This window comes from Hippoglossus hippoglossus, chromosome 7 (genome assembly GCF_009819705.1).
Source record: "Hippoglossus hippoglossus isolate fHipHip1 chromosome 7, fHipHip1.pri, whole genome shotgun sequence".
Taxonomy (NCBI): Eukaryota; Metazoa; Chordata; class Actinopteri; order Pleuronectiformes; family Pleuronectidae; genus Hippoglossus; species Hippoglossus hippoglossus.
In genome coordinates, this window is record NC_047157.1 from 2,385,594 (window position 1) to 2,495,387 (window position 109,794).

The 109,794-nt window shown below is 42.4% G+C and overlaps 1 protein-coding gene across 1 annotated transcript; it reads right to left on the reverse strand.

Annotated features, from left to right (window-relative positions):
- Positions 1–28,563: 28,563 nt before the first annotated feature.
- On the reverse strand, positions 28,564–101,640 carry skia (v-ski avian sarcoma viral oncogene homolog a). Its single transcript, XM_034591409.1, has 7 exons — positions 100,262–101,640; positions 38,604–38,720; positions 36,686–36,801; positions 35,832–36,130; positions 35,288–35,628; positions 33,225–33,455; positions 28,564–32,233 (listed from the first exon to the last, which is right to left on the reverse strand). Exons 1-7 carry the CDS (start codon positions 101,165–101,167, stop codon positions 32,045–32,047), a joined length of 2,199 nt encoding a protein of 732 aa, XP_034447300.1. The 5' UTR covers positions 101,168–101,640; the 3' UTR covers positions 28,564–32,044.
- Positions 101,641–109,794: the final 8,154 nt, after the last annotated feature.

Sequence of the window (109,794 nt, forward strand, 5' to 3'; positions counted from 1 at the left end):
ACAAAATGAGCCTTTTCTGTGTTTTAAGTGTGACTAACAGTACAGCAAACACTTCATGCTGCTTCATAACATAACAGACTAACAGGCTGTTCTGTATAATCGCACTTGAATAACATTCAGCAGATAAACCTTCACAAATTCAGTTTCATTCATTTATGAACTAAAGTTACAATAGTAACTTCATAGGTAACCCACATTTCCAGACTCAGTTGTACAACACTTAGTACCACACTTAGTTTATCATGATCATTGCAAAGCCTTTTAAGCTCTGTGTTCATTTCCTCTTCCAAAGAGGGGGTTTTACTGCAGACAACCATTACGAGCCCCACATCATGAAATGGGTGTTAATTAATTTGTTGTGTTCTTTATAAAGACAGGTGTTAAATATAAGCTCTAAAAGTATTGAGTCGCTTACTACTTCCATTTCTGTAGACCCCCCCCATGAATGGATGGATGCCCCACCCCCAGCCATCCATCCAGACACACATGTTAAGTGTTAAAATATGGGACCTTTAATCATTTGCATGTTTATTGAAAGGAATTAGACAAAATCAAACTCTGGCTCTACTTTTGTTTTCCTAATGAGTGTGGCATTGTGGGAGTGTTATGTGAAGCTGCCTGAACAGTTAGTTTTAGTGTGTTTGTGTAACCAGGGCGGACAATGTGCCACAACATTGTTTGCAGACCGTTATAAAATTGGTGAGTAGAAGAAAACAAAGGGAGAGAATTAGTAATAAAATGGCAACCTGGCAAAGACAGCAAGAAACACTTCTGTGTCTCACAGAGGGAGTAGGTGAGACACAGTTTTATTGTCTCTACTTGAATGAGGATTTACTTTTTCAGTTTAGATTTTTACAACAGATACTATGCAACTAAAACTTGTGGGTTGTACAATGTAAATAATGACAGAGATAAAGTCTGATGGTGTCATTTTTTCATAAAATTCCTGAAAAATAAATGAATCTATGTTATTGGATAAATCAATGGGTTTCATGAAATATTTGGGAATGTAAGTCTCTATTTTTACTAGAAATGTCTGGTGATGGAAATTTCCACTTCCCCTGAAAGTTTCAGTAAATGCTAACAAATTGTTGAAATTGTCAGGATCTATTCCAGAAGAACAAGCTGAAAATACTAAAGTGAGATATCAAATTATTAAAACCAGTTACCTTTTCACACATCCACCATACACAGTGCAACTCTGTCACTCATTTGAGCTTCTGGTTGAGTCCACCTGACAAACCCCAATATTTCCTCTCTTTTTAGCTCTGATTTCAGATTTTAAGAGGAAGAGTTTTTTTAAGTTTAGATTTGCACAGCCAATATTTTGCAACTCTTGGTTGTGCAACTGACAGACATTGTTCATTGTCAGTTTGGTTTTTCCACACGAACGAATAGAAAAATATTATTGTAAAATTCCTGAAAGATAAATGAATTCATGTTATTGGATATATCAGTGGGTAAGATTTCATGATATACTTTGGAATGTATGTCTCTAATTTAATCTAGAAATGTCTGGTTATGGGAATCACCATCAAGTTGTTAAACCAGTTATCTATTCACACATCCACCATACACAGCGCGTGACTATCACTCATTGCAGCTTCTGGTTGATTCCGCCTGAGGAAATCCAATATTTATTCTCTTTTTAGCTCTGGTTTGGTCTCCACACACATAACTGAGAGCTTTAGCTACGAACTCAGTGAGTTCAGGGTTAGGGTTAGAGGGTGAGTTCATCAGAGCTGGTTTCACTGGAAACAGCTGCCTCTTACTGCTGGAAACAGGACTTGTTGTTTTGCATCATTTCATCCTCTTTTAGCTCTTTTAGTTTAGACTTGGTGATGATTTACTGTTGGTTTGTCACTACCTGGTTGACTGCTTTCACATAACTGTCATTTGATTCACTGATCATATCAAAATATTGACAAGAGCAGTTTTAATGGAGGCCTGTTGTTTTAGAGAGTCCTAACTGGCAGCATGCATGAAATTGCTTGCTTTAGTCTCGTGTTTTAGGTTTTGGCAGTAGGAGTGCATGTATAGTGTGTCTTCATGTCCCTGACTGTGTGGAGAACATTTGATTCCAGCGCCCTTGAGTTAGCCTCAGTGTCTGTGCGTGGGTGTAGTGAGACTGTCCAGTTCACAACTTTCCTCATTAACTCATCAAGTGTGCGTTGAAAGGCATCAGAGGAGCAGTGAGTGGGTGAGCCAACACGTGTCCACCACTGTTGGAGCCAGTTAACTTACCACTCTCCGAGCCTACTTAACTGCTCTCTCTCTCCAACACTGATACTGCACTACATCGCCTACACACAGACACACATACAGAATCTAGCCTGCTCCCTTAACAAACAGTAAATACTGTTGTATTGTGTTGTATTGTGTGTATACATTCTATACACACACACAACCCGGCAGAGTTTACTTCCACACAGGCATCAACTATAAAGGAGCTGGGAAACCAGGAGAGCAGGACAACACACAGCACACATTAATAATGAGTTAACTCTGAGACCACACAACTCTGCACATTAATAATTCTCCACACAACAAAGGCAGAGGGGCCCCTATAACAGACCCCAAGGTCAGAGTCCAGTGTGTGTGTTTGCGTGCGTGCGTGCATGCATGCATGCAGGTGGGCAGGCAGGCAGGCAGGCAGGCAGGCATGTGTTTGCTGTATGCTACACTGATTATGTCCTCTATCCGGACATCAGTGGGATGTGTATGCACAACCGACACATGCACTTTGTCCAAGACACGTGAGCCACTTATCAATGACACAACAGGTTTGTCAGTTTCCCTGTCCTTCTAAACCACATTATGGGTCATAAAGTGAACAAAACAAGTCATATGCATGGTGTAGTATTGCAGGCAGTCATGTGTTTCACTGTGTGATACGGTCACCGCGCAGTGAAGAACAAATGGCTGATTATGTAGCCTACATATGTACTATCTCCATGTAGTGGAGAGAGGAACATTACAGTCATCACAATTGAGTTTATTTTAATTATCAGTGAAGGAAATCTTCCGTATCAAAACGGGATCTGTTTGCATTATCAACTGTTTGATTTGTAAAAGGTTTTTGAGGTTGATTGGTCATGTGACTAATCAGTACATTTATGGAAAAACTGACTATGCGCAATGAGGACAGGATGTGAATGACCCTGACACTGTAATTCCAATCAGCTCTGCAGAATGTTCCTGGATGTCAGTGAGTGAGCGAGTGAAAGAGTTGAGTTTGGGATCAATAATATGAATGCTTCATGACTGACTGAAGTTACACCATTGGCTGACCGAGAGCTGGGAGTTTCCCCATTTGGCAGTTGCTCCTTCAAAATATATTAGCGCAGTTTCCATCATCAAATACCCCCTTTAAGTACTTCTTTTGGGTCCTAACAGCACCTCTGTTGTGCTCTCAAATGAAGAGGAAAGGTAAGAGAGAAGGATGAAGGAGGACAACCACATGCAGCTCTCGCCTTCACTCTTCACATAAACAACGCAATTAAAACACACCGTATATATTTCCCTCAGTATGAACACATTCATTTATTCTTCATCACATACCACTTGTCACACATACAGTGACAAATGACTTATTGACAAACTTTCACAACTTTCCACAGAAGAGAGTCATCAAGCAAGTGGGAGGCTGACTTCATTCTGTGTCCACTCTGTTCAGTGAGCGGCAGAAAGGCGTAACAGCCGTTTGGTACCCAGACGAAGGCTGTGCACTGTGTGAACGGCAAACAAGTGCTTTAAGATATATTCTGCAACCCTGAGCAAATCTCAATGTTTAAACGCAAATGTCAGAATCAGTTGAACCAGACTTCACTCTATCAGCTCCTGTGTACAAAGTTTGTGTAATTTCCGACTGAATCCAACAGATAGACAGGCCGGAAACCGTCTGACACCCGGCTGAATGCAAATACGATGCAATGGCATCGTGAATATGTTCATTGGATTGTTTTACTGTTCCACAACAGTTTACAACTGTGTCCTCAATCTCACACAACAGTCATACATGGTTCAGCTATATACTTGGCTTCGACCTACTCTTATTCTTTTACCGCCTGCAGCTTTAAGAGTAAAATTTGATGACATGAAGCTTTCCTTCAAAAATCGTAAAGTACAATTCTTCATACCTTTTATATGAGTAAACACATCCAAACAATGTTGCCTGTTGTGTGAATTCCCCAAGAATAATCACAGTATTTACAGCTGCTGCAAAACAGGAAGGAACTTGCACAGATTGGAGTAAAAAGCTAAAATACACTGAAAGAAAGCACATGGCCACTTCTACTGCATGCAGTTCCTAAGCAAGCAACACTGTAGGTAGACAACAGAAAACAATGGCTGTCAGCTAATTCACAACAGTGAATATATTGTATGTGGGACTGTTAGTTACAGAGGAAACATTGTCACTGCACACCTTCCGCTTTCCAGGAGGACGCTTTACAAACAGAAAACTAATCAATGCAATCTTCAAATTAGCTTTGTGCTGTCTGCTCTAAAAGCAGTCATGGATATAATGAGAATCCTCCAGGAAGAGCTAATGTGAGTAGACTGAGAGCACACATGTACGAATTGAATTTAATCCCACTTGTGAATCATCAGTGTAAACATACAGAAAGTAGAATGAGAAAATATGAGCCATTTATTCATCCATCTCATATTAAGGTCATCTGAGCTTAATGGACTGGGCCCTGTGTGCCTGCCTCATATTTGCATGAATTCCCATCATGAGAAAACATGGCCTGATTGCATGTGTATTTCTCAATTATCAAATCAATTAGTCAGCGAAGCGTATGACCTGTTACTGATCCAAAGACGACTTACATAATGGCTTGTAACACACTGGGGGGAAGCAGGTAATTCTTTATGAAACAAGACGATGCCATCACTCTACATGCTGGACAGGTACTTGACTCACAGGAGTGTCGGATGTACAAACTTTTTGCTTCTGGCTTTTTGGCTGTCCAGTTCCAGTATTTGACACAGCTCGACTTAGTAATAGCAATCAAAATATTTTACTGAAATGAAATAAAACGTACACAACTCTACCCCATTAGGAATGTTCTGTTCTCTTGTCCTGTGTTAATAATCTGGAGCTCCTTCAGAATTATTCCTTGTAATTAGTGAGTCCTCCTCAAACCGTTCTACAATATACTGTCTTTGAGGTGTAAATGTTAATGTACTTTTTATTGTTTGTTGAAATGTTGTGTGCAGAGTTTTTTGTAAAAAGTGACAACTTTGTATTCATCCGAAAAACAAGTTTATCTGCAGTGAAGATTTTATAGTCAATGTTTTTCATAAAATTAAACTGAATTTGCTTTATTACTTTTCATGTGTGTGATTATATATAAGTTTGAATTAATTACTTAACAGGTGAGATTTTTTTCCTACAGTCAGTGGCGGACCTGGGGGATGGCTGGGGGTGACCGTGGCCACCTCACGCTGAGTCTTGGCCTCGCTATTGGCCGTCAGTGGTTTCCCCCATGTGGAACCTTCCTGCACTGGCACAGGCAAACTGCCGGACACTTAAGCTGAGCGCACATCCTGTGAGTGATCACCATAGGCTGAGCTGAACATCTGCTCCTAGAACAGTAGTATTAGTCAGTAGTTTGGGACACTTGTATTATAGAATAGAACAGAATGCCTTTATTATCATCACACAGCTGAAATTTAGTGCTACTTCTCAGATTACATATTCTACTTGGTCTGCTGGTGCTTGGAAAGACTTAACTTAAACCCTCAGTATTACACTATGAAGTTTCTTATAAATACATTGTAAGTTTAAAAAAAAGTTGTCTGGTGATATTCTGTGTGTTTCTCATTGTTAACAAATCCCATGAACAGACCCAAACTAACAATGAATGTCTCCTATGTGTACGTATCCATGTGTGAGGCCATAAGTGATACATCTTAATCCTCTGGAGCTCCACTGTCCATTTTAAAGGTCACTGTAACAATAATATATTGTGTGTAGCAAAAATACAATTGAACAAATAAATATTACAGTCCAGCAAATCCACGCTGTTGTGTTTTGATTTGTTTATAGTAAATTATATCATGCTTCGAAAATATGACTGAACTAACTTTGTCAGGGAAAGAGTGGTTAACAAATGAATGCTGCATTGACATAGTTCGTCTGATGGTTGCTGTTCTTTAGTGTGTTCACATGGTTTAAAAGTGGAAACAATATGAACAGCATGACTTCCTTTCAGGGTTACCACCAATAAATAACTCATCAGTTGTATGTGGACAGCAATTAATGGTTACAACCTGATATCATATTCTTAATGAAATGCATGAATTTGCACCTTTAATCAAATGTTTCTAAAATATGCTTCTGTCCTCCATGTTTCTCCATACTTAAGTTCAACAACTCTGCAAGTCAATGTGAGGGGGTGTTCTTATGAACTTAGCCTGTAAGTAAACTCATGTTTACGATCAATTCAGTATTAGTTCTGGCCTTATTTCCTTTTTTGTCCCTGCTGGTGTTTGCTTTTGTTAATTTATTGAAGAATTACATTCTCCTCCCTAATTTGCTAAAGAAACGGTGTCTTTTTCATTTATTCAAGTCAGCTTTAGGGCTGGTTAATTGAACAATATCAATACATATCACAATATAATTTTCATCAACAGCAATATAATAATTATATATATATCAATATATTTAAATTTATTGTCATGGGATAAACCCCTTGAGATGTATCATCCCAAACACTTACAAGCAGAGCTGCTTATGGATTGTACAAGAACAGTGTGGAGGTGAAACACATTATTGATAAATCTCGTATTTGTTTCACGTTTTGCTGTTTGTCAAGCAATAATAAATATGTGACATTTTCCATGAGAATTATCTTTATTGACTGATATGAACATTTTCATATCAGCCGTATCGTCCAGCCCTATTGTCAGCGATTACATAAAATGTTACCCCACTGATGCATTTTTATATCTTTCATTCATTGACCCAGAACATACATACATATCCCATCTGGCCTGGGAATGCCTCGTGATCCCCCAGGAGGATATGGAAAGTGTTGCTGGGGAAAAGGACATCTGCCACAGTGAACCGATCTTGGATAAGCTGTAGTAAATGAATGGATATAATAAAACATGTATCTACACTCTGTACAACAAATCATGTTACAATCTTTTTCATAATACTAAGAGTATATCTTAATATATAATGTATAGCTCCTGTAGCCTGCAGCAGATATGAGGGGCAGGCATAAGACATCAGGTGGCATCACTTCTTTCTAATACAATCCAAAATGACTGGTTCAGAAATATACCTAAGTTACCTTCTTTCTGAAATTGTGTCACAAAATTAGCCATTATCAGCTTCATTATAATATAGTCGCTGAGGGAATATGATGCTACAGATTAGGGTGGCCACAACTAATGACCCCGGCTGCCAGAGACTCCTGGATTTCTCCTGCACTGCCCCAAAGGCTGCTGGTCCCTGTCCTTCAGATGCGCCGTGGTAGGCAGGGGCCACTCTGCAGCCCGGAGTGGCCGGCTGTCAAAGCCAATGCTTAGACCACGTGATGAATTCTCGTGTCACTTTAATTATGCAGCAGTTCACTCAGTGACTCACTCAGTCTCACTCAGTGTGTCCAGGTTTCACAGTTGGAGGACTGCACTGAACATAATAATGGAGCTTTTCTTTGTCCCAGATTTGTGTCCACTTTGTCAAATGGAAAGAATTGAGATGCTGAGACTTTTACAAACAATTGCAAAAGTCTCAGCACTTACGTAATTAACCGTTTAACACTTACAGGATGCAACCACTATCTGCATTGCAATTTGCCAAAACAGCTACTACTAACAAAATGTGTGTGACCATGTCATATTTTTGGTCTTTTAGGTCAATGTGATCATTTTCAAATAGCCCACCGCCACATAACTCAGGTAGGAGGGAGTTTTTTTTCTCTCCACAGTCGCCAAAGTGCTGATCATTGTTGGAACTGTTGGGTGTCTCTATAATTGTCAAGGTCTTGACCTTCTATGTAAAGTGTCTTGAGATAATATATATTATGATTTGGCGCTATACAAATAAAATGGAATTGAATTGATGCACTGCAGCATAGAGGTGTTTAGCTTCTTTTTAGGGGTGCACAAGGTAAAATTGTTTGTAGCACCCCTAAAGATATAATAATGTTGCCAGATATTTATATATATATATATATATATATACCTGAATGACCTGAATTTCAGATGTTTGGGGTTCCTGTCAGTCCATCTTTGGGTTTTAAATGTATTGAATGAATAAATTGCTCTAGTTGGGATGCTTTAATTTCACTTAACGATTTGTATAATGTATAAATGCTCTGTTTGTTTGCTTCATTAATTATTACATTATATGTTGTTTTGTATTTGCGTACATTATATTTGTATGTTGTTGTCAGTGCAAAGAGAGCATGAGGAGGATGGAGAGGGAGAGGAGAGAGAGAGAGTGAGCAGGGAGAACCAGGTGAGAAAGTGGACAGATAGTGAAGTCAAACTTGTTATTGTGGCAGAACATACATTATGTCAGTGGACTTCATTCTAAACATCACATCTTTATTTAAACACGGCTCAAGATGACTTTTGATTTAGGGGAAACAGTTGAAGCTGTTCCCACACGATCAGTTTGGTACCAAAAGAAAATAGTTTGTGCTGTTTGTTAGCCATGGCTTTTTACTGCTTATCTCGCTCATGACATGTTTTGTATTGTATAAAAATAATATAGGAAGTTGTTAAGGTTAAAAACTCGATTTTCACTCGAGGTGGACTTGAACTGGCATGCACATAACATAACATCATCTGAAGGTTATCACCCTCTTTTTTTCCCTGGCCTGTTTTGTGGACCATCCTTTATTTGTCCGTGCCACCCCTGCACTGCAGACATGTCACATTGTCATGAGCACTCCTAAAAGTCTGATCCTAGACCCTGCACTGCAGAGTACATTGAAGAAGAGAAATTAAAAGGTACTGCTCTAACCTGTGTTCATAGGAAACATAAGGTGAAAATCAGTTAACACTAGCCCTAGTCCAATAACATCACTGAATACAAAACTGACTTATATATCCCACAGTATAACTGAATTCACTTTTGGAGCCTGGGTCCATTTTTCATTGATTCAACAAATATTGCTGCATGATTTTTCGCAACTTTGACAACAACGTGTATTTTCAAAATTTGCTACAGCTCTGATTTGTGCTGGTGACTCACCACAGACAGACAATCGGACATTTTCTGGTGGCCTGAGGGTAGGTTTAGAGACACTCATGGATGCATGACAGCAACCTGACTGATCTGCTGCAGCTCGCAGGCATGTGTGTGTGTGTGTCTGTCTGCACTGTTGCTGCTGCAGCGCTGCTGCTGTCAGCCCTATATTTCTACATTCAGTTTGCCTTTGTCTATGGCCATCAAAAATGATAATGATCCATCGTTGTTGAGTGAAGAATTGTATGCAGAAAGCAATTGCACCTGCACGTGTTGTTAACCTATACTAGGTTTGTCCCACCATAGTTTTATAATGATACATACATTTTTAGACAACATAAAAGATTTCTGACTTAGTGTTTTGTGCTGTTGCTTCAGTGTGAAGGTGTGTGTAGCGCCCTTTGCCCCCTTCTCCCTTCGTTTCTCTCTCTCTGTCACACACACACACAAACACCTAGACTGTCTGCCGTCACAGTCAGATTGACCATCACCAGCACCGGGAGGAATTCTGTTTGCGTCTGTGGCCTGTGGAAACATCCATAAAGATTTTACCATCCATGAAAGGCAGGCAGGATTCAGCATACATCCAATAGATACCCTTTTCACTGTGCATGTTCACATGACAAGTCACACAGCTCTCAGCAGACAGACAGACTTCAGTGAGGCTTCTATGCTTTCCTTGGGTAGGAAATGTTTTTTTTAAATCACAAACACACACATGCTTGGCTTTGAATGCAGAAAGACAGCCACAGTGATCTGGACAAAAATAACGTGCATGGAGCATTGGCGGAAAGTGAGGAAATATGTGTTTTTGTAGCTGGATGTTGTGTCGATTTTTATTCCAATGTAGCTGAACAGGCATGCGGACATACATGTATTGCTAAATGATTCTTCATTCTGATGCCAACACATTGTCTCTGGAGAAACTGACTCATAAAGAAAACACCAAGAAGTTCACTAGATGTATCTGTAGTAACACAGTGTGCACGCAGACTGACACATCCTGTGGAGTAGACAAAGGTGAGGAAATATTTACAAACAACTATTGACTTTGCCCGCAGTAGCACAAACACATAACCAGATTCAAACACTTCATTTACAGTAACATCACAGTCCTTTAACAATGTGGATTAGTGATCCTCCGCTTCAGAGTGGGATGACAGCACACTGTGAGAGACAGTGACAAACCAGCTCCTGTTACAACACACTGATACTTCCAGCTAAAATGCATTGTTGTCTGTGTGGAGATCTTACCTGTGATTCAAAACATTGCAGCACAGCCTGGCACACCCTGTGCAGCACCGCACTGACACTGCTACGTCTTGCATGACTACACGATATGAAAACGATTTGTCTTGGGAAAACACCTTTTTTCCCAAGACAAATATGCTAATTTGCTTGCTTTCAGAAAGGGAAAAGTAAAGATTTATGTCGATCTCATTTCTGTGTAAAACTAGTGGCATTGTAAGACTTTCAACAGGCACACAATGTTAACACACTAATGCTTATCAAATTTAATTTGATGCTAGTTAAGCATCTTGTGTTAGCATTTAGCATGTTCATGATGACTTTAAAATTAAAATTACATCTGTGGCTGTGTTTTGCAGGCATATTAAGTTAACATATGTCAAAACATATTACCATGCAGTGCATACAGACACAGAAAAAATGTACATACATGTATACAACATCATCAAATGCTGTTTCGGTATATACGTATGCAAGCAACATGAAGCAACATGGCAAAGCCAGCAACACTGACCACATCCATCTGTTTATACATGCAGGAATGCGAAACATCAACACATAGATAAAGATTGAAATTATCTATAGACAAAAATCATTAGGTCAATCTAGATAAAATGTTACAAGGTGCAGTTGGCCGTAAGTAAAAGCCACTATAATTACATGATGATTATGATGATATTATTATTATCTTTATTATTACTGATGTTGTTGATATTATTATTATTCACGATCGAAATTCAATACAAAATTGAAAATATACATTGGTGAATAATATATATTAAGGCAGTTACCATTGGCTACTGAAATAGCCCTGCTTCAATCAACCACCACTGGGCGCTAGGGAACTGTCTCAAACTAAATCTATTGTTGCCAAGGGTTTGCTCATTTTAAGTCTCATCCTTATTATGTAAAGTGCCTTGAGCAACTGTATGTTGTGATTTGGTGCTATACAAATAAATCTGAATTGAATAAAAAAGCCATGTAGCACAGGGTTTAAGGACATGACTATTGAAAAACATGTCAAGATAAAAGATGGAATATAGCATAAAATAGCCAAACTCAGCTCTTAAAGGGATAGTTCACCCAGAAATGAAAATCCACTCATTATCTACTCCCCACTATGCCGATGGAGTGGTGGGTAAAGTGTTTGAATCCAAAAAACACTTTTGGAGTTTCTCAAACACTTTACCCACCACTCCATCATCATATTGGTGAGTAGATAATGAGTGCATCTTCATTTCTGGGTGAACTATCCCTTTAAGACTTAAACAGGAACACACAGAGATCTTATGATGTAAGTATTCTGATGAACACAGAGAAGATAAGCCTTCTGGTGTGAACTTTAAATACCATTAGTAAGAAACTGTTCATCAGTAGAAGTAGCTCTTCAAAATCCAGTATCAGTTGAAACTTTCACCCTAAAACTCATTGTTTCCACTACGAGAGCTGACAGGATCTGACACATGCGTCTGGTGATTCCACAAAGTGAAAGAAAATTACTCGTGGTTGGTTAGGACGCTTATTTTCCATCTGAAGGTAAGAGATGAAACTCACAGCTCAAGAACGTCATTATGTGAACACACTCACCATTCAGGGATCATATTCCTGCGGACACTTGCTGGACTATTACAGAGTATTCAGAGTGTTTTCCTTGTACGTTGTTTGGCTGCTGTTCACCGGGGCTCAAGTCAAATGGATGAACGTTATTTTTCAGTTTAGAAGAATGCACATTCCAAAGCTACAGGCCCATATTTCACTTGGCTTATTATTATGTATGATTCCACCTGGCAAGACAAAACAAAGAGCAGTGATAGCTGTCTCTAACTGCTAATGCTCGTGTGTGTGTGTGTGTGTGTGTGTGTGTGTGTGTGTGTGTGTGTGTGTGTGTGTGTGTGTGTGTGTGTGTGTGTGTGTGTGTGTGTGTGTGTGTGTGTGTGTGGGCAGAAGCCATGCACTGCGGGCTATAGTAGTGCTGAAACTGGATGTTGGCAGCACTCCAGGTGGATGGAGGCTGAGCGACGCCTCGGCGCTGAAATATTGATTCAGAAAGCTGAAGCAGCCGCAGGCCACAGGCTGCATTTGGACAATACATGCAGAAGAGTGTAAAAGTTCAATCCCTGCATCTGTGCATAGTGTTACACGACTGTAACATCAGACTGAAGAAAGCTTTGGTTGTGGGGCCACCATCAGACTCCATTTACACCGCCCACATGCTTGACAATACATTTGCATTTACACTTGTGCTTAATGAGGTCACAATGTGTCTCTGACCATGTGGTTTGACCAATCAGATCGTGATCTGTCCTCAGTACAGCTTGGGTGCATTAACAACTGCACTTACTGACATGTTGTCAAGCGCTATACATTTCAATGCTAGGTGTAACTGTTGCTTGTACATAGACACCCTCCCCTTACATTTGCCACTCTGTCAGTGGAGATTAAGCTGTATTGTTCCACTGACATCTTTATAAACACATTCTCACAGTGCCCTTGCTTGTTGCTTTTACTAGATTAACACATTATACCTGAGCCAGATTTTGAAGCTCTGTTAAAAAATACTCACCACAACAGCCAGAGACAAACCAGTTGCTTTTCAGTAACCTTTTATTGAAGAATGGGCACCCACATAAGAGTTGATTGGCCAACTAGTCTCAACTTTGCCAATCACCTCTCCCTGGTCCACCTGGATGTGCTCTCTGAGCCCCCTCCAAGAGTAAATAAAGTGTTAAGTGTATATTTGAAGTTTGGACGGAGCTGCCTCACTGTTTCTCCCTGTTCACAGACTTCATGCTGAGCTAGGATAACAACTACCCCTATGTTACACAGATGTCACATTCAATTCAATTCCATAACATTTTTTTGTATAGCACCAAATCACAACATACATTATCTCAAGACACTTTATATAAGCCATTTTCAGACATGACCTCCGGAGGATGTGTGCAGAATTGGGTGCGGACAGAGGTTTCCTCCACATGAAGAACGCAGCAGGAGATTCTCTGCTCAGACGCATTCACAACAGCAACAAATCCTGCAGAGGATTCATGCTAGGGATGGTGCAGCAGGCCGGGTAAGACTTATCTTATTAATTCCACTGCTACACCGTTTACAGTACATCGTCATCGACACTGACTCTTGTTACCAAGTCTCTTAACATCTTGGTTGGTGTCTTCTCTGTGTGGGGCTCTGCTTTTTTATGCTGAGATTTATTTATTTTTTGTATCAGTTGTGTATTGGAAACATCATCGCTCGCTCGCTGTAAATCCAACTGTTCTCACATCGGATCCTCGAGACTCTCTGCAGATTTCATACTAGGGGGCCAGACAGAAAAAAGTCTCAAACTCAGGAGGCTCTCACTCGGACATTTGTAGTCCCTGGGAAAGTCTGGGGGATCTCCAGAGAAACCCAACAGTCCACACAACGAGCAGAGGTCTGTGGAGGGAAAAAGGAGTAATAAAGATAATAATTGTAGTTGTTGGTGTCAGATCTGGATCCTGCATCTTTGGAGTCAGAAATACCAGATACCAGTTGTTGGTCCTGATGAGTCATGGATCAATGATTTGTAATAGTCACAAACAGGATTATTGCAGAAGTTCTTTTCACATCAGCAACTGTTTCATGCAGTTGAGTCACCTTTCCATTATGTTAAAAACTGTTTTTAATCAATGTTGTAAATATTGTAATTTTGTTGATGTGTTCAGCTACACACGGCATCTTCTGCACTTCTGCCCGTCCTGGGAGAGGGATCCTTCACATGTGACTCTCTAGGTTTCTAAGTTCTTTTCCCCCTTTTAATAGGTTTTTTTTGGTAGTTTTTCCTAACTCTTGTTGAAGGTTAAGGACACAGGATATTGCACCTTGTTAAGCCCAATGAGACAACTTGTGATTTGTGAATATGGGCTATACAAATACAAATTAATTAGTTGACTGATTGATTGATTTATTGATTGATTGATTTATTGGGGTTAAATATTCAACTGAAAAATGTAATTTAGTCAGAAAAATATGATGGAAATCATGGTCTCAGAGTCAAATGTGACATCTTCAAATAAAACTAATTTTTTTGCATTTCTTACTCACAACTTCTTCCAATTACTTAAATTACTTGTTTCTGTCTAAATCTTGAAAGTCAAAGTGGACTTCAGTGCAGTAAATGTCCCATTTCCTGGACTGGGTAAATATAGCCAGTAAACCTAATCCAGAAGTGTGTACATGTGAGACTTTTATTTATTTGTGTTTTGGCTGCTCCCACCTTTAAAATTGATTTAGTGTGTATTTCTTTTGGAGAGTTTTTGCTTTCCAGTGTCTAAATGCAGTTCAGCAGGAAGATAATTATGAGGAAACAGTTTAGATGGGATTCAGATCAGAGGGAGCGGAGTTTGTCAGAGACAGTGAATGGAAGGTTAATTAGACAGTGTGTGCTCATATACGTTTGTGTACTTGTGTGTCTCCTCGTTGCTGTTTAAAGCCATATGCATGTTCAGAGCCCTTGAGTTGAAAATGTATGTTTATGTATGGATGGATGTGGGGGCTGTGACTGACTCTCACTTCAGAAATGTTTCTCTGCCTCATAGGGGAGGTGTGAGTAGAACTCTCTGTGTCTTTCACTAGGAAAGCCTCTGTGCCTTTGATTCATTTTTTAATAGTCCCCTGCAGCACGAGCTCCACGCTGCCTCATACTCTGCCTGGGGTTTTTTTGTTTGTTTTTTTGCTTTTCCTCTCTCTCGTCTCTGCCTCTCCTCATTGAAGTTTTCTTTTTTTTTAATTCAACAGATTTACCACTTCTTTCCTCCTCCCCTTCCTTGTTACTGCCTCTAACACGATGCGTGGTAGCCTCGATAGCACTTTCGCCCCCTGTGTGACGTGTTCATTTCAAACTGAATAGCTAGATCCTCCAAGTCTCGCTCCTGTGTGTTGGAGCTTACAGTATATGCCCCACAGGAGACATGGTATGTAAAGGACAAGAGATCAGTAAAGTATTGGCAGGCGATGCCGTGTTGCCACAATGGCTTCATTTGCGGGCAATGCAAAGATGCCGGCCCATGCTCATGTTCCTCCATGTCCTCCGAGATGGCAAAGACAGAGTAGGAGGAGGAGGGAGGCAGCCAGCCCATCATGTCCCTCTCGTCCTACTTCTTCTTTCGTCGCCCTTCCCCCTTCCTCTCATCCCTCAGTTTTTTTCTCCCACTGTCTTACGCCTACGCCAGTTGTGTTATGTCTCTTCCTGCACAAGCTCCATGCTGTCTTCCCTGCATGTAAACAAACGCACACATGCACAGCACATTATAAGAGCCGTACTGTATGTACACGTGACAGCAGCCCGCTGTGCAGCGCTGCGCTAACGGTCACGTCACGCCAGCTCAGCCTCATCAGTGTGACACTGACGTCCCAGCTTCCTCCCTCAACAACTGACGATTACAACCCCCACCCTGCACCCACTGGAGGCGATGTAGCACCCAGCATGGCCAGTCACCCCACCCCCCCTTCTCTGGGTGCTGTCTAGTCATATTGCCTTGACAGAGCCTCAGCCAGCATCTTCCCTGGGGGAGACTGTGATGCTCTAACCTTTGTTTAGGAATTAAGCGTTGAAAGTGAGCTGAAGCTGTCTTTTTTCTTTCCCTTTTCTCTTCTCTAAAAGCCTTTTTTTCTTTTCCTTCCCTGCTCTGGATTCTCCAGCAGTACCCCCAGGTATTTCCAAGGGATTTTTTCTTTGTTTTGTTTGTTTTTTTCTTTTTGAAGTCTCCTGTTTACAGGGTTTACTTGGATCACTGCGACAGCCGTGTCTCAAGGGAAGTCCTTCATACGCTAACCGTGCTTGAAAGAGCGCAGGGCGTGGAGGGCTGCTGGCTGCTCCTACCTTGTAAATTGACTAACCACAGTGGGAATCTGTGGCCTATATACTTCTCAACCCTACAGTTACACTTTTTTTTGTCACCCTTCCCCAGATGAGCAGTAAGGCCTGTATGAGTCACCCACAGGTGCCCACAGTCTCTCTGAAATCGTGCCCACACAGGCCTGGATGAAAGCTTCTGGCGAAGCATCCTGTTCACTCCGTCATGTTGTGTGAGGTTACACCCGTTCCACCATCCACAAGGCCTCTGCTGTGGACCTGTACAAACACTTGTGTTCCCATCTTTGACTGATTTTGGCTGTAGTGGTAATGATTCATGAGCCAGAAACCCAGGGCACCCTTACAGCAGGAATGTTTTCTGTTTTAGTTCACTAAGAACCATAACAGCTGTTGAGCCACAGGACAGCCACACTGATCAACCTGAAGATGTTACTCTTGAACGTAGCTTATGTTGGATTGTCCACAGAATGATACAGGTGATGAAGCAATAACATATTTAAACAGTGTGTATGTGACTGTTGACTATGGCCCTGTACACACCTGGTATTAACATCCGATCACGAGTGGCCAGCGTTAAGTACGTGTGTCCCCACTCTACATGCAATTTAATGCGTATGTCAATATGTTAGTTAAGACCAAATGATGTTATTTTGACCCATTCTGAGTTTACAGATGTGTCTGAATACACTGTTGATGTGTGTCTGTGTGTTTGCATGAGAGAGAGAGCGCATGGGCACAGATAAGAGTAAAAATAGGTTCAGTTCTTAGTGAAACTGCAGCAGGTCAGAGGACGTCAGCTGAGTAGGAGGTCCTTCACATTGTGCTCACACTGCTAAAAGAATGCGGACATATGTCTCCCAGACCACCTCCCAATGTGGTCTGTTGCGATTAGATCTATATCCGTGATCTAAATCGCAAAAACCACATGTTAAAACCATTGGTCGGTCGGCGTGTCTTAGCCCCACATCCCAGAACTGCATTCTAAAAGCATTTTTTGATTTTACGGGGAGAGACACTTCAGCCTAAACTTAGCAGTGACGTAACACTGGAGCTAGGGTGTTGTTAGCTTAGCTTAGCATAAAGACTGGAAGCAGGGGAAAACAGCATAAACCTAAACATTTCTCTCTTAGTGATCCTGTGTCTTGTGTCTCTAGCAGCGACATTCTGTCAGGGACTGTAAGGTAAGCAGTGTTAAAACAACTACTTTCAAAAACCAATATGTGAGCAATCTCTCTCATTATATCTGATGTCAGAATAGCAGACATCCTCACTGGCAAATGACTTATTGCAGGAAGTTGCTCACAGCCCAGCTGTTGTCCACCAATACATAGCTCCAGCATCCATCTCTGCAAAACCACAATCTTTTGCTTTTACATAAATGGGACATGACTAACATTTGGTCCACTCTCACAAAAAGAATGAAGGCTAATTGAAGTAACACTTCGACTGAGGGCTTTTCTTTCTTACCTCTATTCTCGTGGGGGTCCACGCTGAATCACCAAATCACTGAGGCATTTTCAAAAGACCTTGTAAGCACACTGTGCCGATGCCACCCCAGAGTCAATTTGTGAGTCATTTTCAAGTAGCGTGCTTTCGGTGGCCACTCAGCAGTTGGTCTCTCTGTGTTAAACTGACAGCTAGGTGTCAGGCAGCTCGGTGCAGTTCACCTGGAGGAGTCTGCCCGCAGGCCTGCATGAAAGGGCACTGTACCACAGTGTCTGACAGTATGATAATGTCCTAAAGTTTAAAATCAGATAGGTTCAGTCATTGTTTTGGATGGATATCTCAAAGTTTTAGACATTTGATTGTGTTACACTGGTGTGAATCACTGTCATATCCAAATGGACATGTGTGTAAGGAGCTGCCATGTGTTTCATTGTTAGCGGTTTAAGCACCACAGCTCTTTGATCCAACTGTCTCCATCAGGATTCTTCTTCCCCAATAAAACCACCCACACGTCCCAGGCCGCAGTCATGACCTCCTGAACTCTGAGGAGATGATCGATTTTTACCAAGATCATTTTGAGATGAATCTTGTGCATCAATTTTATGCTAAACACAAACTCTAGGCAGTTTTTGAGAATGTAGTGTGAGAAGGTACAAGTGTGCAAGTTTAGTCTATGAGGTACAAATCCTACACACAATCCTTTACAACACATGTAAAAATAGAAGACAGGACATTGTGTCGCAACAATTTGGAAAATTGTACTGACCACCAGCAGCTAGCTTAGACTCCTGTATGTGGGCGTACCAATGGCTAATGTTAGCAAACCAGCTAAAATACACAAGATGTGAATAAGACAACTGTAAAATTACTTCACATTTCTTCTTTTGTGGCAGAGATCAAGAGCTTCCTTACGGCTCCAGCCTCCAGCTCCAAGATAACACATTCTGGACCAGTGTTTCCAGTGAGTACAAGCCGTAACCGTCTTTTAGGAGGATTAAAGTCAACATACCAGTAATTAGCAAATAATAATAAGGTCTCTACAAAGGGTCATAGAGTCACAAAAGAAACATGGCTTCTTTCTCTTGGGATTGTGAGTGTGCTCAGCAAAAAGCCTGCCAATCTGGGCATCAGCTTTTGAGAAATCCCGGTCACAGACAAACAAAGAAATAGACTGAAGCTGTGACCTAACCTCAGAGCAGAGGCTGTGAACACCAGGAATCAGGGGGGAAATGGCTTTCAACCTAAAAACATTATAGATGGCATTTATACTGCTACTAAGTGGTTTTGCCAAGTGTGTACAAGGGAGGTGGTGGAGCTGGAGGGATACTCTAAAAACTGCAGGATTTTGAAACCAGAAGACCAAGGTTCACATCCTGTGTCCTGTGTGTGGTTGAAGCAGGTTTTATTCTCCTTCCAAACAACACGTCCAATGTTGGATCGTGGTGGAAACACGTTCCAGCATCGGATTAGCAGGGTCTGAGTTCCTTTATGAATCTGATGATCCGACATTCACACTCCCTTTTCACACCATGATTGCACAGCTTTCCGGAGGTGAAAGAGGAGCCAGGCACTGTACTTCTCTCTCTCTGTGCTACTTTGATGTGACTGTCAAGTAGACCGTTCTAAGAACAGGCACTGAAGATGCAGTCGGGATGCGTTGAGATCTGATCCCACAGAGTGTATATACCGCATATATCATTGATTGTATTTAAAGACGCGAAAATGTCAAATCTAAATATCCTGGATACGGGTGCTGCCATCTTGCATTTTTGACAAAATTTAGAGCCAGAGTTTGCATAATATTGATCATGCAGTGGAGCCGCAGTATCAAGGTTACACTGATGCACATGCTGAACCAATCGTGAGTCAGTTTCAGCCAATCATGACGTTTCACACCATTTGACCATTTGAACCAATTTGACGTATAATTTGTCACAGCCCCCACATACATATATCCATCCATCCATCCATCCATCCATACATACATACATACATACATACATCCATACATACATACATACATAAACATACATTTTCAACTCAAGGGCTCTGAACATGCATATGGCTTTAAACAGCATTTGACTAATTTGGCAGCCAGCGATGAGTTGGTTTTACTTTTGGGGAGCTGGCATGTCGTCCGTCTTTATATACAGTTCTCTGCATTTAGCCACATTCTTTTAGCAATAAATGGGAATGTGTCCTGACCACTGAAGGATCAACTACTCAACTGAGAAAGTACTTGTTTCCTACTGATCAAACATTTGTTAAATTGCAATAGCTAGTTTTAACCACATCTGAAAGTTTGGAAAACCCCATAAAGATTAATTTTGAGGTTGTTAAACATGTTGGTCTATTGATTTGACTGGAAAACACCAAGGAACAGACCCAGTCAGTGATTTCTTCTTCTTTCTTTACTAGACTAGGCACAGACAGTGCACTGCTGCCTCCCACTTCTTACAAACTTTCCAAATGGAAAAGATGTTCGTGTTTATTTGCTTTGAGAAGTGAGGCCAGGTCCACAGCCCATCACAGGGCCAACATATAGAGACAAACAACGAATAACTCTCACATTCACACCCACGGTCCATCCTCTGATCATCCTAAACCCCAGTCTGCATGTTTGAAGAGGAAACAGGAGTACGCAGAGTATGCAAACTCCACACAGATAGACCTCGGCCGAACTGGGATTTGACACAATGACCTTCGTGCGAGGCAACCACTGTGCACCACCGTGCCGACTACACTTTTATCAAATTATCTAAAATCAAAGTCCAATTACTTGCTTGTTCAGGAGCTTTTGACTTCATTACAGTCTTCATCAGCAGATGGAGTTATCTCAGTCATGAAACTGTGGATGTTCACACTGAGCACATTCAGAACTTTTTTTATTTGCTCAAAAGCTGAACTTCTGATGTAAAAACTAAAAGTCATGGACAGGTTGTCCAAAGTGTTACCATTATCTTCATCAATCAATCATTCAAATTGTATTTGTATAGCCAATATTCACAAATCACAATTTGTCCCATAGGGCTTTAGAGTTTTTTGTGATAAGAACCGATTCCGGTTTTGATGTGCTGAATGTTTCTCCTGTGACCACTTATGATCGGATCTCACTTCCCCGGTCCATATGCTAATAAACACATACGTAATTTCTGTTAGCAAAGACCAAATTATGTTGTTTTTACCCAGTCAATGTGTGTGTGTGTGTGTGTGTGTGTGTGTGTGTGTGTGTGTGTGTGTGTGTGTGTGTGTGTGTGTGTGTGCACTTTGAGGAAGTGCATCCACTCATGTACTCAGAGCTGACCACTTGGGATAAGATCAGTCAGGACAGAGTAGACACTGTGTCTAACTTGCTCACAAGTTTACCATATCGACTTGATATGGTTAAATTGTGTCACTACTCGTTTCTACTGCCCCTGTTTGACAATAAACATTTGATTACAGCAAGTTTTTACTTATGATGAAAGTAGTTATTTTATTTTATGGTGGCTGGTGAGACTGGAGGCTTTATGAAACCCAATAAAGAAAGAAAGAAAGAAACACACAACAACAATGATCCCATAATCCTGTATTAGGATTGAAAGCATTTACATGTCCATCCATCCATCCCCTATATGCAGACGTCAGGCTGTTTCAGCTCTGCGCCCACAGTGGTTTATCCTTGAGGTGGGGAGAACCCATCTTATTGGCTCTGTCCCAGTGACATCCTGCAGGGTTTACAGCGATGGCAGCTGATGTGGTATGTGGATCTGCTGGATTGACAGGCAGAGTGCCTGAGACGCTGATCACTTTTGTCAAGCAGAGATGCTAAAATGCTGCAGCAACCCATAAATATTGAACCTGCCTAGGGGCCAATGACCTGCACCGGCTGACTGTGGCCTTTCTGGCAAACCAAGTGGTTGTGTGTGGATGTTAGAGAGAGATGAGTCCATTAGGCTGCAGGGGAGTGTCCATTTAGAAGGAGAAATGTGGGGGGAGTCAAGACCATTGTATTTGGTGAGTTTTTCTAGGTGGAATAATATGTTAATAAACAGCATCAACACATGTATCACTTTCTCATTTGCCTTATGTTACACTGGGCATTTTACAAAAAAAGTACTGTCCACTGATAGCATACGATCACTTTTCTCATCCATCAGTGTCCATCATGCTGTCAACAATCAACAAAAGTCAACAAAATCATTAACACATAGCACTTTATTAGGAACAGTAATACTGGGTAGTTCTACCCTCAAAACCAGATGCCGGAAACTTTCCTTTGACATTCTGCTCCATGTTGACATGACGGCATTATCATCTCTGCCGATTTGTCAGCACACATCCATGCTGTCATTCTCCTGTTCTACCACATCTCAAAGGTTCTTCTGGGTTCAAAGGAGAAGAGGTCACTGAAGTTCCCTTCACTCAATAGTCAAGTTCACAAAACCTGTTTGACACGACTTTTGCTTTGCTTCCTGCTGAAATTAGAACCTTATACCCATCCCATTTTTATGAAAGCCTTCTAAGTTTAAACAAAATCATTAAAGACATATATATCATATTAACCTCTCTAATGGGATGGCTGGAACTTCTCTTTGGTGAAATGATGTTCCTCTGAAGACCATGAACATCTGTAAAAACTCAGTCCATCTAAAAGGTTCAATTAAACGTCTTCGGCCAACAGTGGCCGCGGATTAACCGCAGGATATGTCAGAGGACAATATCAAATAATTATACCATGAACATAGAAAATGACAATGCTTCAATTCAAGTGAAATTATATTTTTATAGCAGTATGAACAACATGTCCAACATTGAGGTAAAGAGTCTACTACTCAATTCAGTTTTAGCGCAAAAGTGCTTTGAGTGGTCATCAAGACTAGAAAAGCGCTATACAAATACAAACCATATACCATTATAACATACATTATCTCAAGGCACTCTACATGGTGAGGTTGAGACCTTATAAAATTACAGAGAAATCCAATAGTTCCTACAACAAGCAGCACTGACGACTGTGGAGAGAAAAAACTCCCTCATTAACTGGAGGAAACCTCTGGAACCAGACTCCGTGTGGGCGAACATCTACCTCGATTGGTTGGGGTGAGTGGCGAAAAATGGGGGAGAGAGGAGAGGTGGCTGGAAAAGAGAAAAAATATCCAAAACGTCAAGACTGCATTTGCTAAGTAGGGTTTGGTTATATCAAAACCCATCAAAATCATTATTATTAATGTTGAAATAGTAAATCCTTATTGTGTTATTGCTTTGTAGGGTGACATTATGCTCTAGGGGTGTTCTTGTTTTTATGTCCACCCTTTCATACATAATAATAATCATGCATCTTTGCTGCTTGGTGCCAAAAAGAAGTGCAAGCATGTCTGAAAAAGCCTGCCCCGCCGTTCATAAAAAAGAAAAATCCTGGAACTGTACTAAATGAATTAAACATGACTTAGTAATTGACTGTACATTATAAAACAGCAGGAGACACGGATGCAGCGTATAAGACTGAGAGCTGCAGAGAGACTCCAGAGACTAATGAGCTAACTGCGGGGCGTTCTTCCTCATGTGACTGCTGTAATTGGGTCAGTCAATAGCCCTGTGTGGTGCTGCTGCTGGGTTAGAGGAGCTGAGCGCTGTCTGACAGGCCGGCCCACACCGCTCTGACGATTTGGGCCACAGCAGCAGCAGCAGCCAGAGAGCGGCCTGCGCTTACGGTATGGGTGGAGCCATGATCGGACACTGGGGGAGGAGCGAGGCAGCATATCCTGAGTTATGTGAAGAAAATCATCTCCATAATCCTACTGCAGTTGTGTTTTGCTCTTAGCACTCTTTAGATGTACTTTTATATGGGTTAATCATTTCATCCCAACTCTTACCCAGGGCATTTTTTTTTTTAATTAATAATTTTAACAAATATACATCAGTTTTAGTCAAACTAATTTTACTTATTTTATAAACCAACTACTTATTTTTTTTCAACCATGAATTTGTAATTTTTTGTTAATTTTTTGGTCTAGTTTAGCCCAGCCAGAAATCATGTTGCGGGGTGGTCATAGAGTAAGAAGTACTTTAACTTGGACCATTTGGTAAATCCCTGGTACAGGCACCGGCACAAAATCATAACACTTGGAAGGCATGTTAACAGCCTGGCACTCGCCGATAACCATGAGCCCCTGCACCATCACATGTGGCTGGAAGACACCAGCACAGCAGGGTCAACATTAAATTAAATGTTCAGACAACAGAGCACATATGGGGAAAAAACAATGAGCCAGTTGGACACAACAGTAAAACAGCCAGGGTCAGTGGCCCAATAAACACACAGAGACACAGATTTAGGCAATTGTGTTTCAGGGAAAGTGTGAGGAAAGTTCAGTCTGTGTGTCGCCCCTGATGTTCTGATACCTGCTTTTATTTTATGAAAGACATTAACTATAAAATATGAATTGCCGATAAACCAGGTAGGATGAACACAAAGTTGTCTAACTTCACTCTGCACCATAGACTGTTTCTAAAAAGCTCTGCACCCAAACAATAAAAAGTGACAGTGTATTGTAGAACTGTTTGAGGAGGACTCGCTAATGACAAGGAATAAATCTGAAGTAGCTACAGAGCATATCAAAGAAACACTCAAATTATAATGTACATGTATAATTCACAATATGGAAAGAGGAGATAAAACAGAGATCGTTAAGAGCCTTTCATCTTTCTGAGACAAACTGTGATTTGTGAATATGGGCTCTACAGATAAAATTTGATTTATTGATGAATTGATAATAATTCCAAAAATCTCTGTCTGTCACAGATCTGTGGTCTGACTGCAGCCCTGTTTTGCAATAAAATAGAAGCTGTTATTTTTCAGTTTCTAGCATTGTCTTTTTTGTTTGGAATTTATGGTCTACACACTCAGAATGCAAAGCCTGTGCCAGCTTCTTTTTGTCTTTCATTTGTCTTTTGGAGAGCTGCAGGTTTGCTATCAACCAGAAACCTCTGAAACCTTTCTTCTACATTAGCTTCATCTCCCTGCCCTGGATCCTGAGGAGGCTACAGCTAACCTATGCTGCGCACACACGGCCATATAAAGTGTGTGTGTGTGTGTGTGTGTGTGTGTGTGTGTGTGTGTGTGTGTGTGTGTGTGTGTGTGTGTGTGTGTGTGTGTGTGTGTGTGTGTGTGTGTGTGCGTGTGTGTGTGCGTGTGTGTGTGCGTGTGTGTGTGCGTGTGTGTGTGTGTATACACACTAATGAATGTTTACATCAAATGCTGCTAGGCTGAGTGGGCGTTAACTTGGGACCTACAGTACATTCCTTTCTAGTTAAGTGTTTGCAGCTCATCTTTTCCGTTTTACTGTTTTCACAGTAATTATGGAGGTTTCTCCAGCAGCTGCTCTAAATCATATCTGTGTACATAAACCGGATGAGAGGGTGAAACACGCACAGTGTTTAGTGTTGTTTTGTTACGCTGAGAGCTGGCCTCTGCACTGCACTCACAACTCATTCTTTGTTTCACCTGAGAGGAGTCTCTAACATGAATGACTGTGACTGAGTGACTGACAGGAATACCATTGTTCAGCTACAGGCCGCGTGACTGTTCGATGAATGACAAATCGGGAGTTTCCCCACTGACTGCTCCTCGTCACGAAAATGGTTCTAATCGTATTACATTAGCCAGCGACATTTTGAGCAGGATGCCACTATTTTCCATTGAAAGTAGTTTTCAGTTTTCAACTGCGTCCACGTTTCACCACGAACAGTCCAGCCACACTGTCATCCCTAATATTCTTACAGTCCATCTTTAATCAAATTAAATTTTGTCTGTCTTTGTCTGTCTCAGTGTCTTTATTTTCTTTTATGTAACGCTCTTAATGCTCTAATTAAGAATTAAGCCTGAAAAGCTGAAATTAACTTCCATCCTTTTTTTCATCGTCTTCTCAACCCATGCAGTCATAAGCTGCTTTCAGACATGAACTGAACTCTGGAGATCCTCCAGACTTTTTCCGCAGGGGCTGTTTGTGTGAACACAAATGTGAGAGTGAGAGCATCTGGAGTTTCTGTGGACTTTTACACAACAGGAGTTCCTCTGAGTGGGTGTGTAGATGACGTTTCTTAGAAAAAATCAAAAAAACAAAAAGGAAAACAAATATCTCAGCATGAAAAAGCGCTGTCATACACATAAAAGACCGAAATGTCAAGAGACCTTTTTGTGAAAAGCCGACATCATTGTTGACGTGCTTTAAACAAAATCATGTGATCTCCGCAGTTGACTTTATACGTTACAGGAAGCCTCTGCCTGCTGCACCACCTGAATCCTCCTGAGATTTCTGTATTGTTGTGAAGTCGTCTGAGCAGAGAACCTCCTCTCATGTGTGAGAGGCAAACTCTGGAGAAAGTCCGGACCCAATTCTCCAGACATTCTCCCCACAGGTCATGTCTGAAAACGACTAGTTGTATGTTCAAACTCTCTCCCAATCATAGATTTACCATCATAATACATGCTGTGCTGTCAGGACTCAACTCAAGATGAATCAACTGCCCATACAGAACTTTTTACCATAATCTTCATGTATTCATTATGGGTTTGTAAGTTGTTTCTGAAACATCTTTTTTGTTAAAAATCCTCTTTACGTCCGCGATCGGAGCGATTAACAGAAAAGTCCGCTTCAAGCAGTTGTCAGTGCGCGTTCATGTGTTTTTGGGGAGTAGCTTTGATGAGAGGACCAATGGGAGGGGGTGGGATGTGTCAGTTGCATTTTTCCAGACTGTAGAATTACCAACCCTAGCTTTAAGTCTAAGGAAATTAAAGTGTCAAAGTGTCACCTGTATGATACACATATTGGATTGAGACGAATATGTCACCACTTCTTCAGTGATTGATGAATGATTTATTGATTTGTGTTGCTTACAAATTAAATCTTACAACATCTGTCCATCACTCACCAGCTCCGCCACTGAAACCCTGATCCGTGCATTCATCACATTCAGAATGGACCATTCCAATAGCATCCTCTATGTTACATCTTCTAAACGTCAGTCCATCCAGAAGTCTGTTCCTTTCCGCTCACCCACACCTGCTCCTGTGACCACATCGCCCCTATCCTCCAGAACCTCCACTCAGCACATCCAATTCAAAATCCTCCTCCTCACTTCGCCAACCAGGCACCTTCCTACCTCACACACGTGCTCCACTACTACATCCCCTCACGCAGCCCCCAACACAGGACTAGGCATCAGACCTGGGCTGCCAGAGCACGGACCCACCCACTCTCAAATCTCTTCTCAAAGCTCCCCTCTGCAGAACTGCTTTCAATATATGACAATGTTGTATGTATGTATTATGTTTATATGTATATAAATTCTATGTTGGGTTCAGGCATCAATGTAGTGACAACCAACGTTTTTTGAGTTCCTATACTAATAAAATGTATTATTATTATTGTTACCATTTTCAAACTAGTTGAATTAAAAAGCTTTGTCACGTCTGAGAAGATCAACCAGGTTTATCTCATAATGTACTTAAAGATTATACGTGGGCATTTACCAGGAAGGGAGGATGTAAGGACATCATCTTGTTGCATTATGGGTATTGTATTATCCAGTGTTTTGGAGGTTGGCCCATGTGGGTGACTTAAAGCTTCTGCAGCTTTGTGGTCGTATTTTAATGCACCTCTCGCAACTCTTCAAATTTTTCAAAGTAAGATTTAGGTGAAAAGAATATTGGCAGAAATTGAAAATAAAATAATCCTAGTGATGTTTTCACTAGTGTGTGATCATCTCAATTGTTGTTTTCTTTACCCAAGAATGGGCCTTTTATATTTAAATACTTTATATTTACATCGGGAGCGGGTCCTCTCTACGGAGGCCGCCATGTTTTTTACAGAAGCCCAGACTGGACAAATTAAACACCTTTTGAGTTTTTATGACAACTGAAGGTTACCACAGGTTCTCTTTCATCTTTGGAAGGGGAGGATGAGGTGAGGGGTATTCAGCTGCAACATGCAACTTCACCACTAGATGTCACTAAATTCTACACACTGAACCTTTAAAACAGAATTCATATTTCTGTAGCCCATAAACAGCGTAACTTAAGGCACAGCATATCCAGTACATTTTCTCTTGCAGAGCTCTGTACTTCAGTTTGAAGTACTTGTACTTTACCCGAGTGCTTAATTTTATGGTTCTTTATATATATCAGTGGGAACTATTTTGGCTTGAGATCCTTTGAAATGAAGTATGTATGGTCATAGATTGTGAGATTATCAGTTTGTTAGACTCTTTGATGACATATACATAAGCAGGCAGAGTGTTTTTTTATATACAATATCAAAATAGTAGTCAACAATTATATCCTCTCCTAATAAAAAACATATTTTATATGATTAGTATTAATACTGATATTACTGATTATACTAGTATTACTATTATTTACACTAGGTTCTGCTGAGAACTACATTATATCCATGATTTCCTAAAGATGGAACTTGAGGACATGTTTTAAGTATGACACTACACTGAACATGTTGAATAAGCTACATTTTATTATATCGGGATGAAACAAAATTAATCAAGATATATATTTTAAGTTTAGTGTACATATTTTTTAAATGGATTGTGCTTTATTGTTGTTTCTCTATTTTATATTTTATGTTGTTTAAAAATTATTTAAAAAATATGTAGGGTTTAAAAACACATCAAAATCAGATTTAAACATGTAACATTTAAAAGGGCTCAGAATCCATTGTCTCAGTCTATTTAACAGGAGCAGAACAGATGAATTAATGAGTGAGGTGAATTAAAAGAGGCAGCAATAACAAGAAACTGTGACAGTGGATCTGGACAAACAACTTTATTTCTGGTAATGCATCTATACACTGTACATTCAGTCACTGTAGTATATAAGCATAGCTATTTTCAAACATAATCTCATAAAGTCCTTTACTTTACAATATAGTCCGTGTCGTGAGAGAAGGGGAAGGGTGATGATGGAGAGATGAGGACAAAGGTGTGAAAAGATGAGGGAAACAAGGGATATAGATAAACAAGCCAAGCTTTTTTCCATACTGTATATGTGGTATTAATAAATGGGAAAGCTTACATTTACCTCTTAGATAAAAATATTTCTAGAATTGTAAGGTTTATATAGTATTAGCAGCAGCACAGGGCTAAAAAGATACATGAGGGTTAGGGAGAAACAATCAGAAAGTGGCGTAGTCATGTGTGTGTGTGTGTATGTGTGTGTGTGTGACCCATAGCACAGGTCGGCTATCTGATACTAAACATACTGTTAAAAATATATATGAACTGGTGAAAAAAAGTCATTCAATATAAAGACTCTACAGTAAAAAATGAAAAGAAATGGGTTAACATGTTTATGTAGGGAATATTCTCTTACGCACTGCATTTACTGTTTTTGAAACATCTCAGTTAAAACACAAATTCCAAAAAAAAACAAAAAAAAAACAAGACAGTTATTGTAAGAAAAGATTTCTTTTTGAAAAAGGAAACACCATGTACATATATTATACAATATTGTAAAGAAAAAAATATTTACATTTGAAAATCCTTATTCAAATCTTCACACTGGCTAGTAGTTGTCTATTAATATGGACTGTTATTGCTGCTTTGCTGTCCATTATTTAGCAAAATGATTCTCCTTTAGAAAACAAGACGTTGTTAAACTGCTTTTTTCTTTTTGTGTGGGAGAGTGAAGAGCCAATGTCATTATTGTCTCCCTTATTTTGTAGAAAACCATGAGTAAAGTAAACTACACATTGGCTATCAATTCTTTTGAGTGTAAAAACAACTACAAAATGTACCAATTTGAGGTCTGCCAAAGTGACAGACGCAGTGTCGTCCTCTGAGCAACATCGGTAATGTTGAATAAGAAATGGGCCTTCGACATAATGCCCTCTTTATTATACTTGACAGGTCCGCCCCTGGACAAGTCAGCAAACTGGGAACAAACAGTTAAGTCTTTATGTACAACCCAAAGTAACAATTCACCGAAGCAAGTGGCTTTTAAAGATGTTCTATAAAAATTGTTTGAACATGCATATCATTGATTTCAAATTAATTTTAAAAAAGCACTCATTCAGGGAAAAAACCCTCAAGCATCTAGCCTTTGTTCAATTGTTCTCTGCATTGAAAAAGAAAAAAATGTGTAAACTGGTTGGTTTTAGGAATACTGAAAAAAGAGCTGCTGAGCGAGGGAGGGTCATTTAATTTGAAAACCTGCAAACAGGAAGTTGATGAGAGGCCCCGCCCCAACAGCTTCATCATCAGTTTTTCTTACTCTGGAAACCTTTCGCCCACATCCAGGCACTTGAGGTTGTCCAGCATTGCATTTCTTTTTTTTCATGTCTTTAGTTTTTTGCAAGTGTGAAGTTTTTCTTTTCTTAAAAAAACATTTGCAACAGTTTGTTGCTTTTTTAATTTCTTCTTCCTCTTGTAAATAAGATAAATTGCTTTATGTTGCATAACACAAAAAACCCTTACATGTACAGTATCAAATGCCCAATAACCGACTATATGTATGGCAAACTTTCTCAAAGTTCATGCATAAAGAAAATATGAGTTTTCTATTGAAAAAAGTGAACATAACAGACGAGCAATAAAATATCTCCACGTTTAAAAAACAACATCAACAACCAAAGAAAAATTAGCATTAACACAATGTACATTCTGATTGCATTGTACCCACTGTGAGGAGGCAGAGTCATGGTCTCTGCCTTTTGGATTGAATCTGATTTGAATCTTTGACCATGTGATTTCTGTTCAGGCTCCAATAAAAACTCAACACGGTGTCGTACAGTAAGTTGTTAATGAACTTTTTTTTGTCAAACTTGTTACATGTTTTAACTGGGTGCTGAAGCGACAGTTGTGTCATTATATTACAAAAACGGGAGAGTGTGTCGACAAAAACTTTCAAACAATCCCAGACTGCATCAGCAAGCAACAGGTAGAGCCTTTTTTTCTTTATTTACAATACTTTGCCTTAAGAAAACAGATTTTTTATTTGAGATGCAAATAATCAACAAAATGCTTACTGGATTTATATGGTAGCAGTCACGATAAGATGATGCTTTCAAAGTAAGATTGAAGACAATAGTGGGAGTACAATGCATTAAAACAGTATTTCTGTTATGACAAAGTGCGACTTATTATTGTAAAGGAAAAAGGAAAAGAACATATATTTATATTTACATACCTTAATTTAATTAAAATGAACATTTTGTGGTTCTTGCTAAGGACGCCCCACCTGAGTCCACTATGATTTCATACATGATGGAGCCAACTGGAGTAAAAACATGCCAGTTGTGACTTGATGTGAAAACCGCTGAGATGGAGACTGTTGGATATTGTTATTGATCATCCGAACAAAGTGCTCACTAAAAAAAGGTGCCTTTACCATGGCATGTTTTTATTACCAGTATCTAATCCAGGGTTCGATGCAAAGAGAGAAACATATTGATTCAACTTTAACTTCACACTCGATGCTTTTCCCCCTCAGTTGGCGGCGATGGCTTCCTGAAAAACCGACAAAACCACGGTGGCACTGTGGAGAGTTCAACTGCTTGTTTCGTTCATCTTCGAATGAGTTTGTATCTTTTATATTTTCAAACTCCATGAGCACAGAGAAACAAAGTAACTGTCTATCTTTTTCTTTACATATCGCTATGTAGTCTCTTAAATAGCTTATAATGTCTTCAAAATCCTCCTCATCCCTCACCATGACGGGAACGGCCATGGAGACTTTTTCGGGTACTGCCGGTTGAGTGTGAGCGCTGCCCTCCAGGCTGCACTGCTGTAACACCTCGAAACAGCTGTGTAGCTCTAATATAAGATGATCGTCTTTCAGCATTATTTATCACGGATGTGTGTCCAGTCTCACTTCATTCTCTGTCAGAGAAAATCCAGGCACAACCACGTTTTGTGCTATACATGTGTCATGTAATCCTTGAGATACAGTTATTTTTAACGTTCTGTGAGTGTGGAAGGTGCAAGTCAGTGCTTGATTTAGAAACACATGCTTCCATGTTGCAGAAATGTACTTTGCTGTTTTCAGTCATTCTCCAAAGGAAACATTCACTTGACTGTTCATGGGCATGGACACGGGTCCTCGTCTTATCTCTCCGTCTCTGGTCAGAGGGCGAGAGTCTTTGAGTTTTGTGTTCTGGAGGGCGAGCGTGATGGACAGTGGGGTGATGCAGTTGGCCCAGGACTCCTGGGTATGGTCGTGGTCTGACGAGCAGATGAAGTTGGGGATCATGGCGAGAGGGGTGAATGGTTGGGCTGTGAGTTTAGCTGCTTGGTTACTTGTCCGCCAGTGTGTCCATGGGCATCCCATCCTTGTCACTGTTGGTTTTGGGCCAGAGCTGCTGCTGTAGCTCCTTTACAACCCTCTCCAGGTGCTCCCTGGCCTCCCGCTCATGCAGCAGGTCGGCTCGGAGCTGCTCGCGGTCGGCCTCAGCGTGCTGCAGCTTCATCTGGAGGTCCTCGATCTGGTAAACACATGGCAGGAAACAGATGAAGTCATGCAACAGAACAGATCTAACTCCAGGACGGTTTGGAGAAGAATGATCCAACCACTCTTCTAAACAGCCATCTTCCATACACAGCTCAAAGAACTATATCATTCAAGTGGCTGTTGGCACACTATAGAGTCCTACAGCCCTCCCACCAGTGTCCAGGGTTTCCTACTGCAGGCCTGATGCCATGTTCACATGACACAGGTAGTTAACTGTGTAATAATGTTTGTGTTAAATTCAATCTAAAATTAAAACAGTGCACTTTAGATTTTACTGTTGATGCAGACCCTCGCAACAAGGGTACAAGTCTCTTGCGTGATCCAATTACATGAATATTCCTGAGTCAGAATTTTGGATGTGGTATCAAGCTGGTGCCTTGAAACAGGTGGCTGTTTTAGTCAAATTCATTTTGAGAGGACAATGGTAACTGACAAGAAGATTCAGAAAACATCAAAAACATCTTGACGACAGCTGTCTGAGGGCGACTGCAGTCTCTGCAGGAGGCACACAGATGCAGTTGGAGAGCATAACCTCCCTCTTGTTTTGTCTAATCTGCATTTCCCATGGTGCCTGAGGGAAGTCGACGTCTCTTCCTGTTTCCTTTCAGTGGGGGACTTACACGTCTGTGCACTTGGAGCTACACCCATTTATTTTTGACTGTGGAAGAGGAAATGTGTTTTTTTTCTTGCCTTCTCCTCTGCTGACCTTGAGAGTATTTAAGGGAGTGAAACACTGCAATTACTCTGAGGGTGTTGTCTAGACTTTGCACACATTGGACTGTTAGTGTCTGCCTCCACGCATGGCCTTGTCTTGTTTCATTTCTACCCATGTCCCATGTTTCTCAAATATGTTCTCATGTTTAAGTTTCATCATATCTTTAAAAACGATAAGCCTAAAGGGTGATAGCTTCTTAAAACCTAGCTTTAATCCTTCATAAGCAACATCCACATGCACAGTAACCAACCTGTGCCGAGTATTTTGCGCGAAGACGTCCTGCCTCGCAGCCTTTGTCGCAGACCCTCAGCTGTCGAGCCTGCTCCAGCTCCCTCTTCAGACGGATCCGCGACTCATTGGCTTCCTTCATCTTCTTCTCGCTCTCGGCCCGCAGACGTTCGATTTCCTTCCTCAGGTTCCGCTTTGCCTCGGTTGCCTCCCGCAGCTTCTCCTTCTTGGCCACCCGTAAGAATTCTAACTCCTGGGAAGAAGAGATTGTAGATGTTAGCATCAAGGAGAGGCTCAGTCTATGTGGGGTTTATACGTACATAATTAAACACTTCGAAAAGTGTTTTTGTGTTTTAATATAACGTGTCCCATGGTGCTTATACAGTGGATATACAGTATCTGTCACATGACTGTTCGACTCTGCCTCTGAGCTGTTGACACCCAAGAGCAGTGACTTGTTACAGAAGGCTGCAGTGTCCGTTTACACTGAGACAAGTCAGGGCTGAGGGCAAGTTGTGGGCTGACAGAAGTTAGGTTTCCTTCCTCTGAATCACTGAAAGAGTGATGTGTGCGTGTGTGCGTGTGTGTGTGTAGTGGTAACACGCCCATACTCTTCTCATGGGAACCTTGCAGTTGGGACAAACATGTCTGTCATCAAGCTTTGTTAGTTCTCACAAAAAGAGTGAAAAGAAACAATCCCCATCACACCCATTACTCTGCAGAGGCTTTACATAAGAACTCTTTGAATACCAACAGGGTTAGAGTTAGTTAATCTTAGTAGAGTAGTAGAGCAGGAATTTTACCAGTGACTTCTTTTAAAGTAAGACCCCCATTGATATAACTTTTGGTTGGTTGGATTTGCCTTGCTTCTGCACAGCTCCTCTCAACACTGACGGAAAGTGAAAGTGGAATGCCGTCGCGCTGGAGTCCCTTTTCTTTGCTCAGGATGGATTTTTTTGCTCTCCCACACAAACTCCTTCGTCTGCACTTTCTTGTTCTCAGTCCAAGACCAAAAAAAGAAATGGAAGTCTGGCTTTTCCCTTTGCAGCAACATCCGCTGTCGTTGTTATCACTTGCCAACTCATGCTAAGCTTTGCGGACAGTGATAAAGACTCTACTTCTGCATTTCGATGTCTGAGCTCAAGTCATTTCTTCAGTTTGCCAACTTTGAAAAGTTTCTGTCGAGTTGATTTCTAAAAGGTTAGGGGAGGCTAAAGGATTGTATGAGTTGTCATTGGCAGCTGAGGCTGGGAAATCTCCTTCTCTCAGTCAACAGTGACACACATCATGGTGCGTTCACTACAGTTAAATCATAGACTATGTAAATATAGCATATAAGTGTGAGAATAGTGACACTTAATCACTGGGGTTGTAGAACTGAATAAAGATGGCTATACACTGATAATAGGCTGTTGCTATTGGCAACATAGGAAACGTTTATGAGTCACAGTTTGTATAAGTGTGCTTTTCTATTATTTACCAAACAGATAATCACAACTTCTATATAGAGTTACACTGACACATGTGACTGCTTGGTGGCCTTGAATGACAGGGAGGTTAGTCTGGTTGAAGCGGCTCCTACCTGTGGTATGATAATTGGAAATACATTCCACATGTCTTTTACCTTGTCTTTGGTGGAGCTGTTTTAAAATCTTCCAAGTGTGAGTGAAATAAGTTCAGGTCAACTCAAATAGTGTTCGTCAAGATGCGACTCTTTCTGAATTAATATTGTTTAAAATCTTTTTCCAGAAGCCAAATCTGTTCCAATTTTCCAATTTAAAAAATGGTTAAAAGGTTAAAAGTTAAAAAGTCTCAAAAATGTATGACTTAAACCTATTTCCATTCAAATCTCAGGTCAGTGACAAAGTGAGGCAAAGTCTAAGTCTAAGTCTACAGATCTGTGTTTTAGCTAAGCAACAGTTTCCCTCTGCTTCAGGTGTTTCAGTCGACCAGGACCGACAACTCCTCAGACCTTAATCGGCACTCAACACACACAAATGAGACTGACATCAATGTTCTCATTTGACAGCACAGAGAGATTCTTTCTGACACGTCAAACATTCAAATGTATGAATGAAACTTTACCTGCTGGAGGCTGCGTTTGGCCTGCAAGGCCGATCCGAGCTTCTCCTCCTGCTTCACCCTCATCTTCACAATCTCATGCAGAAACTTCTCCTTTGACTCTTTTGAGTCCAGTCCGCTGTCCAGTGCCTGCCTTAGGCTCTCCAGCTCCGACTCCAGCCCCAGCTCTGGAGGGGTCACGGGGGCTGCAAGGGGTGCAATGGGTGCAGCAGCTGTAGGGGTAGTGCCCTCGGCTGACGTGACAGTGCAAATGGGCCCTTGGGCGCATGGTGAGCTCAAGTCCTTGGCCGAGCTGCTGGACGAGGTGAAAGATGGTGACGACAGGGAGGACAGGGACGAAGTGACTGGTGGGAGAGATCAGGGAGGAGAGAGAGGGTGAGGTTAGTGGAAAAACTAAAATGTGCTGCTATTGGAAATGAGCTGTCACCTCTCTAGCTGTCAAGACTCAGTTGATCTTGTTAAATCTGACAACATTTTGCTGGCCAGTCTAGCATTGTAACAAATGATCTTTACATGTCTCGTAGCTGGTAAAGATTTATTAACTTACACTCGTCCCGGCTCTCCACTTCAATCTCCACCTCAGAGTCTTTGTCATCCTGAGGTGGTGGTGGCTTGCTGGCAGTGAAGGAAGGTGGGCAGGGGGCCTCAGTCACTGGTGGCTGGAGCTCCTCTGTGGCTCTTCTCTTTCGGGGCCTCGAGTTGGCTCCTTCACCTGGGGGTTCACCTCCACTTGGGTGGGAGGTGCTGGGTAATGATGGGGACATGGGACCCACCTTACCCAGGGGTTGTGGTGTGAGGGCAACATTGGGGGCCACACCATTCTCCAGACTCTTGTAGTTGTAGAAGCTAAGGGAAAACGAGACAATTTAATTGTATGTATTATTATGCTTAAATATAATAAACCAAATCAAGATCAATTCATTAACAAGAGTAGAACTCTATATCCAAGTCAATAGAACCTCAACCACATTGTAGGGTCCAGCCTCTGCAAACCAGGGTAGAGAAACCTTCAAATAAAGTGCCTGTAGCTTTTTCCTCCCACTTCATGAGACACTGGTCCAGATCAACTCTGATATGATGCTGCCTGTACTGGCAGCACCATGGCAAGTGGGTGCCCACATTATGAGTGTGTGTCAAATGTGTTTGAATGGTATCGTGTGGGAAGCTGTGGTACAGTCAGACTTGACCTCTGTGAAACCATCCCACCCAGACAAGTGAGGGAGTATGCTGGGAGCTCACCAGATCCAGCTCAACAAATGGCTACCACTTCTTGTAGTTAAAGCTCCTCTTAGTGTTCAGATATTTCCCGGTTCCTGATTAATTCAATTTCTAGTTGAAGTTAAGTGCTGTTTGGTGAAAGTGTCTTCTGTTTTTGATCAGGCTGTCCTTTGCTGGACCCACCTGTCTCTCAGCAGGGCCAGGGGGTGATTGGTGGGGTCCTTATCACCAGCAGAGATGTGTGGGGACCAGGGCCTGAAAGCTGATGGTCTCTGTCTGGGCTGGATGCAGTTAAGCCCCTGAAAAAAAAAAGAAGGTACTTTAAATCACAAGCCATAAAGAAATCACTTTTTGTAAAACTGCAACCAGAACGCTTAGTGACAGTTGTTCAATTTCTGTATACAGTTGGGACTGTAGGTGGAAATGTTTGGTTGCTACTATTGATTTGCACTATGTTACTTAAAGGGATAGTTCACCGAAAAATGATCTACTCACCACTATGCCATGTAGGAGGGGTGGAAATATTTGAGTCCACAAAACACTTTTGGAGTCTCAGGGGTAAACAGTGTTGGGCTTAAAACATGGACTAAATGATGCCATTTTGAGTCGACTAGAATGTTGGGCTTCTGGAAACTTGGATGACACCACAGGAGCAGTATGGAGGCATGTTATGTTTTCTTTCTGTTGTTTTTAACATCTGAAGAAGGAATCACTAGTTACTTCAATTTTATTGGAATTGGCTGCAACACTGTTTACCCCTGAGACTCCAAAAGTGTTTTGTGGACTCAAACACGTCACCCACCCCTCCATCGGCATAGTGGTGAGTAGATTATGAGTGAATTTTCTTTTTTCTGTGAACTATACTTTTAACTTAGAGACAAAAACATGTTCTACAGATAATTGTTTTCCATTTGACAGCGTAAGCAACATTTCTCATTTCGTAAATGCAAGCAACTGTTCACGAACATTGCAAAATTTAACCATTATTATTCCATATTATTATTAAATATTATATTATTACAATTGGGTTTGATTTAAATCAGGAAAACATCTGGTCAAAGAATAAGTGAACAAGAATATGAATCTTGAGTGGTTTTCACTGCTAAAGTTGAGTATGTGATGGTTTCCATGATACATGACACATTCCAGGGTATTAAGTGCTGAGGGTTGATACCCAGCCCTAGTGTAGGGTTAGCCTCTCACATTTACATGTTGTATTTCAGTGTGATCCACTATGAAATTCAGTTTGATTCTGAGCAAATGCAATCTTGGCTATCGCCTGATGACGAATTAGCCTCTGGGGCAACGGCTATTATTTTGTGGCCTCCAGTGTAGACAGTGGATATCCGGGCCAAGTCTCTTTTGTTTGCCATTCACTGTTTACAGTCCGACTGGTTTCTTTTATAACAAGTTGAACAAGCCTCCACACAAAGCACAAACAGTGATGAAATTATCTGATTATTGAGATTAGGGCAAATGTGAAGGCGCCTTAGAAGACCTGTCACTGTTGACCTCTCTTTGACCTTGGGTATGGTTCCACAGAGATGGGGTTCACATAAAAATGATGGGGCATCCAACAGTAGAATATTACAGGGCTTGATATAAACATTGATTCTTTGGTGTTACAATGTGCTGCAGGTTGCAGTAAATCTAATGTAGTCCATTGTTGTTTTAATGTGGTCCAAAGTCCATTGATTAAAAGGATGTGAATGGGCCTGTCATCACTGTGGTCTTACTATAGAGTTTGATGTGTTTGGTGACTGGAGAGGGGTCAGTAGGAAGATTAATAGTTGAATACAGTCTGCAGGGTGGACCCCTTTTTTTTTTAGAGAATATTGATCTTCACAGTGGACATCCATCTTTATATTGTGGTAATATTCTCTTTCACTGCTCTCTCAAACTTTGCTCCATCTCAGTAAGCGAATCTGTGCAGCTCGTGGCATCTACAGTTACCCCCCTCTGTTAGCACAGCTTGCCAAATCTAAATTTAAGCACTACCCTCATCTGAAAACTTCTGTATAATATTACACGACATCTCATCTCATGCACTATACATCATTATCATCATCAGCATCTCCGTTCTGAGCTTAGCAACACCAACCTTAGTTGAGGCGGACAGGGATTGTAGCCAGTCGAGCTGTTTCTCTTTGTCGGCCAGAGGGGATTGCGATGGGAAGTCTTCAAGTTTGGACCTTTTGATCGGGATGGGATCAGATGTCTGGAAGAGACAAAGAACATTTGTTTTAAGTTTCAAAATTGCAGGTCAGCTAATACAAGCGAGGACAGGTCACATTCCATTCAGTCAAAATTCTGAAATCATACATAAAACCAAATCTCTACTATGGCAAACAGTTAGATTGTGTAAACACATTCAGGTCGATAGGTTTTCCCATGTGATATGACGCACCACAGGTTGCCCAGTTGGCAAGGGCTGTCAGTGTCAGTGAACTAAAAATGAACACAATAGTACCAGACAGGCCAATAGCTGTGTGTGTGTGTGTGTGTGTGTGTGTGTGTGTGTGTGTGTGTGTGTGTGTGTGTGTGTGTGTGTGTGTGTGTGTGTGTGTGTGTGTGTGTGTGTGTGTGTGTGTGTGTGTGTGTGTGGATGCCTGATAGGGGAGTGCCAATGGAGGTGTCTGATAGCTGGAAGTGTGACTGTGTTTAAATGTAGGTGTGGTGTTGACTTTGTATTTGTGTGTCTTTCTGTGGCTTGGGAAGTTGTTTCAGGGTTACTAAGTTGCACACACGCACACACACACACACACACATCATGTTTGGTCATGGGCAGCCAAGAGAGGAGGCAAGAGGTGACTGGGGCAGTGTCTGTCTGTCTGTCTGTGTGTGTGTGTGTGTGTGTGTGTGTGTGTGTGTGTGTGTGTGTGTGTGTGTGTGTGTGTGTGTGTGTCTATCATACACAGATACACCCATACATACAGACAAGTAGGGGTTTGTTTCTCTACCTCCCTTCTGGCTGGCTTTGTGGCTATGACCTCAGCCTCCCCAAGCTGTGGCTGTCACTAGCTGCCCCACACACACACACACACACACACACACACACACACACACACACACACACACACACAAATGTACCCACACAAACTAAGAGCAATTGCAATGCATTTCTGATTGAACAGAGCATACATGTCCAAAATCGAAGTAAAGGTGTTATATTTTTTAAACCGTTTTTTAAACAGAACTATGTAGGTGTTGCTGAGCAGCGCCCCCTGCAGCCACAAGGGATAATTAAGTCTGTTGGGCTCCGAGTCACAAAGGATTCCAAGACAGGAAGTGCTAACGCTGAAAGAATTACTAATAGTAATAATTTTAGCTACATTTTGAGGATGAATGGTAGCTGATCTACAGTTTGGTGTTACTGTAGAACATGTTGGGCCTGAGTATTATAACACACATTCGACAGGAGATCATATCCGCTCAACAAAGTTACCCAGTGCAAGAACTAGCATTTGGGGTGTTGACTGGTAATTAAAGAGGCAGTTATTTTATGGTAAACTAGTTACATAATGTTGCTTTAATGCTACCTGAAATCTAATTTAAGATGATTTTAGAAAGCCAAAGCTGGTGTAAGAGTGACACACAGCAGGAATCTAATTATCTGGCTGTAAATCCAGCTAAACAGAGACTCCACCACTGTATATAATGATAAAATAAAACTGGTCAATTTACAGCAAAAACAAAACTTTCAATATGTGGATCTAAAATAATGTTCTTTGTTTTCAAACAGGTGGTCATTTGCTGTGTTCATAATTTCATCTTTTTTTAGACTTAGTCTTAGTCCTGGTTTCTCAAGAGGAGTATTAGGGCTAGGCATAAGAAAGAAATGAGAGGAGCAAGTTTTTCTTCCATTTCGCATTTTCAGAATTAAGTCAATAGGTTGAGAATTAAGTGAACTCTTCAGCTACCGACAGCTAAGAAAGCTGCCAGTGTTAAATACTTGGAAAAGTAGAAGGTGAGATTCTGAAGTGGTGGAACTCTAAACTTAATTAATATCCTAGTTATTGAGGATTGGTAATGTACCTCGAGTAAAAGATTTCATGCCAATCCTCCAACAATATTTTAGTCTGGACTTCAACGTTGGACGGACCAGCCAACTGGCCATGACTGACTTACTGGTTCAGTAAATCACAACCAATCACCCCCAAACAGCAATCTTCTATCACTGGCTACAATTAATAACTGCAGTCATCATGGCCTTCGCTCAGTGCAGGTCACTAAATATACTGTATATAAAACTAACAATAAGGAATACATTCAGATCAACGTTTGTACAACTGAATAGTGTTTTTTATTTGAATGGAATGCTTTTTAAAATCAATTTCTTTTGTCATTTTAATTACAGCATATAATCCCACCATCGTACAGAGGAGACCTGACTGTGGTTGGTAGGTCTGTGTGTTTTATTAACATAAAGAGATATGTCCTATATAACAGGGCAGCAAAGCAGGGCTAGAGGCAAGAGACTAGTCCCTGCAGTTCAGCCCAGATCTCACACATACACACACATACACACAGAGCGCTGCCTCAGGGCAGACTGTCTATGCCACGTGCCAATCCTTGTCTCGTGGATTACCAGTTGCCAACGCCGCAGCTCTCCATCAGGGCGAGATCCGGCCCCGGTAATGTTGGCCATAGAGAGCGTCGGAGGTCAACAGAATTGGCAGCTGAGCTCTACAGGCTGAGCACGGGGGGTGGTGGTGGTGGTGGTGGTGTGGAGGGGGGGTTCAGGGAGTGAGAAATCTGCATGTCTCGATTACTGAACAGAGGGACTGTGTGACATGAGGCAAAAAGACAGCCGGGGTGGGAATTCCTAATTTTTAAAAGCACCCCTGTGATGTCTGTGGCACTGGTGCTTAGGGTCCCATGGGCTGGGTTCAGGGGATCTAGTGCAAAATGAGCACTGGTTAAATTTCACTATAATTTGATTCACTTAAAATGATCCCATTGTGTGATATTCCTCTGTGGGTCCCTGGGAGGAAACAGTATCCAATTGGGGACTGTGGCAGACGGCGTGTGACATGAAACCAATAGACACACATGTGTACATTCATACACACTCAGACCCTGAACGAGGGGTGAGTGAGACACTTTTCATGGAAACTTGACAGGGCTCTTCTGAAAAGCCTCTGACTTACAGAAAGAGCCGGGCTAACTTCAAAGACACACAAAAATGTGTGTGTGTGACAACGCATCCCACCTCCTCACGATCCAGGGTGGATTACACAGCATAGACAGGATGTCACACTTCTAAGATAAGGCCTTCCGATTAGGTGAGGTGTATGTCAGACGTGCTCAGACTGCGTGTCTATGTGCTCAGTGCCAACACTTCCCAGTGCCAACATGACACTTCATAATATCTACGCAGTGGTATTACACTGCAGTCTGGGAGGTTGGCATTGGCCTTTTATTAAAAGTCAGATATCATTTTATGGTTATCATCCCTGCTTCCAGTTAAAAGTTCCTGTGCTCTGTGGGAGAGCATTTTTTGCATAATATGGCAAAAAACATCAGTGCTGAACCTTTGAAGCACATATCCGTCAAATGCTGATATACAACCTTAATTTCACACATGACACTTAGGACTATCCGCTACATGAGAAACTCACAAATCCCCGATGGTGTGGAAACTGTGACAGTGTCGGGCTTGTCTCAGCTGCCATAGACGGGGCCTCACGCAGGGGCCCATGTGTGAGCACGTGTCAGGGCAAGTGGATGTGGGTGTACACGTATGTTAGTATGGCTCTGTGTGTATGTGTGGCTGCGACAGGATGGGTGGGGTGATAACAGTCTTCTCGGCTGAAGACTGTCTGTGCCTTTTGAAACCCTCACGGTTTCAGAACACTTCCTCTGTCTGCAGGCCACTGCTGTTTGTCACAGCCAGACAAAAACACCATGAACAGCACTGTCTTTTAACAATATGCAGCAAAGAAGTTCTCCCTCTTTGCAAAACCATCTTTGCTGCCTTCTTTTTCAAACGTTCTTTATCAGTCAGTGCTGTAATCCCTCTGCATGTGGACATTTATGAAGGAAATAAAGGTTGATTTCTAAATGTTTCCCACATGTATTCCATGCTAAGGACATTCAAATCGATTTGTATAAGACCTTTAAGAAATATATCCATATTAAATCCAATCTGATGAGTTACATGCAGTATAAAGAAAACTTACATAACTGTCAGAAATACAACGGGAAGTGAAACCTTGTTGCACCTTCACTATGTTGACCTTAGGTATAGTTAAATTATATTTTTTCTCTTCAAGTTGTGAACATTGTGAAACACTCTGTCAGTTGCCTAGTGGTCCCTCTATGGGGAAGCGCAGCTTGTTACACTGGGTTCTTTATTCTGTTGTACCTTTTTAAACAAATCAGGAGGGTTGATTATGTGAGCTAGTGAACTGAAGAGGCAAAGGGCTACAGGTTAGTCAGTCAAGAGAGAGTTCATTGAGAGGTTTTCTTCTGCTGAACAAACATCATCCAAGAAATTGGTGGAGGCATAAAATGGCAGATTGGAGAAAAGGCCACCAAAAAAAGACATCTATGTCAAACACCCCAAAAAAGGCATCCGATCAGTCTGACTTCATTAGATATTAAGGTTATTTTGTTCTATCTCTGCAGGAGAGGTTGTGCGAGGGAGTTTGTGCTTTATAAAATCACAGTCTTTTGACAACCTGATCTGGGGGAATAAGCTCCAGGCTGAGGTGAAACTTGCCTCAGGGACAGTTTGATGTAAGACATCTTACCGTGTTGAAAACAGGAGTGTCACCAACAAAAAGCCAACAAATCCTAGCGGCTTTGAATGGAGACACTCTGACAGACAGCCTTTCATTAGGTAACGCATAATCTGCTTCTTGATACTATCTGTCATTTTCATTTATGCCCACCCCCAACGCCCCTCCCACCCATGCTTATTTATTTCTGCCACTATACCTCCTCTTGCTGTCCATTCTATTCGTCTTGTCTGTCTGAGTGTGTTTCCTGTGCCATAGATTACCGGATGTCCTCTACAAACAAGCAAGACTCCAGTCGCAGAGAAAGAAAGCAAGCAAAATAAGTAAGACACAGACATCAAGAAGTGTGGGTAAAAAATGTCATGGAACAAGAAGGCTGTTCCAAATCCTTGCCATGAGAATATAACGACAAACAGGAACTTGTAAATTCATAGGCAGTAATTAGGGACATGTGTTTTAGAAAAAATAAAAAACCTTATAAATGTAACAATGCTTTCATATTCAGTGCAATTTAAACAGTTGAAAAACTTTCTCCTGCGCTGTCTAAATCTTTGGTATTCTTGAAAATACCACTTGTCACGGTTGCCAGAAATCATGTCTGCTTTGACCGCATTATGTGACTCAGTATCACGACCACATGGCTGTCAGCTTGTAGGTGTATGGTGCTAAACAGGTTGCCTAACACAACATCCCCCCAGTACTGGTCCAAGATGAAAGGGCAAACAACCTGTTTTCTTGACTCTTTCTGTACTCCGGAGCCGCACCCTGCCTGTGACCTGACTTTGGCCTCCCTGCATGTCTTACTAAGGGGCCCATGGTGGTGGAAAGGGTGGGGCCCTTCCTGGAGGCGAAGTGAGAGCTTAGCTCACCTCATACAAAACAGCCACAAAAACCCCACATATGCTGGGAAACAAACAGGTGTCAGACAACATGTCAGTCCACTGTTTATGCAAAAAAAAAAAAAGACTGAGCAGGGATGCTCAGGCTGAGTTTATGAGCTGTTGGCCTTTGAGCAAGCAAACAACTACATGTAGGATTCTAGTTTCCCCCTGAGGTTTTAGCAGTTTTTATATCTGCTGAATTGCTTTGGGCAGTGTTGGAAAGGTGAGACGTTTTGTCCGGACAGTTGAACTTTCACCACCTGTCTATGCTAATTCCTCAGTCGGAATGACTTGTAAGTTTGTCTGTATGAATGTGAGTGTGTGTGAGCAGGATAAAAATACAGTGAGCACCGTGGCTGCTCACTCGAGTGAGATTCCTCGACTGTGCGTTTGTGGGTTACACACACGCACAGCTCCAATTTTGGCAACTAGTTCATCCTACCATCGTCTCCTTGGCTGAGGAGTCACAGAGAACAATGGGGCCTCTGTCTTCAGTCAAGTAAATAGCAAAAACACTTTACATAGTTACAGTCAAGAAATTGCAGCACTACACTGCGCATTGACCAAATTAATGTTATTATTCAGGAGTTTACAGTTGTCGGTCTTGCTGAGGCAGAGTTCCGACTTCAAGAATAACTGGTTTGCTGACTACACTTGAAATGACCTCATCTAATATTCACTTTGATTTAATGATGAGTAATTTCTCCTGTGCTCAGCACATAAGTAACTATTTTTTAACTATATTTATTCACTTTGAGTTTGGAATTATAACAAGCAAGTATTAACTTGTTGAGAACAGTGTTCGGCAAAGACACCTTCCAGGCAAATGCACAGGACTTTGTACATGCGTGTGTGCGCAGAAAAATGGAAGATGTTCAGATTGTCAGTGGCTGTTTAAAGAGAGGAGGCCCCAGCAGTACCTGGCTGTACCACCTCTCCTTCACATTACATATATCTTATCCCATTAGCAGGCAAGCTTCTCCTACATTCCCCTGCTACTTAAAAAAATAATTTGTTTCAGTCCTTCTCCAAAACAGCATGTATTGACACCGCTTCTCAGACAAAATACTCTTGCTCTCCTGTCACCTCCCAGCAGTTTCCTGGACAGAGAGTATAACACTACAAATTCAATTTGAGTTCCTTATATATCAGCATTTACATTCCCCTGGGACACTTTATGGCAGCAGATCTGCTGTTGTTCCTGTGGTCTCCACTTCCAGGAAGAATCCAGAGGAGCTAGTAGACAAAACAGAGGAGAAGCCTCCCAGAGCAGCTGTCACCAGCTGGGCTAAAGGTTACACTTGTAACAACTGATAAAGAACCAAAAACATTTTTGACATAAGTCAAAGTGTTGTAAAAATATCCTTACATCAGAATAAAATAGTTCTGGTAATGATGGTAATTTCACAGCACCAAGTATAAATTCATAAATGCCAGTTTGCTATGGTGAATCCTGCACTATAACATGATGTGTACTCCCAAATTCTCAAATACCAAAAAAATGTGACAGTTCACATTTACCAAAAAGGGTAAAGGTAATGCTAAATTAGCTTAGCACCCACCATTACAAGTCCTCAGTAAGGAGCTATGCTAGCTATCCCAGCTATGCTACTCTACGTGCTATGCTTAGCTAGTTTACTGTCATCACAACTGAGGGGACAAGAGGCTAAATTAATCCCATAGTCCCAAAAGGAAATGAGAGCCCATTCCCAAATACATGAGTAAAAACAGAGGGATGGGCAGTGAAGCAAAGAAGAGGATAGAAATGGAGGAAAAAGGAACAGAAACAAGAGAAGAATAAACTGTTTGTGGTAGGTGATCAAGTCTAAACAGAGAGCATCAGTCAGACACACAAACAGAGGATTTCTCACATCAAACTCCTGCTTATCCACAAGGAAATAAAGACAAGCAGCCTTGATTTTTAGCTCGGCCAAAACAAGTCTGTCTGATGGATCTCAAATGGGCCCATTAGCCACAGAATTTTCACAACTGAAATTCCAATGTGGATAGCGCCAACGGTTTTACTTGACGACAGTAATATGCAATGGAAAACCAGAGTATAAGTAAAAGTAAGGAGGGAAGGCAACAAATGACTCTGCTTGCACCGCAAGCCTTCCCACTGCTGCCTAGAGGCCATGCTGCACAGCAATGAATACACACACAGAGAGAAAGAGAAGGAAAAGGAAGAGATTGGGAGGTTTGGGAAGGGAGCAGGGTCTCCATTTCCTCTCGCCAAATTTGCTTTGGCAACTCTTTCCGTGGGAATGGTGAAAGACTAGTTCTCCTCAGCCAGACACAGCCAGGGATCGGCCCACCGAGGAGACGGAAAGCTCAGAAACGTAAAATGGAAAACGTGGGGTGGGGGTAAGTAAATACAGCTGGACTTTTCCATAGCTTTTCCTTTTCCACCCCTGTTTTTGCCTTTTGCTGTTTTTAGATGGATCAAATACTAATATTAACAAGTTATACTGATAGGCTGGAAGTGCATAATGCAGTGTGTGTGCAACATGTGAAAGGTCAGAGATCAATATCAATTCTATATTGCCTGAAATGTGCCATGTCTCTAAATTTGGCCTTTTTCTGTAGCATGGGTTTTTTGAGGCCAATAACAATATTTAGGTGTGACAAATGATGGAAATCCATATTTTCCTAAATTAGGCCTTATATGTGTACATTAAGGCTATATCTTGGGAAGAAAATGTAAGGCCATATTGCACTGCACCTTCTTTGTACTCATTAGCTGACATACAGAATACACATACTTTCTGCCATAAGCATCTGGGTCATTTATTTGTTGGGCTCTAGTGGTATTGGTTCAATGTGGTGTTCTAATTACAGACCCAAAAAGTTGTAAACCTATGCACAAACACAAATGTATTATTAGCAGATGAGACAAAACATTGGTCGGATGGTTTATAACTTGCACTCTATTTTTCACACGGATTTGAAATGTTTCGTGCCTTTCCTCACATATTTACCCTGATTAAAGTGGACTGTGAGCCAAATTAAGGTGTACAACATGTTGACGTATTTGGTTTTATCATTTCTACAATATTGATCAGTCATGATAATTATTTTGAGGGTGGATAACACAAACAGGCAGATATTAAAAACCATATCAACAAACTAAAGGAAAAAATGCAGTTTTAGAAGCATGTTTATGTCTTTAGCTTTGCTTTCAAAACAGATCAGTCTTTAAATGGAATGGAAAAGAATGTAATGTTCCATTCATGATCTTAGAACACAAATGTTTTAGAGTCATCTAAAAGCAGGATAACTCAATTGGCTCCATTTTTCGTTTATACACTAATGGACATTTTCCATTGATCTGGGTGTGTATGTGTGTATGTGTATGTGTGTGTATGCCTGCACTTTAGAATATATGTCAAATCTCATTTAAAGACGGCTAAATGCCTAATAATTCATAATATTAGATGACAAACTAAGCCCTTATACTAAGTGGTGCTGATAAACATCATTTTCTCCAGCCATACACTATCTCTGTTTATGGTTTAAAAAAAATCAAAGGCCTATAGTTCCAAATTTATGGATTTCTTACGTTTATAGTATCTAACTATTTTCATGATTTGGCTTGATTGACAGAGGCTTTGATGAGCCAGATTTTTGTTTGGCATCCGAGCTGTGGAGCAGTGTAGGAAAGAAGAGAATTCCTACGTTTACTTTCTGCACAGAAGAAGGTTGTAGGGAGGCCCGAGTAAGGAAAGATCTGCTGATGGCTCTTTTCTTTGCATCGGTGCAAAAAACTGCCTCGTTTTAAAGGAGGCCAGATGTGAATTATGGGTAACAAGGGGAGTAGTGTGTGTGTGTGTGTATGCCGAATGCAGGCTTGCAAGCATGTGTGTGTGAAGGATGCATGCATGTATGTGTGCAGGATCAGGGAATGCAGGGCATAGGGCATATTTCTGCTTGGAGTGTTACGTGCCCTAAGGTTGAGGTTGCTTGTGAAAGGGTTAAGTCGCATGGCTGAGCAAATACATAAATAGCTCTGGAAGGTGTGTGTGGGCATGGGTGCTGCTGCCAGCTGGCATGGAGGGAGAGGGCGTACATGCACACACACATACACACAAACTGGCAGTTTGATTTCTAAGTATTACTTATGGGGCACTGAAACACCAGCAGGCATTTCGGGTACCCCAGTCCAGCCTGCACTGCAGCAGATGCCTTAACATGTGACATCCTAGCAAAGAGTGTTGTGCAAACGCAGACACACACACATTGGTGTATACTTGTTTGAAGTCACACTAACCTACACACACTGACACACAAATGCAAACCCACCAAAAGAAGCAAGCCCGCTCGCTCCCACACATCAAAGAGCTCACAGCAGCAGAGGGAAGCTGCAGAGACGGGCCCCATTCCATAATGATAAATCACATCCCAACACCTAAAGAAAACTCTCAACTCTTCTTAACTGCACTAATATAGACACCCCAAACAAAACAGATGGGTGGGTGCTCCGGGACTCCCTCCCTACCTCACATTCTTTGAACACACACTTTCCTCCTGCATGACATTTCCACTAATCTGAGAGGTATGGGACAGGTTTGAGATCTCTGGAATTATGTCAGGTTACAATTTGAAATCTGACATGAAGGATTTTATGTGTCCCTTGCTCATGTTCACGACCCGTTCACCTTAACTGCTTTTAGGAAAAAGTCTTGGTAGACTTCCTAAAATGGGGCACGGGAAGGGTTGATATTATTTAGCCATGTTTTGAGTGTGTCATGTGTCCTTGTGCTCATGTGCACTGGCAATTTTCTGTGCCTGGATCCTTCTGTCAGAGAGGAGGATGAGGGGGATTTAAGGGTGGGTGAGGGCTTGCAGTCAAATCCCCTCTCATCTTACAGGCATCATTACGCCTGCTAAAGCCTCATCCCTGGAGCCCTCCACTACCAGGGACCAGGACAGACCACCAATTACAGTCTTAACCTCCCTCTTGCCCTCTATGTCTCTATCTCACTGACACCTAGAGCTGGAGGAGGGCAGGGGTTGATAAAGATGCTGCCTCATGGGAGACTTTAAAAGCTGCTGGCATTACAGACATTATCTGCTGAGCCGGAGTGAGCATTTCCCCTGCATACAGACATATGAGGTTCACCACCAGTTTTACCATAGCTACAGTGCATCATAAATAATACAAATTCCATTATGTCACCTTAAACCTTTATTATCTTCTTCCACTAAATGATGCATTAATAAAGAAATAGTACTGCTGTCATGGATATAGAGGTAAAGTTTGACAGGATAGACTTATGTCTTGGTGTTGTGTTTTGATTGCATTGACAATATGCAAATAATGCTATATTTAGGCAAATGTATGTTTATAAGAGATAATATTTCTTCCTTAGATAAACTGGATAACATGCATAGGATAAACTGTGTCTATAGTGCAAAGGATTTGAATTACAACCTGGCCTTGTAAGACGTGATTCTCATTTCAGTTAAAGCTTCTAGGATGCAGCCGCAATATAAATAAAAGGCTCATGGGGTGATGAAAGAGTGGTCTGCTGTGACTCAGTAGCTGTAAATGAATTGTTGATAACATAAACAAGCCTCCAGCACTTGAGACAGTGAAGGTGATATGATGGTTAAGAGGATAATAGAAGGTGTGAATCTGTAACGGCCATCCAATAATCTCAACCACAACCAATCACATCCAATCCACCAGAGCACCTGCAGGAGTGCTGAGCCACAGCGAACAAGACAGCTCATTGGGCCATAATGAATGAGTCAGACTACCCACTTCAGCCATGTGCGACTGTGTTTACAGCTTGCGCTTCAAAGTAAACACGGTGACTGGGTGAGGTGAAAATTTGTCTTATTTCTAATTTTGGAAGTGGAAATGTTTTAGCACTGTATCCAACACATTCCATCAACCTCAACCCCTGTATGACTGCTGCAGTGACAGTCGAAGAATTAGCCCAAAGCATTTTGGGCAACAACTGGAAACCAAAAGGTATACCTGCTTGTAATACCCTCTAGGGTTGGGTTGTTGATCTTTGCTGCTAATATTCAATCTAGAGAACATGTCAGCTACAGTTCTCTTTAACATCCAGTACATTGTATTCTTGAACATATTTTGAGAAGTAGGCAGTCACCGATCACCCGCACATTTCGGCTAATATGCTTTAGCTTTTAACCTTCCAACTGGCTGTCCAATGATAACCCCTTGCTGTACACAAAACTAGCCTTTCAGAGATCAGAGATCAGATAGCCATGCAGAGGCTACACTCCTTTTCCTTCCTGTCTCTGGGGTAGGATTAGGTCAAACTGTCAGCTGTTTCAGACACCATGACTAGCCACTGTCACTCTCCAGACCAGGCCCTCGTCTGACAGGCCCTGCTGTCTGGGCCTGCCTGCTTTTTAGACAAACCACTGAACACACTGGGTCTTTACAAGCAGACAGCAGCTCCCTATATGCTGCACAAAACAGCAGCTGTATCTACTGATGGCTGTGTTTGTTGTAGTTGGGCATTAAGTGGGCCGGGCATGGTCACACTAATGCATTTGGAGACATGGCGGGTCAATACAAGCACCATGCTCAGCCCATCATCTAACATGGAGAAACAAGCTCTTACACACGCTGCTTTGATGCAAATGGTGGTCTTTAACTGTTATTAAATGGAGAGAAGAGGAAAAACAAGGGAATAGGGGTGAAATGAATGAAATGTGTTGTGTAAGACTATAGGACATACTGCCTTGAAGTTCACTATAAACACTGAAAGCTGTTCAGTATACAGAAACTTCACCATTGCCCTGATGTATTTCTTGCCTTTTACGAGAACCTTTCCTGTACCACCTTCTTTAAACTCAACACCCTCAACTAATTTGAAATAATCTTGATGACACATCAAAATCCTTTTTTGTCAAACTTTAGAAATCGTCCTCCAGATCAACAGAATACTTAAGACAACTTGCTTATTGGGCTGTGTAGTAGCCTGTTCACAGGCTGTCCACACACTTTGTAGTTTATGGGCTGGGCTATTTAGAGAGAATTGGCGTCGCCCTATGGCTGTGCTCATGAATCTGTCTGCAGACGCATGTGCAACAATGTTAGTGTTACCCATGACTAAATTTTGCCATGTATATATGTATGTATGAATTAATGTATGAATGTAGGTATGTATGCATGGATGTATGGACAGATGGACAGATGGATGGATGGATTCACTTATTGGTTGACCACTATTGTTTGGAAATCACCGTTCTGAGTAAACTAATGCTGCAAATTATTTAATTTTCATTAAAACACATCATGATATGAAAGAGAAAAGTGACACATTTGTTAGGAACTTTGACAATTGATAAATTCATAAAATAATATATAACAAGGGATTTTCTTCAGCACCAAAATAAACCTGTAAAAAGTATTGTAGGTTTAGTCTGCAGACCCATGTTAAAAGTGGCAGTAGTGCTACTCCAGCACCTGGACAGCTCTTCCAGTTCCCATCCCATTTAGAGCACAACAGTCGAGCAGCTGTGAGAACAACACCAGCCACTGACCTGTCTGTGACAACCAGCTATCACAGTATGTTCTGTGGTATCATCCAAGCAGACATAAGTGGCATTTGCATTAGCATTAGCAACAGTTACAAAACTCTTGCAATTACAATATTTGTCAAGAGAATACACCTGAACATGGCCGGTGATTAGTTTCCTTTCACTCAGTGTAATGGTATGGTGATGAGAGGGTTTGTGTATTTAGTTTTGTCCATATTATCACTGCTGCTCTCCTCACAATAGGACAGATTGCATGTGAGCATGCATTGTTTCAGCAGCATTTTACATCTCACTTTCAAACCACAAAATAGACAGAAGGGTTGACATTGCCCAACGAAATAAGCATGTCAGACAGGAAGTCAGCAAATGCAAAGCAAAAAAAGATAAATGTTTCAGTGAGAGACATTAGGTCATGTGCTGCCAAGGCCAAGTGGTGCTTGGGGACCTTTAAAAAAAGAGACAGCAACCATGTTCCTGTAATATTGCACCAGGAATACGTGGCTATTACAAGTCATTAACTAGCAGACTGGAGTTCCAGCTAACACTTGAAAGATGTATCCCACAGGGGACAGGGCAGAGAGCATGCTGAGCATCATCCTCTGCTGTATTCATAAGGTATGTCAGGGGGAAAACTGCCCAAGCACAGTCCCGAAACTGTCACATGCATTTTTCTGAGGTGAGAAGCTCTCCATTGAGCCTCTTGACACACTCAACGAAGGTAAGGGAAAATGGTTGCCACTGCACATGTGCTGCATGTACTGAAGTCACATCTCAATGTCTGTAGGGCTCTGTCTGCTGCCTTTCTCTAGGAGAGGAGGCATGATGGTCTGGGTTGTTAGTGAGCACTCCAGTTGTGCTGTGATGGGAACGCTTTCGACACCTTTCAGACACTTGGTACTAATGATGTTCAGCTTGCCCTGTGGCCGAGCTGGGAGATTTTTTCTTCTTCGTCCAACATTGTAATGAACAATTTTAGCGTCATCCATGCATGCACACAGGAAAAACATGCCAGCTCAGCCAGATTGCGGCTGCTCTGACTTTTGCAAGTTAATGTTCTAAAAAACTACATGGTCTCTGTGCTTATTATATCCTGTTGATTCAACTCATTTTAAGTCAATTTCAATCAAAGCTGACCATAATTTATATAACGACATCTTAAATAAAAACATGTAATAATGACTAAATTATTAAAAACAGTTACCAAAAGCAAAAGTACCAAATATAAAGAGAGTTGCCTCCCTTTTTTTGTTTTTAAATCAATGTGAACACTTTGGTTTTCCCATCTGGGATTACATTTTATTTATAGAGAATTGGACTTGTGAAGACTTTATGCAATGCTCTTTTCTGTTATTGGTGCTTATGGTGGCCTGATGATCTTTCTTCAGAAAGGCCTATACCTTACAGAGATATTATATAATTATAGTTTTTTCCTGAAGCAGATGACTCTATTGAAATCCAGAAGTAAATATACCCTCTGTCATGTTGACGTAAGGTAGCCAATGATAGGTGAAAGCCTTGTTAGAGCCAGCCAGACAGAACAGACAGGAGGAATGAATCAATGAGCACCAGAGGCTCCCTGAGGGCCAGCGTAGAGGGGGGGGTGGGCAGTTATTGTAAATCAATTGTCGGCCAATTCATTTCCATTGATAGCATCAGAATAATGACATGCTGTAATAAAATGGTAATCAGGGCCTTTAGCTGCGGGCGGTAGAGACTCGTTTGGCAATCTGAGCTGCAGGGAAAGTGGCAGTGGCCCACATTCTCCACTCTTGCATTGTTGAACATGTGTGCACTCATTCATGTGTACGCATGTTAGTATCTGCTCAATAGAACATGTCATTTGTTTTTGTTGTGGCTGGATAAGTGTGTTTGTCATAAGCATGTGTATCTCACTGTGAAACAGTGTGCATGAGGAAAATCTCACGTGCTGCGCAGCCTCCGATTTAATCCCACAGATATGTGGCCCAGCGATGGCAGCAGATGGCTCGGTGAGCCGATTAAAATCTCAACAGCTAACCTCACACCAACCCAAACAGACACACTTTTAAGTGAGTAAGAGGAGCTGAGACAATTACCATACATTTCCAAGCAACTCCAAGGGGAGGGAGAAAATAGATGGTGTTAAGATTTTGTTTAGCTCTACAAAACCACAGACACCTTGAACCCCCACCAATCAATGGCAGAGACAAACAATATTAAACTGTGGGCCATGGCTGTGGATTTTTAAACATTGGTAACATTTAGCAAAGATTCAGCCAACGTGTACTTGGGTTGACAGGTTGATTTTATCTGGTGAACTGCCCAGTAAAGCCTCTGTTAAATGTTCAGGTCTTAAGTATGCAGAAGTGAACATTAGATATTAAATCAAAACAGTCTGTTTTACACTGAAAATAGTTGGCAGTTTCATTATTATTTTTAATAACTCTTTTGATCATTATTACATTTATTTAATGTAGAACTGCTACCTTCTTTTTCTGCCTTCCCACCATATATAAAAGGTACAAACACAAAATGGAAGGGTGTTTTTCAAGCATTAAGCCAGTAGCAGAGGTAGTCACAGAGCTGGATCGATGAACGAAAGTTTCACATCATACGTCTGATTCTAGAACATCGGCATGCTATCTAAAATCAAACACTGGAGGAGTAATATGACTGCTTTGTTTGGTTCAGTGTAATCAAGCAAAGCCAGAATAATCAGATGGCTTCTTCATGGTAATTCAGCAGGATTTTTAGTTTAAAGGTCTAGTCAACCCACATGGACAATAGGTCAATTAAATAGGATGACAGTAATTCAGTGGTATTCTGGGGAATAAGGAGTGTAAGAAAGGTGGACTGGTACTGCTGTAGAAAACAGTTGTACAAGAGTACAAGGACCACAGTCCAATTGAACCCATCCAAAGGGCAGGTTGAGCAGGGTGAAGTTGGGGTCGCATTGCTGTATGCCCCAAAAAGAGGGGACAGTGGTGTCTGTTGCAGGAGTTCACCTAGGGGTGAGCAAGCAGACCCATGCCATAAACAAGTCTGAAGTTTATAGCCACTCTTTGGGTTTGTTGTTCGACCGCATTCTGGCCCTGATAGCTGACTGGTGGGGGGGTGGGCAAGGACACAACAGAGACGAGCAAAGTGAAGACGCCGTAAAAAACAAAGAGAAGTTTAGAAAAAAACATGTGGATCACAGGGAGGCCACTGGCCACTAAAAGTTGGGGTCATTCAAAGAGCAGCTTTAGGTCAAACACTTCAGGTCAGTCTTGTTGCAATCTTGGTTTTAGTTCTCTCTCTGAATGGATAGCTATACACAGTCGGTTACAGCATGTGTGTCATTGGGTGTCATCTATTCTCCAATGCACATGCACGCACACCTCCAAAGCCGTTTTCAGACATGACCTCTAATTGGCTACGGAGTTTACCCGTAGTCTGCCTTTCACACGTGCACAACACAGCAGGAGGTTTTGTGCACAGACGCGTTCACAACAGCATCAAATCAGGCAAGAGGTGGAGCAGCCGGGTGTAGCAGACAGAGACAGGAAGTGACATATTAACTCTGCTGCTACTAGGCGGCTAAATTCCGTAGAAACTGCAGGGCGTCTCACTCTGACATTTGCGTTCACGCATGCACCTCCTTCGGGGAAAATACGAAGGACCTGCGGAGTCCAGTGCATGTCTGAAAGCAACTCAAGAGAACAAGAGCAGGCACTGAAGAACCAAGTCACTTGCTTCTGGAAAAAGAATAAAAAAGAAACACGATGGGAAGGGAAGAAAAAGGAAAGAAAAACAAATGACAGGATGTTGCGGTTATGTGTGTGTTTGTGCATGTTTGGATGTGGGGGTAGCAGTTGCTCTTCTTTCCTCACTGGAATCTGTCATAATTAAATAGGATTGGTTTTACAGTAAGTGAGAGCCCGAGGGGAGCCGGCTGCACTGCAAAAATATTCAAGGCAGCAGTGAGGGGAACAAGGTTTGGTTGAATGCTTTCGAGTTCTTTTAGCCTTACACACTTGTAACATGGTGTGTTCGAAGGACGGTTCTTTATGTGTGACTTCAGAAGAACCTTTGTATGGCAGAAACAGGGTTCTTAAACATCCCAGTTGGGCCAGATATCAAAACAAGACCAGGCTGAAACCTAAAGAATGCAAAGCCGTCGATGTGATTTGACTCTACAGGGCCACTTTTAAGCAGCCACGAGGAACCCTGTTTTTCCTTGGTGTGAAACTTTATTAGCAAGTGATGAAAGTTACACCAAGAGCCAGTTTGGAAGCTGAGTGCACAACTCATTAATGAACCTGGAAACAACTTGCTGTATGTTCTTCAGCTCTTGTTGTTGCCACAGCAAACTGGAGGACCCTGTGTGTACGAGTGGCTGCCCATGAGCAAACACGATTGTATGTTTGTGTGCACGTATGTGTACACTGGGCCTGCCTCCAGCTTCTGTCTAAGGGCGCTGGGACGCATTGGTTGCTGTCAATCAGGGTTTGTTTAGTGGGATGTGTTAACTGCCGTGCCTTCCTCTCAAGCTACACACACACACACACACAAATACACACCTGGGCCAGCAGCTTTGCCCTTGTGACAAGCAGACAGCTCTGAATTTACAGTCCATACGTTTTAGAAAGCTCTTTAACTGTCTCAGGCCTGAATCAATTTAACAATAGTTTTACAGGCAAATTTTTAGGCATTTAGTCTTAAGTGGAAAATATCTATATCTTTCCTTTATCATAAAGTGGTGTCTCTATTTTGTTTGTTTTTCCAGAAGTCCAAAACCCCAAGATATTTAACTAACAATGATAAAAAAAAATATTCAGAGGTCTGAGTGTATGGAATGAGTAAAAAATATATTTTACATGCATATGTATACATGCATATGTATACATGCATGTAAAATGCACACGAAGATCAAAACATGTTGTTCTCACGTTAAATTATCCTTAAATGAATCTATGTGCCTGGAATGTTACAAGAGTGAATAAGAAAATTATAGGAAAGTATGGTAAAGTAAATATAAGTCAGTCCAGGCCCGCTGTGTGACTGAGTCAAGGAAGCCATCCAAGGATGTACTGAACACTTCCAGCTTACCGGCAGTGAGTGATGGAGGCAGCCAATCACATGGGAGAACCAGAGCATCACCTTGGCAACCAGTAAACCCATGGCTTTTGTGGAGAAGTGTAGACTAAACTGTTGATACAGAGTCAAAGCAGACCCCAGTGTGACTGATCTGTATGAACTGAATCCCCTGTCTCACTCACACACACACACACACACACACAAGCACAGGGATCATCATGACCTGCACGAGACACGCTATTCACTGTTGTTGTTTTTTCGGTCAAAGTGACATATGTTTGTCATGGAACTGGCTTTATCTTTAATGTGTTTGTGTGAGTGCGTGTGTGTGTGACTGCGTACGTAGGAGAGTGGGAGGGTGGGATAGCAAGTGGAAGTGAAAAGAGACAGTGAAGGACCTCACCTGTATACAGACAGGCGACAAGTGTGAATGTGAGTGTGTGTGCCCGCACACATGCACATGGGCACCAATATGCATTTCTGTGCCTCTGTGTGCCAATATGTGCTGACTACCTTTGGACTCCTGCAACTGTGTCTCCACTCCACAAACGTGTGTGTGCTGGCAGTTTGTTTGTGGGAGTTCTTTTACTGCAGGTGAGCTGCATACCATGAGCTATGCTGTAGACAGATGACTGATAGCAGACAAGCAGATACAGGCACAGGCACAGGCACACACACACACACACACACACACACACACACACACACACACACACACACACACACACACACACACACACACACACACACACAGATGTGAACTGGTGAACATAGAGAGATTCGATGCAGCTGTGTATGCAGCAGAGGGACAAAAAAAACAAGAGTGTTCTGAATTAGTCTAAACATTTCTGAACACCTGCAGACACACACCAATAAAGGAAATGTGTGTGAGTGGTAGCAGAAGCCTTTCTGACCTTTCAGTCACTTCATTTTGTAAAGTAAAATGCACCCCATCAGTCCAGCTTTGACACTAACATACCTCATCTCTCACTCATACAGAGACCCACTATCAATCACATGTCAGCATGCGCTAATGCACCTCATCTTTCATTCATGGAGAGGAAACTGCACGAATAAGCATCAACTCTGCTCATACTGAAATGTGGGATTAGCAATGTTAACTGAACGGAACCTGGCACTGGATCTAAATGGACCTCGGGCAGCATAGTGTGGCAATCAAGGCATAGTTTGTAGGGTTATAACAGTGTAATTGGTTGATACCACATTGGGAAGCTTTGATCTTTTGAGAAATAAAGGTTTACATCTCATGAGTAGAATACAAATGAAAGAGACCAGGACACAGGTTCCAATCAATCCTGTTTTTACCCTGTATATCACTCAAATCACCTGAACTGTGGGCTGCTCATCATTCCTGTTTGAACACATTTAATCAGCAGCTATAACCAGCAAATAAAAAAATGAAGTAGAAATCATCTGTTTCACCCTCTCCATTAAATGAGTACTTTGAATTGTGCAAAAGGCACTATTAAGTCTAAGAGTGGCTCATGTGAATGCCTACAAGCCCTCGCACTTGAGATGACTCTAATAACATTGCTGTTACAAGTCTGTTCTGATATCAGCTATTCACAGCCCCGCAGTCTTTAGAAATTCTTGGGCGTCAATCCCAAAAAAGGTGCAACTTCAAAGCTGCCATTTTATTTCTACTTGACTCGGTTTATTCACGGACTGTTTAGAGAGCCATGTTCCTGCTCTGCCTTTGCTTAATTTTTTTCGGTCTGCAGCACATATACTTTCGGTCTGTTGTGTCTTGCTCTCTGTGATTCCACACCCTCCAAATTCTTGGAATCAAGTTTCCCTCGTTACCCTGCCGTCGTCCCCCTCCCCGTCCTTGCGCATGCTTTTTTTTTTTTATTCCTTGTACGACTTGGAGTCTGGCATGGGCTGTGTTTTTCTCCATAGAAACCGACATAACAGTCCAACACAGCCAAGCTTGGGCTCAGCAAACAGAGACCAAATAAAATCCATCATTCAGTCGGTGTGTGTGAAAGCCTTTTCCCCTCTCTCTTCATGAGGCACTCACGCCTTATTTTAGAGCAGTTCCAGCAGGACAGGAGGGTGGGGGGGCTTGAACAAAGTTTTGAACACAGACGTCATTGGGCAAGTCGCCTGCTAATGGCAAGAAGCATTTCAACAAGCTAGAATAATCCTAAAACGGACGAAGAAAACACATGCATGCTTCCAAAACACTGAAAACTCTGACGACACAGTAACAACAATCTTAAGAGGATCCCTGTAATATTCATTTGTAATGATAATGTTACTCATGACTCCATCACCTGGTGGATCATTACATTATGTGCGGCAACATTTAGGATGTATTTTGATGTTGGTACTCATCGTTATATTCATCCCAGCTGCTACAGACAAATTATTAACAAATCTTTCGTTGTAACAACAAACTCACTTAAAAGAGCATTTCTGTACCTTCCCAGCACATAAGTGCAACTAAAATCTACCAATTTGATCCCATTCTTATGATGTAATCCCTTAAAATGTTGGATATTTGCTTTAGTTATGTAAGCCCTCGGCCCCCTCCAAACCCTCCACTCGGTCTGCCAGATGGAACAAATGACGAATCTCAGACGTTTGGCGTTTCCTGGCCAGAGAAGCAGGGGAAGGCTTACTTCCAAGCCATTTCCTAAGACGCAAATTGTTCAATGAAACCCACATATATCAGCAAGTGTCTAGAACAACAGCAGTTGAAAGAGACGACTGCACACGTTGTCATGCAGACCTGCCTTCATTTCTTTGGCGCTCTACGTGCCAAGGCACATGCAGAAATCAGATTATTGTAATCTACCATAGATTTGATAGCTGCAGGTTTAATACTTTCTTTCATGGATGGGATTGAATTTAAGACCAATTAGAAAACAAGAAAAATTTGAAAAAAGGGCAACGTGGGTGCAGATGTTTTTGAAATTTTTGACAAATGAAAAACCAACCAACAGATTAACAAGCTGACTGTCAATAAACAGTCAACAAAGAAACATGATTTCCTGCAAAAATAATAATAATATGCCCTTTAACTAGCTTTCAGTAAGTATTTACTGCAACTTTGTGTGCATCGGGAACATTGTGGCAACCTATATTTTCAATGCCAACTCTCATAAATAATGTGCTTTTCTTTTTATCAAATGCATGCATTCATTAGGGAGGGCATACATTATGTACACACACACACACACACACACACACATACAAACACACACACAGTCACTGTCAGCTGACACTGGCCAGCAACCCAGCCAATCGGCTCTGTCTGTTGCACTGGACAATCAGCCTCGCTGCCCTTAGCAAACCCCATGGCCCTCTGGGATATCTGTGCTGAGAGCGAGGGAGAGAAGAAAGGGAAAGGGAGGGAGGGCGAGCGCTGATGGTGGCTATGGGAAAAGTGTACGTGACACACAGACAAGAGCCAGAGTCAGACTCTGGCAGAAGACGTCACAGACTCTCTATCAGCTGTCTCTGGACTCTGTCAGCTGTCTGTAACTGTCTCTCTTTGTCTCTCTATACATATCCTTTAACCTCAACCCCTCAAGTGGCATCTCTTTGTCCTGTCTGTCCTAGTCGATTTAAAACTCTGCACTTTGACAAAGACCTTGCAGATCCTATTATACCGTATATACTATGAAACCTATAATCATTAAAAATAATAGGAGCATGCATCACAAGCATCACGTTCAGACTCACTAGTATGTTGTACTAGACTCCTAGACTAGACAAGACTCCTAGATGATCCAAGGCCTTTTCCCGGTTAAGAACAAGGTCTTTTCTCTTGTCTAGATGCCTCCTAGCCTCCTCATTCCCCCATCCTCTACAACCATGACACAGTTACATAATTGCATTTGGTAAACTATGTGACACCCCCCACCCCCTCCCCCCAACCCCTCCAATCTCAAATCGCACTCATCTGTTATGTCTGAGGCCGAGGAGACGAGATTTCCAGACAGACTTTTTCAGTGTTTTGTTACTGCGCTGTGGAACACACAGTTACTTTCATGTGTTCCTTCAAACGAAAAAAGAAAAAGAAAAAAAATCCTTCCAATCAAAGATTAAAAGTTGCAGGCCGTCGTTTCAATTCTGAGAAACGCCAGATGAAATTGCCCGCCCGTAATCTTCATTTTATCAGTTTAGCACAATACTACACAAATTTTCCTATCAGTTGCATTTGTGTTTGTGTGCATTTTCCCCTCAGTGAGCTCATTGTTTTTGGACAAGTGAGGCTTCATTAGAGCGGGGGACTAAGCTGGCTCTTTGCTGTGGGTACAAATGCCAATGTTCATGTTGGTGACATACTGCAAGACTTCACAGACAATGTTAGATAGCACATGATGTCTAGAGTAAACCTAACATGATTAATCAATTAATATGTTGATAAACAAGAAATAAATCAGCAACAGTTCTGATGAACAGTTAATTGAAAGAATGTCAGATGGTCCATTGGTTCAAGCTTCTCTGATGTGAATACTGGCTGGTTAGTCTTCTGTGGTATTAAGCTGTATACCTTCGGGTTTTGCATTTTTGATCCGGCAAAAAAGAGGGCCAGCATCTAGTGGGTCTTCTAGCACAAAGCTTATGTTTTACTTTCTATGTTCTCTCTTCAATCTCCCTCTTTCCAGCCACCCGGTCAAGGCAGATAGCTCTCTACACTGCCAAGTATTTGCTCATTGTGAATTGTTGGGGTTCAAGCAGTCTTGACAGTCGTCCTGTCCACTGCAGGTACAGTACTTCTACTTCTAGGTACTGTTGCAGCTGTGCACTCTTTTTTGTGCAAATGAATTAATTTGACTACTAGGATACATTGATAGGTTGGGAACAGAGGGGGAACTGCTTAAATCAGAGTAGGTGTTTTCTCTTACAGGGGTGGAGAAATAAAAGTGTTGTTTTCAGAGTCAAAAATACCAGTTGCAATTGGCAGGCTCAGAGATTTTCCATTGGCTCTACTTCCCTGAGAGGTTCTCCCTCTTTCCTCTCTCTGGCTCTCAACCAAACTCTCTTTTTCTCTTCATTGTACAGTTTTATCATTTTATCTTTCCCTAGACAACATGTGAGGATAAGCCTTTCATATACACACTCAACAAAACAGAGAGAGAGGCGAAAAGGGAATAGGATGCATGAAGCCAGTGCGGTAGCAAAAAGAGGAAATGGCCATTTCCTCCGCTTCCCCATTTCCTTTATTTTGTCCCATAATGTGGGAGGGAGATTACAGTTCTGAACCAGAAAAGAGAAAGTGGGAAGACAAAAAACAGAGGCAGCAAATGTAAGAACAACAGGAGAAAGGGGGAGGGAGGAGAAAGGCACAAGAAAAATAAAAAATGCATCAAGAGCTGAAGCAGGCAGGAAGCCGCCCATGGGCTTAAGTGCAGGGAAATTAACATCAAACTGTCTTTAACTACGCTGCTCGCCACAAACAACGGGCCAGCCTCTCCCCTCTATCTCCACAGCCTATAAAATAATTCATTTAAAGGAAGGGAAACTTGTACGTCTTGTTGCTACCATCTAGGTGAAACCTCGTTCAGGTTTGAATTTCACCGAGAATACGTTAATACAAGGCCAAGGTTTACTGGCGTGGAGCAGGCCGTCAAGCTCACCACAGCAGATAAGTGCTATGGACTGGGATTAGATGTGGTGAATTAGAATGAAGCTGAGGTGCTAATGGCCCAAGACTAATGAGGGCACTTACGTCAATTAGGGGGAGTACAACTATCATCCCTCAACTGGCTTCATCACTCCATTTGTCTCGTTTTATGTTCACTCCCCTGCAAAGCCAACAGATCTTATTAGTCAGGAAAAATGACTTCCAACACTTGCAGTGTGTGTTCCAGTGATAAAGAATAAACAAGTGCCTGTGTGTGTTTATGTGATGTTATCAAAAAAGCTGTATAAGAAGCCTATTCACCATATGACCACACTCTGTTTCGAATAAATTAAGCTGCTTTCAGACTTGCACTGGACTCCGCAGCTCCCCCGTATTTTCTCCAGCGAAGGTGCAAGTGTGAACGCAAATGTCTGAGTGAGATGCTCCGCAGTCTCTGCGGACTTTATCTGCCTGACCTCCTAGTCCATATAAATCCAGGAGAAGTCGATGTGAGAACACAGCAGGGGATCCCCGCTGACAGATGCAAAAAGGAAACAAATACGCGGCGACACACAAGTAGAAGACACCTGCGAAGATGTCAACTTGTCAAGAGAGTTGGTGGTGATAAGAGTCAACAAAGTCACGTCATCTCCGCAGCGGAGTTAATACGTCACTTCGTGCCTCTGTCCGCTACACCCGGCTGCTCCACCTCTTGCCTGAATAATGCAGAGGATTTGTTGCTGTTGTAAACACGTCTGTGCAGACAACCTCACACTACATTTTGCATGTGTGAAAGGCAGACTGCAGGTTAACTCTATAGTCAACTCTCCGGATTTAACCTGCAGGTCCTGTCTAGTGTGTCTTTGTGTGTGTGGGATGAAATCCCGCAATGTGATCTGAATCCCTTCTAGGCACTGTTGGAGTGTGGGTGGGGAGGGTGTGTGTGTGTGGGGGGTATTTTTTTGCGGGGGGGGTTAAGGAGGCAACCCAACACTAGTGAGTCTGCACTGGCTTTAGTGAGCAGTATAACTGATCGATTTTATTGCATAGATTAGATTTGGGGAGTGCACTTGATGGTGGGGGTTAGGGTTGTTGTTGGTGGCGGTGGCAATCATCAGGCGCCTAGTTGGTCTTCTGGAGTCTGCCTGGGCCAACTTACACACACACACAGAGAAGCTAGGGGGGATATCAAGGCTGGCTGGGGGTGCAGTTAGGCAGCTGTTAGCATTTCAGAAAAGATTAGCACCAGGTTCAACTGTAAACAATGAGCTCATTCTCTCTGCTAGGGTGCCGCGCAACACACCACATCTGTTTTGGAACAAGCAGCCTTATTCAAGGCCCACACTGAGGTAATCCACACCACTCTTGTAAAAATCTAACTGAGAAAAGCACTTGAGAGGACCTTAGAGTCCTGTCATGTCCTGTAATGCTGTGAATGGTATATTTAACGTGTTATGCGCTAATATGCATCACTCGAGACGACTGAAGAAATAATGATTAATATTCATAAAAACTGTATGGAAAGACTTACTAAATACTTGGGGAGGGGAGAATGATTCAACAACTTCAGATGTTTAACTTTTATCATGAAGGGAAGAGGGTGAAAACATGGTTCCTACCAACATATACAATTAGCCTCAGCTTCCTGGGGTTCCCTATTAAAATCACCAGAGGTATTATCTTTAAAAGTATGATATTTTAAAAACAATCGCCATTTTGTAAATCATACAGGGCTTTGGAATGAATGTCTACAGATCACTTGCTTGATATGCAAGTCATCAAAAGTAAATGTTAAAATACATTTTTCGTAACTGCCATCAAAATATCCAATAATGCTGTTTTCTAAACTTCTGCCTCTACTAGCATGACAGCATCATCAACCTGTGCCATATGAAAATATTGCCAAAGTTTCATATATATCTTTTTCTGATTAGCTACTCCCTCGGTTTAAGATAATTTTTTCTTCACGGTTAATCGGTGAACTACTCTGTTAACTTTAGGAAATGATTGTGGTGGTTAAAATAAACTGTGACCAATGAAAGACTGACTGTTGTTAGGAAATGTGATTCTCAAACCCAACGAACCAGTCCACCCTAAGCTCTGTCCTGAAATCTATCAAAATAAGGATTTTGTAAAAAAACGTCACATAGGTGATTTTCTAATTGAGGAATCAAATCAAGCTGTTGTTGCTTAGGGACCGTGGTAACTAACCTCATCTTAATAATTTCTTTATTTTTTTAATGATCTTTTTATGGCTAAGATCTCATAGTAGATCTGTGCGCAGCTCATTGATTCATTCAGCCCCTCATGACTACGCTCACTCTATTTCGCGCACGTGCCGACACACAGACATTCAATAGACACATCTGTTTGCTCACACTGGGTTATAACAACATTAGTCTTCGCAAACATTACATGATTATTGGCATATAGAGCGGGGAAGTGAGATCTGATCACAGTGATCACAGGAGACACTTTCTGGCTGGATTTTAATACCAGGTGTGAACAGACAAACTTAAAGGGTTGGATCTCTCAGGAAGGAAGTCAATATCAGGTCTAAACAGGGTCCAAAATAAATATGTAAAGAAAGACTTGCTGAACAAGTCTCCAATATGGTCCACTATATTTAGTAGCACTTATATGGCAATACATATAGAACTTTGTTGTTTGGCTTTCTTGAAGAAAATTGTACTTTCTTGATTCTTGTTGTTCTGGGTTTGTACCCTCATGGTTGAATGCACTTATTGTAAGTCGCTTTGGGTAAAAGCGTCAGCTAAATGCAATGTAATGTAATTTCCATTAAGTCACTTATCAAAGCAGTTACAATGTGAACACACCTTCATCCTGTCGGTGCTTTTTGTAGAAAGCTGAAATTATGTTTTGTGCATGGCTTCATGTAGAAGTGCAGCTTTCAGCATATGCCTGAATGAAAAAGACTTAGAGGGAGACAGTGAGTGACAACTGGCCCATCTATAGCTAGTTACTGTAAAGAGAGGAATCTTCCTCCTCTTGTCGCACACAAGATGTGTGGGGTACACAGCAAGCACAGTTGCAGCAACCACTGTACGGGCTCAGAGGCTGGTCCAGACAGTGGTAAAAGCTGAAAACGTGGGTGTGAACCTTCACCCTTCAGCATGTGAATGTTTTTCCAAAATGTGAATCTTTTTCTATTCTATTAGAACAACAGACTGGGAGAAGGAGTAGGTGTGCTTGCAATGCTGGAGCCCAAAAATAAGTGCACTGCTTTCTCCTCACAGTTTTTAGTACTGTGGTTCTTATCCTAGTGTGTGTGTGTGTGTGTGTGTGTGTGTGTGTGTGTGTGTGTGTGTGTGTGTGTGTGTGTGGCTGGCATGCGGGTCAAACAGACAAGAGGAGCAGGTGGCACCCAGGTGGGTGCTGCCGGGTTGGTGGCTGAGGATTGGTGGGCGCTGCCCTTTCACGATCCACGTGCCATCTGCCTCGGCCGGCGGTGATTGCGTCCCAGTGACAAAGAGACAACAGAGGGATGGAGGAAAACATGGCACTGCCATTTTAGAAAAACCTACTGATCGTGTGTTCATTTTCTCCACCATCCTCCACTTCAGTCTAACTACAGAGGCAGCTCTGACAGACTTGGCTCCGGCTCCTGTAGTAGACTACACTACTCTTATACTGGTGTGGTATTATGACAGCAGTGCCTAGATTAATGGTGGCAGTAAATGTGTTGTGCAAAACATTGATTTGAGTCCAGCTTTTTAGTGTTGACTTACACAAACCTACATCTGTTTTGCAGCATGGACTAAAGGAGAGGGATTGGCCCCGTCTCCACAGAGACTTGATGTCACACTCTGCCAATTTAATTTGGCAAACCAATTTATGGAATAGTTAATTGCAACACTGCTCTATTTAACATTCAAATGAGCTCTGGAAGTTGTCCTCGGTCTTTTGACCTTAGAAATGTCATATATTATCAGCCAGGACTGGGAAGTGGCTTCAGGAGTAGTTCACAGTGTGCACTGTCCTTTGTGATAAGATGCAATTTTGTGTCGAGTTTTGACAGTTTCCTCTTTGCAGTCGCTTCTTCAGCTTTTCATCTTCCACATCAAAGCAGGATTTCCGTGCAATCTGGTGGCGGCTCATGCTTATGAGCGTCTGCTACACCTGGCTTTCTTGTTGTAAAAAAGGAGAATGGAAGAAATAAAACGGGGGCTTGTTGCGGTGCTTAAATCCGTCTCAGCTTTCTCTATCTTCCTCCCATCGGAACGAGAGGGTAGGGTGGGTGGGATGGGGGGGGGGGTCGTATGAGCTATTTACGAGGAAGGTCACACTGAGAGGGCATGGCAAGGAGCCAGCAGTCTCTCTCCTCTTCCTCTTCCCTCCTCTTGTCTTTCTTTTATCCTCTGCACTCTACCTCTCTAGTAACTCTCTGAATGTTGAAACTTTTATTTTGGGACTTTTTCTGTAGCAGTGTTCAGTTTCTTTCAATGTAGCAGTCGCAAATGTCAATTTTACAAACATTTTCTTGAAGGGTATAACTGTTATTTTCCCTCTGAATAGAAAAAGCAAAGATTTATAAACAACGTTTGGACACTCTTCACCCATCATGGTATGGTAAAACAAGAGGATGTAAAGTTTGCAGCAACTGTAGGCACAAGTTGCAGTGGCAGGATATAAGTACACTGGATGTCCCCCCAAGTCATTTGTTTTCATTAGGTGACCTAAGCGGGGGGGGGACGCGCAATGGGACCACAAGCAGGAAATGATGCATACGCGATGTAAGTTACACAGCAATATCTACCTAATGTTGACCAGAACAAGGAAGACTGGATCAGCAAAATCCCTGAATCTGCTGACTTGATCAAGGGAGTGCCCAGTTGTGTCAACTGAAGATCGATCATCACAGTGCCAAAACTTAAGTCCTGATCTGAAACAGACCCATGGGAAACCTATACAATCATGAATTGATTTTCAAATAAAAGAGCCCTGATATGAAAGCGACCTGAGAATATTTAGGCACACAGACCCAAGACCCACGATCATACACCTATGAAACCCTATTAGCCAGTATTAAATCCACCAAAGATCAGGCTTTGGATAATAGCAACTGAGTAGACCTCTGAAGAAGAAATGAAGTGCAACACTCAAGGCTTGATCAAAGCAAATACCTCAGCACGAAAACATGCTGAACCCAGTCTACTGGGATGGATGTATGGATGAATGGATGGATGATGGGCAGACGGATGGATGGATGGATGGATGGACAGACGGATGGACGGAGACTGGTCAGGAGCTCAATAATAACTTTTAGCAGTCTAGCCATGAGGCTGGAGGCCCAGACTGCAGCTGTTCTGTCCTCCCACCTTCCATCCCTCCCCTCCCCTCCATACTACCCGCCTCCCTCCCTCTCTGCTTGTAGACACTTTCTCTCTCTCTCGGAGTGGCAGGCACAGGGATGCACAGCTCTTCCGCCTCCCTCTCACATCAGTTTAATTAGTGCAACCCACAAAATAGAAAAAAGAGGAGTGTGTTCTCTAGATAATCATGGCCAATAAATGGACTTTAATTAAAACTCAAACATCATCTGCTAATGTGGAACATGAAACAAGTTTGATCGATATTATTATCAAGCCAATCAATGCTGCTCTTCTAGCCCCTAAACCGCACTGATTAGTTACGTTATTCAGCATTATGCTGCATCAGAATGTTTCATTTTAAAATGTAAGTGAACCCAATTAATGTATTAACAATCTCAAAGTCAAGCTATTGAGAGAGCATTTTTATCCGATGATAGTTGGGTAAAACAGACTTTAAAAGCTGCATCAGAGGCACAAAATATCAATCATTGAACCCAACTCTCTCTCTCTCTCTCTCTCTCTCTCTCTCTCTCTCTCTCTCTCTGCAGGTCTGTGGACTGCCAATCCTCACCATCAGCAAGACCTCCACCCCCTCATCTCCGACATCCCCACCCGCCCCCACTCACACACTTGAAAACTCAAGAGAGCACTCCAGCAGAAGCAGAAGAGGGTTAGATTGGGTGTGAAATACGTTCCGTGACTTTCAAACAAGGAAAGTGCCGTGGCATCGCTGGCGGTGCGGGCGAGCGAGAGCACCTAGTGGAGGGCTCTCCCTTTGATGTTTAATTTAGAGAGAGAGGGAGGGAGCGGCTGAGAGGGTGGGGGATGGATGGAGGCAGAGACAGTGGAAGTGTCGAGTGTGCTGAAACTCCACTGTTTTCCATCAAAGGCTTTGGGTTTCCTCTCCTTTTCATTTATTCACCAACAGTGATAAAGGAGACTGCAGGCTGGAATATAGTAGTTGAGAGTAAAGGCTCTGGGACAGTGAATAAAAAAATAGGAGAGGTGGAGGGAAGTGATAGGGGGAAGAAGAACAGGGGGAAGCAAGTAAGTGAAACAAGGTTCTTCAGGAGGTTCTGGTTGAGGGTCGAGTCAAATCAGCTTTTTCCACCATTTCCGCTTTTATCCTCTCTTCCTCTTATTCGCCTCTGTCATGTGTTTACCTCTCCTCCTCCTCCTCACTCGGTCTCTCCTCCTTCAACCTCTCCATCTCTCCTTCCCCTCTACTCTGCTGGGGAGTCCTTCCTCATTCTTTCTGCTCACTGAGTGAAAAGTGGAGCTGTGTGCCAGGCGGAGGAAGCAATTAAAAATTAATGGAAGCTGAGTGATAGAGAAACCTGCAAGGGCGTGCTGCCCGCCACTCCCACACACACACACACACACACACACACACACACACACACACACACACACACACACACACACACACACACACACACACACACACACACACACACACACACACACACACACACACACTCACTCACTACAGACACAGTTTCCCTCCTCTTTTCCTGTGCTCTCAGTCTCCCTTCACCTCTCTCGGCTTCACTGTGTGTCTCTGTTGGAGCATCAGCTGGGACGAGGTGACACTGAAACACTGAACACACCAGATGCCAAACCCGGACAACTTCTTTCTGATGGCAGTTCTAGTGTTTTGGTAGTTTATTTCTATTCTTTCAGAATTACCGGCTGAAATGTGACTCCAAGACATGCACATTTTCTCCTAATAAATATGAAGTTGTATGTCATGTCTGACTGGGCCTACAGGCCTGCTGATGTGGGGGGCTTTTGGTTGGTGTTTTCAGACTCTCACAGTTGGTTTCTTCTACTTTGTTCTTTACCCCAACGTGTAGACAAAACAAAATTAAATACAGTGCACATGCACAAACAGGATGGTGGGTTAGCAGTCAAAACAAAGGGCTGCATCTGGTTTGGACAGTGAAGTGTCAACTTGAACTTGTCAGCCTTGTTGACTGGCCGCTCCCCAAAACATAATGTCTGCAGCTGGCCACCAAAGTCCTATGATTAGCTGCCATATATGTATATGTATGTATCTCTGGACGGTGTAATTCAGACTTTGTTCAAAAACAGAGAGAGGAAATCGCTCACTGCACAGAATTGAACTGGTGTCTAGACAAAGCACCAACATTCTCCAGTATAGACCCAGGTAACAGATGCGCTTGCTCTTCTGTATGTACAGCACCTGGGATGTGCATATGTGGATGTGTCAGTAGAGTCGGCCACATGTTGTCTGCATTCTCGCAGACATCAGCTGGTGAATAATTGTGTGTCCCACTGACCCAAAAGGCAAAGTGGTACCTTTTTAAACATCTTCCCTTGTTTCACCCAACTCACATTTTCTTTCTGTCCCTACTTTGGTTATGTTGACCTCAGTGGCCAGCTACTCCATACACTAATGTGTCTGTGGTGCAAGGGAAGCGTCATTCACCACTTATCGCTGCTATTTATTTGATACCATATCTGTGGTTGTAACCTTTACAAGCTGAAACTGTGCGTTAGCAAGGGAGCTTTAACAAAATTCAGCTACAACCGCCACATGTGCACCAACAAATAAATCCAACATAGTCATTTGGTTCACCTTACTAACCGCTCCTCACTACACCTGCAATAGGTTAGCAGTGTTGTGTGTGGCTGTGTCTGCTAGGGTGTGCCATTTTCTATTGAGATGATAAAGATTCTTTGTTTGTTTGGTCCTTTTTGTATGTCATTAATTCAGGGTTTCCCACTGTGTTTTGCAGGGGAAGTCGGCTACCTCACAGAAAAGAAGGACCAGCTCCAGATCATATTAACAAAACTTAAGGTGCTACATCACACAGCAAATGTTGAGTGTTTGTTAAACAATATTTTGTGGCTAACCTTGTTTGTTAGAGTTTCTTGTTATATGGACTACTGTGCTGTATTTGTTTGTTAGCAATGAAGCTGTTCTAATGAGCCATCGCAGTCGTATTGATTCTGCTAAGCTGGTTTTCGGCATTTTTCTCAACAGCATCTCATCTCTCTTTGTCTCTGGTCCTGGTTGTTCTCAGTGAAGGACATGACCTCTCAACCCTGCCCTGGGATCCCCCCTCCTATCTTCCAAACACACACACACACTCACACACAAAGTGGGAGCACTTGGGGGGCAGCGGCCATGCTATCATGCTTATTTGCATTCCGAAGAGTTGGATGTAGACCATGCTACTCTACACACACACGCAGAACCATCCAGACCCTTGACCTTGATGAACTCCTCCCCAGCTGATGCATTCCCCAGAGGTGGACGACTGGCCCTTTGTTCTGAGAGAGGCCAGCCGTCCACAGTGGGAAGAGCATCCTCCTCTTTTGTTAGTGCAGGATGAGGATTTAAATCCTAAACTAGCCTGTGCAACATTCTTGCTTCACAGAAAAAAAATTTGAACTTTGCTTGAATGCAGAGGCTTTTCACTGTCTCACTAGTACATAAAACAACAACACTCCCACCAATGCTGCCTCTTGTATTGGTTTAACGGGGGCAAACGTCTGTCTGAACGTGACCTAAATCATCTCAGCCTCTGCTGCATCGCTTCATCACTGGACCTTGAGTTAAGATTATTTTGTCATAATAGTGCTGTTAAAGATCAAGAACAAACTTTTAGCCTCAGCTCGAGTGTTTCTTTTTAAAAGAGATGGTCAGTGGGAGCTAAAATGAGGGTTAGTATTCTGGAACACACCAAAGTACAAAGCATAAAGCATTGAATCCTAACTGTTGGCAGAACTGGCGTTTTACAAAGTTTTGTGGCTTTGAGGAGCTCTGTGGAGCAGGATCAAATTAACTGAGAGATGGTGCCAGGCACAGTTGTGCAAAAAAGTTGTACGATACGGAGTTCAACAGAGCAAGGCCTTGTTGTGTGCACAAACTCAACAGTTTGTAGGTCACAGCATGCACCACTGCTACGTGGAAGATAGCAGAAACATGTGGTTACACCCTACTCCATCTCACAGAGGCCTGTGGTAGGCGGCCATTTTGGTTAAACCCACGTTGGTCTGTGCTGGGGGTTTCACTACCGCACCCTTCCCCTCCCCTTCCTCTCCACACTGCAGCTCCTCCCTCCCAAAACTACCAGACAAATCTCACTTTACAGAGTTTGAAAACAAGCCGCATGCAGGCGAGCGGCTGCTGCTGCTGCGGCCACCATAAAATTACAATTATGCAGCATATGTAACATGACTAACCTGCACAGACGCTTTGTGTTTTACTGCAGCTCCAGTGTAAGCTATCATTGTGTGAAAGGCAGCAGTGTTTCTAGAAGCATGTGTAGTGTGTTATCAAGGTGAAAATGGACAGCAGCTGTTACATCTAACATAGTGTTGTGACTGAAGAGGGCCCTGAGATAAAAAGCATGAACTGCAGACAGACACTCACCTATAGATGAAAAACAGCAGCAGGAAGACCCCACGGAGCAATGGAAAGGGAGAGAAAATAAGAGAAAAGTTAGTCAAATCATGTTCGGGCGTTCAGTCTCACATCATAGCATTGAGCCTTGATTCCTAGAAAATGAGAATGATCCTTCTTTAATTGAAATGATGTGAGATTATGAGTTATGGTTCTCTGTGGACTTTGCAGATATGTGTGTGTTTGGTTTCCTCAGGTCTCTTGCCAAGGCCCCACAGAGTAATCAAAACTCTTGTTGGAGCACTCAAAATATCATACATCACTTGATTACCAGCAGTTTTCCCTGTTAGCCTCTTGATTCACTCTATGAGGTGTTTTTGGCTTTTCTGTTGACCAGCGCACAAACACACATGTGAAAGGTGACTTTTTCTTTTCTGCCTTCCTTTTCATTCTCTCATCTCAAGATAGATAGACTACTGCCTCTCTCAGTAGTGGTTTTCTATTTTTCCTGCACTATGCTTAAGTGACATGGCGGAAGGGGCCTGTAAAATTCCAGACAGCCTCATTAAAGCACAGTAATTGCTTTGCGAACAGCAGCTCATAAAAAGGCCCCACTGCCCCATCTCTTCCTATAAAAGGCAAGCCAGTAGGGGGGTATGAGATGGGGTGGGGGGTTGTAGGGGTGCGGGACAAAGGGGGACCCCAAGTGTTGGTTAAGAAGGTGGGATGGGGGTGTGTGTTTGGAGCAATGGTTCCTCAAATTCCCTTTTCTCCATCTTTTAACATGACATCACGCTGAGGTTTCAGCAAATCCAGAAATGTCAGTATTGGTTGTGGTATCAGCCTTTCACAAACTCTTTTAACGCCCCCTGCCAAGTCCCCACACAAGCAGATACCTACACTTGTGTGAGCACTAATGATTAATCATGCATACAGAGTGCAAGCACCCACACAGATTGGCCCCTAACATCTAAAACACAATACTCACAACTGAGTCTGGCATGACTTGATCTTCTGCGTGGAAAGGCTGTGACCCCCAGCACAATAAGTCCTACTTCTCTCTATTATGTCTTCTGGATTTCTGTCTCACCCCCCCTGACATTACTCTCTCCGACACATAACCAGGGGCGTAAAGGCAAAAAATGATGTGTTTATTACACCACCTAATGAGGTAACAAGGGTCACCAAATGTGTTTGTTTTTCACACCTGGGCCCTCCTAATTGTCTTCTCCTGCAACCCCTCTTTTTGCATAATGATGCCAGTTGACTAAAGCCGAATCAATACTATGTTAGATAAACTTGAGAATGCAGTGTCTTTTAAGAGAGATTCTCTTGAGTGGATAGTCCACACACACATAAAACAATTCACAGAAAAAGAGGATGTCAGTTGAACACTTAAACAGTCATGGCATCTCGCATTGCATGGTCGTAAGTAAAAGTGCAATTTGACTGACATTGCCGTTTCCTATGCACCAGATCTTAAACACATTAGCGGGCTGAGATCTGGTTTGGATAAAAAAAATGTATGTGTCAAAAAACAATAGCAAAAAGAGGAAAGTAGAAATTTTGAGGTGGAGAAATCCTTCAGAAGGTCTCACTTTCACATGCTGATTAATCACTTAAGAAGATTGTGCCCTCCCACTGCAGGCCCCCTCCCTTCTCCAGCACTGATGCTCATAACAGGATTGGTCTGGCTAATGTCTCTCAGCTTAACATATTTCAAGCCTGGCTGAAAAGTGGCATGTTTTCATCTGAAAAGGCAGATGAATTGCAAAGACAAAAGACAGATAATAGTGCTTGACTTTCTCTTCTGGGGGGGTAGGGTTGTTCCAGTGAGGCTTTGCCCCTTCATTTGCTTTTCCTCACTACATGGCTTCCTCTGTGTAGTCAGCGCAAGCCAGCAGGGGGTCCCCACTTTCTCTGCAACTAAAGGGATTAGATGTAATTGGGACAAAAGCACTGTCTTCAAGCTTTTTTTTACCCAGGCCCCTCCCTCTTTAACAGACTACTAACTACAGCCAGCTCCTCTGCAGGAATCTTATCAGTTCTGACTCTTCAAATTTGTTCTGCTTGGCGTCCTTTTAAATTCCAGTTACATGAAGAAAAGGGTTAAGAAACTTGCTGACTAAACTAGAAAAAAAAATCTAAAATGCTCTGAATCTGGCACCCCCAACCGCACTTTCCAGAGGAACAACTTCTAACACTTCTGGAAAAAATCCTTTCAGTGATTTTGCATCTGAGGTTAAGAATACATGTCAGAGTGGGGAAGCATTTCATTTATCTGTGACATTTCCACTTGTCCGGCTGTTATTTCTGCCTTGTCTAGTTCTGGTGGCGCTGAGAATGCTCGCATGTTTCCTTTCTCACCATTTTATCTGACATGTCTGCAAGGCCTCGCCACCTATGAAAGTGATGCCACTGAGACCAGCATAGAAGACTGGGGATAATGTCAAAACAGCAGAAGAAGATGCAGGTTCTCCGCTGTAGGGAATCTTGTTTATTCATGTTATCTATGATAAGTCTCATATGGAGTCTTTCCCCTGTCGTCAGCTGATGTTGTCCACAGTAAAAGAATTCAATGTGTATTGAATATTGCAGCAACATCCTCCATGTAACCTTCAGCATGCACTCTGCTGAAAGAAATCAATAAATGATGAAGGAGGGCAGGCCATTTTGCAGGTTACTAGAATTGTGAAGATGCTTGGGTCAGTTGCGATAACAACCTGCTGACAATAATTGTTGCAGCTCGAAGCACCAACACTGTTTTTGCTGCAATACTCCTCCACACGTGTACACAAAGAAATAAAAAGTCCTGAAACCATAAGCTTGAACAAATAAAACAGATGCCAGAGGCATACATTTGACCTTATCCTGTTCTAAAGAGGAAATAAACTGCAGTCCTTGGCTAAAAGGTTAGGATCGAGGTGCAAAACAGAAGTCCTACACCCTCTACCACTGAAGCTCACCCCCAGAGAGCCTCATTAAACAGTGCAAAAGTCAGGCTTACTGGGTTGTCTTTATGGCTGCCAGATGGCATGAGAGGGGCCTGGGCTGCCTGTGAACTAGCCTCCACCCCTGTAAAACAGTGACCAGTTGACCCTGGAGCCATATAATCCTGGCGTCTAAGACAACAAGGCTCCAACCATCAAGCCACAGTCAACTCCAGTGAAGTCACCTGAGGAAGCCGGCTTCTCCTTTACACCGCCACCCAACACCCACACCCACACCCACACCCCCCTTGGCATTGATTTTCGATTCTTCTCTGATCCAAAGAGTTCTCTTTAAGAGGGTAAAATTTGGCTGTGCTGAGATTCTACAAGGAGAGTAGAATGTTCTTATGTTATGGATTTGACTCTGGAATCTCATTTTAAAGAGAGTTGACTAGTTTTTGCCGCATGCAACCATGTGACAATGTTTTGCTTCTACTGCAGTAGAGATTACTTAAAATATTTATCTTGTGGTGTCAAGGAACCACACAGTGGGGTTTGCTACTTATCAGGAACCCTAATGACGCCAATTGATAAAGAAGTGTATTCCCCAGACTAGCCTCAGAGGGCTAATTTCTAGGTGTCAAAGAAGGTTCACGACCCTTCATGACCTCCTTGTGAACAGCCAAAGCTACCTCTTGATTGACTTTACGGTCTGGACCACTGTAAAAATAGAAAAAAGAAGAAATGGTAGAGCTGGGGGATGATTGCGTCTGGCCTTTAGAAAGCAGGCTCACTCTGCAAACACTATCTTGAGAAGTAATCAAGGGAGGGACACTTAAAGGCTCAATTGCGCCAAATGTCCTTTAATGAGCAGAAGTCACAGCCCATCTTAACGTCCTCAGCTTTTAGTGGCAAGAGAGCCCTGGCCAGAGAGAGGTCAGAGAGGGGTCAGGTTGAATAACGGCCAAAAGAAAGTTTGGGCTGTAGCAGCTAACAGCCCACTATGGTAGGGGCTAGGAGGTTAAAATTGAGGCCCAGAAAAATGTGTTATGGCTTCTGAGAAAGGAGTTGGTTCTAGAAGAAGAGGTGTGGAGGCCAAAATATTCAAGGCCAAGTGTACATCAAGGGAGAAAAAATAATAGTAGTGTTAGGAAATTGGATTCCTTTTATAGAGTGAGCAAATGAGGAAACTGTGGTTTCAGGATGGTGTGAGGCCCTGTTTTGGGGTCAGTGTTGATCTGGCAGTGCAGAATTTATCAGCATTAACAGGGGATCCACCTCCAACCAGACAAACACCACTGACCACGAGACAAACTGAAACTGGAGTCAGGAATAATTCGATAGCAGTCCATTTTATTTGTCGTCACAGTCTCTTTTGTCCATCCTGCTCCCTTCATTTCTCTCCTTTCTCCTCACATCTGGAAAGCAGAACTGGTTTCCTTGCCATTCCGCCTGCATGCATACTCATACACACACACACACACACGCACGCACGCACGCACGCACGCACGCACGCACGCACGCACGCACGCACGCACGCACGCACGCACGCACGCACGCACACACACACGTACAGACTGACGTCATGAAGACCACTCTGCTTGATGGGAAGCATATGAGCTAGAAAGGAACATTGGAGGAAGGGGGTGTTGTCACCAGAACACACAATTATCTGCCAGAACTCTACAAAAACTCACTTTTTCCAGGCCTTTTTCTTATCATACAAGGCTGCTGTTGCTGCTGCTACTTTAAGATGGCCTGACATCAGATTCTTCCCTTATTGATTGCAACATAATGCCAAATATTAAATCAGGTGGATGGAAGTCTTTCGTCCCTTGTCTTCAATCTACTGTATGATTAAACAGGGGATCCAACATCTGTTCTATAGGTATAAGCAAGTCGGATGCGTCTAACAATTAGTACATCCATGGTAGGTGGCAATGATTGCACTCGGCTCACACAAATGGCTTTTAATAAAAGGCAAACAACTGTAATCTTATTCACTCCAGTTATAGCATGTAGCTATAAGTAACTCCTTTAAGAAGCAGGGCTTGCTGGCTCTGCATGTGGAACTTGGGACCAGAATTATTTTTGCAGTCTTCCCTCTTGCAAAACAGTGCAGGGGGGATGTTGATGAACTCCTCCTGGATCTGGCAGGACGATGTATTGCCTGCCTCCCCACCATTTGTTGGCTAACTCTTTCCATAGCTGCACCAATATCGGAGCCAACACAAAAACCCCCCTGTGCTGCTCTCCTCTGTTTGGGTGGTTGCCACTACCACCACTATCATCACTAACTTCTCCGTGGATGCCATGGAGGGGGGGGGGGACACCAGCAAAGAAGAAAACAAGTAGTGTTTGTGGGGGATGTGAACTGATCTCTAAAATATATTGTTAAAAAAAAAACAACAGTCAAAGATTGAGAGATATTATCAATACTGATGTATATTAATATTATTTTCTGTTTTCAATGACATTTGAGTAAACTGCTAAAATATGACAAAAGTTATTATTTGTGTTAAATGAATGATATAATATCTATGAAATAATTTCTATGTTGACCTGATCTTCCTTAATTCAATTCTTTTTGCATTTTCTCTTTCCCTCCTACCTCCTTTTATGCATCTATGATTTACACTCAGGACTGTAACACCATATTGGCGCCACCTGCCACCAGGAAAAAGCTGAGAAGGCTTGAAATGGTCAGTCACGCAAACACGAACAGCCTACCACACAGTCCCGCTCACACATACACACCAGCCATAAGCGTCAGCACTGTGCATCTAAACAAGAATGAGTGGTAAACAACAGCACCCACTCGCATAATAGTGAGAACAAAACAGCAAAAACAAGAATCCGATTTAAGTAGTAAGCAGGGTGAGGTGGTGCTGGAAATGAATTGTGCGTACTTTGCAGTTGGTATATAAGCCCTTTCGTGCTGAGGAACGATTACCTAGTTTGCAGCGCTGGTAATCTGAAAAGCAGCTTGGAGAGAGTTTTTAAAGACGCAGCAGTGGTGGCAGCCTGTCCTCTCTCCCCCTGTCCGACATGGGCCAGCCTCACAAGGCTGCTAAAAAGGAACCACATAGAGGTGCAACTCACAAAATTTACAGATCCAATATAAATACAAAGTGCTTTGTAAAGTAGGTCAGCCAATACAAGTTGGTCCCACATGCACATGATGGGCCTCCCACATATAGTGCATCAGTGGTGTTCAGTGTGTAAACAGTGAATCTACTAGTCAAATAGAGGATAAAAATATGAAGAGTACATTAAGAGCTTGTCCGAATTCCTGGCAGCTGTTTTGGTGTTGGTTCCACCGAGACAGCACCATATGACTATATTCTCAGCTCAGGACATTCCCAAAGGAGAAAGAGTGGGCACTGCTTTATTTTTGAGGCGGTTGACCTTCTTCTCTTTTCTCCTCAGAAGATTAAAAATTAGTCTGAAACTCACACCAGTCTCGATCTAAGCTGGGGCTAACTGTGACTGAGAATGAAGGGGTGAAACAAACGAAGCGTTCAATGTATTTTGAATGAAAAGAACTTTGTAGATACGTTTGAACATCACCAAGTTTAGGCATGAATGACCGATTGTCTTCTTCAAAAAGTCACAAAAATAGTTGGAAACAGCGCCCTGATTCCCAACCTAGTTCAACAACTGCAAAGGGATTCAGATTCTGTTAAATGATCCGACAAGCACTGTTTGAAGCATATCGATGCTGATGAAGATTTAAGGAAGAGAGGGATGAAGGGTCAAGTAATTTCTTTCTTTAATTCAACATCGCTGACCATTTAACAACTACACACCATTTTTGGATTCCACATAACCGAAGTGTTTAGCTTTTAGTTTTCAACAGAACCTTTTGCTGCCTTTGACTTTTCCTTAACAACACCTACTCAAAGAGTTAAACATTAAACTTAAACATTTCTTTGACTTCAAGCTTCTCTGTATCATAATTCACAAAAATTCCCATCTAATATGTTATATCTATTATGATAAAACGAGGTATTGACCAAACACCCAGCAGAATCATACTGTAGTGTGAATACATATGCCTTAATAACCCTTACATAACACTCATGAACAATGGCAAAGCTCGCTCTCGTTATGTTTTTGTGTCCAAAACAGAAGAATAGAATGAGAGGGAAAGAAAGGAGGGATTAGTAGGAGGGATGGAGGCCTAGACCCACATCTGGGTAATTGGGGATGACAGGCCTCGGATCATCCCTCCCAACAACAGGACTCTCTGAAAGAAGAGAAGGGGTGGTGGTGGTGAGGGATGGGTGAGGGTTGCCCCAACCCAATGGATGCTGTGGTTTCTTTAAGCTTTGGGTCCACTTGCAAAGACTTGAATCTTTCTTTAGGGAGTGAGTATGTTTGTTATCAGCATGTGGAGATGTTTGTGTGTAACTTTCTTAGGGGGGTGGGGGGGTGCTCAGAGGCTGACATTAGGCTACTTACATGTTTCAAAATAAAGTTGTTGCTGCAATTCATTGCACCATGTCTCACCAGTTGTCCTTTGTACCTGTGGAGCTTGATATTTTTTCCTGCAACCATCAAAACTTGGACTCTTCTAAACGACAAACGTTTGGTTGATTATTAGTTGGCAGCCTGCTCCACACTGGCATAATTCCAGCAGCAGGTTGTCGTGTTACACTGGGCCTTAATGAGTCCACAATGACGCTAGTTTTATATCCAGCAATGCAAATTACAGGAAATATACTTTATCAAGTTAACATCTGGCAGCCATTAGAGTAGATCATTTTAAAAGATAACAACCAATAATTTCGTGGTTTAATATCTTGTATGGAAAAGATGATTTCCTATTTGATACTAAACTTGAACCCATATATGAACATTTTCTTTCCTTTCCCGAATGAGGCAGACAGCGCCACTCTGACTTTGTCTGACGAAAGCCAATGCGAAATTGTTAAGTTCAGTTCTACTAAGGTAAGCATGCTCAGAGCCTGTGGGACCCTGTGTGTGTGTGTGTGTGTGTGTGTGTGTGTGTGTGTGTGTGTGTGTGTGTGTGTGTGTGTGTGTGTGTGTGTGTGTGTGTGTGTGCACGAAAGAGTGCGTTCAAGTGAACTGTGCAGCATGGGCAGTGAGGCACACTGTAATGTGGGGGAAAGGAGAGAAAAAGAGAGCAAGAGAAGAATGGATGAGAGAGGGAGAGAACGAGAGGGGAGAGGGGCACAGTGAGCGAGCAAGAGGGATGGATGGGTGGATGGGAAAGAGAACGAGAGAAAGAGAACAGAGAGACGCTCTGGTCAGGCACGCGATGCTTGGCTGGAATCAGGTCAGGCCCACATGAGGCCTCCCTCGCACACACACTCTCAATAAAAAGGGTTCCACACAACAGTAGAGAGCACTTGTGCACAGCTGAACTACATTATATGGTGCTGGAAAGAACCATTTAAAGCAACAGTCCAGCATCTTGGTAACACGTTGTTTACAGTCTCAAACCAGAGTTCAGATTAGACTGGAACAGGACTGGCACAGACTATAAAGTGTAAATTGACTATTGAAAAATATCAGTATCAAAAGCTTTGATAAAACGTAAACACTAATGTAATGAGCAATGATTTGTTCTAAAATGAAGTGATTTAATAGGTTGAAATTACACGAACAAAAGTGGTAACAAGAGGTTTTTGGTATCTGGGTACAAACAGAATTCATTTAGTCTCTCTTATCAAATGCTGCACTGCCCTAGTTTTTTTCCCTTGTCACAAAGCTAGCAGTTTCCCCCTGCTTCCAGTTTCTGTGCTAAGCTAGGCTAAACACCTCTGGAGGCACAGAGACCAACATGATATTGGTTCTTGTAAAGAAGTGCATTTCTTTAAATGATGAAGAAGCAGAGATCGGAAACTACTGGAGATGCTAATTTGGCTTACTTAAGAGAGAAATAGGGTGTGTTACAGAACTGTGTCTCTTGGCTATCAAAGCATAAAGTATAGAAAACTTTCAAGTCGCAGACCACACGTTAAAGTCCAGCTGAAGGTATTTCATTGGCCCAAGTATTAAAACAGCTTAAACAAATCAGTTAACGATGTTGTTCCTACAAGGAACACTGTGTGTGTTAGTTTTTAATTAATTGACTACTTGATTCATCTTACACTGAAATAGTGATTAATTTCCTTTACAAGGTCTCCCAGATATCTGAGCTAACAGCAAATGAAATAAAAAACTGCTCTTATGTTCGTTTTCTTGATGAGTAAACATTAACTGACTATGAAAAGTGCTTTCATGTAAACTACTGAACTTTAAAGAACTAATGGGTTGGTTAAAAAAATTGGACCACCTTTAAAATTATGTTCTGTCTCTGATGTTCCTTTTCAAATCCACTTCAGTGAAGAACCCACTTTTTTCAGTGTTGTACAAAGAGCTTGGCCAGTTTGTAGATCCACAAATTTGGTGCCCTTAAAGTTTACACATTAGCTTTCAGGCAGTGAACACACAGTTCAGCTACACCCACATCCACCTGGAGACATCTGATACATCTGAGTAAATGAAGCAAATGAAATGTGACTGACTTTATTATCACAAATGATCTACAAAAATTGTGTTAAAGGTGTCCACTACATCTGCACGGTGTGTTAAAGTAAGACATACTGTACATAAAGTGGAGTAGCTTAGATGTAAGGCGAGGAAATGTGACACTGAGTGTAAAGTTAAAAATAGAAGGCACAAACCCATACACATATATAGACAGCACTACTACCCCAAACATGTTTGAAAGTGGATCTCTGCATGCACCTTCCGGCCCTCCTCGTTACCACCTCTTGATGTCTGGACAGGCTAATTACTGGCCCTGTCACTCTCAGGCCTCTCGACAGGAATATGTCATGCTGACCGCTAACCTAATGGACTACTGGTTTAATTAAAGCCATCTTCAGGAACTGACCCCTCAGCCCCTCCCCAACTGCGCCTCCATCTCGCTCTTTGACAGACAGTTGACCCCGAGCTGCCATCTCGCCTTAACTGAAACTCGAGCCAGCGACTGGCGGGCCGGTTGGTAACCAGAGAACAGGTAGTAGGTGGGGACATAACTCATCAACACAAGACTATCCGCCTTTGATGAAAACAATGATGTTGTGTAGGACCATCTTTCTGACTCCCCCCTGTTTAAACTGATTGAATTAAAGTTTTGGATGATAGCTGAGTATTAGTGGTATGTTTAAAAAACTCGTAGTTTCTCAGTCAATTATTTGACGATTGAATTGATATTAATCAACAAGCATTTTAGAATTGATAATTGATGTCATCTCTAAAGTATTAATGCCAAACATTCACTGGTTCTAGCTTTTCACATGTATTTTTCATTCATTACTATGAGCTCTTTTTTTCCCATTTTAAAAACAAAACCTAATTAATAATTAAAAACTTAGTTAATTAATAAAAAAAGATAAATCAATAGGCAATGACAGAAAAGCTTAGCTATGAAATTAAAATATCTCCTACGAAGATACAATATGTTAAATGGTTTTATCTCGACATTCAGCTTTTAACATTAGTTAATACTTTCCACCATGAGCTTCTGGTCAGACCATGCCAAGTGAAACTGTAGTAATACAACAAAACTCACGAGTGTGCTGAAATGAGAAAGGGCGTGTTTAGTTTCAACTTCTCATTTGTAACAAAAAGTTGTTTCACTTTCTCCATTCAAAAATGGCTTTAATTGCCAATGAAACTGACAAATTGCAGCTGTATTTGAAATTTTGCATTCTTAGCATTGGCTTAGTTTTCCACATAGCAGCGTTAACTGTTTCAGTTGCAGTGACATTACCAGTGGCCTACAAATGAACTCAGCAGCTGCGTTCACTGACTCATCTGAAAGCTTTTGTTGTGGTCCACCACTATTCTCTGGTTTGTTTAACTCACTACAGGTCATCATGTTCTCGCCCTGAGCAGCTAATAATCACTACTTCAGATTGGAGAAAAGAATGATCAGAGGTTGGCCTGGTGCTGCAGTGAAACAAGTCTGCCATGTGCGTGTGTGTATGTCTCTGTGTGTGAGTCATGTTAGCACGCAGCAACAACGGCAGCCAAGCCCGGCCCGCCAGCAAGCCAGCCAGCCAGGAAGCAGTCGCTCCGATTTAGTCCAGGAAGACTGCATTTGCTTAGCAACCACATTACCGCTCCAATCACTGCAGCAGCATTCGGGATAATGTGGGGCCAGAGAGCTGTGCTGTGTAGAGGCGGGGCGATAGACTCACAAGAGAGCACACACACACACACACCACACACACACACACTAGTCTGATGCCTCTCCCACTTAATGCTGCACCTCCTTCCAAGCATAAAAGGAAGGAGAGTAGTTTTTCATACAAGACTGCCTGGCCTTGATGCTCGAGCTACTGCTTAGCCCGCTCTGAGAGAGAGAGAGAGAGAGAGAGAGAGAGAGAGAGAGAGAGAGAGAGAGAGAGAGAGAGAGAGAGAGAGAGTGTGTGTGTGTGTGTGTGTGTGTGTGTCTGGCACCTTGAAACACACACTGAAGTAAATCCATTATCACTTTTCCCCACCCTCTCTCTACGCCGCAGAGGTGTCTGACTGTCTGCGGCTCCCCATCAGACTTACAGACTGAAATAGAAATTTCCGTGGTAGCTGCTTGCTGGTGCTGGCTGTGTCCTGTAGCACTGACCCACACACACACTCGCACATATGCACAACACATTTTAAGCCATCCTATCCTGGACCTCAGTGCTATTTTTGAAATAAACAGTCAGTCTCTGAGCTTCCAGTTGAGCCAAATTAACACTCTGAATGGGACTTTGTACGACACACCTAGCACGCGGAGAGCAGGCAACAATTCAGAGGCCCACGCTATGTATGTGCGTGTAGCAGGTACTGAGTCATATCTATGATGCTGTAAAGCATGAGAGGTCAGGGTGCAGTACTCAGGTCACCACAGCGGTTAGCCCCATTATCAAGGGCAGAGAATATCATTCATGCGGCTGCCAACTGTGTCTTTACTATCACAGACGGCAGCTGAGGTCTAAAGACAAGGCTCAAAGTTCAGCAGCACTATTGTATGGAAACACACACACTCACAGAGCAAATAAAGGCCAGTCTAAGCAGGGTTAACAGAGTCGAAGCAGCAGCTAGATTGTGTCTGGCTATCTGTTTATGACTATCTGAGTCGGTGACAGTCATGGGTTTGTTATTTCTGTCAAAACACTCTCCCTGATTGTCACCGTCCCAGCGTTAAACCTCATTTGCACTGGAGCACAATTACCTGAGGACCTCATGTGACAGACGAATTTCACTACACACAGACACACACACGTTGTCTGATCAAAGAATCCATGGAAAGAGCACAAGCCTGATAAATGTTTATGTGTTCATTAGTTGATTACTTAACGGTTAGAAATTTCATCCTCAACAATTATGATAATCGATCGATGGCCAAATAATTTATAAACCAAAATCTCCAACCAGGTATCAAACATCAGGTTGTTTTCCTGCTTTTTATCAAATTGTTTTTGTGTAATTGGGTCATTGACAAAAAAGTCAAGAGCTTTATCAAAATGGATTCTTCAACCATTATTTGAAACCCTCCTGGACAGTTTTTAACACTCAGCACCAAACATTCACATGGGTTGAATAATCAAACCTAATCATTTATGGAGAAATTTACAGAAAATAAAATTATAGACTTAGTATTATCCCATGCAAATAGGACTTTGCTTGTCAATTCACTGACTGCGATGTGCTTGCAAAGACGAGCATTTGCAGAGCCATCATGGCAGAGTACACGAGGAAGAGGAATGAAGGGAAGGAACCACGTGGGGCTTTGTTAGCTCAAATGGAAAACTTCCTTCCTCTGTTTTTCTCGAGCCCATTCACCAGGTTTTATTTGTAACTTCTGATTCTGGCAGCTCCTCCACTTGGACCCGGTGCACAGGGCTGCAAGCAACCCCTCCCTGGCTGGGACACTGCTGTTAGTTTTGTTTTTAGAGGTGTTTTTTTTGCTGCTCGGGGTGTATCTTTGTGAAGGCAGAGCACAAAGAGGCCCTTTGGTTCAGTGCAGGGTGCTGGGCAGCCTCAAAATCGAGCTGGCTGGCTAGCACATACTGGCGCTTTCCACTCCAGAGCTGGACATTTTGTTCCACTGTTGAACTCTGGGAGAGGCCGAGTGAGCGAAAAAGAGACATAGGGAAAAAAAGAGAGCGAGAGGCTTCACTCTGAGGGAAATCACATGGTTCCCAGTGGTGAGGGAGGAGGGCTTTAAGTGACGAAAGAAGGTCAGGAGTGTTTTGGAAGCTTCCTTTAAACACTATTTCAAGCTATTCAATGTCTTTCAATTAGACATAGTTCTGTTTTAATACTACCGAGGTCTTTTTTCCATTGCTGTCAGTCACAATAACACTGTTCTCGCATAAGTAATTTTGTTTGCAAATGATCAATAAAAAACCTGATGTGTGTGATTGTCCTACTGCATTAGTTTGTTGCCCTGTTTGATTTCGTTTTTGCAAACTAGTGACTTCACATTAAGGATGACTGAAAAAACTATAACTCAAGTTGTAGAAAAAAGGATCTGCAAGTAGAGGTAGAGCCTCATATTCAAATATCTGGAATAAGAAAAAAAGGTAATACACCAACATATAAGAAGAAGTCTAAGACACAGTGGTAGATATTCTGTTGATGGGTCTGTTATGTCAGGAGTGCTAAAGATGCTTCCGACAGCAGGGCGGAGACGCCACAGGAAGCCAGTGTGGTGTCGAAACCAGAAGTCGAAGTTGCTGCCTGCCACGGCTCTGCGGTACAAGTTCAGACTGACAGTCTGCAGGGTTGTTGTGGCTGACAGCCGACTCGCTTCTCCCCCTGGTTGTACTCAGAAAAAGGGAAGTAGGAGGGATTGCAGTGCAGCAGGTGAACATGTGACACTGCATGGGTTCACATGTTCAGCTGTGTGTACAGTACGTTGTATTCATTTTGTACAAAAAGGCCCATCCCTGGGATTCTGGCTGTTGTCCACTGACAGTCACCCCACACAGGTCACATGACAAAGGGGGCAGCAGGGCTTCCATTGGAGCAAACTCTGGTATCAGCAACCTCTCTGACCCCCCGTCATGAACTGTGGGCCAGACAAGGAACAACAGGATCACGCCTGGTAGAAAACATTTACACAATCACAGAGAGAATCCCTTACAGAGTTGGTGTTTTTGCAACACTAGGCCTAAACCGTTTTCTTCTGATAAAGGTTTGAGTTCGTTCTTATGTGTTAGTTCCAGTTAGCAGCTATCTTGTTTAGTTTGGCGTATATATTTTTAGTCTCCCTTCTTTAAAAAATTAGATTAAAATGCTCACTTGAACAAAAAGATCCTAACATTAGCACCAAAAAGAAGGTGAGCTGAAACAAAATGGCAAAGGAGCAGCTCAACAGATGAGGACTATACTGAGTTCAGCCAAATCTGTGGGCGGAAAGGAAAGGAAAGAGAGTTCAGTGTCGTTTCCTGTCCGCCATCTCATCCCTCTTTCCCTCTCCCTCTATCTCTCTCCCAGCCAGGTTGGTTTCTCGTCTGACTGAGGGAAGGCTAATGGACACATTAGCCGCCGGCTTGTCCCTCCGCGGCGATTAGGTGGCTGTGAGGTCATCCTTTCACTTCTGCTCCCATCCACATTAGGGATCTATCATTTCATTACCGCTGTTGGGGAGAAGGGGGGAAGGCCAAAGCATCCATCATATCCCTCCATTCATCCATACCTCCTTCAATTTATCCATCTATCCGTTTAACTGCTGCTTCTTTACAGTGCCAAAAAATCAAACATCAACTTTGGTAGAGAAATTAATGGTGGAGAGAAACATTTTACTGGATGAATTAGGCTACGTCCACACGCTTTCATTTCGAAACAAAAACGATCTCCATCCAGATGAGGCTTTAAGCTCTGTATCGCAAATGCATATCACAGGAAGCAGATTATCTCTTTGCAGGTGGTTGCTTCTTTTGAAGACACAGCGATCATGACGACAAGTACGATTTATTTTCTTGCACCTTTTTAAATCTCTGCTATGCTGGTTGCCATTGTCTGAGCATGAATCTCCACTCAGTCCCTTGAAGACTGAGTGCCTGTGGTTCCAGCACATCATCAGCAGAATGAGTTATCAAACAAATTCAGCCATCACATGTTATGTTATGCACCCTCAAGCTTTGGGGCACTTGAGTTGAAGCACTCTTCTCCAATGCAGCGCCTTCATCTCCAGTAGCTTGGAATGTACCTCAATGCAGGGTCTGCCTAATGACTAAATGTAAGTAATTCCTTTCAGGATCCCCTTGAACTATCTCATAGAACACCAGAACCCCACTAACAGTGACTTTGAAAGCATTTTCAGTGTTAAAAGATGGAAGTTAACTAACTTGACTCCATTCATTTGATAAATTGGTATACTGACAGCTCCTCATTGGATAATGTGAAGGACATCCAGGCCTTTGCTGCCGTTGTCCTTCATTTTAACAGAATCTGATCCTGCTGTACAGTGCTCTGAATAAAAGCCCTTCTCACATACATATAGTGTGAAATCACACTAGGTGTGTGTGTGCGCGCAAGTGAGCCAGAGAGAAAGAGGGGAAAAAACATGTGTGCATTCTCAGCTGTGGATGTGTGTCTGCTTGACCTGAGATGTATTGATTGCTGCAGGAAGTGGAATCTGATGTTTCACAGCACTTCCTGAGCTGGATGGCTTCGCCACAGATGGTGAAAGCAGTGAGAGGTGGATGTCTGGCAGGGCAGAGGAAGGGGTTCGACACAGGGGGAGTAACCAGTTCAAGAGAACATGGAAGGTAGAGAGAGAGAGAGAGAGAGAGAGAGAGAGAGAGAGAGAGAGAGAGAGACATAACATCTCTGGCTCTGTCCTTGAATCAAGACTAAACACTGCCTCCCGTCTGGGCCTCTTCTCAGAACACTGACTGCTCTGCGGTAAAATAAAGTGAACCCTTATCATTCTCCCCTGTCTCAGTCCTGAAGTCTTGTACGATATATCAAAACAGCGTCTAAATCTTGACACCATGTAGACCGCACTGCACACCTTTAAAAAGCAAACGCATCTGGGCTGAGTTTTAGACCTTGTGATTGAATATGACCTCCTTATTCACACTGGATAATATCTATGAGAGATGTTGCCAGTTCTAAAAAAGAAAAAAAACACATTGGCAGATATCTCGATATATGTGGCAGCTATCTTATATTTACCTCCATTGTGTTCTTCATAACCATGAGTGAAGTGTTACAAGTGTTACAGTGTTATTATAATTAAAGCCCAACAGATCAGTCAGCTGATTTGAAAAAATTAAATAGAGCAAAACTAATTCTCTCCATCCCAAATTAACCAACCATCTACTAACCTATAGTATAATATTAATGCTATAATATTTACATATGGGCACTTGAGGCCCAGCCTTATTTGTAACACTGGCCTTAGGTTGAGTCCGTGATGAGTTGATCAAATGGGAAATAAATTACACCATTTTGATCATTGACCCAAATTTGCTTAAATTTGATGCTGACCAAGAAATAGTGGAGAATCTTAAATAATTATTTTTGTATTATACATGACTAAACTTCTTGTGCTTTTAAATGTTTTTGAATCCGAACAGATTTAACTGAAAATAATAAATTTTCTATTGCTGCACTGCCTCAACATGTACATATACTGTATCTTACTAACATGTAGCTTTTATTTCTTAGGATGTGCACCACCAGTGTATCTCCCGCCTAAATCAGTGCACTGAGGCGTGCATTTGCATTTAAGCTGACATATCAGCAAATTTATATTTTTTTCACACTTGCTTAAAGAAGAAATTGCTAAATCAAACATATGTGCATGATCATATTAAAATATATAAATCTGATGGTCTTAACCCTGAAGAACAGAGGCTGGAGGAAGTCTCAGTCCTAGAAAGTGGTTCTATATGGGAGATATGCATTGCTGTTGCAATAATGCTGGTGGGAAAAGTCTGAGTGCTATGCAAACCACAAGTGCTCTCACACACACACACACACACACTCGCGCACACATGTACATGCACAAACACACATACACATACACACATCTGGCTTAATCCTCTGCAGAACTATGCAGACGACCAGCAGCCATGCCTGAAGAGGGGGAATTGAGGGAAAAGGAGAAGCAGAGTGGGAGTGGAGGTGGCGTGGCAAGGTTCAGCTGCAGCCCTGACCTCTGTGTGCGTGTGTGTGTGTGAGAAGATAATTAAACAGGGCAGACGGATGAGCCCAGTGAGAAGGCTAGAGGTCGCATGGGATAAGTCAGCTTGTCCAACCTCAAGAGACAGACAGACAGACAGACACACACACACACACACACACACACACTGTCAGCAGATGTATATAAATGGCCAGGGACTTTATATAAACAGATGTCCTACTGCTCAAGATAGCCTTGGCAGTTTCTTTGGAGGAAGATGCTGAGAATAACGTCTTTGTGCTCACTGTGGTTTGGAGGTGGTTACACACTCCGCACATTACCTTGTCTTAGAGATCTACAATTACATTAATTATAGTCCAAGGGCTTCAAGAGGTCTATTGTCTGTTCTAGAGGAGTAGAAGGAGTGTATGTGTGTGGGATGTGAAATCAATTGCCTGATTCTGGGTGGGTGGGGGACAGTCTGAGCCTGGTGGAGGATCAGACTGAGACCTGAGAAGCAGGCGTCCATGCCAGGAAGAGGGATCCCCTTTCAGCATATTGTTTTATTTAGCATCTGCATGGCCGCTTCATTTGCCAAAGTGCAGCTGGGATGGATTAATTCAGGAGATTGGTGACTTGGAGAGGAGGAATGGCCCAGCTAGTCTGGAGGAAGGATGTTAACCACATTATAAGCCTTTGTTTCCAACATCTCATTCCTGAGGAGTAAACTGAGCCTACTGAGCTCTACCCCTGCCTTGCCTCAACCAAAAGGCCCTGGTTTGCTCACACACACACACACACACACACACACACACACACACACACACACACACACACACACACACACACACACACACACACACACACACACACACACACACACACACACACACACACACACACACACACACACACACACACACACACACACACACATGCTTTCCACCTCAACTTCCTGACAGGCTGCAGCTGAGGTGTGGCCACAGTTCACCGACTTTGTTTCTGTTTCTCCCCAGGCAGCCTAAATGAAAACCTTTGAGTTCTGCTCTGCCTAAACTTTTCTCTCCCGGATGGATTTAACTATGCTCTCCAGTGTGAACTTACCAAGTGCGACTAGCCTAAACCTGCCCCTCACCAACTGGTTTCACTAGGAGCCTAATGATCTCACCCTCCAAACTTCCTATGCGTTACACTGACAACAAATCCTCTGCTGACTGTGGCACACCTGGCCTCACAGCACGTCTTATAAATGACTGTTGTGATAAACTTAGAAAGGTTATAATGGTCAATCAATCAAAGTTCAGGACAGACTTGCTTTGTTGGATCAATAGGGCAGGTCGATCCACCTCCTGATTAATCCAGTTTAAGATTAACCCATCCTGCCTTAGCATACAGTAACTAGGAGCAGTGAGACACAATTATGAGTCACAGCAGACTAAACAATAGTAAAGATCAGTGTTTGCCAGCAAAACACACATTTTATAAGAAAAGACGTGCACAAGGTAGCACTGAATCGAATGCACTGAAGGGATGGCTCATTCATAACTTTGTTTTGCAACAACAAACCCAGCAAAAGCCTGTAAACAAAATGCGCTGCCTGCAGCTTCTGGTGGATCACTCTATAGATTATTTAGTTTTGAAAGTGAATATTTTAAAGGCATACACTATTACGCTGTTGGTCTAAAAATATCCCCTCAGAAATGTAAAGGCATATAACAAGATGCATTATGATTCTTGAACCCAAACAAGTTGATTTCTATTTAATTGGGACCAAAACATATCTGAAACATATGTTGCTTTCATATGTGAAACATGTATTCACTTACTATTAGCACTATCCTCCAGCTGATATTGCCATGGCGACATTGCTAAGCCTCTTGGTAAACGCTACACAGTGACTGATTAAGCTGGCTAGTTAACACCAACGTTTCATATAAATGCAGTCAACATATCATAATGTGCTTGCTATCAAGCTGAAAATGATGAAGCCAATTTGAATTTTTGTTCTTTTTTGATACTGGAAAAATGTTGAGTTCCCTAACCTTTCAACATGATGCAGGTCAATTGCTTTCAGATTTGTGTATTTCATGTCACTGTTTTGGACGATACCAAGAATGCTTGCTCAAGAATCCGTGAATCATTGTAATGTCTCCGTAAAAAGGATGCTGACCCAATTTAATTAATGGCCACTGGTGCCATTAATAACATGGGTTTTCTGGATGTTACATATGGTATCTTTAACAAAAAGCATTGTGTAAAATGGCTGCCTCATTTCTTTGTTTGTGCTGGACAGAGCCAGTCGTGATGCTTCCTGGAAAGACCAGCTAAGTCACAAGCAGGAGGAAGGAGGGGTGGGGGTTGGGGGGTGTTGGCAAACAATGAGAACTAGCCCATGACTCAGGCGCTTTGGGACCACTGATCATCCAACAGTGGAGGGGGTGAGGGGTGGGTTATCACCTCTATCTGTCCCACAATCACAGATCCACAGCTGATACCCACCACAAAAGAGGTGACAATGGCTAGCCGGCGCACACACACACACACACACACACACACACACACACACACACACACACACACACACACACACACACACACACACACACACACACACACACACACACACACACACACACACACATTCTCACAGAGCTCCTGGGAGCTGCCCTTCCACATGGCTGAGGCCAAGCCAGTATGACCCACCCCCCCCTTCCTTTGAAAAGTCAATGCAGGAAAAAAAAAAGCCACAACAAGGAAGCTTCCCAGGACCCGGCCGGCCTTCACAACAGAGAATACATCACAGGCCCTTTCAGTCTCTCCTCATACCTCTTTTACACCAAAATAAGCAGGTACACACAGGGTTTTTAAATAAGTGCAAATCTGCGACAAAATTACACAAATGTTAATGCGCCGATGCCCGGAGTTTCAATATGCATCATAACATCGCGCAGAAAAAGAATAAGTAATTGGTGCTTTTACACGGGTGTCATTTTTCCATCACTGCCAATCAGACCAAGAGACGGTTAAACTGTTTCTTCTGCAGAGTCGTATAACCCGGGAGTGAATGCCAATGCAGACAAAAGCCAGGTATTAGTGGGTGTTAGCAGGTTTTTTGATCAGTTCCTGCCTATAGATTGGCCACCAAATGCTTGTTCACCATTATTCCGAATGTGTTCTTAGGAATTTTTCTCCGACTGCTGTCACCATTCGATCCATTTGGCACTTTGCAAAGCTGCTGAGTTGACTTGGCAACTTCATCCTCAGAGTAATCACGCCAGTTCCATCAGAAATAAGATAAACACAAGTTATTATAGGTTTAAAAGCTCCCTGTATCTGCCTGTCCATTCCAAACCTTGAGGTTAAGGATATTCCTCCCCTTTACAGAAAGCAGTCCACCCGTAGACTGTTGTTCCAACTGTCTGAGAAGGACCACTTGGTACTGACATCATATTATGAGAGTATATTCTAGGCCATGCCTGGTGGATGTTGTGTTACACACTGCCAGTGCAGCTGACGAGTCTGTATGTGTGTGTGTGCACATGTATGTGCATTTGCACGTGATTCTGTCTGCTTCTGTATTCATTATAAGACTGAAAAGGCATTGCGGGGGTGGGATCTGGGCACTGTGTGGATGTCTGTGCTGAAGTATGCGTGTAGATTGCTGTGTGTGTGTGTGTGTGTGTGTGTGTGTGTGTGTGTGTGTGTGTGTGCACGCAGGAGGGGGGCATCACTGTGGGAGACAGGCAGATGGGGATGGAAATGAGTAGGCAGTGAGCTCATGCTAATCTCCTCCTACAGCTCCTACAGCTGATCCAGGCACAAAACAAGCACGCACACACACACATACACACCCACAATTACACACCCGCACCACTACAAATCATATGCTCGACCAGCCCCATGCACAATCACACACCAAATGAGGCAGAGGATACCTTTGCTATTTGAATGATTCCATGTGTCTCGTGCATATTTTGTGAGGTGAGCACAAAATCTTTCACTGAAATCTTGAATACATTTGAGCCCACCATTTATCACACAAATATTTAATTCAGTTCATCACGTTGCCTGTAGATGATTTTTTGGATTGCAGTGTGTGTGTGTGCATGTTTGTGAGGGAGAGTCTAGCTGCCTTCGTCAGACAGCCATCTGCCCCGTGGGAGTTGCTCAGCAGCACGCGATTGGCCGACTGCATTTCAAGAGAGGCAAAGGGTGAGGTGGGTCACCTCTTTATTTGGGCTAGGAAAGGTCGTGTGGTGCTGGCTGCTCTTCCAAACATATGGGTGCAAAGGGAGAAAATGGATGGGGGGAAGGGCAACTCCAGAGGACAGCGCTGCTGTCATATACAAAGCATGCTCCTGGGCTGACGCAGCACAAAGTAAAACCCCCATCCCACAATCGAGCAAAGCTGCCCTGTTGGGGGTTTCTAGTTTGAAACCTTCATGTTTAAAAAACCACCAGTTCCATTCATTCTGTTGTTCGTTGTTAAACATTTACATTCTACTTTTAATTGTCACATCTACACTTCTTTTCCCAATAAAGCTTGATATCTCTTCCAAGGTGATGTAGGTTTTGAGTGTTTCCCTGACCACCATCACCACCCCCTCCCCCACTGCAGCCATCGTCACAGAAACAATCCGATTTTTGGTGCAGATCCACATTGTAAACTCACCGGCTGAGAACACTGTGGTTTGTGCATTTTGGGTAAATCGGAGCTGTATTCTGGCACTTTACTGACATTGAAAATATCCATTAAGAATAGTAAAAAAAAAAAACTCAACTAAAACTTAAAGAAATTATAACTTAAATTATTTAAATAATGATATTTTTTTGGCATAATTAGCAATTTAGACATGACATTTTTAGGGGGACAACAGTTGTGAGTATGCAGACACATAAATGCAAATTTAGTGTGATGCTGGGCTTGCATTGGAGCATCACTGGTAAAGATGGTTAAACACTGGTAAAGATGGTTAAACACAGGTTAAAAGAGGCAAAAGGTTAGAGGATGGTGCTTGGGGATGTGTAGTTAAGGCTGAAGCTGGGCTTACAGTGCCATGTGTCTTGATGAATATTTCAAAGACCCTCTCATTAAATAAACACAACAGGCCTCACTGCCTATGGTAACCTACCATCAATATTGAATGCTCGCAAAAAAATGGACACAGTGTCGTTCACAAGCCAATGGCCAAGCCAGACATCAAATTGCACCATCTGACTGTGGTGGAGCTTTTTTCAATGCAACACCTGGAGGAGGTCACTGGGTTCTTCCTTCCGTGCTGCTCTGACAATAATCCCAATAGGATACGCTCAAGGTGCTTCCAAGACTTAAGAATAGCCACTGCAAGCTGAGTGTGCTAGTTAGTTTCACGCTTTATCGGAAGGCTATGAATATTCTGACAGGGAGGAAATACTTTATTTCCACGCATGCTCCTGGCTCCTCAAACACATTTGCTCTTAGCTTTGCATGCACTACTTTCCCAGACAACTTGTATGCATGGTTGACTACAACACAAGCAACGTTATCGTCTTCTTGAGAACCATGTCTTCCCTCCCGTCTTCTTTGAATGGCTGGTTGGGTAGGTGGGATGTGTCCCCCTGATCCAAAAGCGCCTCCTTTTCCTTTTCCTACCCCTTGTGTCTTCCTCCACACAACATATGACTACAGCAGGACAGTCCCAGCAAGGTATATTGATACACCTCCTATTCTATGGGCTATTCAAGAATCACATGGCCAGTCGCTCCGTCAATTTGTCAAATGAAAACTGCTGGGGGATGGGAGCAGGTTAGAGGGGGTGTGGGGCAGAAAATAACTGGCAATGAGGGCTGAAACATCTCCCTTCTTCCTCACCTCCATCATTCTCTCCCACTGAAAGACACGTGTGTTAAAAAGTTGTCCTCTCAGAGAAGCTGCATTTAACCCTTGAAATTCAGCATGAAATATGTGTAATGCCTCAAAAACAAAAGGTTGAGAAATGTTTGAAAATGTTCTCCCAGTTTGATTCCCAAATTTTGGTAATGATACTATTTTCAGCTCCTTATCTTAAAAAATACAATGTTTTTGGAAAAGAAACGGAACAAAAACGGCCAAAGTTAGATCAAATTTAGCTCCTAAACAAACCAATGACGGCCCCTTGCATGGTTCATTAAATCAAGCATCATCCTACAGAAATTCAGAATGGTTAAATTAACACAGGGACATGGTGCTGATGGCTTCGCCAGACAAGTGACAGTAAAGTCATAGTTTCACAACAAATATACTTTCTAAATGCTTTCATCCATTGTGCATCGATTGATAGTCACTGGGAAAATCCCCCTTTGTTCGCAGAGTTTTAAAGGCTTTGAAATAAACAGCTTATGGCAAGGAGACATGCTGTATGAAAAGAATCACTGCACTTAATTCATTTTCCACTGCTACTTCAGTAGCAGCCTTTTGAAAAGATTTTCCAGACAACACAACACACAATATAACCTGTGATGCTCTGCCACTCTCTCCGGTTTGTTATAGTGCTTTCCTGTCTATGAGCGTGCTGGAAACACAGGCTGAGACAGATGTTTAAAGGCACATCAAAACCATTGCACAGACTTTTCATCTCATCTCACAACACGATTGTTCCTCAAAGTTTTCCATCGAGGAACCGCAGAGCCACAGTCGCTCTTTGCTGAATTGTTTTTCCTGAGGGGGAGAAAAGAGCTAAATAAATGTGGTTTTTGCAGATGGTTTTCTGCATGGATTAAGAAAAATGAAAGAAATCTAAAAAAGGGACAGCATATGTGGTAATTACCTAAACAATTCAACTAAACTCTGATCTGTACACTGCTTGTTTTAATTTAAACTTGCATTTGTATATTATTCAGGTTAAGAGTAATCACAGAGAAATTAGAATGCAACCTATGCCTTGACAGCAAAAATGCATTCAAGGTAAAATAACATTGTTTTATTTCAGAGCAAACTAGCCAGTGAAGTCCACAGAGAGGGAACTGTCTGTGTCGGGTCTGTCACTTTGGTTTAACTCAGCTCGAGAAGTGATGGAGTTATCAATCACACTTGACTTAAAGACACTTGAATGTCAATACGTCATTGATCTCCCTGGCCCTCAGCCATGCCTTGCAGCATGGACTGAATCTCCTCCATTAGAAACCCAGACTGGCGGCTGGGCAAGGCAAAATAACTCATTATACAGGCATGATTAAATTGTTGGCTTCTTCCTTTTTTCAAAGCACAGGGTATAAATTCTAAGGCCCTGTTCAGACATGGTGTAAACACATGGTGTAAAATTCTACTAGTTGACTGACAAAGACAGAAACATCCAAACAGAGAAACAGATTGAAAGCTATTAAAAACCCTTTTCCACCACTCATGCAATTGGACAAACTAAAACTGTGCAGCAGACTTTGGCAACTGTACCATTTCGTCAAACACCCAGGAAAGAGAAATAAAAATATTCCCTTGCCTGCCATTGCAATGCACAGCCACCAGCTGCTGTCCTGTCCACAGTGTGGACATGGCTGGCTGTCAGCAGGCTTAGCCAACACTGTGCCTTGCATATGAAGCAGGACATGGGCCTATATCCCCTTGGGGAGTTTACTTCCTCTGAGCCCCCACCACCACAACTGCCCCACCTCCCTCTTGAAACAAGCGGCCCCTTCTGCTGGAGGCCAGATATCCTGAGCAGCCGTGAGGGCGTCTTGGGGTGGGGGTGGTTATAAAACTAACGGAGGGAAGTTGAGCACATGCACAGCCAAATATTTGAGTGCAATGCTTTATAATATTAAAAAAACATAAATGACAATTCCTTGCTATACCATTAGGCAGCTTCTCCTACAGAGAGCCATAGGATAACAATGTACAGGAATGTGCTGGCAGTCAACACTGTAACATAGAATATCTTGTGCACAAACACAAAATGGGTGCTTTGTTGTTCTCAATGAATTCTTTATACACATGAATCTCTAAACAAATCACTTTCCACCACCGCAGAATGAAAATTACTCACTGGATAAGAGGAAATCTGCACTTCCTTTTCAGCTGTAAGCAATGGACTCACTGGTGACTGTAGGAATAATAATGGATGGGGACGGTAACAGTTGTGTTAAACATCTTGACATAGCTACAGATGTGGCATGTTTGTAATATAAGCCAAGATCGAAAGAAAGCAAAAAAACATCTTGTGTGTGATCCAATGACATCAACAAAGAAAACTGCATTATTTCTAAAAACTGATGTAATTGGTGAAAACATAAGAGACCGTTCGGGACTATCGCCACTTAGGAAGGAACTAACTAAATTAAAGTTTGACGTAAACTTGCTGGTTTTTGAACAGAAAAGCTTGAGTTGGCTTAAAGACAATTCTCTTTCTCATATCTGCCTTACACAGACGGATTCTGTAGAAATCACATCATCTTGAGGGCAAATTATAAAGTTAGCAACATACTAAATCTGCAGCCACAATCCTTATCTAAACATCCTGATGCGGAAAGCCACTGATTATGTGTGCCACCCACATGTGTACCAGCCAGAAACCAAAAGACTTGCGGCCGGGGGCTGGCACAAGCAATCCGGAGAAGTGTTCCACACTCAGCTTATAAATTTATTTAAACAATTCAATAGTGCTCCGGCTCACATCCTCTCAGATAAGAACAGAGAATGAGCTCATGCTTCTTCTGCAAATACAGGCAGGCAGCAAAAAGTGAAAAGCTGTTTTTACTCAAACGGTCCGTGAGTCAGATATGTGTCTGTGTGCGTCTCGGGGGGAGGCTCTCAGAAGAGCGTCTGCGAGGAGGGAAGTGCGGCAATATCACTTCCTGTGTCTGTCTGCATGCGAGACTGCTGCTAACACTTTTGTTACAACCTTATTAATATTCACAGAGCCGCCCAGTTCCTGGGCTGACAGCACACAGATGATGGCATTTTCTTGTGTGCTAAAAGGTAGAAGGCAGCGCAACGCAGTCTAGCACTTTGCCTCACATCCTCCATGAACCGTGCCTGGGCTGTGCTGAAATGTGCTGACAACGGGGAGCTCTGTTGGTGTAAGTTAAGCATTTTTCCTCCACTCCTACCCAGCATGTATTCCTTCATTAGCGTTTCTTGAAACATGGTAGTTGAGGAAAGAAAAGGAGGAGTCGAATTAAAAAGCAGGGTAGAGGCTCAAAATGAGCCTTGGGCTTAACACTTGAGTGCCCCATCGGCACTTACAAAAATAGAGGAGGCCCCTGAAAGTGGGGGTCCTTGAGGTGTGCCCACTCAAGTCTGAATGAAAGTGTGTGCCAAGAGTGGGTATTCACCATGCATGGCAGGACTTTGGCACTCTTCGGGACTTCAAGGGTCTCTCTCTGAATTCACTTCTCTTTGGCAGATTCCCCTGAAAGAAGCCTCAGCGGGGACCTGGGGGGTTGGGGGGGCTTCTTGTAAACACTTTTGCAGTTACTTTCTGTGCCTCATCAACAAGTCTGCTTCCCCCATAAGTCCACTCTGGTTTCAGTCAGGTTGGAGTAAAGATGGAGTTAAGAGGGGCAGGATCAGTGTGAGTGCGTGTATGTCAGAGGTGGGTGGCTGGCCTGAGTTAGGTGGATGTTTTGGGGGGGGTGGGGGGGTCCCGATGTTTGCTGAATGCTCCCCTTTGTTGGGATCATATTATGTTTCCACCACAATACTTCTAAACCCTGCTTCATCAACTCCATTCATGTGTAACAGTTCATGCAAATGGCCACACTAGCCTTTTTTTCCGAGAGGTGGGGTGGGGGGTGGGATTCTTTTTATCAGTCTACCACCCAACTACCCTCTCTGCAAACTCCTGTCTGCACACTGAAGAACAGATTATAATCTCTTCATACATCTTTACAGACACTTAGCCCAAAAGGCAGAGCCGAGGGAAGCACTGAGAATCAGATTAAAATGTGTGTAGCCAGAGTCAGTGTGGATGCTTGGATTCTGATTATTCAAACATTTAGGAAAAGAGAATCAGAAAATGTTGTTACAACCAGGAAAGAAATATGAAAGGCCTTTGACACTGGTGGCAGCACTTCAAACCAATCAAAAGCCAAACAATTGTTACATACACTTCGGTACTATGGCACAAAAGGCTCCCAGCATACACACACACACACACAATTGGCAATTTTTCGGATTGATAACAATAATCACACTGCTGACCAGGTGTATCCCTTCCCTTGGGAACACACAGACTGATAGAACAGCCAGAAACGTAGACTGAGCAAGATATAGCCTCAGTCCCAAGAAGAGAGGGAGCGAGAGAGAGCATGAGCGTCTGTGTGTGAGTCAGAGAGAGAGAGAGAGAGAGAGAGAAAGAGAGAATGGAAAAACTGAAAACTCTTTTAATCTGAAGCAAGGAAGGAAAAGTGTTTCCTCGTTGACATCAGAGCTGATGTTTGAGCTACACACTTCTCCTGGATGCTGTTTACTGTTTCCCATTGAGCCATTTGTTGGTAAATGAGACTGTATTTACAGTACAGGCCAATAAAAGCCTGAGAGGTGTTTCACAGGCAAATAATGGTTTTATTGCCACCAGAGGCGTTTTGTTGTCACTGCTGGATGAGCCCTAATTAGTAACAATATGGCAATGATGACCAAATACTAAGTGGTCTCTCTACAGGAAGGGGTCAATGACCCCCAGATAGACACGCATGACACACAGTACGAGACATCCATGCGACTAGTCACAGATACATTTTCGAAATATGTAGGTAACATATTTGTATTATTCATTCTGTTGTGGGGCCCACAGGGAAGCCTCCCAAAAACAACTAGGATCCCCAGGACCACAGGCTGAACGAGGAAATCCAGATCTTCAGCACACCCTCTAGATGCGAACATTTCTTGTGGCATGCAGGGAAGTTTTGGCAAATTCAATTTTAAGGGCCATAAGTTTGCATCTAGGGGGGCCACACTACATGGATTCACTAATGTAGTGCATTTGAAGGCTTGGATAAAACTGTATTTTAAAGGCAATATGAAGAAAGCTCTGTGCTGTTAAAAGGGAGAAATATATGTATGCATATAGCTTCTGTCCCAATGCAAGAATAGCAAAGAGGAAACATAAACTAAAATGCATAAACTGGGTCTTGACAACAGGGGAGGAAATACAACCAAACCAAAAAGTAGATGAGCTGCACAGGAAGGAAACAGCTCCCATGGTGAGGGGCAGCAACTCACCCTGGACGATGCTTTCCTCTTGTACTTGTTGGCGAAGTCAAATTTCTCCTTGATCTCGTCCAGGAGCTGCTCCAGACGGGCCTTCTCCTCTTTCCCCGTGTAATCCTGGCCCAGGATGATGTACGCTCTCCAGTTTGCCGAGTCGAAGCCCCAGTGGCAAGTCCTGTTCTCCTGCGCCTTGTGACTGTGCACCACGAACTTATGGGTCGGGTACATGAGTCTGCAGTCCATGCACTGGATGCACGCTGCGTTGGGGCTGGTGTACAGCTCCGGCACGAACAAGCCCTTGCACTTGCCGAAGCACTCGTGGTAGACTTTGAAGCTCCTCTCGGTGAGCTCCAGCTCCAGCGCGCCGCCGCTCAGCTCCTTCTTGCAGCGCGGCGGGTAGGCGCCTCCGTAGATCAGGGCGTTGCAGAGCCGCTCGGAGTCCGTCTTGGTGATGAGGCCGCAGGACGGCGCCGAGAAGGGCAGGATCCCCATGACTTTGAGGATCTCCAGCTGGTCCGCCGTGCACCGGGAGCAGTAGATGTGCAGCTCGTCGCACACCGAGTTGATCTGTTGTAGGCTGAAGTCCCGCAGCACCGTGTTGAGGATCTGCGGCAGGCACAGGCGCTTCTCTCCGCCGACCACGAAGCACGAGATGGTCTCGGCTTCCAGCACCGTCTCGCACCTCTCTGTGGAGCGGTCCGACGGGATGAACAGCGGGCCCGGCATCACCGGCGGCGGCAGATGCTGCAGAACCGGCTCGGACTCCTTACAGTCCTTCTTGAAGAGGAGCTCATGTTGCCACCGGGCAGAGAAAGCCGCCGGTCCGCCCAGAGAGCTCATAGAGCTGAGGTGAAACTGCTTGAGAGTTTGTTGCAGTCCCGGATGAGGCTGGAAGCTCTGCCGACTTACTGTCTCCATGTTTTTCCTGCAACTTTAGAAGCGCAAGTACTTCTCGTCGTCGACCGGGAATCACGAGTTTCAATCCGTTCCTGAGCCTGGTAAATCCACAGAGTCCCAGAATTGACCAAAATGTCGAAGCACTTCATCAAACATCCAGTAAAAAAAAGTCCCACACGGCGAGTTGGCTGTTTTATTCCTGCGGCTACTGAGTGAACACCGGCCGGTCGCTCCCTGCAGCGACTCGCCGACTGTCCATATCCGACGAACACGGCTCTCCAAACTCCAGAGAAGAGAAAAAGTTCCGAGTGTCGAGGTCCAGGACGAGGCGGCCGGAGACGAGACACCAGCGGCGGCTGTGGGTCGATACGGCGCGATAAGAAAAATCCTGATTTGAGGCTGTGTCCGCTGTCGAGGAGCAGAAACCCGCTCCGTCTGCCCCGCAGTTCACTGTGACTGTTTGAGATGAGAGGTCTGAGAGCCAGCCTCTCTCTCTCTCTCTCTCTCTCTCTCTCTCTCTCTCTCCACACCCTGCCTATGTCTCTCTCTCTCTCTCTCCCTCTCCCTCCCTGTGTGTTTGTGTGTCTGGCTCAGTCATTGAATACCAGCCAGGAATGTGAGTGACTCTGCAGGCAGCAGGCTGAGCTCCTCCAGGAACAAGCCTGCAGAAGAAGGAGAAGAAGAATATATATATCTATGCATATGTATTTACTACTTAACAAAGACTATTATTACTATTATTGTATAACTGCTTTTTCTGTCATTAATAACATAATTACACCTCTCTCTCTTCTCCCCCCCCCCTCTCTCTATTCTCTCCCCCATTTTTCTCCTCTCACTCCAACCGGTCGAGGCAGATGTCCGCCCCCATTGAGTGTGGTTCTGGTTAATGTTGTTAATGTTAAAGTTTTTTGTGTCTCCACAGTCAACTTAGTGTTTGCTTGTTGTGGGAACTGTCGGGTTACGGTTGGGTTTCTCTAGAATATTGTAAGGATTTACTAACACTTCTAACTGCCTTAAGATGATACATACATGTGGTAAATGGGTTTACGTGGGTTTAACCTTAACTGTGTGTGTGTGTGTGTGTGTGTGTGTGTGTGTGTGTGTGTGTGTGTGTGTGTGAGAGAGAGTGAGAAGGGGAAACTTGCACTGACTGTGGTTTATTTATTTTCTCTTCTGCTTGGATGTGTCAAAACGGTTTGGCAAGTAGCAGCGAATAAACAAGCTTCATGTGTTGGTGACCTTGAGAGACAATCCTGCTAATGAAATGATGAGAGAAGTTTTATTTTTCACAGATCAGACTTAAGAAAGCGTTTGTAGGCAGTAAAATCACCACCACGGTCAGAAATAAATAAATCGAGATATTTGGATTCATCTATTCATTGTATTGATTTTACTTAAAGCCATAGACATTGTAAACTCTGCAAAAGGCCTTTTTGTAGAATATGTTGATGTTTGCATAGTTTGTTCAAAGGAATGAAAAGCTTCCTACTGCCAGTTACCACTGTGGTATCTATACAAGAATGAGTGAGTTTTGGGGTGTAACAGTCTATTGATTCTGAAATGTCTGCTAATGTTGTTATGCGTTCAGGGGAAATACTGTGACATCTTACTTCAGGGAGTGAAGAGGTAACGTGAAGTTATCATCAACCGGGTGCTTCCACATCAGGGGGTCGTGTGTCCACAGCAAGTTCAACTTAAGCAGCGTTGATGCACTTTGCTGTTCCTGTGGCGTCCCCTAGCCACACACGGCTGTAACTGCAGCATGATGGAAGGGGTGCGTAAAGGATCTGGAAGAATGTTTCAGTGCAGGTCAGCAGAGTCAAGGGGTTCAATTCAAATAGGAACCAATGATATATCTAGTTTTATCTATTATTTGAATCCTTTCTAAAGGTCTTTTTCGTCCCATAGTCTCTCTCTCTCTTTCTATCTCTCTTTGCAGGTATCTCCGACTCCAGAGCTGCACGATAACAACTATTATTATGATTATTAACAATAATACGTATTATTAATAATTTGGTATATGAATTGTTGCTGCTATCATTAATAATCAATAGAATTTTTACACTGTTATGTATTGTATTATAACTAGTCAGAGCTGATACCTCGATGGTGTGCAAGTGTTCCTGGTCTTTCTCTCCTCTCTCTCCCCCTCTCCTTCCCCTCTCCTTCCCCTCCCCCCTATCGTTCTGTCTCTTCTCTCCCCTCTTTTCCACCCATCTCTCCTTTCCTCCCGATCCCAACCGGTCGAGGCAGATGGCCGCCCACATGGAGTCTGGTTCTAGAGGTGTCTTCCAGTTAATGAGGGTGTTTTTTCTCTCCACTGTCGCATTAGTGCTGCTCATTGTGGGAACTGTTGGGTTTCCTCTATAAATTTTAAGGTCTTGACCTTCTATGTAAAGTGCCTTGAGATAATGTATATGATTTGAGACCATAGATTTCAATGGCTCAAATCCTGGAAAAGGGTCAGTAAAGTGTGAGTGGATATTATTCACCCTAAAGGGGGCTTCCATGTTTGATCACTGGGTATATTGAGTTTTACCAACTTATACTAACAATACAGAGCAGGGGCACTCGGAAGCATATGACCCCCTCGGCATTTACCAGTACCTGGTGGTTTGAGAAGGGTGGGGCTCAGGCATGGGCAATTGAAATTATATCAATAATTGAGCCTATAGGTTTTACTGTTTATAGTGTGTCTGTCAAAGAGTTTTAAATAATAACATAAATTCAAGAAATAATTCGTTTGCATGTATTACTCTACCATGGCTATGTCTCCAGCATCTACATTACTGGTACTCTCTGTTCACCAATTATTAGAAGTCAAAAATGTGTGTTCAGAAGTGACTTCAAAATGTTATTACTTGTTTTTAAATCACTAAATGGCCTTGAATCCTGTTACTGAGCAGACCGTCTCACCCCTCATACCCCTGCTCGTCATCATCTGATACCCTGGCAAGACTAGAGACAGAGGGAGGAAGGGCATTCTCTGTTAGGGCTCCACAACAACCTCCCTCTGTCCATCAGACAGGCCATCTCAGTATCCTCTTCTAAAACTCTTTAAAAACAACACAAAAAAAGGCTTTCAGCTAGACTTTTGTTTGTTTTACTCAACATTATAATAATAATAATAATTATTATTATGAAATAATATTATTATTTATTTTTATATGACTTTTAACTAGACATTTCTTGTGTCATTGCTTTATTTGACCTATTGTCTCTTTTTTTTGAAAAGTTCTACTCGTTTATTAAAGAGTTTAATAGTATCATTATTATGACTTAATGTGAGGCTTTTCTGTCTTCTCACAGTATCATCAATTCACTTAAATTGTATTTGCATTGTGTCAAATTACAACATACATTATCTCAAGTACCTTCACATAGCAAGGCCGAGACCTGACAACATTGCGGACACCCAACAGTTCCCGACACGAGCAGCACATGGCGACAGGGGAGAGAAAGTTCATTATTTCTGAAGGTTTTAGGATGGTATGATGAAGTGAGTAACAGCGTGTTCCAGTCAGTCGTCATGAATGTTCTCCACTGATTTTCACTTTAGATTCTTTTGGTGTGATTCAGAGAGTAATGACTAGAAGGAGTGGAGTTCTGCAAGTGCATGAATGAGAATTTATGTTTAAATAAGTACAAACCTCTAATAGATTCAGTTCCAGCTAGCTATGCTGGCAGAAAGCGACAAAAACATCTTCTGTGTAGGGTTTGCAATCAACAATCATTTTCATTATCGATTAATCTGTTGATTACTTTCATGATTAATCCATTAGTTGTTTGGACCATAAAATGTCAGAAAATTGTAAAAAAAAAAAAAATAGATCCTTCTTTCCCAAACCCCAAGATGGCCTCTTCAAATCTTGTTTAGTTAACAAACCAAATATATTATTTACTGTCATTAGATAAGCAAAGAAAATAGAAAATATTCACCCTAAAGAAGCTGAAATAAGAGAATTTAGATTTTTTCTTTTTTTTTATTTACATAAAAGAAAAGACTCAAAGCAATTAATCGATGATCAGAATAGTTGCCAATTGATTTAATAGTCAATTACTGATCACTTATCTGGTTACTTGTTGCAGCCTCATTCCTGTAGGTTACATTCAAGCTGTTTTCAGGCAAGTCCTGCAAAGGAACTGATGAGAATTGGGTCCAGACTGCAGTTTGCTTACATGCAAAACACAGCAGGAGATATTCTGCACAGACGCATTTGCAACAGAAACAAATTCTCCATATGATTCAGGTGAGGGGTGGTGCAGCAGGCAGAGTTACATCAGAACATATTTATTCTGCTTCAGAGATCACGATTGAGATATTTGTCATCTTTTTGTGTTTTTCAGTTTTGCATCTGTCGTGTGTTAGAAACGTCATGAACACACCCACTCGCTCGCAGTGAATCCTACGGAGGCTCTCCTGCTGTGTTCTCACATTGGCTCCTTGGAACATTCTGCAGACCTTTTTCCCAGGGACTGGTCGGAGAAAGTCCACAGAAACTCCGGAGGCTCTCCCCTGTACATTTGAGTTCACACATAGCCCCTTGAGAGAATATCTGGAGGATCTCCAGAGTTCAGTGCATGTCAAAAAGCAGCTATCATGTCAGACACAGAGACCACTACCTGTGCAAACTGACTGTAGCTCTCTGCTAATACAACAGGAGATGCTGCACAGAAGTGTTTGGCAAGGAGATTAACTGTTATTTATCAAGAAAGCACATAACTCTTTAAATTTGTGTTTTTTAAAGAAAAAACTGAACAGTGAACCTTGGTGGTGTTGGTAGACATGCTTTTGAAATAGCTGCTTTCCCCTGCTTCTAGTCTTTATGCTAATCTAGGTTAATCATATCCGGATTCAAATCCAGCGTCTGCACAGTATATTACATGCAGTGCATTGAGTAGTGAGCCACCAAGCAGTGGCATACAGTGAGTGGTCAGTGATGGTTCCAGTGCAGGAGCCATGGGACTGGGCTTTGTCCCATCTAGCTGGCAGATAACTAACCTTTCCTGAGGGGGACCAGAGCCTTCGCGGGGCCTATCAGTCTGGCACGCAGCCGTCCTCTCTGCCAGCACTGAGCCCTGACAGCTACAGGCTGGATGTGGGCCTACAGTACTATACTGGCATACTGTATCACTGTCTGTGTGTATACGTGAAGTGGTAATGGATACAAGTGAGATGCAAAGCTTGTGCTTCCTTCAGGCTTCTCATCCTACCAAGGCCAAAGCTGCTAGACAGTATGTATTGTATGCCAAGCCGCGTTTTCAAGCATGCAGCGATTGCATGCAGCGATTGTCCTCTTGCTCTCCTTTTTTCCCTCATGAGATTGTCTCTGCTCTTCACTTACTTGTGTTCTTTTTATTTGTTGCCATTCACTCTGCTGGCGCTTTTTTAATTCTTCCCTTGTATGTGATGATAACCTCTATTACAGCTCAAAGTGTTTTTCTTGAGAGCTGCAGCGTCTGGGGCACAATGGACACTATCTACTGCTCACTGTGAATATGAAGGTCCCACTGGATGCTGGGCCTCCCCTCATCGCAGCAAACACTGCATTTCATAATGTTTTTTGCAAACCGACGTGATCATTGCATGGCAGTGCAGCTGCAAGTGCAAAACTATTTTGAAAACTCCTCCCTGCTGCTGTGTTCAAGGAAGCTCTGGCTTCCAGTATTTAGCAGCCGGGACAACAAATCAAGACACTTTGCTCCTGTCTATTTTCACACTGGACCAGGCACTACATAAAATAGACACAGGTTTCAAATGAAATATTCTGTTTTGGTAAATCACCAAAAATTGTGAGACACCTCGTGGAAATTACACTTCCCAATATGGTGGTTTCAGGCTGCGTTAGACTCACCATCAAATTTTTATTTGACGATATATTAAGTATCCAAGTGATCTCTTCTTTTCGTTGAAGTACTTTAACAGTGTATAAATAAATGACCTGCCAAACCCTGTGGGACAAACCTCTTTATTACAGCAGCAAGATTGGCTCGGCAGAAGGTCTGAGGATGTGTGGTCAAAAGCACACCATGAAAACCAGAAACTTTCAATGTTTCATCCTGAATAAATTTCCTTACGGTTTCTCTCCTAAAATAGAATTAAAAATTAAGTTAATAAAATTGTAATTAACTGTTATTGAGATTAAAAGTGTTCAAAGGGAAAAATTCACCTAAAGCAAGAAAGAAAAGGACATGAAGACAAAGTTTTTGAAAAACCCAGGCTGTGTTTTTCTTAACTCTAAGGGTACCGTCACAAATATGCTAATATTTCAGAGGTGAACCTTCGCCTTCCATTCATTTCCAATTGAGCCCACACGAGTGCGGGGTAAGAAAACATTCTCTTCCTGTGGCTAAGCGAATCACAGTGTGGCTTTACGTGGAGTTTAACTTTGGGGAAAGTAGAACCTCAATATCCGCTTCACATTTGTGTGACCAAACTCAGCTACATGTGCTACATCCAAACAATTACAGCCTAAAGACTACGTTTCATCCATATAACACCACAAGGTGCAGATCAGATGGAACAGAACAAACCCCAGAGGTTGCACTGAGATGGACCTGGTAGGTCAACATGTTGTCAATGATAGGAAACAGAGAGGAAGGTCATTATGTCCCAATGGGACAAAGAGCATTAAGTGAGTAAATAAGCAACTGGAATGAGTGGGAGAACAACAAAGTTTTCAGTAAGTAATTTCTTTTATGTATTTCATAAAGGTCAGTTTTCTAACTGGCTACAGTCTATCTGAATGGGTTTATGTACGTTCTCAACTTTCCATGGACAAATGAACTGTTGTTGTTTGCTTCTCTTTAACTTAAATGGTTAAGGCTCCTGCCACCTCACTATTATTATCCTCCTCATCATCTTCACCATCGCCATGGCAGCGCAGCACAACACAGCATCACGTGGGATGGATGACATAATGTTTCTTTCCAGGCGCAGGGTTGCTTTTTTCCCAGAGTAGCACTATGTACCACAGGCTTGGCCCACTGCTCTGCTTTTGTGTTTCTTCTCATCTGTGGTTGAGGTAGAACAAACTGATTGGCCAATGTCAGCAACTCAGCGGCAGTCCTTCTGGAATACTCATCCGACGGGTTACTGTTTCCAAAAGAAGAAAAAAAAACTCTCACCTTATTTCAAAGTGGCAGGTTTTCCCATAGTGCTGTTTTCCATTCTTTTAAATAATGCTTTCCTCTTTGCCTTCTTTTCTTTTCCTTCCGCTCAGTCCAGCTTTCCCTTGTCTTTTTCCATTGCATAATTGTAGCCACTCTCCGTTGGTCCCTCTCTTCTGGCCAAAAGCTTAAAAGGCTCAGAAAGTCCCACCATTATTATGACTTCAACTTTCCACTGTATGTGTGTCCTAGCAAAGGGAACAAAGTATTATCGTTGCAGTTAGTATTTTTGTATGATGTAAGCTTCAGTGTGCACCGAGTACAGGTCCTTATGCAAGAGTGACATAATATTAAAGTGAGTGTTGATGATTAAATGATATACGCAAACAGCACACTATAAAAAGCTTTTTCTCATGCTGTTTCATTTGGAGAGAATCGAACACTCTGATGAACTCCATCATTTGTCCATTTTCTTTCCAGGGGTATTTTTCCATTATGTTCTTTCCTTTCACTGATTGTCATTGATGACTTCAATTGTTTTGCACGTATTTTACATGCTGTTTTTGTTCTTGCCTTGATAACTGTAAAGCTTTCTCTGAAGTTTCTCCAGCCAGTTCCCTAGTATAACATCTGCAGAAAGTCCAGAGGAGCCCTTGAGACAACACAGCAGAAGAAGCTCCGCAGAATTGACAGAGATTGAGTGTGTAACTTCTAACATGTGACCGACAGAAAAAAAACTAATTTAATAAATAAAAAAGAATCCAAAGAACCCAGGAGAAAAAGGCTTAATACACTTCATTCAGTGATCAGCCAGTTCTCCCTCCAGCTGACAAAAAACGCTGCAGCTCGACTTTTTACTGGAACAAAAATGCCTTTGACCTTGTATCTTCTGACCACTGAGATCTGCGGGTAGAGCCCTTCTTTTTACTCCCAGGTCACAGCTTGTGACTAAAGTTGAACAGGCCTTTGCTATTGAAGCCTCCACACTATGAAACTCCAGCTATTTTAAAATCCTGTCACATTTTTTGTGAAATCTTTCAGAAATTGACTTCAACTTTAATATATACAGACTAATCCTATTATTTTAGATTATATTGTTTCTATTTTTGTCATCTGGTTTCATTCCTTTTTTGTGAGGCATTTTGTATCAGGTTAAGATAACTGCTATATAAATAAAGTTCATTGTTATGCTATGGGTATTCAATGTTCAATGTCTTTGCTTGGTTTTCCCATCCATTTATTTTTGTGTGCATCATTATGACATAGAAGTGGAGTCAATCTACTACTGATGCTTTGTCATGATTGTTTGATCATCATCATAGTTCAATTTGATTGGACTGATAGTACGACAAAAGATGTACTTTACCACGTGTCCCATCCAGTCCAGCTGAACACAGGTTTACAGGTGTCCTCACTGAAACAAGCAGTATGTGGTATTAGGTCAGACTCAGTGTGTTTATCCCACTATAAGTTTAAATTGTCACTTGGGCTTTAATTCCAGTCTCCTCTGATGATTTAGGTTGTTCAGTTCTGCC

Excerpts from the sequence above, each read along its gene's own strand:
- skia (XM_034591409.1), bottom strand. The coding sequence starts at position 101,167 with ATGGAGACAGTAAGTCGGCAGAGCTTCCAGCCTCATCCGGGACTGCAA. Across the intron at positions 38,721-100,261 it reads AGAGGAAAGCATCGTCCAGG|ACATCTGATCCCATCCCGAT; the intron begins GTGAGTTGCTGC and ends TGTCTCTTCCAG. Across the intron at positions 36,131-36,685 it reads CTGGCCCTGCTGAGAGACAG|CTTCTACAACTACAAGAGTC; the intron begins GTGGGTCCAGCA and ends GTTTTCCCTTAG.